The sequence below is a fragment of the Mixophyes fleayi genome, chromosome 5 (assembly GCF_038048845.1).
Source record: "Mixophyes fleayi isolate aMixFle1 chromosome 5, aMixFle1.hap1, whole genome shotgun sequence".
In the NCBI taxonomy this organism is placed as follows: domain Eukaryota; kingdom Metazoa; phylum Chordata; class Amphibia; order Anura; family Limnodynastidae; genus Mixophyes; species Mixophyes fleayi.
In genome coordinates this window covers 173,319,012-173,463,190 of record NC_134406.1, presented here as the reverse complement: position 1 = coordinate 173,463,190, position 144,179 = coordinate 173,319,012, and the positions used below count along the sequence as shown (strand labels likewise).

Sequence of the window (144,179 nt, the reverse complement as noted above, 5' to 3'; positions counted from 1 at the left end):
GGAGTGCATGCATTAGTGCTACCTTTTACCTTGCCCAGCATATGCATCCCAAAATGAGGACAAGTCCCTCCACTAAATTCTATATCTCCAATGTATGGGGAGCGAGGGACAGTTCTGCGAGGCCTTCTATGCCAGCTTGACAATCTGACAAATATAGAGAGGACAAGGTGTGCCAATGAAGGATGCATGCAACACCAGGCCCCAAAACCTATACCAGCGCCCATGGAAAAGAGTGTCAGCTCAATCAGTACCCAAAACAAACATCAAATTTCAGGCAATGTAAAACTAACTGCTGCAAGAGGCCAATTACAGGAAGAATGGACAATTGTTAATGGCCTGTACCATACCTAACTTATTACACCAAAACACAATCAGCTTCCTTTATAATCCGAGGGGTCCAAAGTTCCAATGCCACTACAATAGGAAAGAGTTTGAGCAGGACCAGGTTAGACATCCAAGCTACAACAACAGAAAAAAAACAAGACTGCGCTCGGTATATCCCACACTATATATGGTACCAGCTGCTTGGCAATAAGCCCGCACCCGGTATAAAAATAAAAATATGATAAAAATATGAACAAATACCTCATGTTTTCATTTTGCTAGACACACACAGATATGCAGTGTAAAGGAAAAGCGCTGACAACTGTCTTTTTGTTTTGTATACATATATGGGCATTTCTATTGCCAAGCAGCTGGTACCATATATAATTTGGAATATACCGAGCGCAGGCTTGTTTTTTTCTCAGGTTTTGTCTCAAAGTATTGCCTTATTGTCATAGCAGCTGTCCATTAAGCCTATTTAAAGCACATTTGGCTCACAAGCCAGCCCTTGCTAGATGTAAACTCTATACGTGGGAGGTGAGTGCATCTGATTTTAACTGCATTTTAATGGTGTTTAAAGCATATAGGTCAGTGTAGGACCTGCATATAATGAGGTGCCCTTGACGCTGGGATATAGGCTTAAATGTGTGGATCAAAATATGAACTAATACCTCATGTTTTCATTTTGCTAGACACACACAGATATGCAGTGTAAAAGATAAGCGCTGACAACTGTCTTTTTGTTTTGTATCCAAGCTACAACAACCCACTTCCCCAGCCAAAGTGCTGTGCACCAGTCACCGTCGAAATATGTGCCAAAACCCACCACACCAGTGAAAGCAGTAGCTTGAAATGATCACCAAAAAATACCACCAGGCAGGAAGGAACAGACAACAGCAGATAGCCAAGAAAAGGTGAGTGCTACTTATCCATCCAACTCAAACCAACGCAAAAGAGGGAGATCAGCATCCCAGCAAGGAAATTTATTTCATGGCATGCTAGGCAATTCTCACATTGTGACACCATAGTAGTAACCAAGCAATCCTGCCATGCCCCCCTTAACCCCATCAAGGATAGAAGCCTTTTCTAGTTTGAACACAACCTTTTAATTTACTTCAGGCTGATGACCAACCCTGAGTTGTAATAATTGCTTTAGGTGCTGATAGTATACAACAAGTTTTCAAAAAAGATCACTATAAATAGCATGATGACTCACATTTTTGTTCCTGACCCATTACCTAAGAACCCTTGGACTAATGGCAATAAATGCCTTTAGAATTTTTTTACTTCAGGTGTTCAGGTACATTAGATTTTGGACACCACCATATTTTTTGTAAATTAATCTGTATAAAAGATGCAGATATAAAAAGCAGAATAAACAGATTGTAATTATGTTCAGCCATGTTGAGGGTTGTAGTACACCAAAGTATGCAAAGACTGACATACACATGAGATGTTTGCATGCACGTGTACAGCAGCATAGTTTCCTGGACATCATTTTCAGATGCATTTTAAATAAACTCTACTAAATTTTAAAACATATGCTGACATCACTGAATGAGAGGAGCCAATGTACTAAATAACATTGAACACATTCTAGTATTTATTGCATTATGTGGATGTAAAATGTAAATTAAATATATACATATATTAATCAGTCATTTTGGCACCTTTTACAATCAGACCGTAGCTTGAGACATCAGTGTTGGTATTTATGGTAGTGTCATTCTGAGCACACTAGCTGATCAAATTACAAACTAAATTTCCTAGTTTGCATTCACAAAACGCCAATCCTACTGCTTCAAATTGGATTTACAGGCATACCAGGTAATGACCATTATTAGGCTTCATGCTCACATTTGAGCAAATTGCATGATATCGGGGGTGATATTACAGCACGTGTGGCTAACATTACTGTATGACTTACTGTAAGAACACCATTGGAAATTAGACTCGGTGTGATTTTTTTGTTTAAAATGTATCAAAAGTTAGTCTGAATATAAACCCTCCCTGACATATTTTCGTTTTCTAAAATTTTAAGTCAACATTATGGTAACATGCATGTCCTGACACATGACACTTTTGTTAGTGTAATATAAGGTATATCTTTCCGTTTATAAAGTAAATCTTATTACTGTGACTTCTGCATGTGTTTTCCCCAGAGGTGTTCTGCATTTTCAGTCTGTTTCTATCTGTTTGCAGATTGATGTTTTCAGATATACCATAGTAAAATCAATGGGGAAAAATGCAAGCCGCCACCATTACTCACTAATAGCACAATTATAATCATTAGTTTTATTGATGATCACAGCAGCTACTGTATTAATCTAGGACTATTCTGGAGCTGTGCTCGCCTGTGGTAATGTTTATTATTATTCCTCCGTGCTGGTGAAGGGATTAGAATGCTCAGATTTCGGCTCTGTCTTTATAATTTCTATCAAACATATTGATCTCCAAGCAGTGATGATCTGAGACTTATATTTCATTTCACTGAAAAACTCAAAAGAGATTGAAATATAGGGAACAGTTTAACCTGTTCATTACTTAGGTATTTTTGAACAAGAATTTTTGGTGTAGCAAATTTCATATTTTTCATGGACTGAAAATTGTTTATTTGTGAGGAATATTGGAATTTATATATTTATTTAAGAGCATTTTTGGGGGAAACTTTCAAAACCAAGAGAAACAATACATCTTTTTAATTGATTCTGACCATGGTTTCTTTTGCGCGATTCAAATATAAACAGCCATTTATTCAAAGTACCAGAATAGCAAATATGTATTCTTTACATATAATATGTAATATGACTCAGGTATAGGTTCAAAAGAATATGTTAAGAAGGAGCATCATTCAGTTAGAATGATGACATAATCCATTACTTCCAAAATGAGGAGTATGGTCCTATTCTGAGTTAGGAGTAAATCAAGCTAGAAGATGCAATTTCGCACCTTAGCAAAAACATGTTGTGCTGCAGAGGGAGCAAATTTAATATGTTCTGACATATTTCAAGTTGGGAGATGGGCACATCAAAGGTGAACTTCAAATTGCAGTGTTAAAATAAAGCTGTTCCACCATATTTGTGTGCTACATGCAAAAGCAAGCAGTGTTTTACCCGCATGTAAAGAAACAAATTGCACTTGCGTACCTTGCATTGCAATATGGTTGCCCAGGTGCAAATTTGCACAGTTTAGCTACATTTGCCCTTAACTCTAAATGAGGTCTCGTGTGCGTGTGTGGCAAGTGGTTAATATACCTTACACACAATCCAAAGGTTGTATAGTAACAGATTGTACTTATTAAATAAACACCTTTAAAGAGGAAGCATTTCAAAGTCACAGAATATCTGCTAAACCTAATTTAATTAAGCGTGTCAATATAGAAGAGGCTTCTTATACCATTTGTAAGTAGCAATAATATATTCTTCTAGTGAAGGCCACAGGCGTAATCAACTTGTTGTGGTGAGGACTTTTTGGCATCATCAATATTCCTTACTAGATGTTGCTTATATACATTGAAACTGGGAGGGGGAGCTGATTTCACAGTAATTTACATTTTACCATCATCTCCTGCCAGGTGATAAATATGCTATTTTCAAATTAGCTTTGAATTACTCCAGTCTAATATATTAGAGAGTAATTCTCTGACATGAAAGCAATTTTCACAAGTGACACTAAACTATAACTTGAAAATTAAAATTCACCTCAGTTAATAACACATTTTTTTTTTGAATAATGCAATTTACTGTAACAGTAATCACCATAATGGGGGTGCTAGAAAAGGGGGGACGGGTGCATCTCTTAAATATATACTTACATTTATATGTAGTTTACTTGTATAATTAAATCTTCCTTGTCACTCCTTAATTAACTGATTCCTATGGTGATTCCTATGGTTTTGTTGTCTTCCCACTAATTTCATTACCTCATGTTTCTGTATTGTATTGTAAATAATGTAATAGTTTTTACTTCATGCTTTTCTGAGTTTAGATAATTTTTCTACAGTATGTGCTAAATTATTCATACGTTTATGGCTAATGTTGCAACATCTGATTATGTCTAATACTGAGGGAAAAAAATTTCAGGCAAGGATTTTTGGAGAAGAGTTGTAAGCAGGTGGGAATATCCAGTTGCATATTTTTGCCTGGAATTAAATCTCATCTGTTCATATATGCGAAAGTGATAAATAGTCTTTCATAATCGCTACAGCAGATATGTACTGCTGGACAAGCAATTTCAAATCTTGACTTCCTTAATGATTTTAATATGAAGGACACAGAAAGGGTAACTTGTGTATTATACAAAATACAGATGTACAGTGCAGGTGCCTAAAGTTCCGCTCTGGGGAAGCTTTACTTTCTCCCTGGAGGGATCCAGCTAAGACTGAGGGCTAGATTTACTAAGTTGTGGGTTTGAAAAAGTGGGGATGTTGCTTAGAGCAACCAATCAGATTCTAGCTTTCATTTATTAAGTACCTTCTACAAAATGACAGCTAGAATCTGATTGGTTGCTATAGGCAACATCCCCACTTTTTCAAACCCGCAGCTTAGTAAATCTAGTCCTGAGAGGCTTCAGTTAGATACAATAAAAAAATACCACTAATACCATCCTTAGATGGCGTTTCACAGCTTGATGAATTGCCCAATGCTGGTCTCCCCATAGAGGTCAATGAAGACACCGGTAAGTGCCGGTAAATTAGGTTAGTTCTGGAGAAATATATTATTTCTCCAGTATTAACCCTTTGATAAGTACACTGGCATTTTAGCTCTTCACTTGTTAAATAACCCCTTAGTGTCAAGATGGCAGTGACTGAGAGGAAGAAATAAAATGCGATGGGAATAGCTGGAAATAAACACCTCTGAATAGGAAGCATTTCAAAATCAGTGACTGTCTGGTAAACCTAACCCACACATGTAATGATGTTAGGAATCACATTTTGCCTCTTTTTCAATTCCGAGGGCGTGCGACAGTACCGAGCGGCTCGGTACTCGGATCCCATAAGTTCGGGTGTGTTCGGTTCTCGGGGAACCGAGCCTGAGCATCTCTAATTTATATACATACAAAAACCCAGATTAAAATCTACAGATCTCCAAGTTTGCATTTTGATCAAAGTTATTTAACAAACGTGATTACAAGGAGTGATATTTTAAGAGAAAGGAAAGTCTGTAATTAATTAATGGGTGGTCTAAAAGTAAAAGTAGACAGTACATGGAAGTGACGCTTTTACTTTTTCCAACCCGAGCAGTCCAGCCAGTGGTTGCACAGAGAGTCTGTGCTCTGAAAAAAAAAAAGCAAAAGCAACACATTATAATTTAGAAGGGGACTCAATATTAAAACCTTGTATAGTTAATAGGGAAAAAGCACAGTCTGAGCACTGAATGTATCAGGATTTACATATGTGCTGAGGAGAAAATTGAATTCTGATGGCAACTGCAAAGCTGTAAAATTAACTCTGTGAAACTTATAGGACAAGTACAACACTGTGGTTAGGGAGGTGCTTTGTTATATACATATGGGCAGTGATATAAAAAGTATCAGTAGCTCCGCATTTACCAAAGAGGTCATTGATTCCTATTTTTATAGCAGCCCCAGCCACCCAAAGGTGGAATGCTCTTTAGGATGCAGGCAAAGCAGCCATGTGTACATACTCTTATATGTTTAAGCTAAGTATACATCTCACCTCAGCTTTTGTGAAGGACTTGGTGAAAAAAGAGGATTAAAGGACTAGTCAAATGGTTGGCTGACCTGCTTGGAATGCCTGCCATACTTCTACTATTTATGCCAAAATGGTGGTGGTGGTGGTATAAAAGGCAGAAGGCTGGGCATTCAAACCTGGTCACAGTGACCAGATGAAGAAAGGTCCCCTGTTGTTGCGCTATAAGGGGCATATTCAATTGTTGGTGTTACAGCCTAAAGTAACGCGCCCCACACACTATTACCGTCATTACGGTAATAGTGCGCGTAAATCCCGTGATTACGGTACTTTTCACGCTGGATTTCATCTCGCGGCTCAGGGAGCTGCGAGCTGAAATCCGGCTTAGTATTACCGTAATAACCCCTAAGAGTGTTATCCAAGTAAGCTAAGTAACGTTTCCCACTAAAGCTTCTTTTGCAATATATCCATTTTACTTTTAAAAAGCACACACACAAAATGGTGTATTGGATTGTCAGCATTAACCACTGAATTCCATGTCTTGCCTACAGGGTTTCCTATTTACAGTAGGTGCTTATATTTGCAGCCAAGGACCAAGAGGTCTAGAGCACCTTCTGGACTTCTGTTGTTGTACTGAAGTATACAAGAGAGAATTTAATCTCAGACACATAGAAAGAGTTGTACTCTTCTCCAGCGCAGTTAATTCCCGGTTCATTGAATGCAGAATGTCTCCAAAGGATGCTGTGTTGTGCTAAATGTTTATATAATGGAAGACTGCTTATTACAATTTAATGTCTTGTTATATTACTATAGAAGCATACCAGTAAATCTTTGCATACAAATTTAATTTTCAGTAACAGTTTCATGGGAACCAAATAGCCATAGAACACAGTATGACCATTTTTTATTTTGAATATTTTTGAATATTAACTAATATGATTTTACAATAAAATAAAAAGGGTAAGCATTCCCTGATTTGTGTACCAGTTTTAGTTCTTAGTACCAAACAAGTCATAAAACGTTTAAAATACTGTCTCTGTAAATGCAAAATTTATGAATTCACACATCTCTGGTTGATTTATGTGAAATAATAATGCACTATTTAATGCTTAAACATGGCTAGGAGCAATGCTAGGCTATCAAGATGTACGATGGAACAATAGATTTATAAGATGGATAACCTTCCTGTCTAGAAAAGCTTGTTTAAAGGTGTTGTACAGATATATTAAACTATATGTAATTTTATACAAACTTAATGCTTTAGGCCTTTTCTGCAAACATTGAAGCATTGCTGTAGTTGCTTTTGCAATACTGAACTTATCAAACAATTAATAAGAACAGCAAAACAACAAAAAGTAATTATTGCAATAAAAATAATGTTTTTTGCTGCTGACTTATTTGGGCTCCGAGTATGATTCATAGCATGAATATTCTATGGAAACAAAAACCTATTTTCAGGCCGAATGTATAGCCATTTGCACTGCCATGGTGTAGAATTTGAATCTATCTCTGGCTAGTAAATAAGTTGGCAAACTTTTTATCACACCGGTATATAAAGACCAATTATTACTCTACTACTGTCTAAAACTATCTTCCTGTTTTAGGGCAATCTCATAGATGATTAATGTAGTCACGTTCCAATCGACTTTAGTTTACTACAGCTGTTAAGAAGTTTGTTTTCTATATATATTTGTTCATACTGTAGTTGTTTTGTCCTATAGATTGTAAGCTTGCGAGCAGGGTTCTCTTACCTCTCTGTCTGTATGCATTACCCAGTATTGTCTTATTAATGTTTGTTCCCAATTGTAAAGCGCTACGGAATTTGCTGGCGCTATATAAATAAATGTTGATGATGATGAGTTGCACTTTATGCCTTTAATTTCTTCCTCCTTTGCTTAATAGATATATTGTAACGGTACCCACAAATTTGTTGCGAATAGGGGATACACAATAAAAAAGAGAAATGGGAATGTTTTCTTAACTTGTTTTTAGGGCAGTCATTCTTTGTGTGTCGTATTCTATAACGTTATATCACCATTTCTGCCTCTTTTGTTATTGAGTAAAAATTAGAGATGGTCACTGACCCCCGTGTTTTGGTTTTGGATTCGGTTTTGGATCTGGATTACCGTCGTGTTTTGGTTTTGGTTTTGGTTTTGCAAAACCGCCATTGCGTGTTTTGGTTTTGGTTTTGGTTTTGTTTGGTTTTGTTTTGCTATTTTTTGGGAAAATCCATGTTTTTGGGCCTAAATTAACCCAATTTAGTGCTCCAACTGTTTTAGAGACAAGTAATCTAATTGTTGAGGTAATAAATCATCCAAAAAAACAGTTTAATTCTTCGTTGGTAGGCCTATTCTACACACAAAACAGATTGTCTTCCTCTCCATCTATGCATATTGGCAATGCAGCCATCGTCTTTGAATGTATATTACACCCTACACTTATAGTTAAATATGTAAAGAAATGGAAAAAGCCAGTTTGCTTTCTGTCTCTCAAGGCCCCCCTCCACTTGTATAAAATAGCAAAAAATTCAGCCATTATAGACTGTACAATATTAATTGACATGGAGAAAGCCAGTTTGGTTTCTGTCTCTCTAGGCCCCCCTCCACTTGTATAAAATACTAAAAAATTCAGCCATTATAGACTGTACAATATTAATTGACATGGAGAAAGACAGTTTGGGGTCACTCTGTCTCTCTAGGCCCCCCTCCACTTGTATAAAATACCAAAAAATTCAGCCATTATAGACTGTACAATATTAATTGACATGGAGAAAGCCAGTTTGGTTTCTGTCTCTCTAGCCCCCCCTCCACTTGTATAAAATACTAAAAAATTCAGCCATTATAGACTGTACAATATTAATTGACATGGAGAAAGACAGTTTGGGGTCACTCTGTCTCTCTAGGCCCCCCTCCACTTGTATAAAATACCAAAAAATTCAGCCATTATAGACTGTACAATATTAATTGACATGGAGAAAGCCAGTTTGGTTTCTGTCTCTCTAGGCCCCCCTCCACTTGTATAAAATACTAAAAAATTCAGCCATTATAGACTGTACAATATTATGAAAAATGGACAAAGCCAGTTTAGGGTCACTCTGTCTATGACACCCTACCCTTAAGGATAAATTGCCCTAACAGCAGCCTTTCAAGATGGTATGTGATATGGAAATGCCACAAGTCCCTTTCCTCTTTGGGGGTAGATTGCACCCTACACTTACATAGAAAGTTTTAAAAAGATGTTATCGGCATCATCTTCAGCTTCATCCTCACCCTCATCAGTGTGTACGTCATCATCACAGACTATCAATTCATCGCCGCTTGAATCCGCCATTAGAGAACAGTCAGTGCTTGGATGTCTTGGATGGTGAAGGCCTTCCTCGTGGAAGATGTAGTTCATTTTTATAAACATCATTTTCTCCACATTTTTGGGAAGTAACCTTCTACGGCGATCACTGACTAAGTTCCCTGCTGTGCTGAACACTCGTTCAGAGTACACACTGGAGGGTGGGCAGCTTAGGTATTGCAAAGCAAGTTTGTACATGGGTTTCCAAATGGCTTGCTTTTCTTCCCAGTAAGGAAAGGGACTGTCTGACATTTCCATATCAACTACCTCTTGAAAGTAATCCTCCACCATCCTTTGCATGTTTATACTCATATTGGATGGACTTATGGGCAAAGTGACACTTTTTTTTGAAAAATCCTTCAAACCAGCCCAGATGTTAAATTGTTCTCGTCTGCCCCCTGTGTCTTCCCTGCTTCTTTTTTGGAAATTTAATTTTTTACGAGCAACAGCTTGAGAAAGTGAAGGAGGACACGTCGTCAAGCCGAGGCCCAGTTCAGCGGCCAACTTGCTGAGCAATAGCTCCTTGCAAAAGTTCACATCTCGCTCATTTACAAGTAAAGACTCAATGTAGGTTTTAAACCTTGGATCAAGCACAGTGGCCAAAACGTACTGATCCGAGTTCAAGATCTTAATAACTCGAGGATCATTGTGAAGCGAATTAAGTACTTGATCGACAAGGCCAACATACTTTGCTGAATTGCTTGCTTTCAGCTCCTCCTTCATTTTCTCAAGCTGCTTTTCCAATAGTCTAATTAAAGGAATGACTTGGCTCAAACTAGCAGAGTCTGCACTGACCTCACATGTCACAACTTCAAATGGTTTCAGCACCTTGCACAGCACTGAAAGGATTCCCCACTGTGCAAGAGTGAAATACATCCCCCCTCCTTTCCCAATGTCATGACTTGTGCAATATGCTTGGATGGCTTTGCGCTGTTCCTCCATCCTCTGAAGCATGTACAGGGTGGAATTCCACCGAGTTACCACCTCTTGCTTAAGTTGGTGGCAGGGCAAGTTAAACTGCTCTTGGAGCTGCTGTAATCTCCTACATGCTGTGGCTGAATGCCTGAAATGGCCTGAAATTTTACGGGCCACCGAAAGCATCTCCTGCACCTCACGGTTATTTCGTAGGAAGCTCTGCACCACCAAGTTGATGGTGTGAGCAAAACAGGGAATATGTTGGAAATCACCCAGCTGTAATGCTCGCACTATATTGTTGGCGTTATCTGAAATGACATACCCTGGGGAGAGTCCGAGTGGTATAAGCCATGCATCAATCACATCTCTCAGTTTGCGTAACAAATTGTCAGCCGTATGCCTGTTAGTGAAGCCGGTGATACAAAGAGTGGCCTGCCTGTGACAAATGTTACGTAGTGGTGTACATGCTGCTGCTGTTCCTGCTGGTGAAGGTGAATGACCAACCCAGTGGGCTGTCACAGTCATATAGTCTTTGGTTTGGCCACTTCCACTTGTCCACATATCTGTGGTTAAGTGAACAGTGGGCAGAATGGCATTTTTCAGCGCAATCTCTACATTTTTACACACTTTTTGGTATAGTTGTGGAATAGCTTTACGGGAGAAATGGTGTCGCGATGGAATTCTGTAACGCGGACACAAAACCTCAATTAACTGTGAAAAACCAGCTGCGTTTATTGTGGAGATTGGACGCAGATCTAACACTAACATTGCAGCCATGGCGTCTGTGATTCGCTTGGCGACTGGGTGACTGCTGTCATATTTGCTTCCCCTCGCAAATGATTGTTTCACAGTTAATTGCTGAAATGTAGGACTGCTCATTTTATTCACCTGCCTCTGGGATGACGATTCACCCCCAGCAGCAGCAACAGCAGCAGCAGGACTAACGCTTTCTTCAGAGGAATCAATAATAGTGCCGGAGTCATCCAGCCTTAAGTGGGATGCCGGGCTAACTCCGAGCGCTACTGAGGATATTGATGAGGATGGTGTGGTGGGTGTATTTTGTAGCCGTCGGTATGTCGGTGAGCGGAGGGTCTTAGCTGATGAGGGAGTGCTTGTATTCTTTTGGGAAGAACTTTCAGCTTTTCCCAACACTTTGCCATGAACTCTCGTTAAATGGCGTAACATAGACGAGGTTCCAAGATGGTTAAGGTCCCTCCCTCGACTGACTGTGGCTTCACATACACTACAAATGGCTATACAATTGTTGTCTGGATTTGGGTAGAAATAATTCCACACATAAGAAGTGGATTTTTTTGTTTTATGCCCAGGCATGACAATGGCCTTTTTCTTGTCACGTGCCAGAACTGCTGCCACTGGTGCAGGACTTACACAAACAACCTCATCCTCATCAACATCCTCATTAGCGCCCTCGTCGCCTACACAAATCTCCCCCTCATCCTCTTCTAATTCCAAAGTGGCATCCTCAATTTGGGTATCACCGGCTACACTCGGGCTATTAAGGCACACATCAGCAGAATGCTCACGATTAGACATCCCACTGTTGGATGGACTCTCCACAGGGATTGTTGTCATTTGTGAATCAGAGCAAATATTCTCCTGTAATGCCTCACTGGTATCTTGCAGCTCAGCTTTGACGCGTAACAGTAGTTGTGCACCAATTGTAGCCTGGGTAACTTTTTGGGATCTGCCACTAATAGCCAAAGGTGAAGGCCTCATTCTCTCTTTGCCACTGCGTGTGTAGAATGGCATGCTTGCAATTTTTTTTTTATCGTCACTTAACTTTTGCTCAGTTACACTTCTTTTTCGCTTCAATACAGTAAATTTTTTTTTGGTTTTTGTTTTTTGCACTAATTTGAAAACACTCTGTTGTTTGACATCGCCTTGGCCAGATGACGTACTGGGAACACTAACATCAGGACTGGTGACAGAACCTGGTTGCTCATTTAGATCATATGTGGACTGCTTTGAATCCATTCTGAGCGCAAACCACTGAGGAGTGCTAAAAATTATTGAGTAGATACTGCTGACAGATATGACTTTTGACAGCCAGAAATATTAATGCACAATTAGGGAGGACACCCCAAAAACACTGAGGAGTGCTACAAATTATTGAGTAGATACTGCTGACAGATATGACTTTTGACAGCCAGAAATATTAATGCACAATTAGGGAGGACACCCCAAAAACACTGAGGAGTGCTACAAATTATTGAGTAGATACTGCTGACAGATATGACTTTTGACAGCCAGAAATATTAATGCACAATTAGGGAGGACACCCCAAAAACACTGAGGAGTGCTACAAATTATTGAGTAGATACTGCTGACAGATATGACTTTTGACAGCCAGAAATATTAATGCACAATTAGGGAGGACACCCCAAAAACACTGAGGAGTGCTACAAATTATTGAGTAGATACTGCTGACAGATATGACTTTTGACAGCCAGAAATATTAATGCACAATTAGGGAGGACACCCCAAAAACACTGAGGAGTGCTACAAATTATTGAGTAGATACTGCTGACAGATATGACTTTTGACAGCCAGAAATATTAATGCACAATTAGGGAGGACACCCCAAAAACACTGAGGAGTGCTACAAATTATTGAGTAGATACTGCTGACAGATATGACTTTTGACAGCCAGAAATATTAATGCACAATTAGGGAGGACACCCCAAAAACACTGAGGAGTGCTACAAATTATTGAGTAGATACTGCTGACAGATATGACTTTTGACAGCCAGAAATATTAATGCACAATTAGGGAGGACACCCCAAAAACACTGAGGAGTGCTACAAATTATTGAGTAGATACTGCTGACAGATATGACTTTTGACAGCCAGAAATATTAATGCACAATTAGGGAGGACACCCCAAAAACACTGAGGAGTGCTACAAATTATTGAGTAGATACTGCTGACAGATATGACTTTTGACAGCCAGAAATATTAATGCACAATTAGGGAGGACACCCCAAAAACACTGAGGAGTGCTACAAATTATTGAGTAGATACTGCTGACAGATATGACTTTTGACAGCCAGAAATATTAATGCACAATTAGGGAGGACACCCCAAAAACACTGAGGAGTGCTACAAATTATTGAGTAGATACTGCTGACAGATATGACTTTTGACAGCCAGAAATATTAATGCACAATTAGGGAGGACACCCCAAAAACACTGAGGAGTGCTAAAAATTATTGAGTAGATACTGCTGACAGATATGACTTTTGACAGCCAGAAATATTAATGCACAATTAGGGAGGACACCCCAAAAACACTGAGGAGTGCTACAAATTATTGAGTAGATACTGCTGACAGATATGACTTTTGACAGCCAGAAATATTAATGCACAATTAGGGAGGACACCCCAAAAACACTGAGGAGTGCTAAAAATTATTGAGTAGATACTGCTGACAGATATGACTTTTGACAGCCAGAAATATTAATGCACAATTAGGGAGGACACCCCAAAAACACTGAGGTGTGCTACAAATTATTTAGTAGATAATGCTGACAGATATGACTTTTGACAGCCAGAAATATTAATGCACAATTATGGGGGACACCCCAAAAGCGCTGGGGAGTGCCAAATATGAAGAAAAAATAATAAACCTCTATCCTCCTCTCTGCACTAGCGATTTTGGTTAGAGCAATTGCAAGAACAATATGGTATTCTCTGTCCCTGCTCTAATTAGCCTATGACTACACCCTGCTCTCTCCCTCTGTCAAATGGCGATGGATTGCTGTGGAGGCGTGTATTTATAAAGTTGAAGTATCGCGAGAACCGAGTCCCGAGATCCGACGACGTCACAATGACGTTCGGCCTCGATTTGGATTCGGAATGGGCGGGAGAGTACCGAGCTGCTCAGCTCGGTACTCGGATACCCAAAGTTCGGGTGGGTTCGGTTCTCGGAGAACCGGACCCGCCCATCTCTAGTAAAAATGGACATGGTGCAGTTAAGCCTACAGTAAAATATAATTTATATAGAATCTCTGTTAAGATATTTGTCTGGTTGTTTGCTATAACAAAACTCTTTTTATTAGCCAATAACTAGAAATGCAAGTTGTTCCCCACACCTGCAGCAGCTATACTACACCAAGAGCCAGCAGAACACAGTAAGCACCGCCAGCCTGCCTATGCCAAAAACAGACATTGGTTTGGTGTCTGTGATGTGCCCCTTTGTTCCACTACCCTGCTCTAAGGAACAAGCGCAGGGGAATAGGGGATCGGCATATACGCCATTAAGGGCTTCACAGCGCATGTGCAGGGAGAGCCCAGCCCTAACTTCATTTAACTTAATCCCTCCATCCTAAAACATTTACACAAAATATCCTATTCAGGGAAACAAAAAATGCAAATTAAATCAAATGTTACCAAATATACTAAGATATTGAGCGACTCAGCCTTTCAACCAGGCCTAGACAATAAAAAATTAATTGAGTGGAAATGTCAGTGCATAGAGTAAATCAAGGATATATTTAACAATTGGAGCGAAAGCAACACTATGTAAATGGACATCTTTAAGACTCTCATTCTTTCATGAGATAAAAGCAGAGCTACTAGAAGATATCTCCTTTGATAGAAAAGCAACACTCAGATATTGAAAAAGGGTTATCTAAATGTCTGTCATACTGAATCCAGTCCATACATATAGGCTAAAAAACAAGATCCAAAATGGTATTATGATATTTCTTGAGTCCAGACTTGTTTTTATATAAACAAACTGGGGTGGATACTTAAGAGGGAGAAAGGATGATTGATCATTCAGGTACCAGCTCTGAGGACAGTTGCAGGTCGGGAGTTTGACTGGGGCGGTACACCTGTCAAACCATAACGCACGAGTCCTAAGGCAAGCACATGGAGCACAGAAACCTCCCGTGGAGCAGAAAGTTCACATGCCACCTTACATTACCATGTAAGGGGGCACTGGACATTTACATTCAGAACACATGACTTGTGCTAATTAAGTTCAGTTAAACGTTGTTCAAACTGGTTTACCTTATTATCGTGTTACATTGATTAAAAGTAAGTGGTTGAATATAATAAATTTTTAAATATTAGAAAGAATCAAATATTTAAACAAGTACATTAAAACTCATCGTCAGGGTAATTGTGATTTATACCCCATTCATACTGCATGAAAAATCTGGGTTTTTGCCGGGGCAAGCCCAGATGACCCAGGTTTAGACGCAGTATGAATGGTGTTAGTGAAAAATCCAGAGTCTGAAAACCCGGGATTTAGACCCGGGACTTTTGGTGGGGTAATTCATGTGTCGGCCTTGGTTAGCCTGCAGTATGAACGGTGAGACTCGGGTTGAAAAACCCGTGTCTCACATAAAGCAGCTGATTGGGTGTCTGGGATGCTTGAGGATGACATCATCATTATGCTGATGCAGAAGAGTCAAGAAGGAGAAGGAGAAGCATTGAGAAGCAGAGAGAAGCTGAGAGAAGAAGCAGAGACAATGTCACATTGGATGGAAGAAGAGGTCAGAGCGTTGCTAAATATCACCGGGGAGGAAGAGATAAAAAGACAAATAACAGGGACTGTAAAGGATGCAACTGTTTATTCAAACATTGCAAAAATCATAACACAACGTGGAATAAAGCGCAGCCAGCAACAGGTTGTGAACAAATTAAAATCCCTGCGTAAACAATATGCAAAAGTCCATGGTAACAACTGTCGGAAAGCAGTGCTGCGAGAATGGAATGGCCTTTTTACGAACAATGCAACATGGTGTTTGAAAATTCACCACTTTCAAACCCCATTCATCTAGTTCCCGGGATGCTCCTACTCCTCCACCAGACAGCAGTCAGTCTAGCCAGCCCGCAATGGTGACTAGCGACGAACCAGTAGTGGAATATGATTTGGAGTCGCCCTACAGTGCAGAAGACACAATTAATCTGTCCGCAGATGAATTTTAAAATTCGCAACCTTTGGCATCAGCACAGCCTGCAGCAGATATGCAGTCCTTGCAAGAGACACAACCGTTGTCAGCGAACCAACCTTTGCAATCACCGCAAAGCACAACTTTACATTCAAACAGTAAGCTTTTTTAATTTGTAAATGTAATTAAATAAGTTAAATTAATGAAAGTGTAACATTACTAAACTAACAAATAGGCACAACTACAACTATATTTACAAACCTACAACTACAGTACTACATATTTGAGCACACTATTCCCATAATAACAGCAATAGTGTGCAGGCCGCGTTACATTTTACAGTAACGTGGCCAATTGAATTCTCCTCATTGGGTTTGTAACTAGGGCAGTGTGACCTCCCAGGGTGCAATGTCGAGCTTTCGTCACGACTGGGAGAGACCACCTACACCTACCAAGATAAGTGCTCTTTCTCGTCCAGGGCACTAAAATTTCTAGTTACGGCTCTGATGATCAAGACAGTGATGAGGATGTTGATGAGGGTGATGACATTGTCATCAACATAGAGGAAGATGACTACTGTTAGCCATTAGTAATTTGTATAAAATAAATAAATAATTAAACGGCTATTCTGTCCATTTCATCGACCAACAACCAAAATTTTCTCTTTTGTGGGGGCCCAAACAAATCGCCACAAAAGTGATAGCCACTGTTGCTGAAATGCTTGTTTTGTTAAACTATGTGCATGTCCTTTTAATGGGTGGGTGCGTGGGCCCATGGACAATTCCATCTTGCACTATTTTACATTTTGGCCTTGGTCTTTCAGTTTGTGTAACAGTCGACAATTCAGGGCCCAACAGTATTATTCAGTCACCAATCACATAGTGGACAGTATGAGTAGGTAGACTATTCCAATGTTGACAGTACTATTCTAGTGATAGGTCTAGGGATATGGTTAAGGACAGGTCTAGGGACAAGTCTAGGGATAGGGACAGGGTTGGAGACATGTCTAGGGATAGGGTTAGACATTTACATTTGTCTACATTTGAATTGTCAACCTAAGAAATACTTTCTAAATTTCAGTTGTTGTCCTAATAATAATGTCAATGTCATTATATTGTGAACTTTATAAACCCACTATTCTGCTGCCCACCAATCATATTATGTCAATCCTGTAGCTGTCGAATACATGTATGTATCACAACAGGGTGGGTGGTCCCAAGTACAATGCCATCTTGCACCACTTTATATAGTGCCCTTAATGTCATATCATCTACTGATGGAGACGCTGTCTATCTAATGAGCTCTGATAATGCCAGTGCTGACCCTCTCAAATGTACTGCTGCTGACCCTCTCCAATGTATTGCTGCAGTGCTGACCCTCTCCAATGTATTGCTGCTGACCCTCTCCAATGTGTCTCACATCCTGCCTAATGGGTACCTACTTGGTGTATCTTCTATATTCAAAGAAAATATAATCGATGTAGACATCTTCAATGAGGGTGATGATTGGTTACCATTGAGGAAGATGACCACTGTTATCCAAATGCCCAGGATTCATTTGCTAACATCTCTATCTAATATACAGTTTAACAACCAACAACCAAAATGTTGAATTTTGTGGGGGCCCAAACAAGTTAAGCAATTAAGCCAAAAGGGGCAGCTGCTGTCGATAGTGTTTGTTAACCTTTGTGCATGTCGTTTTCAACATATAGGTGGGTGGCCCCAAGGACAATGCCATCTTACATGATTTTCGCTCCTCCACTTTTGGGGGTGATTTTTGCAACTCATTGCAATGCCTACCTGTTTTTAGCATGTTACTAGTGCTGCCAACTGACTGCTGTTTGGATGGCCAATATGCAAAATTCTGTCTCTTAATTTCTCAGAATCTCGACTTTTAAATTCAATTGCTTTGTCTTGTCGAGACTGATGTTTGGTAACCAAATCTGCATGTTTCTCCAACAAATTAATTATGTTGGTAAATTAAGGTTTTAATAATCTTACAAAGTTACAAACCAACATTTTCAAAACCTGATGACTTGAAATGCACTATTGTTCACAAAATTGTGCATAATTACAATGTAAATATAATTCTGAAAATAGCACTGCTATTTATTTTGGCATTTATGGCATAACTTCAAACTACCACTCAATGCTTTACACACTGTCAAATTAAGGTAGATTTGCAGAGTATTTTGGAACATTGCTGTGTTATTATTGTGGAACTGAACAGAATTAAACTGGCCATTATTTCTATGACGGTTCGAACATGTTGTCAGTAGTGGTCAGGGGCTGGTTTGGTTGGGGGCAGGGGGGGCATCTGCCTCCTGAGCAGGTCCCATAGTGTGCTATCTTGGGCTAGGTCACTGCACCCCCTCCATTTTTTGTTCCATTAAATAGGCTGCTGAGTTCAGTCTTGCCCCATGGGATAAAATTTGCCAGCCCTCCCCCTTCCAGATAGTGGTGCTCTGGTGTCAACCATAGCATAAAATTTCACTCCCCTTTCCAGTATCAGCCTAAGCTGTCAGCATTATTGCTAGTTTTGCTTTTTATTTTTATTTCATTTTTTTTTAAGCTGACCTTTGTAAAAAAATATATTTATTTCTTTGCCAATTGCCAATTACAAAATCCATGCTGATGATCAGCAGCACGCATCTTGCACCAGGGGGGAAGCAGCTCCAACAAATCTGCCTCATAGAGGCATATCTGTGGCTGCTAGCTACTATACATAGTATGTAGTACTTATGGAATGTTAACACATATGACTTTATATTTCTTTCTTTAAAATGGTGATCAAATTCTCCAATTGGGTATTTGTCTATACCGAGATCTTTATGTATACTGCAAGTTTTATATTTTATACTGCAACACTCACAAAGACAACAAACTGTGTCACATGTGCTGGCATTACCTCCAAAGGCATAAACTACAGTACTACTCTTCTTCATAGGCATGAGCCAACACCTCTACCTAATTTTCTTCTCCAGATAGGGCTGCATATCATTCAGAGAGCACTGGATTCCAAAGACTGCTCAGTACCTTTCTGTGCCTGGTATAGTTGTATTAACATATGCTTCCTAAGTGTTCTGTTCTGACCCCCTGCTAAAAACTTTGCTTGTTTTATAAACATTTCTTCTACTGGTGGCACTACCCTCAAATATTGACTTTGATCTTGGGCTGCCTTTTTTGCTTTCATCTATGCTTGTATCTTGCTCCCATAGCGACATGGTCTATTTCTTCTCTGTTGCATCCTAGTAGGGCAAGGATGAGGTTTCCACTCCATTATTTCTTATTATGGGTGCCTGGTGAAAACTGGACACTCAGGGCTAGATTTACTAAGCTGCGGGTTTGAAAAAGTGGGGATGTTGCCTATAGCAACCAATCAGATTCTAGTTGTCATTTTGTAGAAGGTACTAAATAAATGAAAGCTAGAATCTGATTGGTTGCTATAGGCAACATCCCCACTTTTTCAAACCCGCAGCTTAGTAAATCTAGCCCTCAGACTCAAAACTCCATGTAAGCCAGGTCTAACTGCTAGCAGCAAAGTAGGTCCAGTGCTAGTACTTGTTAGTTTGTTCAGGGATTGACCATTCTGAGCTTCTATTGCGTACCGCTATTCTAACTCTGTCTGAACGAATGGAGAAGTAGAAAGTTAAGTAAGACTACATTTTCTGCAGGTCTCCTTTCCTGCAAGTACTCACTTGAGGTGTCACTTTCTACAACTATAGCAGTTTCTATTCCTGCATCTTCTTCAGGGGCAAACGCAGGATTCGAGGAGGGGGGTTTCCACGCCACTATACAAGTGGGCGTTTCCAATATGTGTAGGGGCGTGGCTACAAACACACACCGGGTCAAACACACAGACATGTAAACTGTCATATACATAGACAAGCAGACTCACATATACACAGACACACACACACATATACAGTCACACACACACATTCTTACCACCTTCTTCTGCTGCCTCCTGCATTACACCCATGCTGGCCGTGTGGGAGGAAGGGGCGGAGCCAAGCTGCCGGCAGAGAGCTGTGCTCACACAGCAGGGGACTGACTGGGAGACGAGATGATCCCAAGCTACAATCAGTAGTGGCTGGTCCCGGGAGAGGGGCCCAGCCCCTGTAAGCATACGGCACCCAGGTAGGGCAGGGGTTTCTGGGGACTAAGAAAACCCCCCTGGGTGCGCCCCTGTTCTTTCCCTGTACCAATATAACCAGTCTGTACTTTGGATATTCCCTTGCTACCTCATCATCATCATCACCATTTATTTATATAGCACAACCAATTCTGCAGCACTGTACAGAGAACTCATTCACATCAGTCCCTGTCCCATTGGGGCTTACAGTCTAAATTCCCTAATACACACACACACACACACACACACACACAGAAACACAGATTAGGGTCAATTTGCTAGCAGCCAATTAACCGACCCGTGGGTCTTTGGCGTGTGGGAGGAAACCGGAGCATCCAGAGGAAACCCATGAAAACATGGGGAGTACATACAAACTCCTCACAGATAAGGCCATGGTTGGGAATTGAACCCATGACTCCAGTGTTGTAAGGCAGAAGTGCTAACCACTTAGCCACCTCTCTACAATGTAAAAGTGACATATAATATTTCTATAGTGTTTTTACACAAAGTTAGTGCTTTTGATTAAACATTTTGTAGAGTCTTCAATAAGCCCTGTTGCCTTTTGCCGCTGCAGATTTGTTATATATTCAACAGTGTATCATGATCATATGTCAAATTGGAAACAAAAAATTACCACCAACAATGGACCAGAGGTAAATTATAAATTACATGAGTCACAGCCAGGAAAAGGTGAAGTCCCCAACTTGCTTCTGTGGTAGGCTTGGTATGGATAGGATTGCAGTGCAGAAAATATATGTAGTGTGTCTTGTTGTAGCAAGGTAATTAGATTATAAATTAATATTACCATGTAAAAAATTCAAAAAATGTTTAGCTCAGTATCTTAGTGCTGGGGTCGGTGACCATCACAAATAGTGAACGAAAGAATAAAAAGCAAAATAGTGCACACAAGTACTAAAGTGCAACCTTATTCATCTATTACAAGTGATATTCAAGCCTTAATATTCTTGTAATACAAACATCAGAAAACATTCCTCACATTCACATTCAAAACTCACATTCCTGATCAATTCAAGTGGTAATCAAGAAAAACATAATAGTGTACACTGAGAAAATGTGGACTGGAATATATTTAAGGAATGTTGATATGTTTCACCATATGCTTATTTTGTTTTACTTAAGCCTTGATTTCTTGTTACTGGGAAAAAAGATTTTATTGAAAAATGTGATTTTTGATAAAGTAAAATTGTTTTTGTTTGTGACAGGAGACATTACTAAGCGAGAGGGGGTGGGGGGGGTGTTAGTATATAGGAACACTTTCACTCCGTACCCTGTCTCCATAGTTACCATTTCCTCAATGGTCTAGGAGAAAGTGGGGTAGGACTCCAATGTCCTGTTAACACTACTGTGCAAGACCCAATCGGAAGAATCGGAAGTTCAGCTTCATGCCGAGACTTCTACTCGGACACACACGGAGAGGACGTAGCAATAGCTGCTGTGCATAAAGTGTACTATACAATTCCAAAAAGCACTTAACAAGTAACCGAAGGCTCCCCATTATATCTATATAAGTAGGAGAGTCTGCAGACAGTATATATCCTGCATGGATGTGCAGTGTATCAAACAACCTGCCTATCTGCATAAGAGTATACCTACTACATATACAAATGTGTACTGTATACAAGACTGCATGAACCTGTTTACTGCTGTACTATAAAACAACTGTGAGTACCTGCATATATGTACTGTTAATCATGTTCAATAAACAGCAATCTGTTTAAGTTCAAAAGCATTGTGGCTTAACATCCACATTAACACCACTGACACCTTCAATAACATCAGAAGGTATACCCAACATACTTTTCTAGTCTCCCTTGTACCATCTTCAGAATACAACTAATCAGACTGAGGAGGACATTATCTGGGCAGTATACCGCAAGTATCTGGGATACAATACAGATTTTATTTCTGGACTTCTTATTCCGATTTTTATACTATCTGGTACCAGTGTGGACATTGTTTGCTACATCTGCTTTTGGGACTTCTAGCTAACCTGTTTACAGCTGTACTACAACCAAATTTTGTGTGCAAAGCATGAAACATGTGGAAATTAACTTAGTAGCAATGTACACAAAATGTTCGCTCTATTATCGGCACTGAGGAATCCTGGGGAGAGTCTTAGCTAGGTGAGCCACTCTGTTGGGGCATTCCTGAGACATTCCTCAGATTATAACCACAATTTGCTAGTAATGGACCTTCTACAGACCTTATACATACTAGAATGCCCATTGCAAAAGTGAGTGCCCTACATGGTCATTCATCGTCTATAACTTCCCAAGCACCACCTTCTCACTCTGAAGGTAGATCTGTCACTTCCAAAGAACACATAGACTGAAGAACAAATTGAGTGTTCACAGAATGCTGATTAGAGTCTATTTCAGGGGGTGGTGCGTGCTGCTCCCAGTCACAAGCACCCTGTTTTTTCTCCACTAAATCGTTCAAATGTCACTGATACTGTCCATCCGCACAATTGCAATCAGATTGAAACACTTTTTAAAGCCTTCCAAAATTTCACAACTATTTGGAAATGTGAGGATGACTACTAATGATGATGATTTAGACATAGAAATTAAGGGTGCTACTTTGGAACTTGCTAATGTGCAACAGGATGAGGGGATTAAAGTGGATCTGAAAATGTTGGAATGTGTTGTACTTCATAAGATAATGAGTATGATGAATGTGTCCAAGTAAGTCAGCCACCATTGGTACATCCTGATGCCTATGATAAGCGCATTCTCATGCCAGGGCAAAAGACCAAAACATCTACCTTTGCGTGAGGAAATCATTTTATTCCAACCCAGACAACATTAGTCAAGGCATCTGTAGCTTTTGTGAGGTAACAACAAGTAGAGATAGGGACGTTGATTATCTAGGCACCTCCTCCCTGTTATGTTATTTGTAGTGAGTTAATTCAAGTAGTTTATCAAAAGGTGGAAAATCATGTTTCATAACAAGCATACGCTAGCAGTAGAATGGATAGACACCTCATGCAATCTTCACCATCAACACCTTTATCATCCATTTCCTCATTATTAGTACGTAGTCCAGCATCCAATTTTCAAATGCAAACCAACTATCCACTTAACTACGCATATGTAGCAAAGTGGTACTGGTCAAACAAAAGACTACATGACCGTGACAGCCCACTGGGTAGGTGTATCGCTTTCAGCAGCAAAAGAGCCTGAAGCTGTAGCGCCTCCTGCGGGGAAACAGGACAGACGCAACACAAAAGAACTTACCTTATAAACGATGGTCACCTCCAGTCCGCCTCCGATATCCCAGCTGCGATCCGTTCCCAGCAGATCCGCAGCCGCAACCCTTGTCACCTCCAACCACGTCTCTCTAAGAAAGAGACAGAGATTACGGCCGTGCCTACCAGGTAAGGGCTGTCCGAGAATACGGCAAAGAACGAGGACACGGTCAGTCCAAGCTCACTTGCCGCCTCCTCACTTTGCTCTTGCCAAGGCACGGGGGACTACAGGCACTTGAGACCAGGACTGGTCTCGCCTCAAGTACCTGGCACACCTGCCGGTGAGGGCCGAACCGAAAGGGGAATCGAGCGTGATACCCACCGGGACACTCCCACTTACGATCCTGTTCTCCTGCACCTTCCCGACACCTGCGAATGACAAGAACACACAGCCTCCCTCTACGCTAACGATGAGACTAAAGGTGTGCACCCGCAAAACTAAACTGACTGCAACAGCGACCCGACCCTAACAACATTCTAATGGTCGGCAACGCAACTACGTCAAACAACTATGTCTACCTAGGTGTGGTGCACTAACGGAACTGCTCACTTACCACTACGGGGAACACCAGCCGGTGTTCACGGACTAAACCGGAGGGCGGTTCCTAACCCCCTCACCCAGGTCGTACCAAGAAGCTGCCTTCTTGCTATGGGATCACCCACGGATCCTAAGGACCGGCTGCACGAGGCCCGACTGAGGCTCACTGGAACAGCACGCTAACCTGCGTACAGACTGCCGCCTGGAACAGCCGATCTAAACTGAACCGCCCGACTGTCCGTACCCAGGTATCGAACACGTGTCCCACTCCGGAACCGCCAGGTAACCTGCACGGAACTGAGGACTAGAACTCTCAACCTGAACCACGGGACGCCCCCTGGAACTGCGTTGAGCTGTGCTGTACTGCCACTGACTCACTCAGTCACCCCCTCTGGAAACCAGTGCGACCCCAGGGACCTAAGGGACGGGAAAACTACGTGTGTTCTTCCCTGACTATGTGTACGCTGGTAACTACACTTGTCCCCCACAGCACTGGTTAGCACAGAAAAACACAGGAACAAGAGCCTACATTTAATGGGGGCCTGATGTCTTGCCCCTGGACAGTTATGTAGCACACCCCAAAAATACTGTAATACAAACAATACTCGCCGCACAGACCAAAGAAATGCAGTATACAGTACTTTACATGCTACTCACCCGAGCACACCACTGCTGTGAGTAACCTTCTTTCTTCACCCGCTTGCAGGGCTCAGCCACCAGGGGACTCTTCAGCCCCTCCAAGGGCGCAGCACAGTCGGACATCTTCGCCCTCTTCACGGGCACCAGGCACATCTTCAGCCCTTCCAGGGGCATAGCGATGGCGGGGGCACTCTCTACAAAGCATCATTATTTATCTTCCCCATTCCTTCAGCATAGAAGTGCTAGCACACAATGCCAGGTTGTTCACAGCACTCTGTCTTTTGGACACATATTAGTTCATTGAAAGAATGCTTCATTCCCCCTGAAAAATAATGAAATTAAAAACTATTGTCTCATGTACATCAGCATGCCTTTGGTATATCATAGAATAAGGCAAAGAAACAGTGAAAACAGATTATTGCTTATTTTTCAAAGATATTCTAAAATGGGCTAAACAGATTTGTTGGTACCTCTTAGAAAAGATTATAAATAATTTAATTATAGTAATATTTCAAATTTATTGCCTTCTTGAATTAACATCACACGTGTATTCAATTTTCTAATCAGTCATTCAGCCTTTTTAAATGACTAAAAGTAGTCCCTCTGCAATTTGGTATCATTGTGTGTACCGCACTGAACATGGACCAGAGAAAGGAAAGAGTTGCTTGAGGAGATCAGAAAGAAAATTATAGACAAGCATGTTAAGAGATAAAGGCCTGATTCATTAAAGAAAGTTAAGCAAAAGTAAGCAAGTAAGGCAAAACCATGTTGCATTTGAGGGAGAGGTAAATTTAAAATGTGATGGCAGATTTATAATTGGGGTATGGCATGTCCTAGATCAACTTTAAATTTCAGTGCACAAATGAGCTATCAAGTATTTGTGTGATACATGAAAAAACAGACAGTATTTTCCTTATGTATGAAATAATAAACTAACTTGCACCCCTTGCATTGTAACATGGTTTTGTCCAGAAAACTTGAGTAAGTAAACTTTCTTAATTTTTTGCTTAACTTTCTTAACGAATCAGGCCCTATAAGACCATCTCCAAGCAGCTTGATGTTGCAATACAAGGATCAAGGAAAGCAGCACAGACTCATAAAACGAATGAGTCAAAGGTCAGGGTCACAAGCAAATAAACAAACGTAGCCAAAACAAGTTGAATCAGTACAAAGTAGTTTATTCAGATAATTTAGAAGATCTGACAACTGTAAGTACAAAACCTGTTCTGTTGCTCAGAGATAAGTTATATACTACAGCAGTTTAGAGGCCAAATGGACGTCATAGACGTGTGCCGGAATCAACACCACAAGTTGTGTCTAATAAGGTATCAGGGAGCACAAGAATCAAAGCATATAATAACAGACTGCCTAAGACAGTTCAACCATAAAAATAGGTTTGTAACATTGAAGCCCTGGTCAAAAATAACTATTGTAATATAAGTGTAGTCTGACTGTATTGTCCCATTCAGAATTGTATAAATACTGTATATTCACCATCAAGAAGGATTTTGTCAGTAATTCTTTTTTTATATATAAAATACTAATATTCAGTGTTAATTAAAAAATGCCTTAAACAAAATGTAAAATTACACTGCATTCATGTAATTAATTCTTTTAAAACTACAAGATAACACATTCCCAAAGCTATGAGTCTTAGAGGTGCAAATGCTTGTTAATATACTTGCAGGTGTTATCGTGCTTAGGTATTGGAGGAAAGCAATACTTATTCTAAGCAGTATTTTTTGTAACTTAAAAAAGAATAAAATAGATTATACAAATCCAGCAAGGTTGGTGAATGCAATTACCTTAAAACTAGTCGATCTTTATTTGAGAGAGTCACTAATTGCAGACCATATTTGCTGAATATTATAAAGGTGGGTTGCAAAGCTAGCATTTCTAAGCCTAACGGCTGGAGTATATGGCCATAAAAGAAATATATTAAGCAGAATAATTAACTATTCTGGTTAAAGTGACTCTGTTACTAAAAATAGTGAAACAGGTTTCTTAATAGTAATGTATAAAGAAAAATATTTGTTTGCAGTATCACAACATAGCTTGAATATATGTGGGAATGTGTAGACCAGCCTTTAAGGGTCATAAAGTGCAGGAAATGCTCCCAGAGGTCTATCCAGGGCAACCAGGCAATAGCATAACAATCAAATATAAAATGGAAGAGGGATTGAGCTGTCCATTCAGAATCTTTTTATATTATCAAGGAGCAGCAGGGAAATAATGTGATGAACTGACCTTGTGCATTAATGGATGATGATGAACTGAAGAGCTTCTAAAGCTGTATAAACCACTGCACGGAACAGGCATTAAGTTTCTTATATTTCTGCAATGCACATTATATAAAAGCCTGAAAAAAAGTCTCTTATACGTATGCATTATAGTAATATTATTTATATATTGCCAACACATTCCACAGTAATGTACAGTGCAAGGGATATAAAACAAATCATTATACACTTAAAGAGGGCTGTGCTCAAGAGTACTTACAATCTGTCCGATGATGTCTAAGAAAACAATACAGCTTTCTACAGGTAGATAAATAGCAACAAGTCAACTTTTATTAGCTTGGGTAAAAAGACTAAAGTTAGTCTGAACAAGGAACTAACGGACCAGATTATTTGAGAACGAAAAGCCCCATTACTTGCAATAACAACCTGTACATCAAATGGTTAACATGAAAGGTGGCAATAGCTTCCCCATATCTTAATTCATTTCATAAGCATTGTGCATGGTTATCTCAGGATAGTGGCACAGTTGTCTTGGCGGTATTTTTCTGATAAATTGTGTCAATAAAGGATTATTTTACACAGATAAACAACACTAAAAAATCATCCTTATCACAGGAAAAAGGTGCCTGTTGAATAATAGGTCCCTAAATGATACCACAGAAATATTGTCTAAAATTAGTTTAAACCCTTCAAGGTTATCACAAATTCCTCGCTGGATTTGACTTGTGGAAAGTACATATAGGAATGCACAAAGGTGATCTTGAGAAAATTCTACTTAAAGAAGAATGCACATAGCTATACATGTTGTACACTGAACCTGTCAGTAGCAGCAGTCTTAGGCATCACTGGCCTGCCTCCAACACTGGTGCATGGACTGCTGGCCTTCCCTATTAGCATTCTTAACAGACCCCAGCTGGGCTCATCCTCAGGCTAGAAGTGATGTAACACCTCTCTCAGGTATTACCGATATCCTCCAGTACTGATGGCACATGCAGGGAGTCACCAATCAACCAACTACTGTACGAACCTATATACTACAGAAACTCAGCGCACAGTAAGGATCATTCTAAATGTTGAATGAACAGTAGATAATATCTTGATTGGAAAATAAACAATAAGGAATAAAATAATAGTTTCTTGTTATATAAACAAACCGTCTCTAATTAACACAACTCTTGAGTGTCTCATCTGTGGAATCGCATGAAAGATCATGTGCTGGGTAGTCTATGTAACTTTTTCTGAGATGTGCCAGACTTTGAAAAACTATTTATATATCATCTCTTGTATATCTTCGATCGTACATCAAAACATCCACATGTAATATAGAGAAATGTGTGTAACAAACTGAGCATATACATGTAATATGCGTAGTAGCTACTTACACTGGAGTTTATGAAGCCACTTTTAGCCTCTGTCTACCTTGCGGTCTGTGATTATAGCCTGGTGCATTCACTTTCTTCAGGACGTTGTAAGAACTGGCTCTAGGGCTGATCCTCTAGAGTTATGGAAGCACCCTGCACGTTCACCCTTTTTGTATAATGAGTTGTTCAAATAGTTGTTCTCAAATAGAAAAAGTAGCTATGTGTCACACGGCGCTCATTTGGCTTCCATAACCGAAGACTAAGACACTCACCTGTGTCTCATTAAACGGACCTCAAACCCTTAGTGTTGATCTGCACATGCCCAGACTGAGTACCTGTGTACCTGTGTGTTTCTGGCAAGATTCCTATTGGTTCCTGGTTCTGGCTCTAAACTTGAAAAGGCACTTCCTCCCTTTCCTCTGGGCCTGTTGATCAAGTTACCTGTCTGATTAGGTTCCTACCTATTCTGTGAGCCTGCACCTGGATCGTCAGTGCCTCTGCTGTGTGTTGCTGTTCCACGGGCTATACTGCTCAAGCTGCACCTGTCTCTGTTGTGTTGCTGTTCCATGGGTTATACTTCTCAAGCTGCACCTGTCTCCGCTGTGTTGCTGTTCCACGGGCTATACTGCTCAAGCTGCACCTGTCTCCGCTGTGTTGCTGTTCCACGGGCTACACTACTCGAGCTGCACCTGCCTCTGCTGTATTGCTGTTCCACGGGGTGGATCGCTTAAGCTACACTTGTCTTCATTGTGTTGCTACTACACGGGCCGTGCTGCTCAAGTTACATCTGACCCCATTGTGTTACCGCTCCACGCACTGCACCACTCAAGCTCCATCTATCTCCGCGGAACTACAGTTCCCAGGCGTCTCCGTTCAAACCGCACCAAATCCTATTTGTCGTGCTGCCTGGTTCATCTACTCCGCATTTGTCTCTGTGGCTCAGTGGCATTACAGGTCGTATCATCTAGCTGCTTGTTCATATCTACTCCTGCTGGCTCAACTGTTCCTATTTCGCCTATGCATATAATGGCATAACAGGGTATCCCACTCTGGCTGCATCTACTGTGATTAAATTGCTGGCTGGACTGTTACCTGTACCTTCTATATTGTTCTGCCTTATTGTGGTCTCATATATCTGCTGCATTACCATCTCTACTCTGTTGCTGGACTGTTCATGCTATTGCTATACTTGAATACACCGATTATACCACTATTGTATTCATTCATATTACATTGCCAGTGGTACTGCTCACCTTGTTCCTACATTCCTTGTGTCAATATCCTAAAGACTATTCTGTTGATCATCCAGTCATCATAAAATTGCTGATTGTACTTTTAATTCTGCATCTGTTTTCTATCCGCTGTCTGGGTGTAGAACTTACAACATCACCAATGTGCCTACATTACACCAGTCATTATCACTCCCCTGGGACCCTGCCCAACACCCCTGGTAGGGACCGCGACCTGCGGGTGAACGCCGCTAAATCCAAGTCACCTTGCGGTGACCGCTGGTGAAGACCATTCGCCCGTTAGACTACGCTCCCTGCTAGGGGTAACATCTGTTGGGCAGATTCAAGAGTCCAGAATACCAAATCGTGACACTATGCTTACTGTAAAAAACTCCTCAGTGCACTCCTCAAGTGGCTGAGTACCAATTGTGTCCAACATTAATACTCTTGCTTCAGGACTACACTAGTATACCAATACCAGCATTAAAATCTTCAATGTTTTTCTCATACCAGCTAGAGGAAGCACTAACTACACTGGGCTGCAACCTGGGTCCTAACTGAGCAAAGTCCATATCTTCTTGAGGGGATCCTATGGGGGTCTTAGACTCCATGCCGGTGTATTTGGTTGTGCCAAACCTGCCTGCTAGCTATTGTCATCTGTGTGTGTACACCACTACACTTGTTGTCTATTAATGTTCTATAGGGTCACTGCATATATACTCCATTTTATCCATTTGTTTATTGCATGCAATACACTGTTTAAACAGTGAGAAAACCTTTGTGTACCTTATTGTATGTTACGCGCTGTTCAAATAGTACCAACACATCCATGTACCCCAGTACACATTACATGCTGCCTACAAACCCCGTGTACTCTTTAACGCATTACCAAACCCCCAGCCTTCTTGTACTCAGCTGTACTCTCAGCATTTTGACTACAGTGTGAACACTTCAGTGTATTCCGGTGGGACAACCTCTCTTTTGTATCGCATCAATACATCTTGTAGTGTGTTTCCCCGCAGATTTAATATCCCAAGCTTTCACAGAATACTCAAGCCAAGACTATCGCCAGAACTCCATCCGTGATGGACCTCCTACAAGACCACAATGGAAGGGTGGACAAGGAGCAATTAACCAAGTGCAGATTATGCTATGTCTGCAGGACTTGTCGTAATGCCCGGATAAATTCCACATGCACCTTTCCATACTCTCTGAGACTCACACACTCCCACCTGCCAGCCTTACACATCCAGTGCCCAGGGCAGGGTCCCACCACCTACTGATCCCCAACCATATGGTATATGAGGGGATCCCAGTAGCTGTCAGGATTTCCCAATTGGGTCTATATTCACTTTGAACTATTCCCCGGTGAATTATTTTCAGGGAGGACTAGGGAAGGGTACATCATCTCACGGCTATCAGGCCAGGCCCTGGCGTGGGCTTCTCCTATCTGGGAGCAAGATGGCCCTCTCCTCCAGGACTCTACAGCATTCATAAATGCCTTCCAGAGGATCTTTAATGAATCAGGAAGAGTAGGCATCAACGACATCCTCCATCCTCCGGCTTCATCGAGGATCCTCCATAGTTGTAGAGTAGATTGTACATTCCAGACTCCAGAGTTGGACTGGCCCACCATTGTTCCAAGGAAAAACCAGATGGGCATCAATGCGTGAAAGCTCCACTCCCATCCCAACAAAGGCGGGCCACACATACCCTCCAAATGTAAGATCTCACCAGGCTACAGTGTCCCCAGTTCATGACTTCCTTGCATGTTGGATGTCCTGATCTCACTGCTCATTGGTGGTCAGTGGAGCTTTCTCCTTTAGGACTGTCTCCTGCCCATCACTGCCTGAACTGTCTTCAGCAAGGTTTGCAAAATACAGTCTTAAGTCTCAGTCAGTTACTGCCTCAGGTGAGTATCTTTTGCAGGCATGGCTGCAGACAGCTCAGGCAGATAGTTCTCACTAGTTACAGTTCAAATTGAGTTTAGTAATATGGAATGATAGCTTTGAACTAGTTAGAAAAATACATTGCACAAGGTTACAATGAACAGCAGATTTTCCTGATTTTTCATTTGTGTTCATGATGAGATATTGGGTGGATCAGTGTATTTCCATTGAAGCACAATTGACTTCTAGGCATTACAAATCATTACAGCCCTATACAAAGATTATTTGTAGTCCGTAATTATCAGACAACTCCAAAGATACTTGTATTCATCATCTCTATAAAGTTTAAAAGGCCTATTTATCATTGGAAAAATGTGATAACCAAAAACGAATTTTATCAATAGGGCGCTAATCTGATAAATATTTTACCTTTTTTTCAACTCTCTCCTAAATATTAATAACCTTAAATAACAAATACTATTGTTAATAATGATTTATTGCTGCTTCCTACTGTGTCTGTGTGCCACCCTCCAAGAAAACAAACTGCCAAATAAATTAAAAAGATCAATAACTCATTATAAACACCACTATATATATATTAAAAAATTAAAACACATTTATTCATATAGTTAAAATTTCTCACATTCCATATCAAACCAAAAATTTAGTACAAAATATAAACACAATACAATAAATCATAAAAATATAGACACTTTCTGATCTCAAATAAATTGGACTTATGCATAGGATGACCTGTTAGATCGTTCTCAAGCTCCTCCCCTTTTTTACAAGTACATGGGGAAGTCTCTCTAGTAGAAATAATTGACAGTCTGTCTTTTAATCCTGTGAATATACAAATACTAAGTGAAAACAATCATAAGGACTCCGGTGAGTCAGTTGGAAACAACCTTGACGCACGTTTCGCTGGGTTCTTTCTCAAGGCAAACTGAGAGTCCTTTCTGACAGTTTATTTATACCATAAGGGCACACCTCCAATGCGTGACATAACTTGAATACACTACCCTATAATAGGATTGCCATCCTCTCCCTTGCAATGCAACCTTTCGCAATGAACACCTTAACAGAGATATTTACATCGAGCTGAGTAGATGGACTAGTCATAGTGCATTTCTTTAAGTTTGCTCTTTCTACTGGGTACATGTGTCTGAATGCTATACTTTCAGCAGCGAAAGACTAGTGATTCTCAAAGAAAACCAAATAAAATAATAAGGCCTAATAAGGACTGAATCCATTCTGTTATCCTAACATGCACGTTATGGCAATCAGAGACTACAGCTGAGTATAATAGCCACCTATTACGGATCAAATTTATTTTATTTCCTCAATTTGTACTCTATGCTAATCATTATAGATGGTCATGCACAAATAAGACTTAAATATTCTAAATATAATATATATTAGTCAATTTTTGTCACGAGCCACGGCGGTACGCCACATCCTGGAGTGAACTAGCAGCCGGGCGTGTGCTTTACTTTATATGCTCTGTTATTATCCTTGTGGCATAGATGTAGGAGGGTGTAGGGACATCCTCCAACACCAGGGGGAGCTCTCATATGATTTAAACTGGTTCATTTATATTTTTATACATGCTTCCTGGTTTATGTTTTTACCTATGCTAGTTCTAGCTAGTGATTAATTAGCTGCCTCCTGAGGCTGATTGTCAGCCCTGTCCTCCTCTGTTCTGATTGGCTCTTAGTACAAGTTAAGGCAGTGAGGTCTGAGCCTCACTGCCGGTTATAGCATCCTGTCTCCAGTACTGCTGCCTGCTCCTGTTCTATTGTTTGGTGTGGAACCTGTGATTGATTACCCGTGTATGACCTTTGCCTGTCCCTGGATTCTGAACCTGTGCTAGTGACCCTGACCTATCGCCTGTCCCTGGATTCTTAACCTGTGCCTGTGACCCTGACCCTTTTGCCTGTACTTGACATCCTCTCTGGTGCTCTGTCCAGTCCGCTGACCTCTGGCTTGCCACTATACCATGCGCTACCTCCTGTACCTGTGCACTGCCATGTTAGCATATACTACTCTGAGAATAAGACCTGGGGGCATCCGAGTACCTGTGAGCATAACCAGTCTCTACGAGAAAGGCGGCTGCTAAAAGTGAAGACCTCTTCTACCTGTTCTATGAGTTTATGCTGCACTGGTGGCCATAATTTTTTTTGCTTAATATCTGAGAAGCTAAAGACTTCTATATCGGGACTATAACCTTATCCATATTGAGTTATCAAACTCCCAACCTGCCACTGTCCTCGGAGCGGGTCCCCATGAACTCGGGAAAAGGGCATGCCTAGTCATAACCAAGGAAGCTGGTATAAGCAATTGTTCAGTAAAAACCTTCCCTGAACACAAACTTTTTATGGTTCCCATGACCCTCAGTACCCCCAGGGGCAAGACCAGGGTACAGGCATTTATCAATTCTGGGGCAGCTTGCAACTTTAATTCCACTGATTTTGAAAGGACAGGGGCCTCAAACTCTTCAAATTATGCCACCACCTATTTTTGATCTACATGGATAGGGGTAAGATCCCACACATCTCCGTCACACAGTGTACCACTGCTATCCAAATGCAAACAGGAGTTCGTCACTCAGAACTCATCTCCTTTCTGGTCCTACCACAAGCCATCCATCCTATCATCTTAGGGCTACCATGGCTTTGTCTGCACACACCCACGCTGAATTGGACTTATTTTGGAGATCAAGGCATGGAGGATCAAATGTCCACTACTGATGCTATGCCACTCTGAGGTCACCATGATCCTACCATCCTACTATTTTGAATTCTCAGATGTCTTCAACAAATGGAGAGGGAAGCAGATACCCCCCCAACTGAGAGAGTGACTGGTCTCAAGGAAGTCCCCACCTCGGAGTCAGGTATACCCACTCTCATTGTCGGAGACCCAGGCAATTTCAGAGTACATCCAGGAGATGTTCTTCTTTGTAGCCAAAAAGGATTGGACACTCCTGCATCAACTACATAAGTCTTTACCAAGCTGGACCTTAGTAGGGACACACACACTTATATGGATTTTACAAGGAGCTGAGCGAAAGACTGCCTTTAACACAAGAGATGGCCACTCCGAATGCTTAGTGATACCCTTCGGACTCTGCAATGCCCTGACGGTCTTCCATGAAAAATAAATTTAGAGATGTCCTGTACTCATGTGTCAGAGTCTACCTGGACGATAGCTTAATCTTCTCTTCTTGCCTCACCACCCACCGGCAACAAAAGAAGGAGGTGCTCAAATGACTGAGTCAACCAACTATGCAGCAAATTGGATACATGTCAGTTTGAGCAGACTTCCCTACCTTTCCTTGGGTACATCATTTCAAGCACAGGGCTGGAAATAGATCCAGTAAAACTCCAGGCCATCAAAGTTTGGCCACAGCCCATTGGCCTCAGACCTACTCAACAATTCCTGGGGTTTTCAAACTACTTCCAGCAGTTCATAAGAAATTACTTTATGATGGTATCTCGGATAAGAGCCATCCCCAGGATGGGTAACAATCATAAACAATGATCACCGTAATCTGTACAGGACTTCAATACTCTGAAAGAGGCCTTCACATCAGCCACCATTCCCAAACAGTCTCACACCTCTGGCCATTTTATACCCTTTCAAATCACCTAAGTCATCAATCCTGTGGCATTTAGGCTAAACCTACCAGACTTGCTACGGATTCCCAATATGTTCCACATCTCACTGCTAAAACCGCTTATCATTAATAGCTACTCCTCCCAGGATACGCCACCACCACCAGTAGCAGTGTCATCACATGAGGAGTACGAAATCAAGACGGTTTTAGATGTCCACAGATTCAGAGTTACCTTTCAATATCTGGTAGATTGGAAGAGATTCCGTGCAGAGGAGCGAACCTGGGTAGGGGCATCAGATGTGCACACTTCATAGACAATCAAGAGTTTCCTGAGTAAAAGTTTTGTGGGTGTCTAGTGGCCACCCTTTTGAGGGTGGGTGTTGTCAGTACTTGCAGTCTTAGATATCTCTGGCCTGTCTCCAACACTCAGCAGGCCACTGATTGCTGGCCTTCCCAATTAGGATCCTTAACAGAACTCAGCTGGGCTCAGCCTCTGGTTCTCAGATGTTACCACAAACCTCCAGTACTGATGATACATGTGGGGAATCACCAACCAACCAGCCACTATAAGAACCTGCTCAGTATACTTATCTAGGGGTTGAGTATCAATTGTGTCCAAACATTGAAAAATGTATCTTATATTATGATCAACCTCAGTTCATATATTAACATATTGAGGTAAATGTTACATACTCTGTTTTAGTTGCTTTGAGGATTTAGAGACATATATATGTAACTCCAAACTGAAGTAGCATTACTCATCTTGTCAATGTCAACCATGAATCATTTTAACGAACAGGAGCATCCCAGTACCAGTACGTTTTCAACTTCTACTAGTAAAAAAGTAATGTGGAAACAAAGTGTAGAAAAGCATCCTCAAAATCCAAGCACTGTTTATCAATGTCAATTCCAAAGAAAACATCAGCTCTTTGTGGAAGTTGAATAATTGGAAGAAGTCATTTTAAACTGGAATCTGGTACAATCGGAGAGGCGATTACATAGAGCAATCGCTATTTTTGATTAGTATAAAACTCATACCCAAAAATACTTTGTAAAAAGGGTTAGCTCAAACCAGCTTGAGACGGTTCCCTCAAGCAAGACATGTGTTCAGCAGTTGTAATGACTTGCCCCCACCTTTGAAGAGGAATCCTTTGAACTACCCTATGATCTCCATTGAACTGGACTATCTTACACCCTGAACCAATGAAGAAAAACTTTAGTTTATCTTTGTGTACATTGTGACATCACCACTGTTTTTTTGTTAGCTCAAACTGAATAAAAAGCCACTGGACAGTATCGTTCAGTCTCTGTGCTAACACAGACTTCAGGACGGATGGCTGATTACTGGATCCAGTGCGCTGCGTAATGTATTCAGTTATACTTTCTTGTACATTGTTATAACACCTTATACCTCATCATAGTTTGCTGTAATTCTGCTTTATTTTGCTATTAAATCTTTTTGTGCGTTGGAACCACATTAATCGCATTGGACAATATTTATTGGGGGCTCTAATGGATGCCACACTACTCTAGGATTCGCAAAACGTACGGATTTCAGTTTACCAACAAGGGGTGGGAGACACGTCATATACAGGTAAGAACGCAAATAGGTCTATGTCTTTTTATCATCCAGAGTTGCTAAACCAAATATCCGCTTTTTGTGATCTAAGGGGCACTGGTGAGAACTTAGGGCAAGAAAGAAATATTGTTTCTTTTTCATGTCCTTTTGCGATTAATACGTGGTTTGTTTGCATAGAATACACATATATTTCCCTGTACATTTGCCACATGTTTAAACAGTTATATTGATAGATATTGCTGTTGTATTTTATAGTGAATTTAATTGTTAAAACCTCTGAGAAGTTATTACCAACATTTGGGAAAATATTTTTCTGTACAGAAAACAAAGGTGTATGTAAATTGTGAATGTTGTGACTGTGGAAGCAAAGTATAGTTGAGGAGAAAGGTTACTGTTGAGAAAACAGGGTCTAAAAGTCGTTGAGGTATACCAGGTATACGGTGATACCAAAACAGGGTTTTTTGTCATAATTCCAATTGTAATCGTAATGCGTACAGATAACTAGTAACTGTAAGCTGTGGGATTGGGCCACACATGTTGCATAAGCACCCTGATTGAGAAATTGTCGATGGTGGGAGGAAACTCGCTGGATAGGCTTGTATTATTCAATATTTAGTGCTCCCAGTTGTGAAGTACTCAACAGGAGCTCCACTGGAAAGGCGGAGTATTGTTTGGTGCTGAAAAGTGCTGAGGCGTCCGTTTCCACACAGGCACTAAACGTTGATATTTCCGTTTTCCCAGTTGAAAGTGACTGTGTTAGGGACCTCGCTGTGTACGCTCTCGTGAATTGTTCAGTGGTACACAGTGGATAAGAAGTAAGAGGACGCAGCTTACAGAATTCACCAACAGCCAACTAAAATCTCTAGCAGGAGTTTTGTGTTGCAAAATGTTGAAGATTCCATTTCCATATGGGCACTAAACCAATGTGAAAGATGGCTTATGTGACTGATTTACAGGTCAGAGAAGGCCCAATAAGGTCGACGAAGTATGTAGTGTGTAGGAAATAAGGTAAGTATGCAACAGTGTACTGTGGTAAGTGGGTCAAAATGACTGTTGATCGTGAGAAACTTTTTTCCTAAAAATTTTTAATTTTGATCCACAAGTATTGAGTCCAGTTAGAGATAAAAATATTTCTGTAAATTACTAAAACTGAGAATTAAACAAACTGTGGCAACAGGAAGTGAGTATGTGGCACTAGAGAGCATGCGCAGCAAAAGGTAATAATAAAAATAACAAGTGTAACTCATTACTCATCTTAAGTGGTATAAAATGTAATGTTTCAGAATAAGAGGATTAACCCACTTTTTGTTTCAACCATAGCGCTGCTGTTAATATACAGGAACTGCCACATAGGCAAGGAAAAGGGTGGGGCGTTCCCACCCACAGAGGTAGTGGCTGGAATCAGTGAGACAGGTTTAGAAATCAATAGGCTGGAGAGAGATTAGTATCCCATTCAATGGCAGGATAGGCCTTTAAAATCTGAACAAAAAAAAATGTCAACACACCCACCTTATGGGGATAATAATCAAAGTGCAGCCAGGGAAAATAGTGAGCCTTGTAAATGTATTGATATTACTGCGGCGGTTCCCAAAGTGTGCGCTGCGGCTCCCAGGGGTGCCGCGGCGCTGTCACTGGCATCTATATTCAGTGACAGCTGCGGGAGAGAGGAGGCTGCTGGGTCCCGGCGACGCGCTGATTGGTAAGTTTCTGTCTTCTCTTTTTTTTATGTCTGGCGTGGGGCAGAGTGAAAAGGATGGTGGCACCAGAGGGGGACAGTGTGGCACCAGAGGGGGACAGTGTGGCAGCAGAGGGGGACAGTGTGGAAGCGCAGGGGGACAGTGGACAGCGGAGGAGGACAGGGTGACAGCGGAGGGGGACAGGGTGACAGGTGGCAGCAGAGGGGGACAGTGTGGAAGCGGAGGGGGACAGTGTGACAGCGGAGGGGGACAGGGTGACAGCAGAGGGGGACAGGTAGCACCGGAGGGGGACAGTGTGGCAGCGGAGGGGGACAGTGTGGCAGCGGAGGGGGACAGTGTGTAAGTGGAGGGGGACAGGGTGACAGCGGAGGGGGACAGGGTGACAGCAGAGGGGGACAGGTGGCAGCGGAGGGGGACAGGTGGCAGCAGAGGGGGACAGGTGGCAGCAGAGGGGGACAGGTGGCAGCAGAGGGGGACAGTGTGACAGCGGGGGGGACAGCAGGCAGCAGAAGGGGACAGTGTGACAGCGGAGAAGGACAGCGGGCAGCGGAGGGGGACAGTGTGGCAGCAGAGGGCAACAGTGGGCAGCAGAGGGGGACAGTGTGGCAGCGGAGGGGAACAGTGTGACAGCGGAGGGGGACAGCGGGCAGCAGAGGGGGACAGCGTGACAGAGGGCTGCAGATGGGGCAGCGTGACAGAGGGCTGCAGAGGGGGCAGCGTGCCTGGGGGTAGAGGAGGGGGACAGCGTGGCAGAGGGCAGAGGAGGTGACAGAGGGCAGAGGAGGGGACAGCGTGACAGAGGGCAGAGGAGGGGGACAGTGTGGCAGAGGGGGCAGCGTGAGAGAGGGCAGAGGAGGGGGGACAGCGTGACAGAGGGCAGAGGAGGGGACAGCGTGACAGAGGGGGCAGAGTGCCTGGATGCAGAGGGGGCAGAGTGCCTGGATACAGAGGGGGCAGAGTGCCTGGATGCAGAGGGGGCAGTGTCCCTGGATGCAGAGGGGGCAGTGTCCCTGGATGCAGAGGGGGCAGTGTCTCTGGATGCAGAGGGGCATTTTTGCATACAACTAAATAAGTATTTTTTCGTGACCTAAATACTTATTACAATTTTTTGACCCAACTACTTCTAAAACAGGACTGCTCAGTAATTATTTTGGAGGGGTGCCTTGAAAAAATTTGGAGACTCTAAGGGTGCCGTGAACTGCAAAAGTTTGGGAACCACTGTATTAGTGAAAGGTCATTGTAATAAGTATGTTTTATTATCTGTAATGGCTTATTTTCAGAAATCAGAGAGGGAATACTGCCCCACTCATATTTACTAAGAAGAGAAAATAGAGATATCCATTGGGTTGAGACAATGGTTCCAGCTAATTGACCCTGTGTGCACTGTTACTATAGACTTAAATCCAGTAAGAACAATATATCATAGGACAGAGTAAGTGATAAAATACTAGAGATAACTTATTATCTAGACATAACATTTGCTACCATTGAATGGATACATAAGCAAACAGACTAAGGTGCGAAGTCTGTTTTACTAATGATAAGAAAAAAATAAAAAGTAAAGAAAAAAGTGTATTATCATCATCATCATCATCATCATTTATTTATATAGCGCCAACATATTCCATAGCGCTTTACAATTGGGGACAAACATAGTAAACTAATAAACAAATTGGGTAAAACAGACAAAGAGGTGAGAAGGCCCTGTTTGCATATCTGATATTAATTAGAATTTTTACTATTCCTTAGAAAACCTTGCCAGAGAGAGATAGAGTTGTAGGGCTTACAGGAGAAGTGCACAATTTTCCTTTTAAGTGAGAAGTTAATATTGGGTCTTTCTAACATTCTTTCTTCCAGTTGTGGTGGTTCATACTAACTTATTTGGCCACGATTAATAAGCATGTGTAATATACTGTGCTTCTGATGGTGCTTTTCTTAGATATTCCAGGATGACACATATGGGAGGTACAGAATATGTTTCACAAGGGTTAATTTTGAACTTCTCTGTTGTAGATACAAGTCCAATGCAGGTAGTAGAAATATTGTAATCAAAAATACCGGGTCCCTTATGGGCTAAAAGATGGACAGGGCTCTGGATGGATGGCTGATGTAACTCCCTGATATAATTATGAAGAATAGGGGAGGGACTACAGGTTAGTTCAAGATTTAAGGGGATTAATAAAATAGTTGAGAACCAATTCCCTGTAGTACCCAGTCCAGCTGTTATCTTGATGTAAATCTCCTTGTCTGCTTTCCTGCAAATCATTTCATTATTATTATCTCTTGCTGTTTTATCCTCCATTCTTACATTTTTTCTGTACAGTACCTCTTTTCTTTTTCTTATAAACGGGGTACAATATAGATAGACAGCCTCAGTATTTTGGCATAAGGCTGGTGTGACTGGATCACATATAAATAATTTATGGTATAAATTTATTTAAAGGAAATAGCGCAGGGCGCTTATTTATATAATTGTACATGCACTTGTTTTTGATATTGTGTATATTTTGGTAAGGGAAATCGTTATTTCTGAGACCAGGGTCGAAAACTTGTTTTTTCTGTTTTAATCTTTCTAAAGCAAATGCCTATTTCTGTTGCATGTATCTGATGCAATGAGCCTTTTGTGCATTGTGATGTGGGAAAATGGCTCGTTTTGGTTTGTGAAGTTCTGTGGGAATGTGTATTCTGAAGAAAGACCCCATACGTTAATTGGGTCTTATGATGTGTGAGGTTTCACTTGGAGACAGGAAGGTTTAATTTAAAACGTGCTGCTAGATTTCCTGCGTCTAAAACAAAGATGCAGGACATCACAGCATTTCTAGAATTTCACAGATAAGTGTAAATATTGTTGCTTTGCAATTCATGTAAATCTATGTTTTGGTACATCCTGATTTTAAAAATAGCCTGTGTCCAAATCTGTATATAAAGCACTGTCCTGTACACTGAAATGTATTATTCTGATGTTCCATCTGACCACTGATACCTTTAATCAGTGGAACTGTCCTTGTCAGGGCACCTGAGCGAAATAAAACATCACTCTTTGCTTCAAGACCCTGCTTGACAACTTCTTCAATATTGCTGTAATCCTGTGATCTGCAGATTAGACCCTAAATCTAATCCGTTCACCAGCTGTTTCTGAGGTTTGGACCCAGCTCTTCAGTACCACCGCTCTGCCGCTACCCTGCAGCTCTGGTCAGTGTGATAGGCCAGGGGGGATCCATCCACAGCAACCCTGATCCATAGTAAGAGGTACCGAGTTACCAGCCCAAGTGTACCAGAACAGGAGTACACTAGCAGTGGCAGTTTCCCAGAAGGAATGTGGTTCTGAGCGCCATAAACAAGCTCAGTGGTGGCAGCATTGTAAGTTTTACTGCAGCAAGAGGGTGCATTTGGGATAACGTAAGGGAGCAGTGGCAAAGTAAGCCCAGCCAGTTCCCAGCAACAACAGACAGGGTGGCATAGGTGGTCCATCCTATCACAGATTTCCGGTGGCAAGTGGTGGGATAACAGCAGGTGAGTTTTTGTGAACCAATCAGGAGAGCAGAGTTATTCAGGAGAGGAATAACTGCAGCCAGGAGAACGCACAGGATGTCTGATTACACCAACATGTCCAGGGCGGACCTCGAGACTCTGTGCAGTGCCAAGGGCATCGACATCAGCCATTCGCCAAACTGAGCAGAGAAGAGAGACACTGAGGGAATGGCACAGACAGAATGGTACCCCAGATGCCCAGAAAGCAGAGATCCCTGCTCAACAGACTGCAGCGACCTCTAACAAGCAGACTTCATCCGCACAACCATCCCCTCTATCCTTTGATGAGCGCAGGGCTGCTGGGCTAAAGATCCAGGTGGCGGCCTTAGGGCACAACGCATCTGCAGCTGAGCAGGCACAGGTCATCGAGGCATGGCACTAAGAGGGAAGGGCCCCAGCCATGCAGCCTACACGGGAGGCACCCCCTAGAGGATCAGGACTGTCATCTCTACCTTGCCCTAAATTTGAGGTCTGTGTTGGGAATATTGATGAGCACTTGCAGGTATTTGAAAGGACTTGCAGGCTACACGCTGTACCCAGAGAGGAATGAGTTAAGCATATTGTGTCCACACTGCAAGGGCGTGCAGTGGAGGCCTACCGTGGGGTGCCCACAGAGGACTATGCGGACTATGATATAGTGAAAAGGGTACTCCTTAAATGGTACACTATTCCCCCAGAGACCTATCCTCTGAAGTTCCGGGACTTTACAAAGGACTTCCATGCCACCCATGAGGAGTTTGCCAACCTGCTGCGGGAGTCTGCCAGGAAGTGGGTGCGCAGAGCAGGTGCCCAGACCATGGATGAGGTAATAGACTTAACGTGCCAAGAACAGTTTCTCCACCGGTGCGCACCGAAGGTGACAGAATGGGTGCTAGACTGGAAGCCAGGCACCCTGGAAGCAGTCGCCCAGCTGGCGGATCAGTATGTGGCAGTGAGGCCACACTGGCAGAAGCGTCAGGTTAACAGCCAACACCAAAGGACTGTACAAACAGGGGGACACCCCTCTTCTACTCACTCCCAAAAGCAATGACCTAACCCTTCGGGTACCATTAGTCAGCCACCGCCCCGCCCTGTCCCTGGGAGTTATCTGAGACCACTGGAGCCTAGGCTGGAGAAGAAGTGCTACAACTGTGGGAAAAACACCCCAGACTCATGCCCTAATCCGAGTACTGGGGCCCGGCAGATATGCTTAACTGGCAAAGGTGAGCTATTAGAGACTGTTTCCACCCCTGCTAGCCCAATGGAGTGTGGCGTGTCTGAAGGTGACTCAGCGGAAAGAGTCACCTGTGTGTCCAAAAGACCCCCAAAAACATGTGGAGAAACCTGCAGCCGGTCCAAGTGGGGCCCCTGCAGGGTGAAGGACTGAGAGACTCAGGGGCCTCAATTACTCAATTACTGTTGTGAGTCCCCGTCTTATTGATCCTGCTGCAGTATTGCAGGATCGCACTGCCAAAGTTACTGTGGCAGATGGACGGGAGAAGCAAGTGCCTGTCGCAAGAGTGTATCTGGACTGGGGAGATGGCCAGGAGTTGCGAGATGTTGCCGTTATAGATGGCCTCCCAACTGATGTGATTTTGGTCTTATATTAATCCATCTTTTACCAGCGGCAATCTGGTACCATCAGAGAAGCGATCTGTAAAAAGATTTCCTCTGTTGATGGGTTTTAATCTCCTTAATATTCTGGCAAATGTATGGAAGACCATTTAATACCATCATATATATATATGACTATTACCGTCAACCAATTTCTCGCAAAGGTACTTCTAAATTAACCTAAGAAATATAATTCTTATATTCCCTTAAATCCACAGGACCAGTATTTGTATAATAGCTTATGCTCATATCTTCAAGAATAACCACAGCAAGATATAACTTAATTTAAAGTGTGTTGTATTATATTATAAAACAGTAAACAGCGCAACAATATTTTACACAAATGATAGATTTTGGTGCCTTATATTACATTAATTGCCTGTAATATAAATATATAAGTAATTGTGTGTGTGTGTTTTGACTAACTATTATCTAAAGGTGTGTGTGTGTATGTTTTAAGCTATACCTATTTTGCCAGGTGTGTGAATGCATTGTGTATGTGCAGGGGGAGGGGTGAGAAGACCACACAGACTCACTCCATTCATCTCACATATCTCATTCAAAATCCAACAGCCATTATTTACTATCCACATTCCCTTCACTTGAGATTCTAGATGGCAGCCATATTACAGGCTTGCAAGATACTACATTAATTTTCTCTACTGTCTGAAACTCAGCCTGCTCTGAACACATGGCACTTTACTCCGCTTCACACTGTACTGCATGTGAGGCAGAGCAGAGTGCACCTACCAGTAGTGCACACAGTACTGTCTGTGTATTTGTCTAAAATGATAACCATGTTACATCATAGGGGCCCCATGTCTAAAGTGAGCCGGGCCCCCCAAAGTTTTAATCCAGCTCTGTTTGTACCGCTTTTCTGTCACTAATTTTAGCCAGCCAGCTCGCTGTAGCCTTTGGCCAAAATTAGAGATAATTTGGATAGTTGTGAAGATATCATTAGAAAATGGACTGTAAATGAATGTTAATGCTATAAATAGTCATGAGGGAGCAAAAGAAGCTCAAAATCACATAATTTTACCTATTTTTTACAATTTTTAATTAAATCCAGATCCAAAACCTTTCAGGATTTTGGGCAAAACCAGAACCAAAATCAAAACACAAAAGCAGTTTTAGAACCAAAATAAAGAGTTCGCACATATCTCTACTGTAAATATGTACATTTCTCAGTTTATTCAAATGATCATTACTATATTATACATTTAATAATTATGTTGGCATATTAAAAATACATCTTTGGTGTTTGATATTCATATATATCTTTACTAACTATCCAACTATTTCTCCACAGAATTCAAATATGAAATTTTCTTATCTTTTCTGGGGATTTTTCTAAAATTTGTCCTCTCCTGAATAAATATATTAGGCTGATGCACACTTAGAATAAACCTCACTAAGGAAACAGTTGCTGTGGAGAAGTACTTCACGATACTGTGGAATAAAAAAAGAAATTGTACTAGAGATATGCTGATCAGCTAACACACACTCAGGGCTAGATTTACTATCAGGCGTGTTTGTAAACCCGCCGAATTTCGGCGGGTTTGGCGGCGGTTTAGCCATCGCCGGATTTACTAAGGCTAAACCCGCCGTCCAAACGACCAGAAAAGATGTTTTCAAACCCGCCTCTGTATACATCGCCATGACGGTTTCAACAATGTTCAACATACAAACAGCCGGATTTACTATTAGGGGGTTTATAAAGCCGCCGGAAAACCGCCATTCAATAGACCAAAATGAAAGCGCTGCTTGTGAGCGGCGAGATTGCTCAAACAGTGTGCTGTTTCTGATATTTGGGCAATCAGAACAGAAGGAAAAGGGCCATTTCATGTACAAATTTTTTTTCTTTGGGATTGTATATGTTAAAAGGCCAGTGTCTTGTAATTGCAGTGTTGTTTTGGTTTCTTTTTCTCTTGTGTCTTCCCACCATGCAATTTATTTACTGATTTAGTAGAGGTGTGTTATAGCGTACCTTTGTACTTTGGTAAACTAGATTCAGGTTACTAGAATAATCGGGTTGTGTGGCTATGTATGCACCTGAAAAGGGGTCTGAAATTATCCTGGCTGGCTGTTTGATACATAATCTAGCAATACATCAACTTACCCCACCGATTATTGCAGTAGACAGTGAAGAAGAAGGGGTCCGTGTCACATCTGGTGATGTGCAGAGCACAGAGGGCGGAAGGGAGATTAGAGACCGTCTAATTGCAAACTACTTTACTTGTAAGTACATAGTATGAAAAACATTTTTTGCTCAAAAATGTGTTTTATGTGAGTGCAATTTTAGTATTTTATTGTAAATTTTTTGTACATTGGAACCTTTAAAAACAGGATAGTGTGTACTCCTCATGTGGTAAATATGAACATCCCTGGAATGTGACAGTCAGAGGTCAATGTTTACATGAAATTAGTGCATAGTTGTTAAAAAATCAGAATACTCTTGTTTAATGTGCAGAAAAGAAAGACTGACACAATAGAAATTTAACTGCATTTATTGCAGAACACAATAAATAAAAACGTATAATCGTTATAGAAACTTGACAAAACATTAATAAATAACAAACATTGTGCTAGCGATGTCTTTTTGCAGGCATATCGCTATGCTTGGTGCCACTCTCTCCCCTCCCTCGCCCACCCCTGGTGCGAGCACCTCTCCTTGGAGGAGTACTCTGTAGAGATGTGGTAGGCGTGCTAGCGGCACTGGTGGAGGCCGATGAAAAAGGGGCCGGCAAGCGGGCAATCAGTTCCTGCTGGAGTTGGCCTGCCAGCCGGATAACGTTGGCATTCCCCTCGCGAATGGAGGAATGCATGGCGTCCACAGACCCAGACATTTGGGCCAGCTGCACATTTGTCTGCTCCAAAGCGCTCGCCAGCCGGTTTATTGCAGCAGGGATTTGGCTCGTGGAGCGGTGTATTCGCCTCAACTGGGCCGCAATTTGTGACATGTGCCCAGTTTGCCTGTCCATGAATAATGTCTGTTGCTGCTGGAATGCGCCAATAGACAGCGCCATTTCTCTGGCTGGGTCCATAGGTGCAGGTGCAGGTTGCTGGTGTGATGGTTCAGCAGGGCCAGGTGAAACTTCCTGGAGGCCAGACACAGGGGCATCCACTGTTACCAGGGTGATGGTTGTTAGATCCTCTGGCTCAGGGGACATTTCCAGGGACTCCGCCTGAGGTGGCTGGTATGAAGAGGGCCCTGTGTATGAAAAATGACGGTAAGTATATAGTATATAATATGTTTGTATATTGCATTCTGAACACTGGATAGGAAAGAATAATCTTTAGCAACTACAGATTCTTTCACAATGTTTGCATTCCTGATTTCTAGTCCTATGCTACCTGCTTACGGATGCACTTATTATCCTTTTAATACCCATTATCATTAGGACTGTGTAGTACATGCTGGGTTATTTTGACTAAAGTGCATGCTATCAAAAGTGGAGATGTTGCCTATAGCAACCAATCAGATTTTAGCTGTCATTTTGTTGAATGCAATAAATAAAGTAAAGGTATATTCTGATGGGTTTCTATAGGCAACATATCAGTTGAGTAAAATGTAGCCCTAACTTCTCATTGCAAACAATAAAAAGAAAAAAAAAAAACAACATTGACAGCAACATTTGCACAGAAAATCAAGTAACTCCATTATTTCTCTCCTAAACAGAAATCACGCACCTGCTTGCTCGTCTGTGCCCGAATCTCTCGCTGAAGGTGGAGGTGTAGGTCTGGCACTGGGACTGAACTGCGGTCCTGGCGATTCTGGATATATTAGAAAAAGCATACAATGTATTTCCAGAAAAAAAAAATAATCAAAATATACTGTTTATTGCACAAATGTGTTTACAATTTTTTTTTTTTCTATGAGAAAAAAAAACCTTTACAAACTATTAGAGGCAAATATACACTTTGAAAAAGAAAACAAAAAATAAAAAAAAAAACGTTTGCAAAGAGAAAAGCAGTTTTAAAAAGAGAAAAGCAGTTTTAAAAAGAGAAAAGCAGTTTTAAAAAGAGAAAAGCAGTTAAAATACTGTTAGGGTAAAAAAAACAAATAACTCACCAACTACTTGGCCAAAAGAGGGCGAGTCGGTGTCCTGGACATTTATGCCCTCTACAATTTCTGCCGGCATTATCTGGCGCAGCTCCTCCTCGTACGTGGTGTACTCCATACGAAGTGGGGGGCCACCACCCGTGCGCCTTGTCGACCTCCTTTCCTGGGCCATCTTCTCTTTAAGCCTCCTCTTAATATCAGAGAAGCGCTTGCGGCAGTGTGCCACTGTCCGCTTCAGTGGGCCCACCGCGTTCACGGCATCACAGACTCTCCCCCACAGTTGGTGACGCCGCCTTAGAGGAGTCCGGGCTGCCAGGTTCCCTAGGATGACCTCGTAGCAGGGAATGATATTGTGCACCAACACACAATTCTCATCATGTGAGAAGCGCACATTCCTCCCTGTCTTGGTCTTCCTGCCCTGTCCTGTCTCCTCAACCTCTCCCTCTCCCTCCTCTGACCCCTCAACCTCCATCTCCCTCTCCTCAGCCTGTTCTCCCCTCCTATCTCTGGACATTTTTACCCAGAAGACAGAAAAACACAAAACACTGAAGGACTTACAAACACAAAGAACAAACTACACTACCTACAGACACACTCTCCACACAGTCACACACAAGTAACACAGACAAAGGACAAATACAAAAAATACAAGACAGAAAATAAATGAGAAAATAAATGTACAAAACAGGCAAAAACCACAGGACTACTCACACTTCAAACAGATATCGCTCCACCAATCCACCAAACTCCAACTCTCACCAACTCTCAGCAAACCACTATCCTCCAAACTCCTCTCAAAAAACTCCTCAAACCCCTATCAAAGAAAAAGTGTCAGGCCAGTGGTTTATATAGGGCTTGTGATGTCAAATCTCCTGATTTTTAAAATAGCCAATAGTAACAGGCCAGGAGACAGGTGTAATTTTCAAAAAAACCGCCTTTACACAAAAGCGCCGTCATTTAAAGCAAAAGCGCCATGTTCTATTCAAAGCCGCCGGCGGCTTTGAGCATTACATCCCGCCGTGACATCGCCGGCGGCTTCGAATTGAAGCTGACAAGCGCCCATTAGTAAATCCGGCTGTTTGCAATGCAAACACGCCGGAAAACCGCCGCGATGCATGGCGGTTTGAAGCCGCCATGCATCACGCCTGATAGTAAATCTAGCCCTCAGTGTCAATGCACCCCTGTCCAATCAGTGCTGGAGTCATTGTCCTGAGTTATTGGCAACCATTTGGTCAATGATTTCTATAGGTAACTGGAATCTGAATAGCGTAACCGCTCCAAAAGAAGCCTGTATTTGTAATATCTGGTGAAACAAATCTAGGGTGGCACATTAAAAGCATAGCAATACATAGATGCCCTTTTCAGGACAAAGGACAGTTTAAGGATGCAATGGATATCATTAAAGGTTATATTTGTCCCTAATGAGACTGAGCCTAGGTCCAAATATTCTTATTTATTAAAAAAGTCCAACAGTGTTGAAATTAGACTCGATTCAACCATACTTCCCAATTCTCCCATGGTGGGGGCGGACTAGCACTGAAGACATCCCATAACCACTCTCCGCTTTTAGAATAGACGTGGCCATGATTCGATTTAAGTAATGTAAATGTTGAGACATATGACTTAACTGTATTGATAGTAAAGAAATAAATGACTAGCTTGTACAGAGTTACAAAGCATATAAATTAATATTTTTTGTTTAATAAACTGTAAGACTCCAGTAAAATTACAATCTACTAAACTGGTCTAGTTAAAGCACCATGTGATATAAATGTATTTTTGCTATAAAACCTACAATTCTGCACATATAAACACACACAATTATATTTTAGTGAAGGAGGTATGTTTCTCTTATTTTTCTACAACTGAAAACAGACTACAAGTTCTAATCTTAGAGTGCCAGATTGCCACTTTCTAAAACTTGCACACAGTATGCAGTTGGTGTCAAGAAGTACCTTAAGTTAAACATTTCCTTGTGAACTGTTCTGTGAAGTTTCCAACAGGTAATACAGGATCAGAGAACAAGGAAGTGAGCTAATCAGCCACGGCAGCAGTTTTTTTTTTTTTCTTTAAGGTAATGTTTACGGCCAATAAAAAAGGGGTCATCTACTGGAAAGGAATATTATAAAAGTAGCCAGAACATGAATCAGCAACATATCAGCAAGCAAGAAAGGTACTAAATGTGTGATTTTTACTTAATACTGAATTTGCATTTAGCATATGGGATATCAGCTTTCAATAAGCTACTGCACACACCTACTGCACATGTGACAATATAGAAATTGATTAGGGAAGTGATAGCATTTAGATTATGTTTTTCTTTCTGCAAGAAGTTTGATAGTTATACTTTGTTAGCATGCAATACCGTTTCTGCATTGATTCTGTAATACCTGTCTGCCTGGTGTGTGGTATAGGTGTATTCTCCTATTGTCACATACATATGGAACACTTTTGAGTCCTTCACCTTAGCTCCTCTCAACTTGGTGATTCTCAACTGAATCAGCAAAAACATTGTCTCTGCATATACTTAATAAAAGCAAAGTACCTGTAGTGTGAATACAGCAGGTGTAGCTGTTTCCCACCAGAGCAGTGTTGAAATGCATAGGTGTCAGACCATCATTCTTTGTGAAAATAAATGAGGTAGGACTTTATTTACAACTTGAAACTTCACACACCGACATTGTTAATTTAATTGCTTTGGGTAGAAAAGTTGCTTGACCCAAAACCTGACTGGGACTCTCAATCTCTCTCTCTCTGCCTGTACATAGTTGTGGTAATTCCAGCTTACTCACTCATACTACTTGGCTCACGTTCAGGACATGTCAGCTGCCCCCCTCCCTGCCTTGGAGGTACTTTCTAGCTCTCATGACTCTCAGCTTCATCAGCTTCTATCAATCTCTGCATTCTGGACCTCAGATACACTAGAGCATCTACAGAAACTTGTTATAGCTTTTAGTTTTTACCAATCATTATGAAGTCAGAGACATAAGCCACAAGATCCAAGTGTTCTTTTCTTTATTTCATGCAAGCATGGGTGCAGCACTCTAACAAGAGTCTGAACAAGAAACAATGCATTTGATCAATCACATATACCTTTACTGATGCTGGGCAAAGTGTTAGTTACATAGGGTGTGTTTAGCACTACCCCTATACAGAATTTGTCTTTGGAGGGGCCCACTACACATCTAGTTTAATCTTGTCTTCTGGTACCTTGGTACAGACAAACACGAAGAATGTGCCTTATCTCCCTCTTTGTACGGCCTCAATCAATCAGACTATTCTTCCCTGCAGAATATTAACTTGTATTAACTATTTAAAGTATAAACACATATATATTTATTTCTAAAATTCATCCAAATTCCATTATATTTATAACAATCCTCCCTCTGAGAATTATATCCTCCTACAAATCAAGACCCTGTCATAGTAGATGTGACATTTGGGTTTAATTACATACTCTTACACACTAGGGGTCCTATTATTAAGGAGGTTAGGGAAAACAAATAACAAAAGGAGAAGGGTATATGTGTAAAAGGGATGGGGAAATAACCAGTACTCAATATACCGGACAAGGGCGTCCCTATAGGCACCCAAGTGTATAGGTACAGTCTCTGTTGAGACTACTATTTGTCCACGAATACCGTGACTGAGACAGATGTCTGATTACCTTTAACAATCTTGGAATAATTAGGTGGATCGCAGGTTAACCCTTGCTGTATTTTAACCTTTACATCCTTTGAAAAGCACAGGTAGAAACTTTACAGATACATAAATGATTAGCATAATACCCAGGCCCATCATTATATATTTCAAAATTTCTGAACATGAGCTGGACAATCTTTTACCAAGGAATCCAAAGGGATCCAATCCTTCACTATCTATCTACCGCATTACTTTCTGCAACTTGTCTGTCTCATCTATATGAGCATTTATATCACTTTCATGGTCCACTATATAGTTACAACACTCCTGTCCTATAAGAGCACATGTTCTCCCCTCTAAGGCCAGTACATGGTCCAAAGCCAATCTACTTTGTAAGGTTATTTTTCTGGTTTCGACATCTTTAAGGGCTACTTTAGTTTGGCAAATATATCATACATTTATTATGAGCAACACAACGCCAATTTTTATATTTCTCCCCAAGATAATGGCATTACAACCATGGGAATACTATCCCTAACATTTAAAAGACAGATGTGAACAGACCCAACACCTTAATTCATAGCATCTTTTGCATGTATCTGTAATTCAGAGTTCTCTCCAGAGAAGTCACCATAATATTTTATTTTAGTTTTTGCTTGTCTCAAGATCAGAAGACAAAAGACAATGAGTCTCCAGGAGTAACATATTGCAATCTTAACGTTGTGGGCGTTATTATGTCCCCAAAAGGGCCTAGGTGTTTTCTCTTAATCAAGTACAGCAGGACTGTGCAAATCTTGGCTGTCTGACATGATCTCGTCCACTTGAGCCGCTGGTTTAGGAGGCTTTACCTACTTACAGTAAGAGGTGTGTATCCAAGTCAACTTCTCCTTAACTATCACTAGCTGATGTGAGTAGTTCTTGGTACGGTCAAGCTGATAAATCCATAACATAGGAAACTTCCTAACATTACCTATCATTATTTTTCTTTCATGAACTGGCATATGGAAGGCAGCTTTGGTTGTGTGCCTATCACAGATGCTTTCAACTCCTTCAAATGAATAGTCATTTTATTTCACTGTCACAGCTTGGCTTAACACCAGATTAGGGAGCTTCCCAATTAAGAATTTGTATTGGCAGATATTCAAAGGCCCTCGTGGAGTTGTTCTGATAGCATGTAAAACAAGATGAAGGTCCTCAGGCAATTGTACATTTCAACTTTCCCACTAGCCTGTGGGTGATTGGTTGTTGTTTAAGCCTTAAAAGATCAGACATCATTTTAAAGCCAAGTCCAGTAAAAATGGGTTCCTGATCAGTGGAATCCCGTCCCTGTAAACATGTTCCTGCACTAATTTTTTTGCTGTTATACTAGCAGTCCGTGAGGCACTTGGAATAGACATTTACATAACATCAAAGAAATAACAAATCTATACCTACTAGTACATACTGTAATATTCTCACCTTAGGAAGTTGGATGAAGTCAATCTTTTTTACCTGAAAGCATCATTAGGTAGATGGGAGATGAGAAGGTTCTGTGTACACTGGCAAGCCTGGATTGCTCCTTAAACGAATAAGGCAGCCCTAACAATGGTAAGCAACAAAGGTGGAGAATCCAGGGGCATACCAGTTGGTCTTTATTAGACTTACCATGCTTGTCCCACATATATGGGTTAATCCATGTGACAGCTCAGCCAGTGCAGGTAGGTGGTGCTACTGGCATTCCTTCTTTACTGTGCCACAATCCTTGGGCATCAGTGATACATCCCCCATCCTTCCATTGAGAGACTTCCTGTTAAGAACAAACTGATTGCATATATATTAAAGTTTGTTCATCTGGAACAATAACAATATTTAGTATCACAGGGACACCAACACCTTTTTCAGCTGCTGCTTTTGCACTTGCTACTATGCAATTTCCTTTTGAAATGTGGTCTTGTCCTTATGAGTATGTTTGACATTTAATTACTGCTATTTGCTTAGGTAACTGCAAGACTTCTAAGAAGCTTGTGTCATTCTCAAAACTTTTGGCCATGACTATATACATATAAAATTTAAAAGTAAAATATATAATAGTATTCTTCACTTGCTAAGAAAAACTGTAAGAGCAAAGACACCCATTTAAAACAGGAGAAAAAATAAAAATGACCTGTTTTCCTACAACCTACAGCTGTACACCATGCTAAAAAAAAAAAAAATACTGATCTGATTCAATGTGCTACTGCTGCTACTCCGGAGACATTTTAAGTATTGAACTATACTCGAAAAAAACGTTTTCCTGTACATGCATTTTCAACACTTAGAATAAAGACAATTAATACCTAACAATGTCAGACAAACAAAACACAATTTTTTACAAGTCTTACACAGAGATATCTGCAGCATATATCCCCCACAATCCACCTTCCTTCTCTCTAACACACAGAAAACTTTCACTCCCGAACACAGAAAAGGGAGGGGTACTATCACTGTCTCTGGGCAGCAGATAGCATGACAGAAAACATTTTTTAAATCATACGTTCAATATCAAAGGTGCCCGTTATAAGCAAGGTTAATGTTAGAGTGTTTTGGGCTTAAGGTCACCTGCAGGTATTGGCGCTGCTAAACAAGGAGGTTCCGAGTATAACACGCCTCTTGTCTTCACCAGGGACCCCTGAAAGGCAGTTTGGGGTTCGCTGCAAGAGACGTGCAGGGTGCAGTCCTACAAGGTAGCTACCGGCGAGATGTGAGGTGAACAGTCGTAGTCGTACAGGCAGTAGTCAAACCGTGTGGGCAGGCGAGGTACAGAGAAGCAGGCAGAGGCAAGGTCAGGAAGCCAGGAGGCAGGACCGGAGAGCTGAGTAAATGCCAAAGGATAATCCAAAGCAGAGTCAGGAGAAACCGGGTCAAAACACAGGAAGTCAGGCAGAAGTCTGTAACTAATACAGGAGTGCTGGAGCACAGGGAGACCTAGATACTCTGGCACCCTAATGGTACCAGAGCCTCCCTAAAATAGAGTTCAATTGAATCCGATTGGAGGACAGTGGTTTCAGTGGTCAGAATAGCTGACCGTCAACAGGAAGCTGTGAAAAGCGTCTAGTTGCCCGGGCAACTCACATGCGCCCCTAGTGTCAGATTCGGCAGGTGAGAGTGGAAGCACCCCGTTGCACAGAAACAGCAGGAAGGTGTCCATCCCGGGCTGCAGAGGACAAGTGGGAACAGCACCTGACAGTATCCCCCCCTCTCTACCGGGGGAATTATCTGTCAACAAATGCTTCCTACAGAAACTAGCCAATAGACGGGGAGCATGCAGATCTTCCTCACACACCCAAGACTTTTCTTCGGGGCTGAAACCCCACCAGTGAACCAAATATTGGGAGCCTCCCTGTAGCTCGTACTCATTACCAGCCGTGGTTGGAATAGGTTGAGGAGAAGATGGAGCACGAGAATTTTTTTATTAAGCACCAACAGATTAAGCAACGAATTGTGAAAGGTGTTGTGAATTTTAAGAGAAGGAGGAAGACGGAGTCTGTAGGTTACAGGATTGATAATCTGGAAAAGGCCTGATATAATGTGGTGCCAATTTCATGGAATGCACCGAAAGCCTGAGATTGCATGTGGAGAGCCACACCTTATCCCCAATATGGACACTGGGGATCAGTTTTTGGTGACAATCCGCAAAGAGTTTGTACTGGTATGAGGACTTTAACAACCTTTCCTTGGTGGAGGACCAGATCTTTGCAAAATCACGTACCAGCCGAAACTGTAACTGCAAGGGAAGAGAAATCAGGGAGAATGGAGTGGGCACCACATACCGTAAAAAAAAGGAGAGGAACCAGAGGGCGAATGTGGTTGTTATGGGCGCATTCAGCCCAAGGCAGCAAGTTGCTCCAGTTGGTTAAATTATGAGAAGAAAACCAACAGAGGAATAATTCTAGGTCTTGGTTCAATCGTTCCGTCTGACCATTAGTCTGGGGGTGGTAGCCAGAAGAAAATTTTAGAGCGACCCCCAGGTCTTTACAAAATGCTCCCCAGAACCGGGATATAAATTGTACACCACAATCAGAAATTATCTCCTGTGGACAGCCGTGGAGGCAAAAGATCTCTTTGATGAAGACTTGTGCAAGTTTGGCAGCAGAAGGAAGACCTCTCAAGGAAACAAAGAGGCATTTTCAAGATTCTATCCACGGTTACCCAGATGGTGTTGAACCTGTTACTGGGAGGCAGGTCGGTAATAAAATTCATAGAAAGACTCACCCAAGGGTGATCAGGAATGGGCAGAGGTAAAAGTAACCCGGACGGGTGTTGTCTGGGAATTTTGTTCTGAACACATGTCACACAAGAAGTCATCTGTGCGAAGGGTAGCCCACCAATAGTGTTGGGACAACAACAAGACATTTTTTTCAAAACCGGTATGTCCAGCAAATTTGCTTGCATGAGCCCATTGAAGTGCCTTAGGACGAAGATGAGGTTCCAGATAAGAGCAGCCCACGGGAGGATTTTGTAAAAGCAACAATACAGGAAGGCTCGATTATGGGAGGCGGTTCAGAAATGGGTAATTGACCAGATATGTCAAAAGATCTGGAGATCATCAGCGTTATGGGCTCCGAAATGGTAGGTGAGTCTTAGGTTGAATCGGGCAAAGAATGAGGACACCTAGCCTGGCGATCATTCAGACAACGAGCATCCTGGAGGTAAGTAAGGTTTTTGGGATCAGTAAAGACCGTAACTGGGTAAAGAGCTCCCTCAAGAAGATGACACAATCTCTTCAAGTGTGGATTTAACCACTAGCAATTCCTTATCTCCAATGCCATAATTGCATTCGAAGGCATTAAAGTTCTTGGAAAAGAACCCACAGAGATGGAATTTTCCAGTGGATGATTCCTGTGAAAGCACTGCCCCAACTCCGATGGATGAAGCGTTTACCTCCAGGAAGAAGGGTCTTTGTTGGTTGGGGTGAGCAAGAACCGGAGCCGAAGAAAATGTTTTCTTCAGGGAAACAAATGCAACTATGGCCTCAGAAGTCCAGATCCTGGGATTGGCCGATTTCCGGGTAAGAACAGTAATGGGAGCAATTAAGGTAGATAATCGTAGGATAAATTGCCTATAGTAATTGCAAAACCAATGAATTGCTGTACCGTCTTCAATCCCATAGGTCTGAGCCAATTGATGATTGCTGATAGTTTTTCTGGATCCATCTCAAGCCCTGCACCAGAAATGATGTACTTTAAAAGTAAATGGAATCTGGGGAACCTCAAATACACATTTCTCGAATGTGTACAAAATACCAGTTAGACCAGAGACGAGTGAGAACTTCTTTCACATGAGAACAGTGAAACGAAAGGTCTGGAGAAAAGATCAGAATATCGTCCAGGTATACTATCACCGAAATGTAGAGAAGGACTTGGAATATTTCATTAATGAATGACTGGAACACTGCAGGGGCATTACAAAGCCCAAAGGACATAACAAGATATTCAAAATGTCCTTCGCGGGTACTAAAGGCAGTCTTCTATTTGTCACCCTCCCTAATACGGATTCGATTATACGCCCCCCCCCCCCCGTAAATCTAATTTGGTGAAGAGGAGCCGCTAATCCGATCAAACAGCTCAGTGATGAGCGGGAGTGGATATTTGTTTTTTAATGGTAATAGTGTTCAATTGCCTATAATCAATGCACATACGTAATGTCCCGTCTTTTTTTTTAAAAAAAAGAATCCTGCACCCGTAGGAGAAGAACACTCGATTTCCATCCACGGCTATAAGAAAAAGAGGCTGAGGCAATTTATGAGTGGGTATCTGCAGTTGCAAAGCCAAAGTGGCTGAGATAAAATTTTCGGTGGAGCCAGAGTTCACAAAGGCAGATGTCACAAAGGGACTGATAGAAGTGTTCAGCGAGATGGACATAAAAAAATCTGGACTGGGACTAGTGTAGGGAGTGGTAAACTTGACTCCTAGGTCGGCCTCCCTGTCACTGACTAGGAGGTGGCATTTCCCGGTCTCTTGGTACAGGCAGACAATAAGTGACCAGGTTCGCCACAGTAGAGATTTTGCTTGAAGCGTCTCTCTCTCTTTCTTCAGGGGAGAGACGTGAACGGCTTATCTGCATAGGTTCCTCAGAAGGAACCAGGCTCTGAAGGTTGGGAGCAAGTCGCTGAGAAAAGCATCTGGCAGAGGTCCATTCATGTCTATGTACAGAACTGTACTACATACTGACCTACAGTCTGTGAACCCTGATGCAGGTTCAAGAGACAGGAGGCTGCTGAGGAAACCTGACCGGGCTCATCAAAAATCTTGAGAAAGGCATCTATAAAGAGGCATTTTGCAGAAGAGGATCGTTTCTTTCCCACAGGGGAGAGGCCCATGCCAAGGCTTGCCCGGACAGCAGAGAGATGATAAAGGCAACTTTAAGTCTTTTGGATGGAAAAGATGCTGAGTTATATTTGAAATGGCACTTATTCAAAAATCCCCCATACTTCTTGGGATCCCCATCGAACTTCTCCAGAGGAAGAAGGCGTAAAGAAGACGTGGAGACTAATGCAGGAGAAGAAGTGGGTTGCTAATTGCCAGAGGAGGTTACAGATTCTGCCTGCGAAGCAGCCACGGAAGCTTGAAGAGATTCTAGTCTGACGGCGACTCCCTGGATACATTGGAGCAGCTGAGCCTGTTCAGATTTTTGCTTCTCTACCCTGTGGGCTAGGTGTAGTAACAAGTCACGAGCAGACAGTTCACCAAGTTCTTCAGAAGACATGACATATTGTGATGGAGAGTTTTGCGCTGAAGGTCACCTGCAGGTATTGGCGCTGCTAAACAAGGAGGTGCAGAGTCTAACACGCCTTTGGTCTTCACCAGGGACCCACACAACGGAGTTTGGGCTTCACTGCAAGAGAAGTGCAGGTGGCTATCCTCCAAGATAGATACTAGCGAGATGTGAGGTGAAAAGATGTATACAGGCAATATCTTTATACATCAGCAAGTAGTCACATGGAAGCTTCTGCACCCCTGCAAAACAAAAGCCAACTTACCTCTGCACTTAGCGGAAGGTTGATACTGTGTCCAGTAAGAAAGCTTTCTACTAACTATTACACAAGTACACATGTGCACGCTCTGCTATCTGGGGGTGATTCTGACAGTAGGTGACAAAATTCCCTAATCTGTCATCTGACCGTGTCAGCCGTAAGCAGTCAGATCACGGATATGCAGATGACCTTTGTCACACACCAGCGCCAGTAAAGGTCCCTCACTGGTCCGAGCCAAGCTGGCTCTGTACTTTCGCTCAACCTCGGAAGTGAAAACGAGGCAAAATGTCATTGTTGCATCATCGGATCTTGCGAGTTTTGGACTCTATAAGTACCTCCTTCAATGACGATTCAGCGCCATTTCACAGAGAGACACAGAAGGGGTAGCACAGTTCTTGCCAGTCTCTAGTGCAGTTGGGCAGTGTCATATCTAAAACAGAAAGAGAAGGGGTGGCAATTTTCTTAAAAGTCTCCAGTGACATTCTACTGAGTTATAGCTCACACAGAAACAGTCCATTGCTCCATTGCTAATTGTCATTGCTGAAATAGAAATAATAGGGCTGTCTTCAAAATCTGCAGTCACATTGTACTGTGATAGCTCTCACAGAAACAGGAGAGGTGCCAGTGTTGTTGTAAGTCTACAGTCTACGTGGCAAGCACGGCCTTGTCATTCTATCTCGAAAGTGGTGCCCAAATACTTTTACGTGTAAAAGCCGAGCTGGAAGAAAACAGTAAGATATTAGAAGAAAATGTATGTTCAGATTCATAAATTACACAAATCCATGAAGAGAGTCTATCCACAAGTGCTATGTGTAAGCCTGACTTTTGTTGATACTGTACCCATAAAGAATCCTCCTTTCAGTACTTCTGCAGATGTGTGGATGAGCCCAAGTATAGCCAGTGATACACAAATTAAGGATTCCACTGTGGAATTGCAACAGGATGAGAGGGATATTTGTGTAGCTGACGAGGGCGATAATGAGAATGTTGATGAGGATGATGTTGTTTGTGTAAGTCCTGCACCAGCAGAAGCAGTTCTTACACGTGATAAGAAGAAGGCCATAGTCATGCTTGGACATAAGACCAAAAAATCCACCTCTTATGTGTGAAGTTATTTTTGTCCAAATCCTGACAACAGTTGTCTAGCCATTTGTAGTGTTTGTAAAGCCACAGTCAGTAGAGGTAGGGACCTTAACCCTCTAGGAACCTCATCCATGTTACGCCACTTGAAGCAAGTTCATAGCAAGCTGTTGGGAAAATCTGCAACCTATGCTAAATAAATTACAACAAGCAGTCGAGTATCAGCTAGGTCCCTTCTCTCAGCTAGATCCCAGCACCCACAACACCTTCCTCATCAATATCCTCAGTAGCGATCGGAGCCCTGCTTCCAAGTTGCTAAGGCTAGATGAGTTCTCCACTATCCTGGATTCCTCATAGGAATTCTTGAGTGTTAGTTCCACTGATACTGCTGCAGCTGGAGGTGGATCTTCATCCCAGAAGCAGACCAAGAAGTAGTTTACAATTGACTATTAAATAATCCTTTGCAAGAGGAAGCAAGTATGAAAGCTGTCCCCCAGTCGCAAAGCAGTTCACAGACTCCATGGCGACTATGCTAGTATTAGATCTGCGTCCAATATCCACTATTAATGCAGATGGTTTTAGACAGTTAACTGAGGTCTTGTGTCCCCGGTACCAAATTCCATTACAACACCATTTTGCTAGAAAACCCCTCCTCACCTCTTCCAGAAGGTTTGTAAAAATGTAATTACTGGCCTACAAAATGCCATTCTACCCACTGTACACTTAGCCCAGTTTTGCTTGTCCACATATCTGTGGTTAACTTAAGATTATATGACTGACAGTCCACTGGGTTGGTGATTCGCCTTCACCAGCAGGAACAGAAGCAGCATGTACCCAAATACGTCACATTTTTCAGAGGCAGGCTACTCTGTGTATCTCTGGCTCCACTAAGAGGCATACAGATGACATTCTGTTACAAAAACTAAGGGATGTCATTGCAACATGTCTTATCCTGCTTGGACTTTCCTCAGGATATGTCATTTATGATAACACCACCAATGTAGTGACAGCATTACAGCTGGGTGAATTCCATCATATTCCCTGTTTTGCTCACACATTAAACTTGGTGCAGAGTTTTTTAAAAAATGACACTCCAGTTGTAATATCCATCCCTGTGTCTACATAAGTTTGGCAGTTCTTCAGGGATGAGAGAGACGTATCCAGAGAGGAGAAGGAGATTAAAGATGTAGCATGAGCAGGCATGGTTTAATAATGTTGAGTTCATTGACAGCATTGTTGGGCTTAAGGCAGCTAAGCTATTGTTAGCTTGTTTTGAGGGGGCCCAAGCAAACCAAGCACTACATCCACAAAAGTGGCACTCCTCGGTGGAGTGCTTGCTTTGTTAAAATGTACATGTCCTTTTCAATATCTTACATACATGGGAGGGGCCCAAGGACAATTCCATCTTGCACCACTTTTCTTTTCTACCACTGCTGTGTGGCAATGTTTCCTATATGTGCTATGAAATGCTGTGTGTTTGTGTTGTTGCTCTGTCGCTTAGCATACAGCCAGGTCGTTGCAGTCTTTGTCCGAAAGTGGATGAAAATAATATTGTGACCTGTGAGGTGGAATTTAGTGTTATTGAGGTTAATAATAATGTAGGAACAAAAAAGAGCAAAATTATGTGATTGTAGCATATTTTAGTTATTTTTCTAAAGAATACAGATCCAAAAACAAAACACGCACTTAATCCAGATCCAAAACCAAAACCAAAACACGGGGGTCAGTGAACATCTCTAGTTTTCACCAATCATTATGAAGTCAGAAACATAAGCCACAAGATCCAGTTGTTCTTTTCTGTATTTCATGCAAGCATGGGTGCAGCACTCTAACAAGAGTCTGAACAGGAAACAATGCATTTGAACAATCGTATATACCTTTACTGTTGCTGGGCAGAGTTTTAGTAACACATGGTGTGTTTAGCACTAACCCCCTATACAGAATTTGCCTTTGGAGGTGCCCACTACACATCTAGCTTAATCTGGTCATCTGATACCTTGGTACAGACAAACATGAAGAGTGTGTCTTATCTCCATCTTTGTACGGCCTCAATTGAACAGACTACTCTTCCCTGCAGGATATTAACTTGTTTTAACTATTTAAAGTATAAACACATATATATTTATTACTTGAAATCATCCAAATTATAACAATCTCAATAACCTGGTCTTGGGTTCACTAGGATTAGTTCAGCAGGCTGGGGCCAAACCATTACTCCAAACTTATGCTCTTCCCTCCGTGCCAGGTAAAACTAGGATCTGGAGATTTTTGGTTTTTCACTTTCCTAGCCAGGTTTGGATGAACTTGAGGGTTTTGGGAAGGGTTTCCCTGGGTATTCGAGTCCTCACTACATACCTCATGGAGGGGCACACAAGTCACGTAGGGATATATACATACATACTCACAGAGAATTTGACCTACCTATGTTAGCACTGTGGCTCTGCTGCTCAACCTGGAAGTGGAGGTAAGCCGATACAGCAGGCGTAACACTCCAGATACTTCCAATCCTGCAGTGAGTCTGGAGGAAACATATTTCTTGGGCAGACTTTGACAATATTAGCTTCAGGTTTGCCATTGCTAAGCAACATCTATGCTCATAAAGAAAGACCTGGTGTCTAGTAGGACTAGATCTAGAGTTGGACATAAGTCTATTTGTGGCATGTAAAACTATGAACTTCTGTACTGAGCATGTATAAGTAATTGCAACCATATTGAGTACAATATATCTTAGACTTGATCCTTTAGAGGCGTGCTAAGGGCATTCACATTTAAGATAAGCACAGTAAGAGTGCTGAGATGCAAGTCCAAGAAGCACCAACTTTTCATTTTTCATATCTTTAAGATTCCCAATTTAGGATGAATATCTTTGCACATCCAATAGCTATGGTGTAATTTTCCCTGTTGATGATTAGGACGGCCAATTGTTTAAAATAGACATTATCTATTTTAATATACATGGATTTCAACAAACACATGTACAACCACAATTTTGCAGCTGTATTTTTATGTGCACATTCAGCCCTCATTTTTGTGGCCAACTCTAAATGAAGCCAATACAGTCTAAGTAAGAAAGCACAAGGCTTGTACTCCTGGCTGGTTGTATATGCGCCCATGGTACTTTTCCAGGCACTGCATTCACTGAAAGGTGAACACAGTGTAAGTGCAAAATAATGCAAAATAGTTATCTATTAATCACTATAGGAAATGCTCACTACATAGTGGACAGACTCTGAACAAAGCTTCCTGTATTTTTAGACAGTGCAGTTAGTATTAACAAAGAGTTCCTCATAGTCAGGGGCGCACGCAGGGGGTGTTTCTGGGTCTCCAGAAATCCCTCCTCTCCGCTAAAGCAGTGCCCTACATAGCGGCACTGTACTGTACTGTATACAGCAGCCGCGGCGCTGTCAAAGAAGCGTCCGCGGCGGTGCTGTATTGTATACGGCACCGCCGCGGATGCTTCTTTGACAGTGCCGCGTGTGCTGTATAGTACAGTGCTGCTGAAATGGAGCTGCTGCGCATGCGCGGAAGCTCTCTCGCGGGTTTTTTTTTTTGGGTGGAGGGGAAACCCCCCCTTAAAAAGCCTCCGTGCGCCCCTGATAGTGATTTATAGATCGCTATTTTGAGGTCTGTTTACACTTCATTTACCTTTCATTGAACATAGTACATTGTAAACTACTATGTGAGCATATACAACCACTACTGAGTACATACTGTATGCTAATAAAGTTGGCACATAATGGAAAGTGAGAAGAAAGATGTTGACAGATGTTATTACTTTAATAAAAATAAGTAGGTTATTCTCACTAGGGGCCTGATTCATTAAGCATTACCCAATTACGCTTCAGTAAGATAAAAAAAAGTTTTCTCCTGGACAAAACCATGTTACAATGCAAGGGGTGCAAATTAGTTGTTTATTTTGCACGAGAGATAAATACTGTCTGTTTTTTCATGTAGCACACAAATACTTGATTTGTACTTTGTACACTGAAATTTAAACTTGATCTAGGACATGCCCTACCCCAACTATAAATCTGCCATCACATTTTAAATTTACATCCCCCCAATGCAACACGGTTTTGCAAAGTTACTAATCTTTTTGCTTTACTTTCCTAAATGAATCAGGCCCTTGATGTTTTTGCAGTATTCAGTAATATCATGTGTACGATAACTCACCATTCATTTGCAAGCTCAGACAATAGAATGACTATGTTCACCATAAAAATTTTATTATTATGTAAATTACCTGCCAGAATTTATACCTTTTGCTCTAAAAAAAAGTTTAGCAGTGCGAAAGATTAATTCACATATTCTTCAAAATACATAGGATTAGTATATTCAGACCTCAGCAAAGCCCTTGGTATTACCAGTTCCAAAATAGCAGCTGGTGCCTTCTTAAATTTGATTTAACAATACCGCAAAACTGTGGCATACTGGGAACATCATCTAAGATTTCTTAATGACACTATGGGCACACCAGTTCCCTGGTTGCCAAAATACGCCTACTGTCAGCTTTTACTGCAGGAAACCCTCTTTTGCACCAACAAAATTGCTCAGAAACTGGTGCATATGACCCTCAGGAATGTTGCCAATGTTAATGCCTCCTTAAAAAAACGAATCTATGAACACGGGAATATTCTGAAAAATAAGCATGATATGTGGTCCTTAGACGAAATCCTTGATAACAGCCTTCTTCAATGTCAAGTCATAAAATGAACTGTGAGGGTTGGGTAGTGGGATACAAAACAGGGGTCCTGCCCTTCTCTCCTGGAATCATTTATATGGAATGTTTGGGACTTGTGGTTTTCCGGTAAGGGATTCCTCAGTCATTATTTTTATTGATTTGTAAGTCAATGCTCCACAGTGCTAGGCAGTGGCAAAAACAGGGCATTTATAAAACAGGGGATATAAAAGGTAGACAAAGGTAGACAAAATAAATGTGGATATGAAAATAAAGGGTAGGGAGGTCCCTGCCTATGAGAGAGTTTACAATCTAGTGGGAACGGGCACAACCGAGACAAGAGGAATGAGCATAGCTCAGAGTGGATATTGGGACTGTTGTGAAGGTGTACCAGTGTAAGTAGCATTGGTAAGAGTTGATTAAGCTCTATTAAAGAGGTAGGTTTTCAGAGCTTAAAGATTTTACGGCTCTAGGAGAGTCTGATTGAGAATGGTAGGAAAGTCTATAGCGGCACTGGAAAAGTCTTGTAGGCAGGAATGAGAAGTGGGACAAAGGTCTGAGATAGCTCTAAATGGACACGAGGGACAGTATTTCAAGTTTAGATTTGAGTTGTATGAAGGGTTGGTGTTATCAAGGTCTTTGTAGAGGGTGAGTAATTTGAATTGGATTTTGGAGGATATGGGAAGCCAGTGTAGGGATTTGCAGTGGAATAGTGAATGTATAGCTCAAAGAGAGGTATATCAGTAATTTCTAGGTATTTAGGACAGTTTGAATAGTGATAGATGGGTGAGGGGTATACCAGATAGGATGAGATTTCAAATTTAAACTGTGGGCACAGATATATAGTTGGGATAAAGCATGCCCTAGATCAACTTTAAATTTTAGTGTAAAAATAAAGCTATCAAGTATTTGTGTGCTACATGACAAAACAGCCAATATTTCCTTATGTGCAAATAAACATTTGCACCCCATGCATTGTAACATGGTTTGTCCAAGAGCAAACTTACTATTTTTTTTTGCTTTGTTCTTCTTAATGACTCTTTAGGTTGTGTTCAGACGTCCATGATGAGGATAATAGAGAGACAGTTGGTCACACAAGATACTATCGAAGGGGGGCAGAGGTAGTTTTGTGTGTCATCAGTGTAGAGATGGTGCTTCAGGCTGAATTAGTGAACAGGAGTACAAAGAGAGAAGCAAAAGGCTGAGAACCAAACCATGTGGGGTCTCAACAGATAATTTGAGTGAAGCGGAGTATGTGTCATAGGTAGAGATGCTGAAGGAGTCGTTGGATAGGTAGGAAATGAACTAGGTGTGAAGAAGAAGAGGATTTATGAAAATAAATTAAAGCAACAGAGAGGTCCAAAATGATGAGTATGGAGTAGTGACCCTAAGACTTTGCTGTAAGTAAATTATTGATCACTTTTTTGAGGGCAGTATTAGTGGAATGTTGGGACAGAAGCCCAGTTGCAGAGAGTTGAGAAGGGGACAAGAGGAGAAAAAGTGACATAGGTGGTTCTACACAAATCACTCAAGTAGTTCGAGGAAAAAGGGAGGAGAGAGATAAGGGGCTAGTTAGAGAGAGAGAGGCTGGGTCAAGAAATGGTTATATTTTGCCTAAAACCTATAAAAACACATTTAAAAATTATCCCTATCGATCATTATACTCCCTATAAACATTCTCTTCAATTAATAAAAGCAATCAAATATAATAAGTTGCTTATTTTATTTTTTTTATAGTTTTTAAGCATGAGTTTACTTATTTATATACACTTACAAAGCAAAAAAATCCATATACAATAGCAAATGATTTAAAAGTTTTAAACTGGCACACTACAAAATTAATCTTTTTGTAAAAGCTGGGTATAGGAGGTAAAGTGGTCATTTAAAAGCTAAGGAATGTGTATGTTTAAATAACTGTAATTATATTATTACAATTAATAACTTAAAGCTTAAAAGTATTTATAAACTGTAGCTTATTTTTCTATAAACACAAGGTTTCTTTCCTTGCATAGTTGCCACATCTAACTCAGTGTTAGCTCACTCTAACTCAAATGACCTGGTTTTATTTGCAAATTATGCCGATATCTCTGCATATGTGACATGAAAATAACCACAATGCCAAAGAATAATCCAATAACGAAAAAGGTGTTCAGTTTGCCTATGTGTGAGGTCATCTGCCAACCACACTAAAAGTCCCACAAGTAATATGGCTGCTAGCCCTAAGTACCAAATTGTCAATTATGTGAAAGTTAGCCAGAACATGCAAACAAAATGGAAATATATACTTTGGATTGGTGCTTAAAGTGGCCAAACAACCTGCAATTTGTACAGTCAATTAGTGTCACGAGCTGCGGCGGTACTCACAGTCGCCGCGGCTCGCATCCTGTCTGCTCCAGCTTCCCGGCCGTCGCCATGACGACCGGGACGTCACTTCCTTTCAGCTCCCGACTGTTGCCAAGGCAACGGCCGGTATCTGGCAATTAGCCTACAACTGTGGCTCTGCTTGTGATTGGCTCTTGGCTGCATTTAAGGCAATGAGGGCTGCTGCCTCATTGCCGGTTATAGCGTTCTGTCCTCAGTCCTGCTGCCTGCTTGTGCTATCTGTTTTGGTTCCTGCTACCTTGGATTTGACTACCCGTGTTTTGACCCCTGCTTGTTATTGGACCTGTGACCCTTCTCTTCTGACCTTGACCTTTTGCCTGGATTTCGGATTTTGCTTCTCTGCCTGTGAGTTTGACCCTTCGCTTGCCCTTGGATATTGCATCTGTGCCTGTGACCTTTTGACCTAGCATTCTTCTTATACTACAGTCCACCAATCACTCCACTTCTGGGAACTCCTTTAAGTCAGTATACGTTACTCGACCCTCGGTCGGCCCGCAGCCCAGTCTGTCCCCACCACTAGGGGCTCCAGCGAACACCTGGCCTTCAGAGTAGTTCCCGAGTTTCACTGTACTGACTTGGGAGTTCCTAACAATTAGGCAGTTTTTTAGATGTAATTGGCTACAAATCACTATGCATATTGGAACAAAAAGACAGTCAGATGACGGCTGCATCTGACTATGTGGCCATCATCCAACCACACTCATATAGCTCCATCAGATCAGACAATCGAACCTAAGTGCTGAACATCCAAATCTTTCAGATGTTGCAATACATGTATATGCACAGGTATGACTACATCTGAAGAATCTGCTAGAGTATGGCCAGCTTTAAGTTGACTAATAGGGTCAACCAGTTTGTGGACAGCTTCAGGCTATATAGTCTATACACTACACTATGCACTAGCTAATTACAGTTATAACTATTGTTTGCAGCACCACAAGAGGTTACAAGCCATTCACCTGGGGGAGAACAGTTTCACAGCTTTATTGTTCCAACTACTGTAGGAACAATGATATGTAATAATTTTACATGTAAATGTATCATGATTGTTATAACTGAGGCTCACCGTTAGGTATAGTTTAGTAATATGGGTATTGTTGCATGGAACACATTTTAGTAAAATTTGCATCATATTTACACTCTACTGTTCTCAACACCTGTTTTTGTAACTTACTTCTAATGGTCAGGCTCCATATGCATTGTTAACTAGAGTGTCAAAGTTTATCACAGGGAAGGCTACATACTGTATAAATTCTAAACATGAATCTAATTAAAAAAATAATATACTTATCATGTAAGGTTCCCGTGGAAGCTGAAAGCCACAACTTTGCATGCTTAGGTCACATTTATTAACACTATTTCATCTAGTTTCACAACAATAACAGAAATACACATAACCTGTTTTTAATGTTTAGTTTGGTAAAGTCAAACATTGTGTTATTCTTTAGTTGTGTTAATCTTGATGTACCTCATTATAATTGCATTAAATTCTAATTCTCAAATAGCAGTAATCTACTTCCACTGGATATAAAATGAACAACCTTGATTATCTAGCTGTATGTAGCACTTATAGAATGTGCATCTACTTAATAGTGCTTTATATCCTAATTTGCTGTTTATTATTGGCATGTATCCAAAATGCATTCAACGTTATAGCCTGCAAAAACTGCATGATTGTGTATTTTTAAAACAAATGTATCAAAATGTTCGAGAATTCAGCTTATTCCAAATATATATGTGTTTTAAAGGGTCAGTACTTCTGAATATAAATCATGCATGTATTAATCATGTATTTTAATACTGAAAATGTTATTATTTTAACTGTAGTGCTAAATTTCTATTAACCTTTTTATTCAATTTGACTACAGGAATCTGCCATGGTCAGTAAAATGTAAAAAAATACTTAATGTAATATACTGTACCTAGACATTCCAATAGTGTTTAAATAACTAATTCTAATTCTCAAAAATGTTTAAATTATATACAATGACAGCACATGAAAATAAAATTGAAGAATCGCACTGCTTATCAGTAGTTCCAAAAAGACATTCCAAACTTTATTATTATTATTATTATCATATATTTGTAACGCGCCACAATGCTCTGCAGCTCCGTACAGTATACATAAAAGGACATACATAAAACAGGAACATACAAGGTAGACAAAATGAATGCAGACATAAAAATTAAGAATATGGAGGACCCTGTTTATTAGAGAGCTTACATTCTAAGTGGAAAAGGGAACAGTTGAAACAAGAGGAGCGAGTGTGGCTCAGAGTGGAGATTAGGACAGTTGTGAGGGTGCATTAGTGTGAATAGTATTATCAAGAAAAAGGTAAGTTCTAAACAAGAGATGAGTTTTTAGAGAGCGTTTAAAGATTTGAAGACTGTGGGAAAGTCTTATTGGGCGTGGCAGGAAATTCAATAAGTAGAGAGCAGCACGGGAGAAAGTCTTGTAGGTACGAGTGAGAGGTGGTTACCAGAGATGAGAAGACGCAAAGTTCAGAGGCAGAACTAAGAGGGCGGGAAGTATTTTGATATGAGATTTGAGATGTATGAAGAGGTGGTGTTGTTGAGGGCTTTGTAGGTAAGGGTGAGTAATTTGAATTGGATTCTGGAAGACACAGGGGATTGTGTAGTGTAGTTATTTGAAAAGTGATGCAGCAGATGTGGAGCGGTGATAGAGGAAGATCAGTCTTGCAGCAGCATTCAGGATGGATTGAAGTGTGGACACATTTGTTTCGGGAATGCCAGGTAGTAGACAGTTGAAGAAGTCAAGACAGGAGATGATTAGAGAATGGATATGGGTTTTGGTAGCATGTTGAGTAAGAAATTGGCTTATTCTGGCAATGTTTTTAAGGTAGAGTCGACAGGACTGGGAGAGAGTCTGTATGTGAGGAATAAAGTAGAGGGCACTGAAAAGTGTGACACCAAGGTGTTATTGACAGTGAGGGAGATTTCAGGGGCAGGAGGTAAGATGATAAGCTCTGTTTTGGATACGTTGAGCTTTAGGTAGCATTGGGACATCCATGTGGAGATAGCAAAAAGACAGTTGAAAAAAACCTTTTTACCAAAAAAATCACATAACAAAGAAAGCACCAAGCACTATAGAGTATCTTACACAGAAAATTTTAAATCTAAAGGAATTCAATTTTTAAAATATATTATAAAAAACAAATATAGATATATAAATATAACCTGCTCATCATAAATATGGCAGAATTGTTCGCTAAAGAAAATGGCTCAAGAAAATACATTTAAAATAATTTATTAAAAATATAATTAAAATTGCACAACGTATATAACCATTTTATTGCAATTGTGAATAATCTACATGTCCTGATATATAGATATTACATATGCAGGCAAATACAGTAGAATATAATATAATCATTTGTTAATTGAAATCTCAAAACTGATAATCTGTTGTTCAGCATTATCATTTAAAAAAAACAACTCTTGGCAACAAAAAACAGTATTAAATAGCCTTGCACTGGAATGGTATATATTCATGACTAGTAATCCTCATCCCCGAATATATATTTGTTAGTTTGTTGCTCCATTTACATTGGACACTTTAAGAAAACAAGCTTTACTTCTTCAATTCCGAGTTGAGTTTGTAGATACCAACTGACACATTTTGTCATAGAGGTGACTTTATCAAAGATGTAGAAAAGTGGCTCTCATTTTGGGTATATAAAGTTTATAAACCCTCCTTGTCCACATTAACCACCAATCAAAAATCTCTTCTAATAATGAACCTCAGCTATGCAAAATATCGATATATATATATTGATGTGCTCACATATGTATAACTAGAAAACATGCATTTAAAATCCATACACTATCTACTGTATAAGGAGCCAAATTCTTATACAATTTTCTGTCTCTCTTAAATCAATAATCAGTGCAATCTGAACATTATATAATTAAGTTAGGATATCAGGGATCTATGTAGTAAGTAGTAGTAGTTATTTCACTATGAAAGATATTAAAAAAGGAAATAAGAAGATTGCTATCCTATTGTGTGGGATGAAGTAGATAAGTTCTGTCTGTAAACTTTAGAATCTCTGTGGAATGATACTAATACTACAGCTATAGGTGAATGTGACCCTATTTTTGACATGAACAATTCATTAAAACAGGAGTGGATGCATTTGAAAGAACCAAAGGCTTATATATAAAACTGGCAAACAAAAGAGGGGGAGTCGTGGTATTAAACACTTAGCATTATATTGAAGAAGCTATAAGGTAGTTGCGTGATGAAATTTTTTTTATAAACCGCTTCCTAAGGATCCTAGAGCACACTGCCAAAAGGAATTGAAAATTCTCTTGGATAGAGTCCTAACCGAGGATTCCTGATGTTTTCGATTTGTTCAATACCTGTTTTTTCTGTTTTATATCACATTCCCAAAATTCCCAAATCCCTTTCGTCATGTCACGGGCACTAGGAGTCTTTGCCCAGGATATCACCAGATGATGTTCTTACCAGAGTAATATAGCTGGTACTATGGTCCTCTGGTAGCAGGGTGACAACGGAACAGGAGAATCAGCAGATGGTGAGAGAATGCTCAAGGAAAGTCTATGACTAGCAGCAACTGGTAATGACTTAGATGGATGTACACGAGGAACCAGATGGACAAGGAAACGTGAGGAGAGTCAGTGGTCTGCATACGGCAAGTTGTACCACTGCTATAGTGAGGAGGAATGTCCAGGAGTAGAGAGGAGATAGTGAGAGTCAGTGGTCTGCGTATAGCAAGTTGTACCACTGTCTATAGTAAAGGAATGGATTCCAGGTGCAAGTAGGTAACGGGGAAGTCAGTGGTCTGCGTACAGCAAGTTGTACCACTGCTTATGTGAGAGGATACTTGAAACTGGTGCCAATGGGAAACAGGAGTCAGTGGTCTGCGTCAGCAAGTTGTACCACTGCTATATATATGTGAGGAGGGGCACGAGGAGATGAATGTAATGCAGAGGATACACGGGGCACACGGAACTTGATCCCACGATGATATCCACAATACAATAATAACTGAGAAGCGCTGCTTGAAGTATACAAAGTCACTATAGCGATCCAGGTAATAGGAAACAAAGTCAATAGTAACAATAGCTTCAGTAGATAGAAGACTCCGGAGATGAACACAACACAGTCCAAAAGGATATGCAATACAATAGTAAAGTCAATGGAAAGTATGCATGCATACGCTGAACACAGGAGAGTAGAGACGGTCTGGAATCCGGCAGCAGTAGCAGATAGGAATCAGTGGAGAGCTGACACGATGAACACAGGAGAGTTGAAGTGGTCTGGAAACCACAATCGTAGTAGACAGGAATCAGCTGGAGCTGAATACACGAGGAAACACAGGAACACCTTCAGAGGCTCATGGGGAATGAGACTCCAAGATCAGGCAACCAGGTAATGATCACAGGTGGTTTAAATAGGGAGGGTTGCCTGATCATCCAATCAATTAAAAGCAACAGGTACTGAAGGTTTGATAAGGGCTGCACATGCACAGACCCTCAGGATGGCGGACGGCCACGGTTCCTGAATACCCGGGAAGTGGCACTCACAGTCCGGCGAGTGACAGTACCCCCCCTTTTAAAGGTGGGCACAGAACACCTGGAACCGGGTTTGTCCGGAAACTTCTTAAAAAGAGCTGGAGCGTTGAGATCTTCTGCTTTAATCCATTGACGCTCTTCAGGACCAAAGCCCTTCCAATGAACGAGGAAACGAAGCACTCCTCGCGAAATCTTTGCATCCAAAATGTGAGTAATCTCAAAGTCCTCCTCTTGATGAACTTGAACTGGCCGAGGTGCTGAAGGAGGGACCGAGAAACGGTTGATGATAAGAGGTTTGAGCAAAGACACATGGAAGGCATTGGAAACACGAAGGTTCTTAGGTAGTAGAAGTTTGAAACAAACTGTATTTATCACTTGAATGATCCTATATGGACCAATAAAACGAGGAGCGAACTTCAAACGAACATTTTTGGTTGATAACCATACACGATCTCCGATTTTAAGTGGTGGAATAGCCCGTCTCTTTTTATCTGCAAAAGACTTATATCTGGCAGATGTCTTCTTTAAACAGGTTTTGAACTGAGACCAAATATTTTTGAAAGTCTGACAAACAGTCTTTACAGCAGGAACTTGGGTGGGAGGGAGGGCAGGAAATTCCGGAAAAGACGGATGGTGACCGTAAACCACAAAGAATGGAGTTTTAGAAGATGATTCATGATACATGTTGTTATGAGCTAATTCAGCCCATGGAAGCAAATCTACCCAGTTGTTTAGGTTGGCTGAAGAGAACATCCTTATAAAAGTCTCAAGATCTTGATTGACCCTTTTGGTTTGTCCGTTTGATTGAGGATGGTAGGAGGATGAGAGTGATAATCGGATACCCAAGGTCTTACAGAGGGCCCGCTAGAATCTGGAAACTAATTGCACTCCTCTATCTGAAACAATCTCGGAAGGACATCCATGAATACTGAAGATTTCTTTGATGAAATAATCAGCCAGAGTAGATGAAGAAGGTAAACCGGTCAAAGGAACGAAATGTGCCATCTTCGAAAATCTATCCACCACTACCCAAATAGTATTGCACTTTTTACTAGGAGGAAGATCAGTAACAAAGTCCATACTAATATGGGACCACTGCTTGGAAGGAATGGGTAGTGGTTGAAGCAAACCCGCTGGAGTTCTGCGGGGAGTCTTGAACTGGGAACACAATTCACAAGCAGCCACAAAATCTTTGACATCTCTCCTCATAGAAGGCCACCAGTAACTTCGAGAAAGAATTTCAAACGTCTTGCGTTCACCAGAATGTCCAGAAAAACGAGAAGAGTGAAACCACGAAAGGATTTTCTTCCTAAGAGCAGGAGGCACGAGGGTTCTCCCAAATGGTAGCACCTTAGTGGAAGAAGCAGCCAGAGAAACACATTTGGGGTCTAATATAGAGTGGTTAGGACAATCTTCAACGTCTGAGGACGTCACAAAGGCTCGAGATAGGGCGTCTGCTTTTTTATTTTTCGCAGCTGGTTTGAAGGTTATGATTAGTTCAAAACGAGAAAAGAAAAGAGACCATCTTGCTTGACGAGGATTCAAACATTGAGCAGACTGTAAATATGACAAATTTTTATGATCAGTAAAAATTGTCACAGGATGACGAGCTCCCTCCAACAAATATTTCCATTCCTCTTATGCTACTTTTATAGCCAGCAACTCCTTGTCCCCGATGGTATAATTCTTCTCCGCAGGCAGAAGACCCCGAGAGTAAAAGGCACAAGGATGGAATTTTTGTTGCTCCGATCTTTGGGAGAGAATGGCTCCTAAGCCAACATTAGAGGCATCTACCTCTAGGAAGAAGGGAAGCGTCACATCAGGCTGTCGAAGAACAGGAGCGGAGGAGAAGGACTCTTTGAGAAACTGGAAGGCTTGAAGGGTCTCAGAGGACCATTGTTTAGTATTGGCCCCTTTACGAGTTAGGGCCACAATAGGAGATGCAATCGAGGAAAAATCTTGAATGAAGCGTCTATAGTAATTGGCAAAACCTAAAAAACGCTGAATTGCACGAAGAGTAGTTGGCTGAGGCCAATGTAATACAGCATTCACCTTTTCTGGATCCATCTGAAGACCAACTCCGGAGACAATATATCCCAGAAATGGAATCTGGGGCAACTCGAATGAACATTTTTCTAACTTGCAGAATAATGAATTTTTCCGGAGTCTGGAAAGGACCTCTGCCACATGTTGATGATGAGAAGGCAGGTTCTGAGAAAAGATTAATATGTCGTCCAGATAGACGACGACGCAAACATATAACAAGTCCCGGAAGATCTCATTAATGAAACCCTGGAAAACAGCGGGGGCGTTACATAACCCGAAGGGCATTACTAAATATTCATAATGCCCGTCTCTGGTGTTGAAAGCTGTCTTCCATTCGTCACCGGACCTGATTCGAATTAAATTATAGGCACCACGAAGATCCAACTTGGTAAAGATCCGGGCTCCCTTGATACGATCAAATAACTCAGTAATTGATGGAATGGGATACCGATTTTTGATAGTTATGGCGTTAAGTCCACGGAAATCTATGCAAGGACGTAATGACCCATCCTTCTTTTTTACGAAGAAAAACCCTGCTCCAGTGGGAGAGGTAGAAGGTCGAATAAATACTCGCTGGAGATTCTGTTTGATGTACTCAGATGTGGCTTGAGTTTCAGGTAACGAAAGTGGATACACACGACCCCTGGGAGGAGTCTTGCCAGGTTGAAGATCAATCGGACAGTCCCACGAACGATGAGGAGGAAGACGTTCAGACTGAATTTTATCAAATACATCGGCAAAAGAAGCATACTGAGAAGGAAGTCCCGGTGAACAAGGTGAAATGGAGGATTGCTGTATCTTGAGAGGAACGACTTGAGAGAGGCAACGATGATGACATTTAGGCCCCCAAGACGTAACTTGAGGAGTGTGCCAGTCAATCTGGGGAGAATGACGTTGAAGCCATGGAAGGCCTAATACAATCGGACTGGTAGTAACAGGAAGAATTAAAAATTAAATTTCTTCCTGGTGTAATACACCAATTTGAAGGGTTACTGGAGAAGTACTCTGGGTGATGAGACCATTAATAATGCATGATCCATCGATAGCAGTCACAGTAATAGGTATTTTCAAAGTAATCACTGGTAGGGACCATTGATTCACGAGGGATTTAGAAATAAAATTTCCTGCAGCTCCAGAGTCAATAAGTGCTTGGGACATGAAAGATTTGGTAGCAAAGGAAACCGTAACATCAAAAGCACACACTTTTAATTTCGTAGAACATGGAGAGGACTCCAGGGACCCTAACTTCACCTCTCCAGAACTGATTAGGGCCTGGCATTTCCCGATTTTTTAGGGCATGAATTGAGCATATGAGTAGAATCAGCACAATAGATACAAAGTCTATTTTTTACTCTTCGGTCCCTCTCCTCTGAAGTTAATTTGGAGCGACCTATCTCCATAGATATCACCGGAGATGAAACTTGGCGAACTTGAGGACTTGAGCGAAGAGGTGCTTTAAATGAAGTTGTTTTTTCAGACTCTCTTTCATGAAATCTCATGTCTACACGATGGCAAAGAGAAATCAAATCTTCTAGAGAAGTAGGTAATTCTTGAGTAGTCAGTGCATCTTTAATTTTCTCAGAAAGCCCCTGCCAGAAGGCGGCAATTAAGGCTTCAGTGTTCCACTGAAGTTCAGAGGCTAATATCCGAAATTGAATGACGTACTGGGCTACAGTACGAGAACCCTGACGTAGACGGAGGATGCTGGATGCAGCGGAAAGAACACGACCAGGTTCATCAAATACACTTCGAAACGTGGAAATAAATTTGGCACTATCTTGCAATAATGGATCATTTCTTTCCCACAGAGGGGAAGCCCATGCGAGAGCTTGTCCGGAAAACAAGGAAATGAGATAGGCCACTCTGGAACGATGAGTAGAGAAATTGTGAGGTTGAAGCTCAAAATGAACTGAGCATTGATTTAGAAAACCCCTGCATGTTTTGGGGTCTCCATCATATTTTGAAGGAGTAGGCAGGTGTAGTGTGGAAGCAGTAGACACCTGGGATGGCACTGGGGAAACAGAGGAAGGCACAGGAGCATCAACAGTAGCTGTGATATTTTGCGCAGACGTTCTTTGGGAGGCTAACGCCTGGCAACATTGCAGCAATTGTTGTTGGCGAACATCCTGTTGTTCAATACGGGTAACCAGATACTGCAGCATCTCTTTAGCTGTAGGTTCTGATCCTGGGTCTGTCATGGCCTGATCTTACTGTCACGGGCACTAGGAGTCTTTGCCCAGGATATCACCAGATGATGTTCTTACCAGAGTAATATAGCTGGTACTATGGTCCTCTGGTAGCAGGGTGACAACGGAACAGGAGAATCAGCAGATGGTGAGAGAATGCTCAAGGAAAGTCTATGACTAGCAGCAACTGGTAATGACTTAGATGGATGTACACGAGGAACCAGATGGACAAGGAAACGTGAGGAGAGTCAGTGGTCTGCGTACGGCAAGTTGTACCACTGCTATAGTGAGGAGGAATGTCCAGAAGTAGAGAGGAGGTAGTGAGAGTCAGTGGTCTGCGTATAGCAAGTTGTACCACTGTCTATAGTGAAGGAATGGATTCCAGGTGCAAGTAGGTAACGGGGAAGTCAGTGGTCTGCGTACAGCAAGTTGTACCACTGCTTATGTGAGAGGATACTTGAAACTGGTGCCAATGGGAAACAGGAGTCAGTGGTCTGCGTCAGCAAGTTGTACCACTGCTATATATATGTGAGGAGGGGCACGAGGAGATGAATGTAATGCAGAGGATACACGGGGCACACGGAACTTGATCCCACGATGATATCCACAATACAATAATAACTGACAAGCGCTGCTTGATGTATACGAAGTCACTATTGCGATCCAGGTAATAGGAAACAAAGTCAATAGTAACAATAGCTTCAGTAGATAGAAGACTCCGGAGATGAACACAACACAGTCCAGACGGATATGCAATACAATAGCAAAGTCAATGGAAAGTATGCATACCGCGGTTCAGGAGAGCAGGCTGTCAAGGAGACGTGCAGGGATACCTGAACGGCTGAACGCCGGCAGGAGGAGAGACCACTGGAGGATGGAAGCGGTAATCAGGTTGGTGCAGCGCACGGAAGGTAACCGGTAATCAACGGAGCAATACTCAGGAAGAAGTAGTAAGTAAAACTGGCAACATGATGAACACGGGAGAGTTGAGGCGGTCTGGAATCCGGCAGAGTAACGGAGGCAGCGGAGGGAAGGTACGCTGAACACAGGAGAGTAGAGGCGGTCTGGAATCCGGCAGTAGTAGTGAAGGCAGCGGAAGGGAGACACGCTGAACACAGGAGAGTAGAGACGGTCTGGAATCCGGCAGCAGTAGCAGATAGGAATCAGTGGAGAGCTGACACGATGAACACAGGAGAGTTGAGACGGTCTGGAACCCGGCAGTAGTAACGGAGGCAGCGGAGAGCAGACACGCTGAACACAGTAGAGTTGAGGCGGACTGGAATCCGGCAGCAGTAGCAGATAGGAATCAGCTGAGTGCAGACACGATGAACACAGGAGAGTTGAAGTGGTCTGGAAACCACAATCGTAGTAGACAGGAATCAGCTGGAGCTGAATACACGAGGAAACACAGGAACACCTTTAGAGGCTCATGGGGAATGAGACTCCAAGATCAGGCAACCAGGTAATGATCACAGGTGGTTTAAATAGGGAGGGTTGCCTGATCATCCAATCAATTAAAAGCAACAGGTACTGAAGGTTTCATAAGGGCTGCACATGCGCAGACCCTCAGGATGGCGGACGGCCACGGTTCCTGAACACAGGAGAAATGGCACTCACAGTCCGGTGAGTGACACTTCACCAATTGGGCGATCTACTGTTTGTGGTATCAGGCCCCTCACTACCAATCTTTCACTATATGTTAATTTTTATATATTAGGGTCACGTTGTCCCTAAAGGTCCCACATCATGGATACCACTCATATGTTAAAAGGATTAAAAGACATTGTGTGGAACACACAATATATTTTTCTGACAATGAATGTACAAGCTCTCTACACCAATAAACCCATACATATATATGCATAGATTGAAGCTGTCAGAGAATATCTTAACATTGATGGGGTATCTCGGAGAGACAACGCAACTTTATTTTAGATTCCATCACTTTTATTCTCACACGCACTTATATTTTATTCAATTTAGGTTTCTATCTCCAGAATCCCGGGACGGCCATGGGCATCAAGTTTGCCCCCAGTTTTTTTCATTTGTATATGGGCCATTTCAAACAGAGGTACATCTGGGATGGCACATATGGGGCGAACTTGTATTTAGACACAAATTTAACGCCTTCAACACAATTTTCCGAACAAATTTAAAAAATCATAAACAAAAATTATTATTAAGATCACATTTTTGTGCTCCTCAATTTCTGATAGACCTAATACATTCTTTCAAAAGAATAAAAACCTTAACATTTTATTGGCTTTTAGAGAATATCAGATGAATTCCAAAACATTAAGGAACAAAATCAAAGTTTTCTTGAAAAACTTCTTCACAAATTTAGGTGCAACAAAACAAGATGTACCAAAGTATACACACATGATGAATGAACTTAAGAATGTTTCCTCTTCGATTTCAAAAGAGTTTTTTCCACATTTTGTAATTGTGATACATAATATGCACTTCAATGTTTCTGCCAGCTCCAATACCTTCGTAGGACTACTAGAGCCTTTAGGGTTAAGTTTATGGAGCATAGGAGGAACAACAATCTTACAAAAATAAAAAAAATTAACACATAGTTTATCAAAACATGTTGTAGAAATGCATAATGTGGATCCAACCATCATCATCAACAACATTTATTTATATAGCGCCAGCAAATTATGTAGCACTTAACAATTGGAAACAAAAACAAAACAAAACAATACTGGGTAATACATACAGAGAGGTAAGAGGGCCCTGCTTGCAAGCTTACAATCTATGGGCTAACAGTTGCGGTCACAGAATTTATTAAACCAACCTTATGGGTGTTGATAGATTTCGGAAACTATGTAAGAGGGAATTTTTTTGGAATTTTAATGGACCCGAATGGTTAAATCAGGATTTCCCAAACCCAGTTCTCATAGCCCCCTAACAGTGCATGTTTTCCATATCTCCTTGCTGCAGCAAAGGTGTATTTATAACTGACTGACACATTGTAACAGATCCAGGTACAGGTTGTACTAATTATTTACCTTGTTACCTGGAAAAACTCTACTGGTAGGGGGGGCGTGAGGACTGAGTTTGAGAAACCCAGGTTTAAATGATACACTGGCATTCAGTTTTTAGATTTAAAATATGAATGAGTGTACGATGATTCAAAATGTGTATTATGATCAGCCTTTGATTTCTTTTCTAAAATCAATTGGTTTGGGATTACTTTGAGGTCTGAATTTTACTAAGTTTTGTTTTTTTATTCATGTAAGCTATATTAGACTACATAGCTGAGTGGATTAAAGTGAGGGTATGGTAACTGATTGATTATGAGCTCAAATCCCCTACAAGGACACATCTTGAAGTAGCATATTTTTCTTTATTGTTTGCTTGTATTGGCATCAGGCTCCACCGCCTTCTTTGCTCTCTACATAACTACCACTGTTATTCCCCCCAAATTATAAAAACCTGAATGGCAAATGAAAATGTTCATTGCAACCTGACTCCAGTACAACTAAGGTGGTTAGGAGATTATAGCTCCCATTTTGATTGGAACAATAAACAGGACATCATATTAAGCGTGTTCCTAAAAGCCTAGAGATAGATTGAGTCTACCCTTTAAAAGGCACAGATTGTAAAAAAAAAAGCTTGTATTTCCACTTGCAAAGTTGAAGGTGGATGTATGAATTGTGTTTCATATACGATATGAGGGCATAGAATGTAATTTTCTCAAATTTAATTGATATGTCAACCGAAATCTCCAGCATACAGGTTGATAGGTTAAAAGCATTTTAACAGTCTGCTATTTTCCATGAGAAGGCAGCAGGAAAATAAATAATAATGTCTTCCCTATCCTCTCCATATCAATTGAGGGAATTATTTTTTTATTCCAATTGTGAGAACTTGTTCCTTTATATAAGAGAAGCTTTGAAAACAGTGCTAATAAAGATGATCAACAAGTGAGCATTTTTCCAAATTATGTAGATGCTATGACACTGGCAAAAGTTCTGGCACTACGTTTAAATCGATGATAACACACAGGGACCAATCTGATTTAATACCAGTAAGATCTTTACACAAATTAAAGATGATAACGCTGGTTTCACACTGACATCTTCAAAATATGTTGGTTAGTGAACTAATTTAGGAAATGATTAATTAAGTTAAGTGATTAACTGGTACAAATCAGTGGATACCAAAATAAATATTAGTTTGTTGTTTCCCTGTTAGCTCTATTGGAAAGATAAATTTAGGTAATTAAGTTCATAAATATAGAAATAAATCCCTTTGACTATATAAAACTGAATATAAATGTATAAAAGTTAAAATATCTATATGGTCAAAATTTCTATTTTCCATTATTGCTAAAAAAAACTTAGTAAAGATGCTCTTATTACCAAAACTATATTTTTTCCACACTCCCTAAACTCTTACTCATAATTTAGAATAATAATTTAATTAGAATAATTTGTCAATTTATTATCCAAATGATCTGGGAGAAGAGCACAGTTTAGCTAAAATACTTTGCAAAACACAACTTCTATGGCAGAATTAGCACTTCCTAACTTTAATTTATATTTCCTTGCTGCCAAATTCAGCACAGATACCACTGGTTACAGTCCCAAGCTGGGACCTCAGCAGTAACACTAGAAGCCCTAGTAATGCGCTCCTTGCCAACACATAAATACATAACTCTAATTGGAACCTTTTGCAGAGCGCAGGTGGACATCCATAAGTTAGTATGTGGCCTACATTATGCCACTCTTCAACCATAAGTGCTACTAAGGGTGAAGATGTGAAGGGACTGTCATGTCTGCGCCTGTAGCCATCCTTGTCTTTCCTACACGCTCTCCCCAAAAGCCTGTCCAAGTTTGACTTACAGAATATTCCTTTGTTTTTAGCTTTTACCATGGTAATACATCAAGATTAAAACCTTACTACATTTTTCTTTCATGTTTTGTTTTTACTTAGAACTACTACTTAGATTTTAAAGTGAATTTCAGTTTATACCTCTCCATTTCACATTTTTGAACCTCCCCCCCCCCAAAATGTTTTGCGCCCTAGGCTGCAGCCTAGTTGATAATCAGCTACTGCCTATGTTTATCAGCCCATACCGCACCCATCCCACCCTTCAAGTAGTAGGTGTCATTTGCATTCAGGCATGAATTACATGCAATTGCGTTCATTTGTCTGTTTCTGAGCATGCACAAAGCTATTTCACGCAGGATATAGCACCCAAATGGACTTACATCTGAAGATGAATCAGGCCCTCTGTGTGTAATGTTAAACAGAAATTAATTTTAATCCTAGACTATGTATTCTTGTTTTGAGGATCCAGTGATATCAAGATCTTCCCGTGTACATGTGATGTTTGCTTTGTTGTATGCACAGTCACATTTAGCAAACACTGGAACCATCCACCTAAACCATTTTGTTACCAATGAAAGTCATTATTAAATAAGGACAATTTTCACAAGATTATCATCATAATCAGCACCATTTATTTAAGATTGCATATATATAAGTTTATAACATACTGTACAATAATGTAATTTGCTTCTCTTCTGCTTAATACTTACATGTAAATGAGAGACAAAATTATTGATATAATTAATTTTCCTTTTTATGTTTTATGTTCATGAAAATGATCATATTAACCATTGTTTTGCTATTGCAATTAAAGAAAACATTATGAGCACTTCCCTTCCAATTAATGTTTTACAGGATCAAAGTTGTGTAAGTACTGTCCTAGCTAGTTTATACATAAGGATAGCTACACAATTCAGTGAATCAACCAGTAGTTGTTTTGGGTTGTCAAGGTGGAATCAACAAACTGACATTTTATAAATGTCATCAAACAGGTTTCATAATAGTTCATGTGAAAATATATTCAACAATTTAGCCTGGAACAAACCTACTTTGCTTACTGAGTGCTGTAGATTAATAGTAGATTGATTTAACAATACAAGGCAATGATTATTCTTCAAAATCAGACTCTTTTGTGTGCAAGATAATATGGGAAAAGTGCAGAAACTTGTTTTCTGCCCTCTTTTATCTAATGCGTGTTAATTTATAAAACTGGGTGCACTATATGATTCTGGCCAAGCATGTGATGAATGTACATCTCAGTGCCCGGACACAGACTCATTCTGTAGTAGGAGAGGTGGAGCTTAATACACTTAGAGATTTGACGAGGCAAAAAGGAGCCACTGAAATGGATTACTTTGATGGATAGAGGCATCAGTATGCATACCATGAACCAACCTGAGCCAGCTGCCTTAAGCAGCTGTTTTAGGGAAGTAAAGAGTGGGGAATTGAAAAAATGCAATTTGTGCAGCAAGAGTAAATTAGAGGTTCCTCTGTTCCTGAAAGATCTAATAACAGTTTAAATGACAATAATTCTCTTTTACAGATAACCCTACTCGCCTACAGGTGTTTATAATACTTTTGTACTATGATGAAAAGTGATCAATTTCAGGTTTTATCTTGAACGATTTTACACAATTGGTGTTATTTAAAATGCTGTGAAAAGCAGGACATTGTATTTCATGAAAATGTTGATTTTCTTTTGTTAAATGCATAGTCAGTCTTTGTGAAACATTTTGATTAATGTTAAATGGACCGCTAATGCCGTTGCGTATTTCAGTATTAGGAACTTAGCACTTATCTACTCCGTCCGAAACAAGCAATGTGAGTTCCAAATTCAAATGAACGGAAACGCTCTGCGAAAGCTTCCAGACAGCTGCCAAACACTATTTTAAAAAAAGGATTATGCAATTCCATAATCAATGGATGTTGTTGATGATGTTTGGAGTCACAAATAAGACTTGAAAGACTGCATCTGGCCCACTGGCTATCAGACAGCCTTGATATGGGAGATAATGTATCATTTAACAGCAAATAGGGTTAGGGAAACAGCGCTGCTCTGAAATGTTCGGTGTATATAGCTCCTAGTGTAGGAATGTGGGGGACAAATTTCAGAAATTTCCCCAAACAAAACTGTGCACACTAGTTGCATACGACAAATAGAGACATATGCATCTAGCATGCACCATAGCAGAAGTTTTGATAATGTATCCCTTTCTGTAAATGATCCTTTTCTGTAAAGGAGTACTGTAAGTCAGACTATATGACCATATAAATGGAGAAAGAACACTGAAAACAAGAATATGGCTTTAAAAATAACCAAGCAAATATTCAAGAAAATGACTCTAAAATTAAAAAAAAAATTTAACTTAAAACATTCAGATATACACTATATGGACAAAATATTTGGACACTTGGCCATTACACCAGCAGGACTGTAATGGCATTGTATTTAAATATATATTGTTTAATATGGAGTTGGTCCCCCTTTTGCAGTGATAACAGTTTCCACTCTTCTTGGAAGACTTTCCACAAGATGTTGGGAGTGTTTCTGTGGGAATTTGTGCCCATTCATTCTGTAGAGCATATATGAAGTCAGGCACTGATGTTGGACCTGGCTCACAATCTCCGTTCCAGTTCATCCCAAAGGTGTTCGATGGGGATGAGGTCAGGGCTCTGTGCGGGCCAGTCAAGTTATTCCACACCAAACTCATATTTGTAGTCCTTGCTTTGTGCACTGGGCACAGTCATGTTTGAATAGAAAAGGGCCTTCCACAAACTGTTGCCACAAAGTTGGTAGCAAAGCATTGTCCAAAATGATTTGGTATGCTGCAGCACTAAGATTGTCTTTCACTGGAGGAAAGGGACCTAGGCCAAACCCTGAAAAACAGCCCATCCAAACTTCACAGTTGGCAAAATGCAGTCAGACAGGTAATGGTCTCTCGGCTTCTGCCAAATGCAGACTTGCCCATCTGACTGCCAGAGAAGCATGATTTGTCACTCTACAGAACACGTTTCCACTGCTCCACAGTTCAGTGTCAGTGGGCTTTACACTGCTCCGTCCGACGCTTGGCATTGGTCTTGGTGATGTGAGGCTTGCATGCAGCTGCTTGGACATGGAAACCCATTCCATTAGGCTCTCGCCGAAAAAAATTTTGTGCTTACATTAATGCCACTGAAAGTTCGAAACTCTTCAGCTATGGAATCAGCAGAGCGTTGGCGACTTTTCCGTACCATGCGCCTTAGTAGTCGTTGACCCCGCTCTGTGATTTTACGTGGTCTTCCGCTTCTTGGCTGAGTTGCTTTTGTTTCTAAACGCTTCCACTTACTAATAATATCACTTACAGTTGCAGGGATGAAATTTCACGAACCATCTTAATGCAAAGGTGGCATCCTATCATAGTACCACGCTGGAAGTCACTGAGCTCATCAGAACCCCCCATTTGTATCATAAATATTTGCAAATGAAAACTGCATGGTTAGGTGCTTGATTTTATACACCTCTGGCAACAAGTCTGATTGAAACACCTCAATTCAATAATTAACAGGTGTGGCCAAATACTTTTGTCCATATAGTGTATATGTAGAAGTTTCAGGAGCTTGTCAGAATGAAAGATATTTGAGAAAGTTCTAAGAGTGAGGGGAGATTTTATGTCATGTCCACTAATCCCATTGAATGACATTGCAGCCAGGATCTTTTAACAGTAAATGGCTGAAAACAGCTGATTAAAATATTGTAAATACAAAATAAATATAAGTTCTGCCAAGGTATAGGAACACAAAGGCATCATTACCAAAGTAGCAGGGGGTGCAGCTACTATGGGACCAGCCTCTTCTGTCAAAGCCCCAAGTGTGCATGTGTTTTCTTTTGTCATTCTTTACAAGGCAGCCCTAACACAAATTTAGACAGGGCCCACAAATATCTCATTACGGCCCTGCATACATATATTTAAAACTGTTATAAGTAGATCTTTTATAGAAGGCTATAGGTTCCGGGTGTCCTTTACTTAAAGTTCTTCTGTTGTTTGTGCAGTACAAATATACATCTGTCAGTGAAGGCAAAACATACACCTAGATATAAAGTGGATCTCGCTAACTGTGTAGTGAAGTGGATAACATGCCAAATTACTTTATAATGATTCTTCTAACATTGCAACTCATCAATTATAAAGTTATGTTGCACAGAAATATGTATTATCCTCAAATATGTAAAATAATAGTTGTAGATAATCATATAAGCTGCTTTTCCCTTATTGACAACTGTACCCAATGTCTAGTCAGTTTTACTCTTTGAAACATACATTTTCTTTTCTTCAGGTGGCAATTCTCAGTATTTATTCTTTTATGTTATGCTTAAAAAAGTTAAAATAAATAAAAAAATATTATTTAAAATGCATAACTTTATTTTGATCATGCCTAATGATCTTTTCATGTTGCGTATGTGTGATGTTTTTCGTCTACCTTGTTTTTCACCTATGATGTATACAGATTCACTTGTCTAACAGTAAAGTGTCAGGTAAAGTTGTTTTGAAAATGTTGACAAGTAGTAGCATGGAAATTAAGAACTTGTGGTGCTTTGCTCCCTATCGGGACCAGTTGGGAGGTATGGTATGGGTACGCTCTACAAAAACAGTGTGTCCTCCACATAGTGAAACTACAAATAGTAATACTTATTAATTTGTAGGCTTCTATAGTTGAGCCGAACTGATAATTAACCACTTGATGCCAAGAGGAACTTTGCAATTTTGTGACAAGACACATTTTTGTTATATGCTTGTTAAACAACAATAAGTTTTTATTAGTACATTAAGAGTGTATTTTATATTGCTTTTTCATGATAGAGGGCTTTCTTTTTGCAGTATTTTTAAAAAATATTTTACTTTTCAGTATTACAAACTCTAAATTAGACAAAAAAGGAAAAAATAAACGGGCAAGGTAATCATATGATCACTAGGGTTACAGGACAGAAGTACGTAAAATAATTGATTGCTGATCATTTCTCTAGAGTCACTGGCCCTGTTTCAGGTGTGTGACAGCAAATAGCACATGCAGTTACCATTATTATGTGCCATGTGTTTACGGTGCATGTCTGGCCAGCGTAAATTGAGCAGACATTAATAGGTTAAAGACAAATGTATTATACTTTTTTTACATTTCTCTTAGATATGCTTAAGACACGACAGGGGAGTTACTAAAAGCACTGTGATCTACCTTTTCAATGTATGACATACTTTATAATGGGCTAACCAGAAGTATATTGGTGACATGCATGCATGCTATGAAAAAATTGTATATCTGAATAAACTGGGGCCTGATTCATTAAGGATCTTAACTTAAGAAACTTCTTATTTAAGTATCCTGGACAAAACCATGTTACAATGCAAGGGATGCAAACTAGAGATGGTCACTGACCCCCGTGTTTTGGTTTTGGATTCGGTTTTGGATCTGGATTACCGTCGTGTTTTGGTTTTGCAAAACCGCCATTGCGTGTTTTGGTTTTGGTTTTGGTTTTGTTTGGTTTTGTTTTGCTATTTTTTGGGAAAATCCATGTTTTTGGGCCTAAATTAACCCAATTTAGTGCTCCAACTGTTTTAGAGACAAGTAATCTAATTGTTGAGGTAATAAATCATCCAAAAAAACAGTTTAATTCTTCGTTGGTAGGCCTATTCTACACACAAAACAGATTGTCTTCCTCTCCATCTATGCATATTGGCAATGCAGCCATCGTCTTTGAATGTATATTACACCCTACACTTATAGTTAAATATGTAAAGAAATGGAAAAAGCCAGTTTGGTTTCTGTCTCTCAAGGCCCCCCTCCACTTGTATAAAATACCAAAAAATTCAGCCATTATAGACTGTACAATATTAATTGACATGGAGAAAGCCAGTTTGGTTTCTGTCTCTCAAGGCCCCCCTCCACTTGTATAAAATACCAAAAAATTCATCCATTATAGACTGTACAATATTAATTGACATGGAGAAAGCCAGTTTGGTTTCTGTCTCTCTAGGCCCCCCTCCACTTGTATAAAATACTAAAAAATTCAGCCATTATAGACTGTACAATATTAATTGACATGGAGAAAGACAGTTTGGGGTCACTCTGTCTCTCTAGGCCCCCCTCCACTTGTATAAAATACCAAAAAATTCAGCCATTATAGACTGTACAATATTAATTGACATGGAAAAAGCCAGTTTGGTTTCTGTCTCTCTAGGCCCCCCTCCACTTGTATAAAATACCCAAAAATTCAGCCATTATAGACTGTACAATATTATGAAAAATGGACAAAGCCAGTTTAGGGTCACTCTGTCTATGACACCCTACCCTTAAGGATAAATTGCCCTAACAGCAGCCTTTCAAGATGGTATGTGATATGGAAATGCCACAAGTCCCTTTCCTCTTTGGGGGTAGATTGCACCCTACACTTACATAGAAAGTTTTAAAAAGATGTTATCGGCATCATCTTCAGCTTAATCCTCACCCTCATCAGTGTGTACGTCATCATCACAGACTATCAATTCATCGCCGCTTGAATCCGCCATTAGAGAACAGTCAGTGCTTGGATGTCTTGGATGGTGAAGGCCTTCCTCGTGGAAGATGTAGTTCATTTTTATAAACATCATTTTCTCCACATTTTTGGGAAGTAACCTTCTACAGCGATCACTGACTAAGTTCCCTGCTGTGCTGAACACTCGTTCAGAGTACACACTGGAGGGTGGGCAGCTTAGGTATTGCAAAGCAAGTTTGTACATGGGTTTCCAAATGGCCTGCTTTTCTTCCCAGTAAGGAAAGGGACTGTCTGACATTTCCATATCAACTACCTCTTGAAAGTAATCCTCCACCATCCTTTGCATGTTTATACTCATATTGGATGGAGTTATGGGCAAAGTGACACATTTTTTTGAAAAATCCTTCAAACCAGCCCAGATGTTAAATTGTTCTGGTCTGCCCCCTGTGTCTTCCCTGCTTCTTTTTTGGAAATTTAATTTTTTACGAGCAACAGCTTGAGAAAGTGAAGGAGGACACGTCGTCAAGCCGAGGCCCAGTTCAGCGGCCAACTTGCTGAGCAATAGCTCCTTGCAAAAGTTCACATCTCGCTCATTTACAAGTAAAGACTCAATGTAGGTTTTAAACCTTGGATCAAGCACAGTGGCCAAAACGTACTGATCCGAGTTCAAGATCTTAATAACTCGAGGATCATTGTGAAGCGAATTAAGTACTTGATCGACAAGGCCAACATACTTTGCTGAATTGCTTGCTTTCAGCTCCTCCTTCATTTTCTCAAGCTGCTTTTCCAATAGTCTAATTAAAGGAATGACTTGGCTCAAACTAGCAGAGTCAGCACTGACCTCACATGTCACAACTTCAAATGGTTTCAGCACCTTGCACAGCACTGAAAGGATTCCCCACTGTGCAAGAGTGAAATACATCCCCCCTCCTTTCCCAATGTCATGACTTGTGCAATATGCTTGGATGGCTTTGCGCTGTTCCTCCATCCTCTGAAGCATGTACAGGGTGGAATTCCACCGAGTTACCACCTCTTGCTTAAGTTGGTGGCAGGGCAAGTTAAACTGCTCTTGGAGCTGCTGTAATCTCCTACATGCTGTGGCTGAATGCCTGAAATGGTCTGAAATTTTACGGGCCACCGAAAGCATCTCCTGCACCTCACGGTTATTTCGTAGGAAGCTCTGCACAACCAAGTTGATGGTGTGAGCAAAACAGGGAATATGTTGGAAATCACCCAGCTGTAATGCTCGCACTATATTGTTGGCGTTATCTGAAATGACATACCCTGGGGAGAGTCCGAGTGGTATAAGCCATGCATCAATCACATCTCTCAGTTTGCGTAACAAATTGTCAGCCGTATGCCTGTTAGTGAAGCCGGTGATACAAAGAGTGGCCTGCCTGTGACAAATGTTACGTAGTGGTGTACATGCTGCTGCTGTTCCTGCTGGTGAAGGTGAATGACCAACCCAGTGGGCTGTCACAGTCATATAGTCTTTGGTTTGGCCACTTCCACTTGTCCACATATCTGTGGTTAAGTGAACAGTGGGCAGAATGGCATTTTTCAGCGCAATCTCTACATTTTTACACACTTTTTGGTATAGTTGTGGAATAGCTTTACGGGAGAAATGGTGTCGCGATGGAATTCTGTAACGCGGACACAAAACCTCAATTAACTGTGAAAAACCAGCTGCGTTTATTGTGGAGATTGGACGCAGATCTAACACTAACCTTGCAGCCATGGCGTCTGTGATTCGCTTGGCGACTGGGTGACTGCTGTCATATTTGCTTCCCCTTGCAAATGATTGTTTCACAGTTAATTGCTGAAATGTAGGACTGCTCATTTTATTCACCTGCCTCTGGGATGACGATTCACCCCCAGCAGCAGCAACAGCAGCAGCAGGACTAACGCTTTCTTCAGAGGAATCAATAATAGTGCCGGAGTCATCCAGCCTTAAGTGGGATGCCGGGCTAACTCCGAGCGCTACTGAGGATATTGATGAGGATGGTGTGGTGGGTGTATTTTGTAGCCGTCGGTATGTCGGTGAGCGGAGGGTCTTAGCTGATGAGGGAGTGCTTGTATTCTTTTGGGAAGAACTTTCAGCTTTTCCCAACACTTTGCCATGAACTCTCGTTAAATGGCGTAACATAGACGAGGTTCCAAGATGGTTAAGGTCCCTCCCTCGACTGACTGTGGCTTCACATACACTACAAATGGCTATACAATTGTTGTCTGGATTTGGGTAGAAATAATTCCACACATAAGAAGTGGATTTTTTTGTTTTATGCCCAGGCATGACAATGGCCTTTTTCTTGTCACGTGCCAGAACTGCTGCCACTGGTGCAGGACTTACACAAACAACCTCATCCTCATCAACATCCTCATTAGCGCCCTCGTCGCCTACACAAATCTCCCCCTCATCCTCTTCTAATTCCAAAGTGGCATCCTCAATTTGGGTATCACCGGCTACACTCGGGCTATTAAGGCACACATCAGCAGAATGCTCACGATTAGACATCCCACTGTTGGATGGACTCTCCACAGGGATTGTTGTCATTTGTGAATCAGAGCAAATATTCTCCTGTAATGTCTCACTGTTATCTTGCAGCTCGGCTTTGACGCGTAACAGTAGTTGCGCACCAATTGTAGGCTGGGTAACTTTTTGGGATCTGCCACTAATAGCCAAAGGTGAAGGCCTCATTCTCTCTTTGCCACTGCGTGTGTAGAATGGCATGCTTGCAATTTTTTTTTTATCGTCACTTAACTTTTGCTCAGTTACACTTCTTTTTCGCTTCAATACAGTAAATTTTTTTTTGGTTTTTGTTTTTTGCACTAATTTGAAAACACTCTGTTGTTTGACATCGCCTTGGCCAGATGACGTACTGGGAACACTAACATCAGGACTGGTGACAGAACCTGGTTGCTCATTTAGATCATATGTGGACTGCTTTGAATCCATTCTGAGCGCAAACCACTGGGGAGTGCTAAAAATTATTTAGTAGATTCTGCTGACAGTTATGACTTTTGACAGCCAGAAATATTAATGCACAATTAGGGAGGACACCCCAAAAGCACTGAGGAGTGCTAAAAATTATTTAGTAGATTCTGCTGACAGTTATGACTTTTGACAGCCAGAAATATTAATGCACAATTAGGGAGGACACCCCAAAAGCACTGAGGAGTGCTAAAAATTATTTAGTAGATTCTGCTGACAGTTATGACTTTTGACAGCCAGAAATATTAATGCACAATTAGGGAGGACACCCCAAAAGCACTGAGGAGTGCTAAAAATTATTTAGTAGATTCTGCTGACAGTTATGACTTTTGACAGCCAGAAATATTAATGCACAATTAGGGAGGACACCCCAAAAGCACTGAGGAGTGCTAAAAATTATTTAGTAGATACTGCTGGCAGTTATGACTTTTGACAGCCAGAAATATTAATGCACAATTAGGGAGGACACCCCAAAAGCACTGAGGAGTGCTAAAAATTATTTAGTAGATACTGCTGACAGATATGACTTTTGACAGCCAGAAATATTAATGCACAATTAGGGAGGACACCCCAAAAACACTGAGGAGTGCTAAAAATTATTTAGTAGATACTGCTGACAGATATGACTTTTGACAGCCAGAAATATTAATGCACAATTAGGGAGGACACCCCAAAAACACTGAGGAGTGCTAAAAATTATTTAGTAGATACTGCTGACAGATATGACTTTTGACAGCCAGAAATATTAATGCACAATTATGGGGGACACCCCAAAAGCGCTGGGGAGTGCCAAATATGAAGAAAAAATAATAAACCTCTATCCTCCTCTCTGCACTAGCGATTTTGGTTAGAGCAATTGCAAGAACAATATTGTATTCTCTGTCCCTGCTCTAATTAGCCTATGACTACACCCTGCTCTCTCCCTCTGTCAAATGGCGATGGATTGCTGTGGAGGCGTGTATTTATAAAGTTGAAGTATCGCGAGAACCGAGTCCCGAAATCCGACAACGTCACAATGACGTTCGGCCTCGATTTGGATTCGGAATGGGCGGGAGAGTACCGAGCTGCTCAGCTCGGTACTCGGATACCCAAAGTTCGGGTGGGTTCGGTTCTCGGAGAACCGGACCCGCCCATCTCTATTAATTACTGACTGTTTTTTCATGTAGCACACAAATATCAACTTTAAATTTCAGTGTACAAATAAGCTATCAAGTATTTGTGTGCTACATGAAAAAACAGTCAGTATTTAACTTATGTGCAAAACAGAAAACTAGTTTGCACCCCTTGCATTGTAACATGGTTTTGTCCAAGAGACTGAAATAAGATACTTCTTCATTTAAGATCCTTAATGAATCAGGCACCTGGTTTGTAATTGTGCCGTTTTATGCTATTCTGTGTGTGAGGCTGTGAGCACAGGTATAGGATGCAATTAACTCTGCCCAGCTACAGACAGTAAAGTTGCAGAACTGCACCCTACAGCGGCTGTGTTGAGCTGCCTGAATCCGAAGTACAACACATGCAGTCTTGGATACTAGTATTTATTTCCTTGTACACAGATGCTGCTGATTATAGTAAACTTGGCATGTTTGGGTCGCAGTAACTGCAGACACAACGTCCCACTCCGCGTCTGTGTGTAGCTATGGCTCTCAGGCTCTCTCCTTCCCACCCATCCCCTTCAGCCCCAGTGATGCCACGCGTCACCACGGCGTGACGTCACAATGCGGAAACGGCCGCTGTCACAATACAACTAGACCCTCATCACCTGTATCATCATTATAACCAGCGAAGGCTGGGCTGTCAGCGGTGGCCGGTGTGTGTGCGAGCAGCCGGCGGGGATAACGCAATATGCGGCTGCCTGGTGCGCACAGCTGATTTGCGGTTGTTGCTGCTAGGTGATTGCAGGAGGCCGAGGAAAGATGTACCTAGGGGCGATCCGGCCAGCTCATCGGCTGCTGTGAACCCGTGCACGGCTGACCCTCCTATAGGACACTATACGCTTCCTCATTTCGGCATGTATTTTATGCATATACACGTTAGATCACGGTCTTGGCCTAATCCTTTGCAATGTTAGTGCATTGCTATTGGCAGGTAGAGTCAGTATTGTGTTTTGCTAACACTAAGGTGCATTACAGCCCATACCTATCTGCCCCTCTGGGAAATGTAACCGGTGGCACAGTGCACAAATCTTCTTTCCACTCATTAGAATATGTAAGTACATTCATAATGTGCTTTTTATTGTAATTATTTTGTAATGTAGCTACAATTCAGAGTATACAGAAGTCATTCAATATCTGTGTGCTAGATATAAGGCCTATTTCACACTGGCCTCAAGAATCCAGCTTTTATTAGTGTTTTTACCATTGGCAGGTAGAGTCAAAGTGAAACGCTTGTATCACCACCATACCTATTTACATGCTAGGTATAGGTAAAAGCATGTAAACGGGTATAGTGATGGAACAATTGTGTTCTAATAACCACATATCCACTTACACCTGTGAAGCAACTGCCATTTACACCTGTGAAGCAACGACAGTGTCTTTTAGACATTGCCTGCTCTAGTTACTTGTGTTCACTGCAAGGGGGTCAATGGTGTCATTCATTAACACACAAACACTCCTCTACAATTGCTTTTCCAGGATTTTCTTGTTTAAAGGCTCTTTTGGGTGGAATTCACAAAATATTACTAGATCCTGCAGTGATCAAGAAAGGCAGTTGTCGCCCCTGTCAACAGCATGTTGTCAACAGACATGTTGCCTCTATGAAAAAAGACTGTCTGGAAGGGGTGAGGACAGTCTCCCCAGATTGTAGCTGACTAAGAGGGACCTGCGTGATCAAGTGGATCACTGCAACTTGGGAAAGTAACATTTTGCATTTAAGGGTTACTTCTAGAACTATGCACAGAAACCTATACAATATGGGGCTGTCAAATTTCATAGGTAAGCTAGATGGTACAAATAATTGATCATGGTATTTTGCAATAGACAGTTCTGCTCTGGAGTACTTAAAACTGCAAAGTATAGATGGACTTGCTGTGTACAGTGCACCATGGTGAATGATACAGTGGAAATAAACTATATGCTTCATATATAAATGACAATTATCAGGTGTATGCTAATTATTTGATTCTTTTTTTTTTTTTCCAGTGACTCAGAGGGTCAGTTGACGGAACAGTCAGACGATCCTGACAACAACCAACCTAACACCATGGATCTAAAATTTAACAACTCAAGGAAGTATATATCCATCAGTATTCCTTCAAAGACAGACACAATGTCTCCCCACATAAAGTCTGTCGATGACATTCGGGTGCTTGGTATCAATCTTAGTCAGTTCCAGAAATCGGTGCAATTTTTCATTTGTGTTACTGGAGTTTTTGTTTTTTATTTAATATATGGATATTTACAGGTAATCATTTGAAGAAATTACTATGGTTTAACTCTTCTAAATTTGTATGTTCAGGGCTTAAATTGTATTTTCATGCAAATGTACTAATTCTGATCACGTTGCCAGAATAACAATCTTTATATCCACTGTCTTTGAGTACAGCCTTTGAGATTGGTGGTATTTTGTACCTGAGTTACTACACTAGGATTTACTTTTTACTGCCCAGAAGCAAATTTTAGATATATTTTTCAGCTTGCTTGTCACTAGGAATTTACTTAGTAACTAACGTCACAATGCAACATGAGAGGATTCTGCAGCCTAATGCGGTTTGAACACCGATTATTTTTTTTTCAACTCGCCGCTAATCGGCGAGTTTTCAGTGAAAAATTAAAATGGCAATGCCTTTAAAGGGGCATTGTTTTGCCTTTAAAGCCATTGCCGCTTTAAATTTTCACTGAAAACTCGCAGATTAGCGGCGAGTTGAAAAAAATCAGCAGTTGATACATTTACCCCCTTGTGTATTGATTGTGAGACTAGGATATGAACAAAATAGTTCTTGGCCCCCAGACATTACCTATGGACTCTCATTGATAGGGAAGGAGGCACATTCAGGAAAACATAGTTGCCACCTTTAATGATTATTATGCGAAATGTCATCTCTCTGGTGGCCTATTGTTACCCCAATGGTTACAAGGGGTCATATTAATACTGTAGAAGACACTCACGGACTGTTTGTCTAAATCACTCCTTTTCATCCCATGCTTCCTGCTTAAGTTTTAAATCGGCAATCCCATGAAAAATTGATTTGTGTTTATTTGTTTTTCAATATAAATCACCGTATTTACCATTTTCCTTGGTTTTGTTTCATTATGCTGTTATTAATGATTTATAATTTAACACAGTGTCATGGATTACCATGGTAACCACAGTCACATGCTACAGAGAGCAGAGATGGAATGCTCCTCTGAGCTCTGTCTGTTCTGTGCTGTAAAAAAAAAAAAAAGACAAAAACAAAAAAAAAACCTCCCTCCTATGCAGTCTGCATGCAAATTACATGAGCCTGTATGTGACTGACAGCCATACTTTGAGCCCTCCAGAGAGGTTTTTAAAAGGAGATACTTTTGTATGAGGACAACTAAGAAAAATAGCGAAAATGTTTTCTTTTTCTTTTTTTGTTTGCTTAAAAGGTACTTAACTTGCCATTTTAAGAACAAAAATAATAACCTTTCTATGTGGTATCGCTGCTTTAACTTAATACTCAAACTGAAGAGATGTCCACTTTTAGAAAAGGACTTTTCCATTACTTGTCCCTCCCAGGAACCCCTACTAGTCTTGGTATAAAGCACATCACTAACCTATCCTTCAGACTCCTCTCTTCTGCAACCTTTTTCTCATGTTCATGGCTGAGCAATGCCTAAGCTAGCATCTAGCTGGACTAGTGGTTTTGTCTACTTGTCACAGGGAGAATGCCACTATATAGGAACACCCACAGTGGTTATCACTTTTAAATGTCTGCTGAATAATATATGCTAATTGTCAGAATTAAGCCAACATAATCAAATACATTTATCAACAAGAACTTAAATTTTATCGCTATATTGTTATAAATATTATCCACTTGAAATGAGTTACTGCAGTTGCACTTCACATTTCTCAGTAATTTGACAGGCATAGATAATCCTCTTACCAGCTACAGCAAAATTAAATATTTTGTATCTTTTACTAATAACCAAGGTTATGTTTGTTTCTGTAGATATCTCACAAAAAAACTTGCTCATGTTTTTCTTTTACAGGAATTGATATTCTCAATAGAAGGTTTTAAACCATTTGGCTGGTACTTGACATTAGTGCAATTTGGATTTTACTCCATGTTTGGACTAATAGAATTACAGTTGACACAAGACAAACGCAGAAGGTATGTTAAGAACAAATGTATTTTGTTAATTTGCAGGTGTTTAGGATGGAACTATCATCACTATTTATTTATATAGCGCCACTAATTCCGCAGCGCTGTACAGATAACTCACTCGCATCAGTCCCTTCCTCATTGGGGCTTACAGTCTAAATTCCCTAACACACAAAGACTAGGGTCAATTTGTTAGCAGCCAATTAACCTACCAGTATGTTTTTGTAGTGTGGGAGGAAACCAGAGCACCCGGAGGAAGCCCACGCAAACACGGGGAGAACATACAAACTCCTCACAGATAAGGACATGGTTGGGAATTGAACTCATGACCCCAGTAATTATGAGTGCTTTATTGTATTTACTGTTAAACTTTAACTTGACTTCTCTTTTGTAGTACTTCCTTGGTACAAGTCTACTTAGACTTTATTTTAAAGCACCACTGAAACTTAAGCACTTTTTGGATCATTTAAAATAGCAAATGCTCGTAATAATATATATCTGTATATATAAATGTAAAGATTTACGGAGCTTAGCAGGACCAGAGATATTTGATAGGAAGCTGTGATCGCGTTGGGAGATATTTTCACGCATACAATAAACTTCCCTGTTGCTCATCTCATTGAAGGACAAAGTAGTTTAACATTTACCCACTTTTTGCAGAAAAATAGCTGAGCAATTAAATACACTGAGCTGCACAGCAAATGTGAATAGAATATCAAACATTAGCTCCGTACTCCACTACCGAAAGATGAAATTCCTCCCATGGTTAGGACTATGCCATGATAGGTTCTCATTTCATACGGGTCAAAAAGCTGATAATGCTGTCACTTCAGCTAATATGACGTCACTGTCCTTGCCCCTGTGTATAAACCCACCAATCCACACACAGTGCATTTATTCCACACACACCGCTCCTAACATTCAGAATCCCAAAAGCGGGACAAAATAAGCTCCACCCAGTGTGGTATGGACTACTATTCATGAGATTGCAGCCTATTACTTTGAGTAATCACTGTGTCTCTATTTCCTACTGAAATAATAGGTTGCATTCTATTGGCCAACATGCCTACCTGTATGTAGTTGACAAAACCACTGTAATCGGCTCTTCCTGGTCACCTTTCTTGCACCTTATCCTTAAAATCCTCTACTAAGATGTCATTAAGCCTGCAGAGGCAAGCAGTCGTTTACAAAGTCTCTCTGCATCAATGGCATAGTTGGAAAGCATCTGTAAATTTATGACTTGTCCATAAACAAACAAACATTTTTGCTTGTCATGAAGAATAAAAAAATAAATAAAATTCAACATCCTTTTGACACTAATAAATTGCATTTAACGTTCACCACAGTAATAGTTTTGCATCTGAGTTGGATTATGAGCCTCTTCTTTTTAATCTCTGACCCCATTGGGTTTCTAGCTGTTACCGCTAGTTATTTGTTTTAGAATAGCATAAATAATATGTTGTCTTTATTGCATCTGAATTAGTCATATATAGAATATTCAGAGTGTAAATTTATTATGTGGTATAAAATCACAAAAATATAGCACGGATAGTATAGTAGTTAAGGCAGTAGGAATCCGTAATTATGAACCAATACAGCGCGCTCAGAATGAATAATAATGCTAATAATAATTTTCTGGATGTGTATCCTGGACAGTGGCCCGTAGCCTTCTTGATATTCAGTGCTGAAAAGAGGGCAAACCGCCCAGGTAGAGAGAAATAGTGTAGTAGCAAAAAAGTAAGATTATGAGAACTGGACTTTTAATAAAATCCAGCTTACCTCTTTGACTCTTAGAAAAGGTTCCTATAAGCTGGTATAGTGGATTTCACAATGCATTCTCTAGTAATCAACAAGGCCCAAATGCCATTCATGTATAGTATAAAATGGTATTTTTATTTCATACATATTAAAACCTCTTGCATAGGTATAAAATAACTATGGCTTGTCTGGAGAAAAAATGATGTGGACAAAGGAGATACACACATATATACATATATATATATATATCTCATATATACTCATTATTTAGAAACATGGTATAGACCAATAAACAATATAATGTAGCCCTATTTGGGCTAGAACATGGTGGAGCTTTTTATTTTATTGGGGCTGTTTATTATATGCATAAGAAACATTATTTTTTTTGTTTTTTATGTTTTTCAGAATACCTGCAAAAACCTATATTATAATAGCTTTCCTCACTGTGGGGACAATGGGTCTTTCAAACACTTCCCTTGGTTATCTGAATTATCCTACTCAGGTTATTTTCAAATGCTGTAAACTGATCCCTGTCATGATTGGAGGAGTTTTTATTCAAGGTATGCAACCTTCTAGCCAGCTAAGGTGCGAGGGACTTACAGATGGAGCATGTTTTAGATCGGATGCCCTCCGAACTAGGCGCCACATGTTGTGCTTGGTTAATTGCACCTCCTTTTTTTTTTTTTTTTTTTTTTGTAACAAGGGCACCATCATGTGGTTAATATCGGTTTTCGCAATTGAACCTCTGAGTGACAAGCTCTTGGGCATTTATTTAACAAACATGATCCAACTGTATGATAGTCCATGGGGAGGTACTGAAATAACTATTTTTTTTTACTTATATGTAGTATTCGCTAATATTGAAATTCTATTATATTGTAATATTTCTATAGAACTATGCTATGTTTTATACTTTACTGTAATCAAGCTGTGACAGAAAAATTATTTCCAGTACTACAAATGACTGTCAGGAGATATTGAAAAATGCACTTAAAAGGAACTTTTACTGTGTATATATAGCTTGTTCTTTCTAGTTTGTGCTTTTCAACCATATCATTCTGTCTAATGTAGAGAGTACAGATGTGTTGTATCTCAGGGCAAATAACATAGGCACAAAAGTGAGAAAGAGATACCTGCCCATCACATCAAGTTGTCCAGCCACTACTGCCTGTAGATTGCAGTCCTCGGTGGACTTGTTTTCTCTCTGAAGGTGTGCAAAAGGAGGGTCCGCTAAGGTTTTGCTAACAAGGGGGGTGGGATTATATAAAAACTACTGCCACAAGGTGGTAAGCTCCATTAAGTGTTTTAATATCTCCTATTCATTTGGGAGCTGGCTGAAGCTTTTAATTCTTATGTCTGCAACTGCACTTCTTTGTCAGTGCAATATATTTTCTTTATTATACTATGACATTAAAGAGTATATTTACTAAACTGCGTGTTTGAAAAGTGGAGATGTTGCCTATAGTAACCAATCTGATTCTAGCTTACATTTATTTAGTACATTTTACAAAATAACAGCTAAAATCTGGTTGGTTGCTATAGGCAACATCTCCACTTTTTCAAAACCACAGTTTAGTAAATATACCCCAAAATTGTAATTGCCTTTTTTGCCACATTTATAGTTGGCTTCTCTACTGAATTTTGAGCTCTGCCAGTGGACCCACTAGTACTATAATAGACTCTTTGAAAAAGTACCATAATAGGATTTTTTTTCTAGAATTGCATCCATTTATATTTAAATTAAGTATATATAAAGGGACAATAAAATATTGAGGTAAAGTCCCCTTTAAATTAACGTGTCCACATTTGATCTACTTATTTCTAATATTACAAATGTTTAAGCTAGGTTTTACCCTACATTAACGTGTTTTCTAATGCATTATTGTCAGATACATAATTGTACGGGAAACATACTCGTCATGTGTTTTTCAAACTGTTTATGAAGTAACTAAAATAATTACTTATTAGTACAAATTTATATGTAATCCATTTTACTTTGCGTCTACAGGAAAGCGATACAATGCTGTGGATGTGACTGCGGCTGTATGCATGAGCATTGGTCTCATTTGGTTTACACTGGCTGATAGTACAGTTGCACCAAACTTCAATCTAACAGGTAAAGTCATGGATTGCAACAAGGGTAGCCAATCTACAGCTCTGTTGAATTCTTAACCTGTAGATGCGCTAGGCATTCTAGTAAGTGTAGTTCAGGGCACAAAGAAATTGTTTTTACATTTTGGTCTAGGAAACATTTTTTTTGGTCTTCTAAAATGTAAACTGTCTATTTTTTAGTGTTTAACTTATTAAAAAAAATATTTGTGTGTGTATATATTAAGGAACATTGTGACTGTCAGTTTTAGCAGATATTGTTGATGTATGTATTTTTTTTTTTTTTTGTCCATACATTCATGGGAGGCAGTAAAAGGGTTTCCCTGCAAGTCAGAGTAAAACACGTGCCTCTGGGGGGTAGGAGGCTGTTATTTTGCACCCCCTGACTTTACACCGGGCTTTCAAGGGCTTATGTTGAGGTTCATACATATCTGAAGCTGTTTCATCATTGCCTATTTAAAAATGGTCTGTCATTCTCTCATAAAATCAAATTTGGCCTTGCTGACAGTATGTTTATAACATGAATGATCTCTTGTAACTATCTTAGTTTCAGTTGTTTTTTTTTTCCTTCTTGTTTCAAAGCTACAATGCCAGGGTCGATTTCTTTTCATTCATAGTTTTAATTGGTCTGCTCTAGGCAGAATATAAGTAGTTTGTATTCTGATAACGGAAGTATTCTGATATTTTGACAGCATGTATGTTACACCACATAAATGAAGAATCCAATATTTATATGGAAAGGGAGATAGTACAAAATAATTATACTAATGCCAACCATAAAATATTTCTACAATTCTGTCTTTTGTGTGTGTTCCCTTTCTGTGCTCTAAGTATATTGGTTTATTTTTTTATACTGGACTATGTGCCAAATCTTTACATTTTCTCTAATTTACATAGAATATCTCTTACATTTTAGATTAGGCAGCTAGCAATAGAGAGGAAGGCGATTGATTGAAAAATTCAAATACTATCGTGTATAAACCTTTGGGAAACCAGTTGATGGCAGTATGCATATATTGTTTTATTGTACTATTAAAGTATTTTAATAATGACAGCTCAGTTTTGATAGTATGTCACTATGCCAATTGTTTAATAATGCACACACTCACTTTCTATAATTAGCTGTGTAAAATGCACAGCTTACTGTAAATCTATTCACTACAAAAATGAAATGCTCAGTAACACGCACAAGTTCCTTTCAGCCTGTAAATAACTGAAATTGGATTTTGTCCATATGCTGTTTTAACAATAGAAACTGTAGTCAGAATAGTGTATTTCTTTTATGCAAAAGTGGAGCAGAACAGACAATGAGTAGGGGGGGAAGCAGGCGAGGTACTGTAGTTTATTACAACATATTATTCTTTTACAAAGGCGGTGTATTAGGTAACATATGTTAAATGTGTATTGACACTAGCATATGCATGGATAAATGCATAAACCAGCAAAAGTCTTGGAGGCATTGAGGCTTTCAGAAAACATACTACTTTCTCTATTTTATATTAACTTTCAAATGAAAAATTCTTAAGGATTCAGTTGCCTAAGGGTAGCAGTTTGGATGCTAGTTACTAAATGCCAAATTGACTTCACTTGACTTTTACTCATAAATTTCTCAGAAACATTGATACATAAACTAGTCTGATTCCAGCTGAAGCTCTACTTACATAATTTAATCAGATTCCTTTGAACATTGTGAGGGACAAATCTATTCAGATGACATTTTTGCCTAAAGGAAGCAAAACTGTTCAGCTAGTATAAACAAAGCATACTCTTACGCTGTCTCGTACAAATATTCTTATCATAAAACCCCAGTTGGATGAGGGTTTGTTCTGAGCTCGAGTGTAGACAGTGTTAGAACTTTAGGTCTGCAAATTAAATTGTATAAATGCCACATTTAAACCAATTAGTATTTTTACAAATTTCTGAAGCAATTTTTTCGTTAAAGGTAAACCAGGTCTAGTTATACATGACATTATAATTCTAATGTTAACAATATTGGAGGAGAGGAGTGTGATTTCTTGGGTAGACTTAGAGTAAAATAAAATTATCCTTTATCACTTACACCTACATAAGCATATATGCTGCAATATCGCTGACAATAGGGAAACTTAGCCTCTGTATGAAAAAGGTCCAATAATGATATTGTCATAATCTTTTAGATATTTAACAGGCATGTGTGTAAATCCTGATTGTTATTAGCCTGTGTGTGAGGTCATCCTCCAACCGCATTTGAAAGGTCCCAGAATGCTCATCATAAATATCCAGATCAATGTTGGGAAAACAATAAACATTCTGACAACAACTACACATCTCATTGTGCCAAAACAAGTAATCAAGAAACAAAAATGTATTTATTGGCCAAATTTGGTATTAAAGATAACCGTACAATAAATTGTACCACATGACCAGCAGAAAACAGATGTGTTTTCAATATTTAAAAAGGAAGCAAAATTGAACCTAGAAACTTATAGACCTGAAGGTTCATTTCCGATCATTGGGTTTAGGTGCACAATGTGCACTAATATTAGTAACCAGTTTGTTTCTTTCATTGTCCAACTTGCAATAGACGCTTACTGCTAAAGCTGATTGGTTGCTGTAGTTCAGTGCAAATGTTGCACTTCAATGCAGTGTTTATAAAGGAGCACTTGTGAGTCTGACATCAGTTGCAGGTAAAATATCTGAGGGGAATCTGAAACATGACCTTGATAAATATTTTGCAAGCAACATGGGTAGATAACTGTATGATGGATAGAACACAGAAGGAATATATTCAGACTGAACTAAAGTTGTTAATGGTACCACAGTCCTCATTATTGCTTCCTGTTCGTTTCAGTATTTTTATTATTGATCTAGATGTACTAGGAAGTAAGGTTCCCATATTTAGAGATGACCTTAAATTTGGATCCTTGTGGGCCTCTTCATGAGTAAAGGGAATGAAGTCTAGTATCATGGGTAACTAAATACGTATCACCAGATCCCATCACAACACCTTTCCTATAGAAGTGCACAAAATCATCCCTTTTGCTGAATGCTGCAATGGCCCTAATCCCATAAGCTGGTGGAGATCCACAGAGGTCTCCAAAATGAAAGTCTAATTACAGCAATAACTAAATATTTAGTTTTTTTTGGAATTGGAGAGAATATGTTAAACCAAAAAACTTCCCAATGATCCTGTGGGATCCACAGTGCCGCTAATGGTCCAGAATTTAAGATGATCTTTTCTGGTTGGGCAGTGTTTAGTCAAACTGATAGCACAGTTGTCAGGCTAAGATGGTGGTTCCACATATCCAGCTGACCACTACTTAAATTCTGCACCAGGGCCCATGGGTCTTTAGGAATGCTATTGCCAAAAGCCTGTTATGAATTAAAAAACCTTCACAGTCAGGAAATATGTTCTGTTCAGGGCTTCAGGGGCCTTGGGGAATCCAGCAAACCAAACATTCGCAGTGTACATGTAAATAAACTTCTAAGGACTGGATAAATAGAATCCGAGACGTCATGGAGTTGGATGAGATGGTGCTTGCAGTTAGGGGACTTTTCAATGTACATGGCCACCCTAGAAAATAAAAAGGCAGTAGCAGGACAAACACTAGGAAATAATCCTTCTTCCTCATCAGTTACCTTCTGTGGGCCACCATGACCTCTTGTGGTAACAGCAAGACAGCCTCTATCCACTTCTGTTCACTGTTGAAACACACACACACACTTCTTCCCTTTTGTATTTTTATTTCCTCTCCTCCTCTTCTGTCATTCGCTTATGTCTTTCTCTTATCCTCCCATTCTTTCTTTCAGAAGCGCCCTCTGTTTCAACGTGCTGGATTTAAATCCCTCAATAACTACATTTTATGACTGTAGTGAAAATCAACCACCACCCATCAACACACGCACTCACACGCACGCACTCACACGCACGCACTCACACACACGCACTCACACACACGCACTCACACACTCGCGCACACACACACACACCTCTTATCCATCTCTCCAACCTCCTATTTTACATTATGAAAACTGTTCATATAATATGCAAAAAAGAAAGCATAATTTGTGAAATGAAAATAATACAGCAGTGAGATTGTAAAGGGAGATGTGAAAAGGCACCTAATTAATATCATCCTTTTTTTTTTTTATATGTTTAAATCTATCCAAAGTCAATACGAAGATTTGGCCAACAAACCTTTCATATCAAGGGCTGTACAACTGCTAATGGGTCATCCACGGAGACGGGAAAGAAAGCTTTAACCTAAACGAAGGGGTGGTTAGATAATGTGGATTCACTTTTAAAAGAAGTTGTGATGTCGCTAAATGCATTAAAAATGGATTCTAGCATAACTATGGAATTAATCCTATTATCTTGCATGGAATCAGGTAGGATGCTTTTTTCCATGCAAGGCTAAACTGCAGTTGCCTCTTATCTGCCTTCTCTAGTTTTTGTAAAGTTAAACTTGATGGCACCATATCCCACAAACTAATACATTAGACATATATTTGCTTTATCCCAAAGACCTAGCAGGATAGTTATATATAACTTTTTTTTGTTTTGTTCCTAAGGTGTGCTGCTTATCTCCCTTGCACTTTGTGCTGATGCTGTTATAGGAAATGTACAAGAAAAGGCTATGAAGCTACACAATGGATCTAATTCAGAAATGGTAAGTAACTCCTTATCCCCATGTTTTGTGTGTACCATAGAAACAAGTATAAATGTTGCACCCATATAGTTATAGCTATCTTTATTACTGCTTTTATAGCGCCACCATATTATGCAGCACTTGGCAGAGAATATTTGAATTCTTCACATAAACCCATGTCCCATTGGAGTTTACAATCTAGAGGCCATGAAAAAACTGTCGGTATTTAACTTATGTGCAAAACAGAATACTAATTTGCACCCCTTGCATTGTAACATGGTTTTGTCCAAGAGACTGAAATAAGAAGTTACTCAAGTTAAGATCCTTAATGAATCAGGCCCTAGATCAGTGATGGCTAACCTGTGACACTCCAGGTGTTGTGAAGCTACAAGCCCCATCATGCTTTGCCAGCTATCAGCTAGTTATCTACTGGCAAAGCATGCTGGGACTTGTAGTTTCACAACACCTGGAGTGTCACAGGTTAGCCATCACTGCCCTAGATTATCTACCACACAAGCAAACACACACCATGGTCCATTTTGTCGCCACTCATTTAACCTACAAGTATGTTTTTGGCATTTGGTAAAAAACCAGAGCTCCTGGAGGAAACCCACACAAACAGAGGGAGAACATGCAAACTCCACACAGATAGTCCCCTGGTTGGAATCGAACCCAAACCCCCAGTGCTGTGATGTAGCAATACTAACCATTGTGTCGTATATGGAACTATAATAAACATCCAGTTTCGAGCAGCAGTGTTCTCCCCAGGACCTTTTTCCCAGGCGCTCTACGCAGCTAATTTTACTAGAAGTGTGACAGCGGACATCTGAGTCGCTCTGCGCCTGCTTTACTGCGACACACTGGGGATCCCTCCCACTTTGTCAGTGTGACGTTATGATACAGGACGCAGAGAGTTCAGATGTGCAGTGTGCTGATGGCGTGTAGTGTTTTCAGAGCTTCTTTCTGAGTTGTCCAGAACAGCTCCAGACATCCAGCACCATTGTTTGTCCCATTATAATAGACACTATGTCAGCACTTCAGCCAGCAGAGTGTTAGACCACTGGCCACAAGCCATGGCAGGCAGAGGCTCAGCAGCAAGGCATAAAAAGAAACTATTCTAAAAAAAAAATTTAAGTGTGTCCAGTCCAGCCAGCAAGGGGGCATTAACCTCCAGTGTCTTTATAAATTATGTAAGTGTGGGCAACAACAGCCAGAGTCTTGAGAAATAATATAAATTTGTCCTGTCCAGCCAGCAAGTGGGCAATACCAGTAAGAGGTTTTATAAATAATATAAGTGTTGGCAGTAACCTCCAACATTTTTCATTATTATTATTATTATTGCAGAGTATTGCACTGCCCCCATCTGGTTACTACTTAATGCCACCCACCTGGCAAACTTTTTCTGGGGTGAACAATGGAGCTGTGTGTATAAACAACTTTATCGTTTTTTGCATTAAATATATATTTATTATGATGTAGATATCTATTACATACATTGTGGAACTATTATATTTGCATTATAATTACCATAGAAACCCAGTGATATCACTGGGGTACTTCTCAAGAGAAAGGTAGACAGGGGACCAAATCTGGGACCCACTACACCTAGACAATAATAGGGGACTCACAGTAGTGATCTAAAGGCATAAGGTGTAAGTGTATTCTGAATATAGCAACTTCTTACCCCTAATGAATTATAAATGAAAATAATTAATTAAATATTTTTAAATGACAGAACGGACCATAAGACCAGGGGGTAAATTTACTAAACTGTGGGTTTGAAAAAGTGGAGATGTTGCCTATAGCAACCAATCAGATTCTAGCTGTATTTTGTAGAATGTTATTGGTTGCTACAAGCAACATCTCCACTTTTCAAACCCGTAGTTTAGTAAATATACCCCCGTGTCTCCACTGGACATGGCACTTAACACACTCCCACACAAAGCTATGAATGTCATACAAAGTACTTTGCCGCAACTCCTAAATGTAGCGTCAACCCCCCCCCCCCCCCCCTTCCCAAATTGTATCCACCGACTACTTGGCCTTGTTTCTCTTATTCCCACCACGCTGGCTATTACACACAAGTGCTTTGTGCTTATGTTTAACCTGCGGATTGCAGTTAGAAATGACCATCCTCCCACACAATCATCTTCTTGCAAATCTAAAATAGTTAAAAATTTGTGGAGGCAGTGAGAAGTACCCACGAGAGTCCACACATGGTTGTTTCGAAGAACTACTAGAATACCTTCTCCATTCACTGCTGGACCCAGTTAGTTCAACTGTCATTGCTTCTGCCATCTCTGTTCCTCCTCTGGTGATCCCTGTAGCTTTCCAGATGGCTGCAGCTGCTGCCACAACTTCTGTGAGCACAGAGTAAAAGTGTCCTGGCTCTGTGTTTTAATAGCGAGCATGATTCCAAGGAAAAATACCTAGCGCATAGGTATCTGCTAGCTCAGAGAAGCTACAATGGCAGCTTTAATATTGATGGCTGGCCATGCTTCTGCCTTACAGTAACCATACACTCTTCTACTCCAGCCAATGGATATTCCTCTATCTTATGTATCGGTTGTTTCCCACACCTCTTAGGTTGTAAGCTCATTTAGGCAGTGCCGGTTTTACCTTGTCTCATGTTATGTTGTTGTATGTTATTTATTGTATTATCCCCTCACAGTACAGTACAATTTAATATGTTGTCTTTTTATAAAGAAAAAAAAAAGGGTAATAATATGAAGTGTTACAGCATGTCTTATGTTTAAAACAAACAAACCAAAACTGAAATCTAAACTGAAACGATGTGTGATTGATCCTGGCCCTATAACTATGTAAGCACTCGAGTACTATATGCAAAAAGTCGGAGGACAACAGTTCACTCTTAACTCCACCTGCAGTTCATGCATCAAGGAGGACAATAACTGTTTTTTGGCTGGCCTTCTTGGATTAAAAATTACACCACCACTAAATCTGTTTTCAGCTTCAGATTATATTAAGAACTTTAACATTACTGAAATAAGAATTCCAAAAAACATACTGGTAGGTTAATTGGCTGCTATCAAAAAATTGACCCTAGTCTGTCTCTGTGTGTGTGTACGTTAGGGAATTTAGACTGTGAGCTCCAATGGGGCAGGGGCTGTTGTGAATGAGTTCTCTGTACAGCGCTGCGTAATTAGTGGCGCTATATAAATAACTGATGATTATGAAAGAAGCCCCATTATATTTACTATAGGGACCAGTGTGGTTGAAGTGTGATAACCAGTTACATCAAAGCCATACAGTGGATCCAGAGGCCCTAGCAGGTACAGGCTGCCTATACTAAGCTGTACATGGTATATTTTATGACTGTGAATATTTGGAGGGTTGACGCCTCTTTTATCTTAAGCAGCTCCTGATCCCCATTTGATCTAGATTGTGAAGAGTAAGCGCAGGCTTCTTTCTGTCATCAAAACAAAAATCACCAGGGTAGACTATGTAATACATATTTTCTGTTCTACAGAAATAACACTTAACAACATCATGATCTAAATTTCTAACAAAAGCTGGGAAATACCATTTGTTGTTTCCCACTTAACATAAAACAAATAATATATGTACATCTGTGACTTGCACACTGTGATATAGATAGGGATAGATAGATAGAGAGAGAGATATATATATATATTCAAATGTGTACTCTGTTATTGGGTGCACTGCTCAATGAAACACCCTTTCTAACTGAACGAAATAATACATGATTTCTCTGTGTTATCACTATTGTCTTTTATAAATGATTTATTTCATTTTTCAGGTTCTGTATTCATATTCCATTGGATTTGTTTACATTTTACTGGGCTTGACCATTACCAGTGGATTGACTCCCGCTCTAGCGTTCTGTTCCAAGGTGAGTGCTGAAATAGAGCAGCTTGATTAAAAAGAGGAATGTCTGGTACACAGCTGAGAACTGTATTAATGTAAGGCAATAGTGCATGACAGCATAAAATATACATGTCATGCACAGGCTGCTGAATAGGCACTACCTTCCAGCCAGAAGTCATCTACTCGTTTCACAAAAACACTGTAATACCATGTTTTATTTATGCCACATTAATACATCAGATGATTATATATTTACGGAGCACATTCATTAGATATAGATTAATATTATAATGAACAGTAAATAATACAGGTGTCCAACGCACATTAAAAAATATATATTTTGTAGTGTACGTTGGAATATTTTGTAGTGTGCGTTGGACATCTGTTCTATTTACTGTTTGTCTTAATCCCACCTAGATGATTGTGACATTGAGAAACAGATTGTATTGTAATGTTTGGGTGCAGGAGGGTTCACTTTTAGCAGTAGACATGATTGGTTATTTTGCAGGTCAGTCTGTGCAGTTTCCTAGGTACTGATGCAGCATTATCTTTATATCATTTACTTATTACTGATTGTACCCTATGCACAGGCCTCAACAAAACACAGGGTAATACTTGCACTCTGCTTGTAACAACGGCTTCTTGTATTTTAGAATCCACTCCAGACTTACGGATATGCATTCCTTTTCTCCCTCACCGGCTATTTTGGCATTTCTTTTGTACTTGCGTTGATTAAGCTGTTTGGTGCTCTTCTTGCTGTAACAGGTAAATAACACATTGTAATCTGAAATTAGTAGACTAAAAAGAAATGTCTTTGGAATGAGTTAGATGAGGGTTTTTTTTTGTTTTTTTTAATGGATGCAGTTTGAGATGTTTTTCATACCTCCCCACACTTAAAACTGCACAATTGAGACTAAATGAGTCCTACCATGATTGAAACCACCAAACCACATCCATTTCCTGATAAGTCCAACCCCTTTCACGGCTCACTACTTGGGACAGTCCCAACAAAACTGGGACTAGTGCAAAAGTAAGATTATTGCTAATGTGCTCAGTAGATGGAGATTTGTATCTAGATCCCTTAATTTTTCTAGTAGTACAGTATGGGACTGGGGCATGTGTGAACAGGAGCCAAATTCATATATAAATCGGGGAATGTTGAGAAGACAGAACTCAAAAGTTCTTAAAATATATCTATCTATTAATATAATCAAATTTTTATATAGAATTTTTTTCTTTTTTCATCCTTACTGTTATCTTTTGTAACGAACCAGCGTATTATGCATTCATGTAGAGAGGTTCTTTTGGCTCTTTGGCCCCTACCCTGGTAGAGCTTACTGTATGATTTCCCTACCATAGACACCACACCACACGGCAGGGACAACTTAGAAGTTGAGGAGTCTGTGTCATTGGGCTGTAGAAAAAAACCATAGCACTTGGCAGAGTCCCCCAAGAACACGTGGAGAACATACAAACTCCACCCAAATAGCTTCCCTGGTCAAAATTTAAATCAACAATACGAACAACTGTGTACATGAGCATTTCTTAGTAAATGTAGTACAAGTCTACATCTAAATGGAAAAACATTTGAATAATCGCCATCAATTAGACTAACACAGCTGTTACAGCAAGAGTTATATTAGAAAATAAGCAATGGAATCGCAACATTTCTGGAGTTCTTATGACTATAAATTTATCATGTCATTGTTACTGATAATGTCAAGTGGGTGAAAACTGATTACATTAAAGTGGGAGTACACATTTTAACACATATGTCCATGCCTGAGAATCTCAATTCTAATACCAGATCTCTCTTATTTCTACAGTAACAACTGGCAGAAAGGCAATGACCATTGTGCTATCCTTCCTGTTTTTTGCAAAACCCTTCACTTTCCAGTAAGTAGCGTGGCTGGTTTGCGGCTTCTGATTGGTCTTCTGCTCAGAGTGTCCATTTGACCATTGTATATTGGAAGTGCTGTCAATTTGCATGATTGCAGTACGCAATAGGATTGCGCATAGAATTGTCACTTCAAAGTCTTGGTTACTGTCCCTTTTGAACCGCCCCCATAAATTAATTTCAACGTTTCCATCTGTTTCCCTAAAATACTGTTGTTGCACCCTTACTTATACATACAATATTTGAATGGTTTTTATTACATTGATGCTTGTGAGTAAATAGTTTTACTTACATGGTGCAAAAGGTAAAAAGCAATGCCTGATCTCCAGGACCTCAGAGGATGTGTAAAATGAAATCTCTTTGGGCAGAATTCAATTGACCGTGAGGTGCCGACATGGTACAGAAATCTCTGTTCATTTCCCTTCGCATCTCTATGGGACGCAAGGTAAAATTAGCAGAGACTTTAGTTAAAACTCTGGTGCAATGTGTCACTGCGGACTGTTCCGGAGACATATTGCATCACCTGGCAGCCAATTGAATTCCCCTCTTTGCAGACCTAAAAATCCTAAGCACTTAGTGTATCTCTCTTCCCTCAAAGCTTATTTAAAAGTCAAACTGCAACTTCAAGTTTCAATTTATCTTGCATTACTGAGCATAGCCCACTTTCAGCGCAAAATGTCCTGACCGGCCAAACTCCCATCAGAAAATGCAAGTGTTTGCAACCCTGCTGTGGCCTCTGTATTGCCAAGCTTATCCATATTTTTGCCTATATAAACTGGCGCTATCAGATAGGTATTGGCACATGGCTATTATTGAACCGATTCATTATTCATGGCACATTAGGTAGAATATACACATTTATCAGTGCTTTAATTGAACCTGTTTTTTCTTTTTACTTTGCAGGTATATATGGGCTGGATTGTTAGTTGTTCTTGGAATATTTTTAAATGTTTATAGCAAGAATATGGACAAAATGAAACTCTCCCAGCTGTACAATATTCTGAAGAAAAGGGGCACAGAAGGAAAATCAAGGACGTTCTCTCAGACTGTATAATTTATTTTTTAATTTTCTTTTTTTTTTTAACTACTAAAATCATTAAATGATTATATTTTTCCAAAGGGAATCGGATACACTAAGAGAAGGTGAAGGCATATTGCCTGCTTTGTTCCTGCTGAGGTATAAGCCAAGGAAGCGGTTTCCATCACTCCTCCCACTGATGGTCATGTGACAGGATGTGACACAGTGTGGTGGTCTCCAATGAGTATGGTTCCTGGAGACTTGTGTGACCGCTCTTTCTAGAGACATACACACTAGTGGACCATGACTTTTTATGGCATTTTTATTTCTACTGTTCTAATGTCAACATAGCATCAGGGAATCATCAGTGTTCAAACGCCAAATTTTCAGTATCTTTTTAGAATGCAAACACCATGTTTCAGAACACAGAAGTAAATCATGCGGGCTACGGACTATATTTGTTTTGCACATGAGGCCCTTTTACCAATAAAGCATACTTTCGTCTGTAGACCTAAACCTTTGACTGCAATGTGCAAGTTGTACATGTTTTACACCATTTCGTGAGGATTGAGTGTTGGTTACACATTGCGGCCAGATGTGGTGCAGAAAGTTCGAGCCTTATTGACACTTGATTGTAAGATTGCAGTTGTGTACAGATGTAGAAGGAATGCTATTTGCACCCTGGTTTTTCACTTTTATAACTTGTCATTTTCTTGTCCATCTTATTTTGTTTGTAATAATATGGTTCCCCCCGTATGTTTCTTTGTATGCGCAGTTCAAGTGCAAAATTATTTGTAATGTGATACAATATGAAATGTGATCTAAACTCATCCTATTTGTTTTACTGCTAAACATGAACGGAAAACATTCCTCCCTTTTTGTATAGTTTCTCTAGAAAACATATGGAAAGTGTGGCGATTGTGAGGTCCTAATGGCTATGTTCTGCTATGTGTTAACTGGTTTAGCAAACCATTGGGTTGTTTAAATTATTAATTTACCAAACTGAGGAACTACATTAGATAATTTACTCACCAAACAAAGAGACTGTATTAAAGATTTTATAACGGGGCATCTAAAACCAATCCATTGTCTCATGGTGACCACTTTTATTATGTCATATATTCTACATTAATTTATGCTATTTTTGACATTAAAAATTGTATAGTTTTTCTTTTATTTATTGTCTCTTGTCTTAAATATGTATTGGAATACCTCCGTAACCATTAGATATTTTCAAATATATCATAAAAGTAATTTTTGCGCAAATTTTTCCTTAAGTGGCCGTTTTCTCTTAACTTTTACTCCCTCAATAGGGGCTGCCTGTCCACGTACATCATTTCATCTCCCGTTTCTAAGATTTTGTGTCTCGAATAAATTTAGTACAAACACATTTAACCTCTCAATGACAATGGGTATTGTATACCTTTTAATAACCAGACAAAATTTCACATATAAGGCTATATGTTGGTTTCATCAAAAATAATCTGAGGATGTACCCATAGGTCCTCATCCAGGTCTGCCTGCCCCTGATCATTGTAAGGCCTTTGTAAAAGTGATGTACTGCTAGCTGCCATTCTAACTAGCATTTCATCACTGCTAGAGTGCAGAGGAAGACTGAGTTTGTCACCCCTCTCAAAGCAGTTCCGACTGATGACGTTTTCTGGGTTTACCTACTGATCCCAACGCAGAACTTCCACCGCTACATTGGGAACACAACACATATGGTGATTTGAGTAATTCATTTTCGGTGAAAACTATTGGACAACAAGATTTCAATAATTTGGGCAAAGGGAAATATGGCCTGGTGTATAACGTTAAAATTAGATTTACATCCTTTTTTAGGGGAAAAGGTAAATAAGGGACAAATATTTGTTTTGAAAAATATCTTCTATATATTATGGAGACATGACCATTTCATTTTAAAAAAAAGCATATACACGTGCAGTTTTCTGTGTGCATCTGATATCCTGCTGTGGTTAAACTTGAGACAAATTCATACACTAAGCATAGGATATTCTAGCACACATAGGGGCCGATTCAATTCTACTGCGAATAACGCGGCCTTAGCAGTATTGCCGTTAATACGGTAATTTTAACCTGGATTTCATCTCGCAGCTCAGGGAGCCGCGAGTAAAAATCCAGCGTTGAAATTACCGTATTAAGGGTAATTATGCGCAGTTTTACCGTAATAACGATAATACTGGAAACGCTGCGTTATTCGTGGCAGAATTGAAGCGGCCCCATAGATGAGATAAAGATAGAATTTAATAACTAATTTTGATACATTTAAATAAAAATACATAACAATGATGCTTGGTGAAGATGAGGGGAGTGACATTTCATTTCTTTCGAGTCAAACAAATTTGTCTAAAATGTACCTCCTATAGGTGCAGAGAACATGGATCATTCTTCTAGTTGTAAATTTACTAATGTGCTAGCAATTCATACATGGATAAAATGGCAGGATAGAGCACAAAATGCAATGTATATTACATGTTTAGTTTCCCGGTTTCATCAGAATAATCTAATTTACTGGAGCTGGTGGTGACCTCTGTAACATGTGCAATAAATTATGCCGAGTGTCTAAAGCCCATCTTCAGAGCAAATAGAATTCTATGGAAAGTATCAACCTCTAAAAATTACTACAACAGGAAAGTGCTGGCAGCCCATCCATTACCTTTGTCCTTTCTCCCCTTTCTGTTATCAACAGTACGTGTTTGAACTTGCTATGTGTTCATGAAATTGATTGTTAATATAGAATAGCGAGAGAGGATTATGTACAAGTGGACTTTTATGTTATGAGACCTGAATATATTACACTATGAACTTCTACCAGAATGTTATAGAGCCAAGCAGTGCTTTCTTTTTTTTTTTGTGTGTGTGTGTGTTAGCTAATAGTATTACCAGATTAAATATTCGCCTGTTCCATGCGCTGAAGATGAACCTATTTTTTGTTTGCTTTTTTAAAATATTTTTGCAGTTGGCATAATCTGGCATTTCATACGGTTTATGATGCCTATCTCATTTTATCTTGCATTTGCCTTAAAATCTATGTGAGGGCGATGCTAAAATATCCAGAGCATTTGCTTTGCACAGACTGTTTATAGTTCACATCTTGTGCAAAAAGTGAGAAACTGTTATGGTAGTTTTGATAGTCATGCCTTTAATCAATAGTATATGGCCTCTGTTAATGCTCGTTCAAAGATATTATACAACTAGTGTACATGTATGTTTACTCAACATGCGTTTGTTTTTTTTTTTAAAAAAAATTCCCCCCTATGAAATACTTTTATTAGGATGTTCTTAATGTTCGAACATAAAATACATTTTTACAGTTGCTCCTGATTGCAAACACATGTTTTACCATGTATACAAGACAGTCATCATTACTGATCAGGCTTAAACTTGTAGCTGGAGCAAGAGATATGGTAGAAAAACAAGTAGCTTTGCGATACGCAGCCATGTTCGAATCAAGTTCTGTGTAAGTTTCAGTTTGCTATACCCTTACTGCAAATTGAGTACAGCCGAATGCCCCTTCCCTGCCCTGTTCCCTCTTCAAAATCCTAAGCAGTAGTTAGTGTCCTTTGCATACAAACATGGAGCGCACATGGCTGCGTTTACTGGCGTACGGTCCAGTTCTGGACATGCACAGTGATTTTGTGTATGATGAGCTCAAAATCAGCAGATATGTGTCTTGATGAACCAGGACCGTTCTGTATAATTATATTTAATTAGTGTTTATGGAAGTCCTATGACTTATTACTTAAAAACATGAGGCCATCTTATTTACTACATAACAAACAAAATCATGTAATCCAAATGCCTTATTGTCCATATCATATCACCTATTCATGTGTCAGATGCATCTTTATTCATACTATGATTTACCAATAGATGAAAAGCAAATGACATAATTAACCTGTTTTAAGCATCTACAGTGTTGTACGATCAGGGAACTACATGTGATCATACATGGCCTCGTTTAGACTTGAGAGCAAAGCAAAAGGCATATATTTGCACCTTATAAAACCATGTTGCACTGCAGGAAGCACCAAAAATCATCCTCGAATGTCCTCTTTCCCTGCTCTTTTTTTATTTTATCACTGCAGATGACATTCACGCTATCCCAAGCCTCGTGCAATTCCCAGTATCTGCTTATGTTTCTCATTCCAAAACCTATCCACCTTGTAATTTCATTTCCACCAACCTTATCCACATTTCTCCTTCATACTCCATGACAGCCATAATTATGGATAGCTTGCCTTTCCAGGTTAGGTAGAGATCAGTAACAAAAATCACATCCTGGATGATATTTAAGGCAGCCCATCCTCTTCCCCTATGTCTTTTCCTGTCTCTAGCACAGGTAGAGCAGGTATTATTAGTTTTCTGTAGGTAGGGCTTGTCTTTTTTCCAAGTATCCCAGTGATGCACCAGGCTATTCTACAAGCCAGAAATACGGGAAAGAAACAAACCAATGGGCGCTTCACCAATCGTAGGTACAATAAGCAAATACTAAAATGCTAACAAATCAAACGGGAAAAAAAAAAAAAGGCAGAAGAGCACTGGTTGAAGTGGAATAAGATAAATTATAAAATTAACAGATTATATATATACATTTATTCATTACAAACAATTTAAACCATTAAAAATATACATAATGAATTAATAAGAATATTGGCAAGTGAAAATAACAAAAGCGATTATAAAAAGCACAATTGCTCTGGGTCCAAGATGATGATTAGCTTCCGTTATTAAATCTTTCGTGCAAGTGCAACTATTTAAGCCCACAGGTTTCTATAGTCCTTCCAGTGTTTATACGGTAACTTGATATTATATATTCAAACTCAAGATATAGTTGATTTATTCAAACATATAGCGTTATCCAAGTTCAATGCTGGGATTAAGTCCAACTAATATTTGGGTTAATTGCACAATTCCCTTAATTAAGTGCTTAAATTTCAATCCTCAATAATACCTTTGGTACAGATGCAATAGCGCTATATAGAGCACCTTTCATTATGATTATAAGGTGCAAAAGAAGAGAGTCCAACCATCCATATTAGGGAATATACCCATTTATATTTAAAGATAACAAAAACAGTCCATTAGGCAACAATCAAGAAGTCAAAAGAATCCGCTGTCCACAAGATATAGTTTTTGTACCTTGTAACCAGTTCATAATTCGGCTTCAGTGAAGCCGAATGGAGTCCAGGTATGAAAAAAACCACAGTACACGCTGGTAATAGTAAGCTGAGTAGATTGATACACTTGCCAACTAGAGGAAACTGACGCATTTCTCTGCCTCTTTGGGGGTGGTTTCATCAGAGGTAAGTGTGTATGTCATAAAGGCCCCCTTAAATACTATTAGATGTATGTTGGGAGCCAATCGCTATCGCTCCCTAATTGAATAGCCAAATGCCATAAACAAACATTCTAGAAGTTGATCTTAGAAACTCTTTTTAAACAAAATATAGAGCACACATTTACAAACATTATAATCATAAACATAAAACAGTCCTATTCTGCAGGCCATGAATAGGACTGGCTACCTGGGTGCTTCAGACTGTTGCCTTTTTGAGCAATTCTACTGCAGTACATTTGAATTTGGCACCGCTTTCTTAATGCATATGGTCTATACATACATGCGCAGGCGTCAGAATTCATAGGGCTCAAACATGGTCAAACTGTATGTCTTTTTGGAGCTTCTTTTGAGCTTCCTTGCAGGAAGAAAATTTTCTACAAATTTATATCTGCTAGATATTTAAATATGGAGCCTGAGTTGGATCCCAAGCAGCCAAAGAGCACCAGCAATAGGTAAGCCCGTAAACATAGGGGTAGATTGTATGTACTTAGGGACTGTTTTTAAGTTAGGAGCAAAGCAAAGAAAATGCGCAAATTTGCACCTTGGTAAAACCACATTGCATTAAAGGGGGAGGTAAATTTAAAATGTAGGGACAGATTTATAATTGGGATATGTTATAGATCAACTTTACTTTGTGTGAAAATAAAGCGATCAAGTATTTGTGTGATACATGAAAAAAAACAGCCAGTATTTTCCTTGCATGCAAAAAAATAAGTCAATTTGTACCCCTTGTATTGTAACATGGTTTGTCCAGGTGCAAATTTGCCACTTTTCTTTGCTCCTAACTCAAAATCAGGCCCATAGTTGGTAATTTAGCTTCTATTCAGTACTGTTGTAAAGCCTGAGGAGAAGAAGGACAGCAAGATGCAGAGTACGTGGAGCATGTGACAAACCTCAAATGAGCTGGAAGAATGGTTTGTGTGGTATATAGTTCAAAAGCAAAGGGCAAATAGCAGAACAGTACAGGGAACTAAGTTTAGATGAAGGAAGCATTTGCTACTAAGGAAGATCTATGTTCCGTGCAAGGGTTAATAAGGCAAGCATAAATTTGGAAGACATACTGTATGTATAAAACTGATTGTGATTCCCTAGCAGATATGGAGAACTCATCTAGTAATGAGTCTGGAGAAATTAGAATGTTTATTGACGCATATTTATGGATCAAGTGCAACCTTCAACGAAATCCAACAATCCCGCTTTGAGGAGCATAATAGGAAATGTGGAGTACAAGAGGTGCTAAAGGAATTATTTTTAAGGAATGGTCACTTGCACATAAATGTCATCCTCACTTAAGAAGGCTGGACTGAAAGAACTCCTTGCATTTTGAGTAGGTCAAGAAATTAAGTATAGCTCCTAAAGTAGGTGCCTCAGTAGCTAGTATGTCATCCAGAACTGTTCTTAGAGATCCCATGGATTGGAAGATATAGAGTTGTTTTAAGAAGTCCCATTTTTCTTCTGGAATTCTGAAGTCTGTTTTGGCTATGGCCTCAATGGTGACAGCACTTAGATTATAGGGTGAGACACTTTATACAGATGGCCAAGGAACAGCTAGTAGCTCATGTTGAAAGGCATTGAGATTATGCAGAAAGGCATAGCATTTTTGTGTGAAGCATCTCTGGATACCATTGCTTTCTCAGCAAGAACAATGTCCTCAATAGCTGTAACTAGGAGAGTCCTATGGCTGCACCTTTGGGCAGCGAATGCTCCATCAAACTATTGCCTGACCATGCTTCCATTTGCAGGATAAGTTTGACACTGTTATACAAAGGTCCTCTGGGGCTAGGTTTAACCACTTGCCACAAGATCACAAGGTCATCAGCACTTCAGTGATGTGAGGGGTTATAAGCCTGGCAGATCAAATCGGAGAAATCAGTAATGACTATTATCAGAATCGACCTCCAGTGATAGCAGTGGAGGGTAGAATAGCACATTAAAAAGACATGTGGACCCACTCCATCACAGATCAGTGGGTCTTCAATATTATAAACTATGGGTATGAGTGTTATGGTTCTGGGTAAAACCCATTTCTTGATTACAGCCATGGAGCCAGACACATGATATAAATGTTTAAACTGTTTATTGCAGTAAAGGTATAGTCCAGGGAATAAACAGTAAATAGTTCAAGTTGAATGAAACAATGGATTTCCAGATCTTGGCAGACAACAGTAAATGATAAAGAAATGCAGCCAATAACTTAACTGAAACCAGGAACAGAGATACATGCAGGTAATTCAGGAACAGAGCCACATGAGCAGGCCAGGAACTTCAATGACCAGCAAAGGATACAGGAAAATGCAGGCATATATAGGCCACAGACAGGTGTGGATGATTAATAAGCAGTGCTGGTTAACCCCTGATAGGAAGGCCAAACAACAGCACCTCTGGAGGATCACAGGTACTGCAGGGTAATATGCACACAGGAAAACAAGGCAAATAATAACACAGGGTAAAATGCACACAAAACTATAAGGCAGATCATAACATTATCCCCCCCCTTACAGGAGCGGATTCCAGACGCTCCATAAAAAGTCTTTCAGGCTTTTCTCTTCTTCTGCTTTCTCTTCTTCTGGGATTTTCTAGGAGACATAATGGAGTCCTTCCCCAATGGAGTGCAGACAAAGCCCAATTCTTCAAAAGCACAAAAAGAACTGTCAAGTTCATCCACCAAGTCTCTAGAAGTATCAATCTCAGACTCAGAGTCTGAGTCCCTTTCTAGAGTCGGAACAGGACTGTTAATTTTATGAGAAGATGGTGAAATGCTCATGAAACCGGTAACCAAAGTTTGTTGCTTGTGATTCTTCTTTTTATTTTTTGAAGATATAGGTTGACCAATGGAAGCAACGGACATTGATGATTTGTGAATAAGCTAAGGTGCAGAAACACAGGCTGAAATGGAAACAGAAGAACTATGACCAAAAAACTCAACTGTTGATGGAGAGTACTTCTTGCACACAGCGTTAACAAAGTCCATGGTATTATGGATAATGGGGTTATTGGAATTTAAAAGGGAGAAGGCCCAGGTCTGTGGCTCCCCTCTAAAACTCATGATCATAGAACCCACTTGGTTAAATTGGTTGGCAAAGTAATCTGGAGAGTCTTGAAACAGTTTCATGGAAAGCTGAATAACCGAAATAAACTGTTTGATGTCTCCATCAAAGAAGACTGGAGGAGGATCTGATGACTTGGAAGAGGCATCTGGGCATTCTGGCTCACTAGGAAACTCTGGGGAGTCCTCAACTTGAGCAGCAGTCTCTGGAGAATCCCTCACTGGGATGGCAGAGCATAAGTCCCCGACTGGGACGGCAGAGCAGGAGTCCCCCACTGGGACGGCAGAGCAGGAGTCCCCCACTGGGACGGCAAGCTGGGCACATTGGATGGATTGCCCAAACTGAGAACACCACTCGGACTGGACAGCACTATGGGGAGCCGCAGAGCAGACAGCACTGTGAAGAGCCGCAGAGCAGACAGCACTGTGAGGAGCCGCAGAGCAGACACCACTGTGAGGAGCCGCAGAGCAGACAGCACTGTGAGGAGCCACAGAGCAGACAGCACTGTCAACTTGGGCTGAACCGCATGGGACCGGGCCCTCTCTGGAGCAGACTGGAGGGACAGGGCCCCCTCTGGAGCAGACTGGAGGGACAGGGCCCCCTCTGGAGCAGACTGGAGGGACAGGGCCCCCTCTGGAGCAGACTGGAGGGACAGGGCCCCCTCTGGAGCAGACTGGAGGGACAGGGCCCCCTCTGGAGCAGACTGGAAGGGCAGCGCCCCCTCTGGAGCAGACTGGAAGGGCAGCGCCCCCTCTGGAGCAGACTGGAAGGGCAGGGCCCCCTCTGGAGCAGACTGGAAGGGCAGCGCTCCCTCTGGTGCAGACTGGAAGGGCAGCGCCCCCTATGGTGCAGACTGGAGCTCAGGAACAACGACAGCAGCTTGTGACTCGGAACTGGAGGCAGCGGCTGGAGACTTGGAACCGGGTAGCACAGTGGCAGGAGACTCGGTTGCAACGGCTGCAGCAGGAGACTCGGGACCGGACACAGTGGCAGCAGGCTCAGGACCGGACACAGTGGCAGCAGGCTCAGGACCGGACACAGTGGCAGCAGGCTCAGGACCGGACACAGTGGCAGCAGGCTCAGGACCGGACACAGTGGCAGCAGGCTCAGGACCGGACACAGTGGCAGCAGGCTCCAAGCTGGAGGCAGATGATGTGACCTCAGAGCTGGAGGCAGATGATGTGACCTCAGAGCTGGAGGCAGATGATGTGACCTCAGAGCTGGAGGCAGATGATGTGACCTCAGAGCTGGAGGCAGATGATGTGGCCTCAGAGCTGGAGGCAGATGATGTGACCTCAGAGCTGGAGGCAGATGATGTGACCGCAGAGCTGGAGACAGAGGCTGGCACCTCAGGACAGGAGACAGAGGCTGGCACCTCGGGACAGGAGACAGAGGCTGGCACCCCGGAACAGGCGGCTGGAGCTGGCGCCTCCGGACAGGTGGCTGGAGCTGGCGCCTCAGGACACGCAGCTGGAGCTGGCGCCGCAGGACACGCGGCTGGAGCTGGCGCCGCAGGACACGCGGCTGGAGCCTTAGGACTGGTAACTGGGGTTCACAGATTGGAGCTCATCCCAGGGAGCAGAACAGATGAAATGTAAACAAATTCAGAGTGCGGAGAAGTAACAACAGAAGATGGTTTGGTAGGCTGTCGTGGTCTGCGGAGAGGACAGGCTTGTAAGAAGTGTATATTACTTGCACAGTAGAGACACAGTTTGTTGCTGATTCTGCGCCGTCGCTCCGCTTCGGTCAGGTGGGGGCGTGGACCACCTGTGAACCAGGCATTTGTTACACTGTAGTTGTTAGTTAAATGCAAATTTGTCATAGTACTATTAAGAGGTGCTGGCAGCACAGTTTCAGCAGCAGACAGAGTTGGCTGAAGCAGATCAACAGTATTGGATTTCAGAGAAACAGATTCTGATAGTCTCCTGAGTGGGTCCAAAAGTATAGCAGAAAATTGAGCCAGCTGAGAGCGTAACAGAATTATGTCCATTTTTAGACACTGAAGCAGAGGCTGTTCAGCCATTTGTAGAGCAGACATATTGCAGGGAGAAAACAAATGAAATCAATTGCAATGAGAGTTCCAGGAGAAATCTGAAGCAATGTTTTTCCACATGACTCCAAGGCTTTCTTTTTGGCTGGTCATTCTGTTATGGTTCTGTTTAAAACCCATTCCTTGATTACAGCCATGGAGCCAGACACATGATATAAATGTTTAAACTGTTTATTGCAGTAAAGGTATAGTCCAGGGAAGGCAAATAAACAGTAAATAGTTCAAGTTGAATGAAACAATGGATTTCCAGATCTTGGCAGACAACAGTAAATGATAAAGAAATGCAGCCAATAACTTAACTGAAACCAGGAACAGAGATACATGCAGGTAATTCAGGAACAGAGCCACATGAGCAGGCCAGGAACTTCAATGACCAGCAAAGGATACAGGAAAATGCAGGCATATATAGGCCACAGACAGGTGTGGATGATTAATAAGCAGTGCTGGTTAACCCCTGATAGGAAGGCCAAACAACAGCACCTCTGGAGGATCACAGGTACTGCAGGGTAATATGCACACAGGAAAACAAGGCAAATAATAACACAGGGTAAAATGCACACAAAACTATAAGGCAGATCATAACAATGAGATAGAGTTTCATCAGTATCGCAAAGTAAACCTTGTTGTCCAGTCAAGAGTTCCATTTGCCAAGAGTTAGTAGCACTACGAAATATTGTGCAAATTTTGATAAAGTCTCATGCAATCTCTCTTGTTCCTGCCGGTCATGAAGTCATAGGTTTTTACTCCAGACTCTTTCTGATCAGAAGTTTGTCCATACCAGATATTTTCTCATGGAGTCTGTGAATTCCATTCCCATGTCCATATGCAAAGGAGACTTTCTCATATCCATAGATCTTCAGGATACCTATTTTCATATTGCTATGACTGTTTATCACAGGAAGTATCTCAAATTTTGTGTAGTGGGCCAACACGTTCTGTTCACTTGCCTGCCCTTCAAGCTTGCGACTTCCCAAGCATGTTTACCAAAGTGTTAGTCACACTTATAGTGGAATTGAGGAAGCAAGGGGTCAATATATGGCCTTATGTGAAAACAATCTTGTGGTTGGGAAATCAGAACATGGTATCAGTTGCAAGACCGCTCAGGTAAAACATTGTCTGGATCAGCAGGGCTGGGTTGTAAAGAGTCACCTTATGCCATCACAAGAAGTAAATGAAGAAAATGAAAAATGAAAAAAAAGAAAATGATAGGCAATGGTTGCCTACGCCACTAAAATTGATTCAAATGTGAACTGTGGATTTATTAAAAGATTGTTTTATTTAATCCATATATTAGAAGAAAGCAACAAGACAACCTCACAATTGCTGTAAATCCACCATCATATCTTTATAGCATGCATATAATACTTTACACCCAGAATATATATAAAATCACAATTATCAAAAAATAGATATTCAATCAGCAGTTCTTAAATCCAGATGATGGTAGTAGTAATAATGCTGTTTTAGTTCATGAGGATATATATATATATTTATATATATATATATATATATATATATGAAGCATCAGGACAAATAAAAGTGCTGGATCCTTGAAGTAGAATAGGATAATAGTGTCCCAAACAGTATGGATAAATTCCGCAGACAAACTGATGTGTAAACAATGGGAAAATAATCCGTCATAGGTAAAATGAACATCTCTTACCAGATTCCTGGAGATAATACCATATTGAGTGACAGTGTTCCAATAGTGTTATACCGCCACATTGGCTCTCCGGAGCCGTCCAATGTGTGCAAGACTGGAAGAATTCTCCTTGATACAACAGTACCGATTATAGGTTATAGTCCTGCTCAGTCTTGTTCAGACTCGATATGCACAACTCCGCTTCTCGTCGTCAGCCGGCTGCATAAACACAATTAGATACACAGCACACAGCACTGTCCACGCTTCTTCCTCAGCAAAGGTGGTAATTACAGCAATAAAATATTTAAGATGAGAGTGAGCTGACGCGTTTCATCGCCATCAGGCAATTTCCTCATAGAAGACATCTCTGAGGATGTCTTCGCTAATACAATGCACAATATAAACTCAAACAGCCCTGACTTGAAAGTAACAGGTACATAGGTTAACATACAAAAACAAATGCCTCATACGTTTCATTGATGCTGGCACTCAACATCTTGAACAGCAAAAATGTTCTGCAGTCACTCATGAAAAGAATTTTTTAATAATAAATATCTAATAATTAATGGGCTGGTAGCTGCAGTTTTCCTCAGGGCATAATATCTAATTTCCTAGCAATGTTTCCTATCCTTACTTTTCACGCTGCAACAGTCTATCATTAAAAACAAATGTAGGTTTCTATCACTTTTATTTATTTTTCATATCAACTTATAAATCAGTGCCAGGCCTTATTACAGATGAGTTCCAATAAATTATTGTCTGTGGACAAATTCTGAATCTTAAACATTTTTACTTTCCCCTTCGTGCTGTCCTCTGGTCACCGTGGCAACTCTTTACATGGGTTAAAGAAGAGTTTCTCGTCAAAGGTACAGTCTCATTTAACAACACTCCCTGTCATAAATATGTAAAAGCCACTAACAATGGAATGCATATTAATGTTTGTGGCAAAGACTAATGTCTCATTCAGCAGCACAATTTCTGAAATACACAGTGAAAGGAAACATTTCAGTTGAATATTTTGTATTTTCAACAATAATTCTATCTGCTTTAAATTTCTATTTGAATGTCCTTTCCTATAAAGAAATTATAAAATAAATAAACCCCTACTATTGTTTTTCTTCATGGCCACAATCTCTGGCAAACTGCTTAGAAGAAATATATGATCATGAGACAGGTCATTATATTTGTGTAAATAATTACAAATTATTCAACTACACTTGCAAAGGTCCACATAAAAATTTGTACTGAAGTTGTATCAAGCAGGCAATCCCAGATAATTAAGTACTTGGGGATTTATTTAACTAAAAATTTGCTGCTAACCCCCCTCCCCTTTTGATACCCTTAAAAAAGACCTAACCAAGTGGAATTCACATTTACTCTCCTGATTAGATAGAGTGACAGCCGTGAAAATGAGCCTTCTCCATAGGTTGCTTTACTTGTCTCAGGCACTCCCAGTCCAAGTCCATTCATCCTTCCTCAAAGATGTTCCAACATGAATTTCCTATTGTCTATGGTCTGCTAGTTATCGGAGAGTCTGCCAGAAGGCCCTCTTTCAGCACTCTAAGTGCAGAGGCCTTGTTCTCCGTTTCCTTCACAAATTCTATTTGGCCGTCCACCTAACACAAGCTGTTCTCTCCCATTCCAACCCTTGCACTAGGATGTGGGTTGATGTGGACGCAGACCTTATGCATATGTCGTTTCTGTTCTGGCTGATCTGCACAGACCTACCCCCTATTTACCAAATGTACCTTACAATTTGGTTCTCGTTATATATCTGGAGATATTGTGTGCAATGTTTCTGATTAATTGCCAACCCTGAGAGAATGGTACCTTTGTAGCACAACTGTTCCTTCCCCAGAGCTTTGCAGACTGGATCAAACACAATTTCACATTTCTCTATGATGTAGTTCCCTGAGAATTTTTCCCAGAGTTCCCCGAGATCTGCGATCGACTACAACTTTGCAGTGGCTCCTTTTATCAATACCTCTAGCTTCATCATCTCTATAACAGATGAATCCTCGCACTCCTTATCAACAATCACTTCTGGAAGCATTTTACTTGCACAGAGCCCCATCCACAGCCCTTATCTTCCCTTTCTAGTCCCTGTTCCGCCAGCATGGCTTGCTGTCCAAATGAGCTGCGCTGAGAGGAGGACCTTGGTGAGTTGCTTAACCCCACAGAATGGTCTCAAACGCATTTACCAAATCTTTGATATGTACCCGGATCAAAAAAAACTCTTTCAAGTGTTTAAACAGATATTATCTGGTCCCCTTCAGACTAAAAGCAATCTATGCATCTTCCTCCATACTCTGTTTCACGTTTGGTGGCGTTGTCCAAAACCTTTTCTACTGTCTCCTTCCACAGTTTACTCTGATGTAACTAGGCACATTTGTAAACTTACAGGACATATCCTCATAGTGGCCAGATGCCTGATCACCCAGAGCTGAAAGAACATTGACCGCCCCCCCCCCCCCCCCACAATCCCAGCCCTCATCAATTCGTTTGGCAGGTATTTCAACACATCACCAGTCTGACTCGTGATCAGACCAGTCAGTTTCTATCTGTTTGGAATGTTTGGCCCGAAGTCTTTGACACTTAAGGATCTAGTTTTACCTATAGCTCCTTCTCCGTCCCTATACTGAGAACTTTGCTTCTTACTTACTCTTATTCTTACCACCCCTCTCTCCTTTTCCCTGCACCCCCCACACATCCTTCTTCTAACAATCCCTCCTTCCATCCCTGAATGATCTTCTTATTGGTTCTCTGAATAATGCAAACCTAAGTATCTATCCAATATTATCTAGACAATTACTTTTGCGCTTTGATTATTGCGTACCTACATGACTTTGTTTATGTATATCTGATACTTGATTCGCTTGTTCTTTCTTTTTTTTGCTCCCATCCCCCTTTTTAATTGTAAAAACTCTCAATAAAAACATATTTAGAAAAAAGAATACCAGGTTTTGCGTTAAAAACATTTTTAATTGCTTGTTTTAGTGTCTGGTGGGAGAGCTCTCATAAATTTTCTCCAGCATTGGTATAGGGCTATTAGAATTTCCTTGTTATGTGTTGTCTCGAATCAATCCATTCTGAACAAATAGTAGAGCCTGGATTGGACTAGTTTTAATTCTAGTGTTTTGCTGTACTGCGGCTTTACATCCCACCATTGCTAACACTAGGAAGAGCTTTTTGTAATATATTGACCACTTAGGAATACATTTGAAGCATACACATAATGAGTTATTACCATATCGGGCCACCTCTTCCCAAAAAGCTTGGCTATATGCGCCATAAGCAAAGAAAGAGATCCACATCAACCATTACGAATTGTGGTCAGGTACTATCGGAGTGACCAATCAAACGTTGAACTTTTGGTAAGAGATATGCTTAATTATATATGCTATAACTTGGCAGCTGTTCACTGGGAGCAATTTTAGTTTGAGATGGAAGATTTCCAGAATGTGTAACCGCTGCATTTTAGGGAAGTGATGTTTTCACTTTTTAATTCCTGAATCCACCACTTCAAATTTGATTTCTGATTGCCTTGCATATATGGCTGAAATAGGGTATGGACCAGTCTGTATGAGTGAGTGTAGAAGGTAAACTTTATGTTTTCCACGGCATGGTGGACAGTTTATAAGTTAAGTATTGCCTGCTTAAAAGGGGAATTTATGATAGGATAAAAAGTAATATTTCACCAGGGCCTCATTGTATGCAAGGGGTATATGGAAAGCATGAAAAGATTCTATTCATTTGGTGATCACTAATGGTGTCTCTTGAGTAAAGGACTGTTTTCGTTTTCCCATCTTGAAAGTCTAAATTCCCTGGATAGGGAAGGAATAAGTTCAATGCTTGGCTTTCCTCTCTATTTCAGATTATTAGAGGCGTATGTAGAATGTAGTTTAGGGATAGAGGGATACATAGTTGGGATCTAAAATAGTTTATATGTGTTTTTATTTCTGATCCATGCAACAGCAAATCAAAGCTGGCAGGCTATTGTTGTGGGCCATTGTGCAGTTTGAAAGTATAAATCCCACCCTTTTCCTGTTCCATACAAACTTGTTAAGTATTTTTGATTCAGCATTTATCTGTAAGAGAGGGGAGAGGGGTAATTTGCATGACATACAGCATGTTAGGAAAACTAGACATTTTCACTAGCATCTGGCCAAGAAATTTATGTTTAAGTCCTGCCAAGAGTTTAGCTCGTTTGAGACATGCTGAACGACTGGTTTGACATTATAAGTGTAAACTTTATTGTGATGTAATGGAAGTGCCACTCTCTGGTAGGTTATATATTTGTGGGCCCGATAAAAGGGAACTGTATCTTATCAGCCTGATCTTGCAGGCCAAACATAGGGAGAGATTTGGATTTATCAAAGTTTATGGTAAACTCTGAAAATAATGTGAATCTATTTTTTGCATCAGTTATTTACAGTATAGACTGTTTAAGTTGCACCAGATTTCCTGAGCATCTACTGCCAGGAAACATTATTTAATGAGCAAATGTATAAGTGTCTTGTGTCAAAGACAATAAACCAACTATTGTGCTTGCTAGATTAGCATGTTAGTTTATACATTGTCATGCAACAAGTCCCAACTATGTACATGACATCACTCACTGTTTGATGTAGAATGTACATTTCCATATAACTGGTTACAACTCTATATAAGTGGTTACAAGTTCTCCTATAGCAGCTGCTTTTGTCTTTTGAGATATTAATGATACATTGCCTTAGAAATATGCTCCATTTCTGAAATGTAATACTGTATATCCAAACACAATATAAATGCAGCCAAGTAAAAAAAAATACTTAAGTGGTATATACTTTTTGGAAATATAAATGCAAGTACTGAGCAGGAAGTAGAATTAATTAATTGTACGTATGTTATTGTATAGCAAAGGACAAGGTAGGCTGTGTAGTATTAGATTAGTGTGAAGCATGGATGCCCTGCTTATGCGCTGCTTATTCCGTGTCTCAGTGTTGTCACGTTGACTAATGTGCTCTATTACCGTATCAACACTTAATACATCCATCCTTCATTCTCCTAGACTTAATTGTCCATAGGATCATCTACTGTATAGTTTATTCTGTAAAAAACACCCCCAGAGTTATTTCTTTACAGAGGCAGTTGTATCAGGCATGAAGTTTTGGAGGTTCAGCAAAATATAGGGAATCCATTTAAAAATAGTAATTTTATTGCTGGTAGAGTCTTCATTGGTGCTTTCTACTTTGTTGATATATCTTAATAATTACTAATGTCAATGCTTGTCTTCTATACTGCACAGTGCTGGTATACAATTATATATAGTTGTTTATATAAGTGATTAGAAGGTAGCAGAGCAACTAGACACATATTTCCATTCTCCTATTCGAAAACGTTTTCCTTCTTCCAACAAATGTCTTTCTTACCCACACATTCATCAAACCCATTGGCTAAACTCAAAAAGTTCCTCTTCTCAATCTGCAAAAAATATTCAGGAGAGGAAGGCTGTCCAAAGAGGTTTACAGTAAAGTAGTTTTTAAAAGTGTTGATGGGTTTACTTCGATAATTTTGTGGGGAGATTGAGGGCAGTATGGCTGGTCAACAACTGGAGTTATTCAAACTAGGCAGGGGATTTAAACTACTGGCTCTGTTAGCATGTACTGTTTGAATAGGTGGGGTCAATTCGGTCTGCAGCAATTGATAGTGCAGATCTTCTTTTGTTGTCAAATGCTGTGGACCAGAGGGGAATGGTAGGGGGTATGATCTATATTTTTAAACATAAGAAATGCTTATACATGTCCATTTGCCATTATTATTATTATTATTATTAGGATAGAAGTGAAAATGTTCACTTAGAACATTCTAATGTTTTAATAAATGAGTGGAAAATATTTCTGTTTCGCACTTTGTTTTTTTCACTTGTGTTCTGCCATTAGTGTTGCACATGACTGGATGGCAATAAAACTGCTTAAATAATATTTTCCTTAGCAGATTTTCAATGTTTCCACGTGCCCGCCTATCTACAGACAATGCACTACTTTTTTCTTTGCATGCAAGAAAAATAAGCATCATTCCTTTACAGCTCGTCAAACATGACTCTTAAAGTACCAGTTATCATATACTGGCATCTAAAAATAAAGCAGAAAGCAATTTAACGCACCAGTAGCAGTTGCCTATTAATCGGACCCAGAATAAGGTAGCCTGGGAGTTTGTGTGCAAAGGAGGGGAAAGTAGTGCAGTAATGTATGACTAGCAAACAAAACACACAACATCAGTGTAGTCATTTTCTAATTACAAGGCTGTTTCATAAACTGTAAATGCTAACATGGGAGAATTAAATCACAGCAATTTAATTAATAAAACGCTTTAGACACTTAAACCCAAATGTTCATGTCCTCAGGGTTCCATATCAATATCAGCAGCTCTTGGGTACGGTTTAGGATTACCAAACAATCATTTGTAAATCTTGTAGTAATAAAATTGGTAGCGAAAATCTACCAGACAAAAATAATGAAAATATTTCTTTTGATGTTTATATAATACTGCAACCTTTAAATGTTACAAACATAATGCTTTCATATGTATAAACTTGCTTTCAAAAAGACAAGTTCAAAATGTGAACATTGCACTAGCAGGAGTGCTTAAATCAGTGCTCACACATGTGCTGTTCCATTCTCTGGTCAGTGACTAGAACAGACATAGCCAAAATATCTATTGGTAGATGGCGGAACATCCACGGTAGGTTGTGGACTTCCTCTCACCCTTGATACCTTTACATGTTTCTTCTTGCTTTTTTGTTGCAGCCATAGTGGACTTCCAGAGCTGCTTGTGCAAGTCAATCAGTGTGTCGATCCTTTGCGTGTTTTGTAGAGTGGAGAAGGGTCTCCGATATACTGGAAGCTGTTGTCTGCATATAAACAGGTAAGTTCATTCATTTAATTTCATATCTCTTTGGTATATTTTGCCTGTATATACCTGTTTAATATAAAATAATATATATTAACTGAATATACTACATTTTTAATCTATGCTTTAGCTGTGTATTTAAATATGTATGTTAGCTACGTCCTTAATTAAATATGGATATGATTGTGTTAGCCACAAATTTTATTATATATGGGTGTTTTCCTTTGTGGTTTTTTTCAGAGGTCCCTTAAATATTGAATAAAAAGCATTTCATATTAGCAGCTGCATTTCTGTTTTTTTTCCAATTTCATACACCTCCTTCAAATAAAGTTGTTTTGTCAATGTGTTTGTCTGTTTATATCTATTTAATTTCATATAGTTCTGCTTGAAACGGTGCATGTAATAATCAATATTCTATATTTCTTTCCAATGAGTAGTGATACAGGACATCCATTTTATCTGGACATACTCCATCATTTCCTTTGAAAGTGATACATATTGATTCAGTATACAGTAAATACTGCCCCAAGTGCCAAGAAACAGAAAATATACCACTTTCATACTGAATAATAAATATTTTTTCACTATGTCCATTTCAAAATCTATGTTCCTGATATGCTATTAAAGTGTAGCTATTGTAAATAAGCACAGTCTCAAGAGTCATTTTAAAAGTCTACACAGAAAAAACAATGTGATTTGATGCTGTGAAGTCATAGCTGAAGAATTGTTGAAGTCATACTTGCCTACTTTTTGGACCTCTCCACCAGGAGAACCAAAAGTAGAGGTCCAAGAGCAAGTGCAGGGGGTACGTGATGACACGATTTATGTCATCGCTCAGTGGAGACATAATGACGCCCAAGAAGGAGAGGCAAGGTCTGAGGTCCTGGCCTTATTTCCAAAAGAAACCCCGGAATTCTAGAGTCTCACAGACATTCCAAGAGAATAGACAAGTATGGTTGGAGTAACTGAAAGAGATCAAAGAGAGTGTGTTTTCTTTTCACCTCAGTTTTATTAGTTAGCAGACCTGACCGACAAATCAGAACTTTGCATTTTTCTACAATAATATTTGAATATATCTCTGCTAAAGAGGAAATGGTAAAATCCTGAACTAGTGGGATGGACATTTTCAGGCATTCAAGGACTGCAAATGACACAGATTTGCTAATTTACTGGTCAGACCAATGGGTTCATTGCTCTTGGCTGTGAGCCTGTGATGATACGTTTTATGAGCTTCTGAATTATTAGTGTAATTGATGAGGTTTAATGTAGTTAAATGCTGAAAATGAACAATGTCATAGATATTGCACTTAAAATTGCCAATTTGGTTAGTGACAGAAGTGTACATAGGCCACAACTGGAAAGAAATGAAGCAGAACGTATTGATCTTTTGCTCCACACCAACGTCACGTTGCTAAGCAAGACACATTTCGTCAATGATTTTGAGCTTTTGTTGAATTAGCGGAATGTACAGTTGCAGTCATCGTGCCTGAATGTACAGTTGCAATGTAAAAACAATTAGTTCTATAAATGCTTATAAACAGAAACTGAGATTGCTATGTTTGCGTCTGCGGCAGTAAAAACCTTGTGACGTAGAAAGTCTAATGTCCAAGCTAGATTGTCAGAAAGAAAGAATATGCACAAGTTAACATAGGTAGATACTTATACAGAAGAAAAACATCATATCAGACATGGACTGGGGGTTCCAGGACTTTACGGTACTTGAACTTGTAATAGCAGTTTCAGCTTCGGTGTGGACATTGGCTTTAATGACATTTCATTACAAAATTGTATAATTATGTTGAAAAATCGCTTCTTTTGTTGCAAATGAAATGGTAATGGTTTAAAATGAAATCTTCATTAAAGCCAGGGCATCTGGGGGAAACATATGACACTTACTAGTTGAGAGCAAATATCCTAACATTAGGAAGGGTGCAGCAATTTTTGGAGCCACATTCCTTTGTAAATCGACACTGTGACATAGCAAAATAATGAAATCAACATAGCAGTCATATCTAACTGATGAGCACCTGGATGTCTACTTATGGTTGGGAATCACCACCTACTTGCCTGATTATGCAAAACATGTCGACACCTTGCAGTCTTCCCATCAATAAACTTGTCATTGTCTCTGAACCATATCTTCTGCACTCAACTCAGCAGATAAGAACAGGTGACAATGGTGCAGAAGATTGGGTGCTTCTGAATTGCAAACAAAGGTACAAAAATTAGTGTTAGAAAAGTGATTTTTAGGTTAGAAACTTTTGTATATGCACACCCCAATATTTATTTCATCATGGCCTAGAACTTTACAACTGAGTGATGACACTGACGCAAGACTGATGAAGGAATATGGTTCTCCTTTCAATGGTAGTGAAGTGAACACACACTTCACCAGTCAGTTCATGTATCGGCTGTTTTATATTAGTAAAAAGGAAAAAATAACTGTAGATAAGATAAAGAACAGAAAATGTAAAGGTAGTATAATAATGATCTAATTATTCTCAATGAAAACTAGACTAAATATGCACGTTGATAAAATATAAAAATACATTGCAATATAAGAAGGCTGGAGACTGAGTCACCACTTCATGATGGAGGTCACTGTTAGAGACAGCTGAGCAGAAAGACTGCAGAGAACAAAAACATGAATAGATTTGGATGATGCATCTGTAGTGTCTAAACATTAATATTGTATTTGAAAAATGATTTGTTTGTAGTGGTAAAAAAAAAAAGCATTTACCTTTAAGATGGCCGCAAAGGAGAAATGGACATTGGTTCAGGTCTTTGTTTTGTGACTGATGTCACTTCTCTGTAGTGGTTAAGGCAGGTAAATATTTTGAACTGTGTCTTGGTTTTCTAATAAATTGGGTTTTCTTTTTTAGGATTGTAGGTGCCCTCTCGTTGTCTTTATTGGAAGCCTCAGTAAGACATTATTGAGAGTGGGCATCCTCTTTACTATTCTTTCATCATCATCATCATTTATTTATAAATAGATGATGATGATCACTAATTTTGCAGTGCTATACAGAGAATATTTGTTACTCACATCAGTCCCTGCCCCATTGCAGCTTACAGTTTAAATTCCCTAACACACTCAGTCAGATACACAGACTAGGGCAGTGGTTGCCAAACTTTCGCAGTTCGCGGTAGCCTTAAAGTCTCTACAAATTTTTCAAGGCACCCCTCCAAAATAACTACAGAGCAGTCCCGTTTTGTAAGTAGTTGGGGAATAAAAAACGTAATAAGTATTTAGGTCAGGACAGAAATACTCATTTAGTTGTATGCAAAAATAATACAAATAAATCCAAGGGAAAATAATATTTTTATATATTTTTTTCAATTATATTTCTGTCAAAGAATAATATACAGCTAACTCACAATGTGCCCTCCTTCATCTCCACATAGTCTGTACCCCCTTCATCCACACACTCTGTGCCCCCTGCATCCACACACTCTGTGTCCTCTTCATAAACACACTCTGTGGCCCCTGCATCCACACACTCTGTGTCCCCTGCATACACTCACTCTGCCCCCTTTACATCCTCGCTCTGCCCCTTCTGCATCCTTGCTCTGCACCCTCCTTCATTCTTTTACCCCTCCATTGCTGTTTCCTATCACCATTCCCCTCTGTTTCTTTACTTACCATATTTGACCTTCTTTCTTCTATTTCTTCTGTCTTACCAATTCGGCGGTGCCTGGGCGTGATGACATCATGCCAGACATTCATTGAGAAGAGAGGAGGGAGGAGGATGCTGTGTCCCAGGCACCACCGGATTGGTAAGTTGTTTTTTTTTCTCCTCCTGGCCACAGCACTCCTGTGACAGCACCGCGGCACCCCTGGGAGCCGCGGCATATACTTTGGGAACCTAGGGACTAGGGTCAATGTGATAGCAGCCAATTAACCTACCAGTATGTTTTTTGGGAGTGTGGGAGGATACCAGAGCACCTGAAGAAACCCCACACAAACATGGGGAGAGCAAAGAAACTCCACACAGATAAGGCCATGGTCGGAATTAGAAATCATGACCTCAGTTCTGTGAGTTAGAAGTGCTAACCACTAAGTCATTATTTCCCCTCAAAGACCACCAAAACTGTAAAATATTAACCTTTATGACCAGGAGCCATATTGAGACGACAGTGAAGTGGCCATTTAGATCTGAATTAAATCACCCTAATCTATCCCAGGAATAACAATTTTACCTTGGTAAACTAAAACAATTAGCAAAAAAAAAGTTCTATCAGACAAAATGCCAGAACATTTTCCTGGATCACTTTCAAAATTAAGTTTAATACTAGCTGAACTAACATGCATAAATAAGACCACATAGGCGAACAAATCACAACTATCATTTGAAAATGAATTAATCAAAAACAATGTTTTTTTTTTTACATTTGACAAAAGTAAACCATTCTACATTCCAGTTTCAAAACGCTAAATAAGACCATCAGGTTTTTTTTTTGCAAAGTGTGTTATACTATAAAGCATAATTGAAGGAAGCTAAAAATATTTCTTTATACTTTCTCCTCCTTTCACAAAACTGGCCATCAATCGTATATACTGAAGTATTCTGCTGGGATCAAATAATGTATTTCACCATGCCTTTGTGCTGATGGGATTAAAAAAGTAATATCTGTTAATTAGCTATTAGCAAATGTTTCCTGTGAATAAATTAACATGATATATGGAGATAAGGAGAGGGAAAAACGACTGTGTTAAATATTTGCCCTCCTCACTCCGGGTTTATAACCACTTTCTCAAAGCACGATCCTGCAGCCCATTAACTTGCTATTTTATCAATTGTAGTTGTTTAACTAGGCAAGAATACATAAGGGAGATTTGGACATAGAGATCATTAAAGACCAATTTTGTTATTAGCATACATCCTTTCCTCCGTATGATTTTTGAGTCTCATTATTTATTCGGCTATTCCCATGTCACAGAAATAAGTCAATTTTAAATTGGATAGCTCAAAGTTCATGAATGGGGGATGGGAGATACAAGCCTTTTAGAAAACCAAGTTACATTGTTATACTTATTTTCACATTTACTTTGAACATTAACATTGAAACTGCTACAATAACAATTCTTGCTCTGTTTTTATTACAAGTGACCTAAACCAAACGCAAAATATATATACTGCCCATAAATGGTAAAACATATAATATAAATTACTATGGTCAGATAATCTCATTTATGAAACTGATTTGAATGTGCCATATTAAATGATGTCACAATGCTTACATGGTGGAAACAAAGCAATAGCTTTGGAGCAAATCATTTCAGATTGCTCTACACAAGAAAAACATTATTTTTTATGTAAACTTTGAATGTCCCTTTAAACATTCACACACACAATATGGTGTGTTAAACATGCAATATGATTTAATATATATGTTATATATTTATGTAAAGCACTGTGTACAGCCCACACACACACACCTATTCATGAATTCAAATTACTCTGCTGTTTAACTTCATAAAGGACCCTCAGTCTCTGCATTGGTTATTTTTGGTTTCTAATAATATTTAATGTATTTGAATTATATTTTTGAAAAATATGTATAGGTTTTATTTGTAGGAGAAGTTTACGTATAAAACATTATATCATGGTGTATAAAGATATCACTTTGAGAAAGTGTTATACAATCTACATGAAAGAGCTGTCAGTATGATTCAATTACACCACGGTGGTTATGTGAGTAAAGGATGGATGACTTGCTTGTTGTTATGTGTTAATATGCAGTTAATGCAGTTCTGGTAAATGGACAAAAAGTGTAACAATAAAGGTTTGTGTTTGGAATATTGATTGATCTCTCTTGAGTTGGGAGTTAACCTTTTTGCTGTAGTTGAATGGACTTTGCTGCTACTATCCCTAATTTAATAGGCACCAGAGGATATGATCTATTACACATACTTTAATAATACAGCTTACATCTTATTCAAAACAGTTTATAAGTTCCCTTGAGTGCAGGACTCTACCAATTCTATTTATTGCATTGAAGAATCACATCTGCTGTGCTGATAAGATTTCCTGGGGGAACCTGGAAAATGTATTTTGATATCTGTTTATGGTAAAATAAGGACCACATTAGACAAAATAACAAGTCTGATCATTATACCCCACAGTTCAAATATACAGCAATTAATTGAATACATTGTTCATTGTAAACCTAACATTGCTCTAAAGTTTAACTCCCCATTCGGGACAGCTGGAGGTCCTCTTATGTCTTTATCACAGTCTCCCAATGGGATCTGAAGCAGGTCAAAAGTTGAGTTTGTAGGCATTTCAGTTGCTCTGACATTACTAGACTTGCCATTGTATATGAGTCCATCAAGCCTCACTGTGCATTTTTGCAGAGCAAAGCTGGGAAATTGTCAGTCAATCTCTGCTTACTTAGAGACCCACCTATCTCCTAACTTGCAACCTGCAGAGGGGTGAAAGACATAGTTGCTTACTCTCCCAGAATAGGTGCTTCAAACAGCTATGAGCCAACCAGCTATACGGCAAATTAGATAAATGTCACTTCGAGCAGACCTCACTACCTTTCATTGGGCATATCATTTCAGGCACATGTCTGGAAATGGATACGGTAAAATTCCAGTCCATAAAATATTGGCTACTGCCCATTAGCCTCCGAGCCACTCAATGATTCCTGGGGTTTTTGAGCTACTATCGGTAGAACATAAGAAATTACTACAGAATGGTAGCCCTGATAACGACAATTGCTAGCAACCATAAAAAATGACTGCCAGAAGCTGTGCGGGTCTTCAATATCCTGAAAGAGGCCTTCACGTCAGCCACCATCCTCAAATACTCTGAAACCTTTCGACCCTTCATACTGGAGGTGGATGCCTCTGCCATCGGCATAGGGGCAGTAATATCCTAGCAGGATACCCCATGGGGAAGCTTCACCCTTGTGGATATCCTTCCCACAAGATACTTCTCGCAGAGAGGAAGTACGGCACCAGGCACAAGAACTCCTGGCCATCAAGCTGGCACTTGAGGAGTGGGGACATCTGGTGGAGGGGGCTCTACACCCATTGACAGTATTCACTGATTGCAAGAACCTGGCATATATGCAGTCGACCAGCAGACTAAAGCCAAGAGAAGCACGTTGGTCACTGTTCCTTTGCCAGGTTCATAAACTCACTATCACCTTTATGCCGGGCTCTACAATGTAGAAGGCTTAGTAAAAAGCCTTGTACAGCCTGTGCCTGCTTGCATATCCCCTTTAACAGAATAATTAGTAGTGCGGCTGTTAAAAGTGACATCCATGCGGCTGCCAGGATGTTAAAACACCGTAATAGTTCCATGTCGGAAAATGACATCTTTGAAAGTAAGAGTAAGCAGGGAATATGACTTTCGCTATTCTACTGCCGTTGTTAGTACTGTCGGGGTTTAGGTAATTGTGATTACGATTACCACCGACCCATATTATTCCGCTGGGCACACACATCAAAATTTTCAGGACCCCCCTGAACCAGGAAAATGACCCACTTCCGCTCAATATCTTTCTGGTGGCAGACTCTCATGAAAGATGTGCAGGAATGCATGTCCATATGTGATAGTTGTGCCCAACACAAGATTCAGAGGATGAAACCCCAAGGGCCCCTGCATTCACTCCCCGTCTCAAGTCAACCATGGTCCAGTATATCCATGGATTTTATCACTGAACTGCCAACATCTAAAGGATGTAACACCATCTGGGTTGTAGTGGATTGGTTCACTAAGGCGGACCACTTTATACCCCTCAAGGGCACATACCCTCATACCATCAGCTACAGAATTATTAGGAATCTTCATTCATGACATATTCCAACTCCACAGTTTCCTAGAGGTATTACTTCACATCCCGATTCTGGAGGGCCTTCTGCTGACAGGCGGACATAGAACTGAACTCTTTCTCTGCATATCACCCTCAGTCTAATAGTCAGATGTAATTGGCTTAAACACAACCTCAAAACCTTCCTGCTCATGTACATCTCAGGCAACCAGGAGTACTAGGTGGACTTCCTCCCATGGGCAGATTTTGCCCACAACCTGTACTACCACTCATACAGGCTCCACACTATTCTTTGTACTCCATGAGTACCACTCCCAACTTCCTGAACCTCCGGTCATCGTAACATTGAAGTACCAGCAGTGAACAATGTACACAAACAATTCCAGGACATTTTGGTGAATGTCAAGACACTGCTGGTCAAATCCTCTGCCACATACAATACAGCAGCCAATAAAAGAAAAAAGGAAGGGCCCACGTTTGGGTTGACAAGGTCTAGTTGTCAACCAGGAACATTAACCTCTGGGTACCCTACTTGAAATTGACCCTGAGATACAGTGGACCGTTCCAAATCACCCAAGTTAGAAATCCTGTGGCATTTAGGCCAAAACTACTAGACTCCCTGTGGATTTCCAATATGTTCCACATCTCACTTTTCAAACCGCTCATCATCAATAGGTTTTCCTCTCAGGAGACTCCACAACCACCAGTTGCAGTGTCATCACAGGAGGAGTACAAAATCAAGCAGATTTCAAATGTCCACAGATACAGAGGTACCTTTCAAGATCTGCTAGAATGAAAGGGATTGAGCTCGGGGAACAAACCATGGTGGGGGCAGGATCCACAGGCAATCAAAAGTTTCCTGAGGAAATTCTCCCATATAAAAATGTGTGGGTGTCTGTTGGCCACTTTTTTGATGGGGGGTACTGTCAGTACCAGCAGTCTTAGATATCAGTGGCCTGTCTCCAATACTCAGCAGTCCACTGATTGCTGGCCTTCCCAATTACAATCCTTAACACAGCTGGGCCCAGCCTCAGGCTTGATATGACATAACACCTCTCTCAGGTGTTAGCACTAACCTTGAGAACTGATGAAACATGCAGGGAATCTCCAATTAATCAGCCTCTTTAACAACCTGCTCAGTGCACTCCTCTTGGCTTGAGTATCAATTGTGTCCAACATCGATAGTCCCATACTCCCACTCCAGAACTATACTAGGAACTATAGGAAATCTTTGTGTTTCTTCAACTCCTGTTTCCACTTTCCCTGGCAGCAGTATACTTATACCCGCATTTCCATCTGCAGTCCTCATACAAGCTAAGTACTCTGCTGCTTTCACGGAGGGAGAAGAGGAAAGAAAATGTGTATATGTAGGGAACTCCATGACTGGGCCTTTCATGTCCCCTCACGGAGGGAACCAATTACACTGGGCCTAGACCTGGATACTCACTGAGTGATGTTCCTCCTGCGGGAATGCCTGGTGAAGTCCAGTGGGGGTATTAGCCTCCATGCCAGTTTTTGGTTGTGCTAATCCTGCCTGCTAGTTATTGTTATCTGTGTGTGTACACTCCGCTACACTTTGTGTCTATCTATCTGTGTTCTCAAGGGTCACTGTGATATACGGTGTTATATCCATTTGTTTACTACCTTAATAGTGCCAACACCTTATTGCACGCTACGCACTGTTCAAGCAGTGCTGACACATCCGTGTACCACATTACATGCTCTGCGCTGTTCAACCAGTGCCAAAACATCTGTATATCTTATGACATGCTACACACTGTTCAACAAGTGCCAACACCTCAGGGTAACTTATTGTCTGCCACGGGCTGTCCAACCAATGCCAGCACCTCTATGTACCACATTACACACTACACGCTGCTCAAGCAGTGCCTGTAAACTCTATGTACTCCGTTTCACGTTATCAAACCCTCACACTTTGTGTACTTAGCTGTACCCTCAGCATTGTGCCTACAGTGTCAAACACCTCAGTGTATTCCAGTGTGACAACCTTTCTTTGTATCACATCCATACATCTTCCGGTGTGTTCCCCCATAAATACAAAATCCCAAGTTCTCACACTATCTCCCTTGACAAAGTTCATAGTCCGGCTTGATTTGAGTGGATATATGTGGGTAAAACCAATTTTAATCTATTAGCTATTATTTTTGCATAGAGTTTCACATCCATATTGAGAAGTGAAATTGATCAATAGCTACTACGTTGCACTGGGTCCTTATCTGGCTTAGCTATAACTGTAATGCCGTAAGTATAATATATGTTTCTAATGTATGGTCAGGGAAATGTTTATCTTTATCAATATAATTAAGGGAGATTATTTTGGAATGTTTTATAATATTCTTTGGAAATCCAACAGACCTAGGCTCCTGCTGGGCATCCAGTGCTTCTGCAGCCTCAGGTAACATGTGTGGAAGTGGGTAGTTTGGGAATTCAAGGATCCCTGGGAGGAGGCTATATTAAATATCTGATTCGAATACGCAAAATTTTTTAAAAAATATCATGGCTATTCAATTTCCTTACTCTATCTTTATTAAAAATACGGCTGTTATATAGGTCCGACACTCTCATAAAGGTGTTGCTACCGTATTTCCCCATGCATAAGATGCACCTTTTTTCAAAAAATTTAGGGTCTAAAAACAGGCTGCGTCTTATACAGGGGAAGCGGGGGATCCAAAGGGGGGGGGGGTGTAATTGGCAGGTCCATTCCGCTAAAGTGTGCTGAGGGCCTTGCTGCAGATACAGCAGGGAGAGTGTACTGGCCGGCTGCTCTGATCACAATCAGAGAAGCCGGCCAGCACACTCTCCCTCCCTGTATCTGCGGAACTGACCTGCAGGGACAGTGTGCAGCCGCCAGCAATACACCAGGGGAGGGAGAGATGGCTCCAGCGGTGCAGAGGGTTGGCTGTCTTACCGGACTATAAAGGTATCGACTCTCCATAGCGCAGAGCAGCACAACCTCTGTCTCTTTCCTACGGCGACCTGCGCCAACTGATTGCAATCAGAGCAGCCAGTCAGCACACTCTCCCTGCCGAACGGACCTGCAGGGAGAGTGTGCTGGCTGGCTGCTGCACAATCTCATCACACTTCAGTTGAATGGAACAAAACTTTTTAACAGCAAATATATATATTTTTTAAATTTCAGAGAAAAAATGAAGGTGCGTCTTATACAATGCAGCGTCCTATACATGGGGAAATACAGTAATTTTCTTCCACATTTTTATACCATATTTAAAATACCTTTGATAAATAATCTGGCTGTCTGATGCGAGAGCAGTTCTTTAAGTTCAGATCTACAGTAGTTAAATTTTGTCAAAGTGTTAGATCCCAGTATATCTTGCAATATCCACAAACTCTCTGTCGTGGATGTAATAACCACAAACACTCTAGCATGGATGGGAAAACCAGGAACTCACTGGAAGATAGTATGCAGGAAGACACTGGAATTGAGTATCGAAGAATGCACAGGGGAGTCAGAAGCCAAAGAGTCTGAGACATTGACTAAATCTACGGGCACCATTTTTGCCTTATATACTAAAGCAATAGGGGCGGAGAGGCAGGGTCTAATATAGAACTGGCAAGCACACTACTGTGCATGCCCAAGCAATCCAAGATGGAGTCCCCATTTTAATATCTCATCAGCGGTATCATAGGGGAAGGAGGTCCCCGGTGTCACCTGAAGAATGAAACAGCACGCATCGGACTCCAGTATGTGTATCATAGTGTCCAATACATGACAGGTTGTTAACTGCAAAATTAACTATTGCCTAGTTCAAATGCAATTTAAAATCTAGGTCTGAAAGAAAGCTCTTATTCAGTTTCCATGCACAGGGTCTCTTAAAGGCAGAACCGAGTGATATGGACATGTGACTTGTGTATTGTATGATGTGACAGGAAGCAATAATAGATTCTACTATAGGAATAGTGTGAGCTAATGTAAAAAGCGAAGTCTGATTTCTCAGGATATAATGCATGTCAGACAGCCACTAGTTGAAAAGTGTTTCATTTGAGCAAATAAGTCAGACGAGAAAGTTATGGAACCTACATAACAGTCTCTGGTTGGTTCCAAAGCTTCGTTATTATCTCCTCCACCTATGAATAAAACTTGGCCAATCTGCATAGTGTAAATAATAATAAGGTGTATTTGACCTTGGTTGGGCACATATATATTTGCAAGCCTCATCTTACCCACATAAGACAACTTTTAAACAGAGGTACCTCCTCTACTCATATCTCACTTCTGCATTATGTTCAAAACCCACAGAGTTATGCAGAGCAATAAACACTCCAGCAGTTTTCTTAACAGGATTTCAGCAATAGTACCAGTTTCTAAAATATATATTATTAATTATAGGATTGTTTTCCTGAAAAATAAACCCTGCATTTTCTCATATTTTAATTACCTAAAAATCATTGACCTTTTTTTGGGTATATTACATCTATTTACATTATAGGAGGCAAACTTAATATGATGGTAGGGGGGAAGTGAATAAAAATCTTACTGGGTTTAGGGAGCTCATTTAGTGGAAAAAGCAAGAGGGTGTGAATGGAGGGGAGGTGGTATAGTAGGCTATAAAAGGTTCACACTCCTTGGACTTTTTCACATTTTGCTGTGTTACAACATGGAACCATCATGGATTTATTTGAAATCTATACCCACTAATCAACACAAAATACTTGATCATGTGGCAAAAAAAATGTAATAAAAACCATTTGTTCAAATTCATTATGAACAAAAAGCTGAAAAAAGTGATTTGATCAGTATATACACTCTTGCTATATCAATACTAGATTTCCTCTGTAGTAACCAGCTTTCTTCACAATAGTTTATTGGAGTCCAACTGTGTGTAGTTAAGGTGTGTCAAATGATTACAGCATAAATACACCTGTTTCTGTGAACTCCTCCAGGTAGTTAGTGCATTTCCAAGAGAAGACTACAAAATGAAGACAAAAGAACATTTTCAAGCAGATCTGGGACAAGGTCATTGAGAAGTACCAATCAGGAAAAGGGTACAAGAATATATCCAAGCCAGTAATATATCTCCTGAAATACTGTTGAGTCCAAAATACAAAATGGAGATGATATGGAACAACTGTGAATCTGCAAAGTACAGGCTGTCCTCTAAAACTGTGATGTAAGTTTCGTTGGTGGTCTTGTATGTTAGCAAAAGTATTATATATGGGATCAGTAAAAACAGACAACCAATGTAGGGACTTACAAAGTGGATTGTCAGGAAAATCAATCTAGCTTCTACGTGCAAAATAGATTGTAGGGATGGAAGTCTGATTCAGCAAGACCAGTAAGGAAGGTATTGCAATAGTCAATGCAGTGTCTTGTGTGAGATATGTGCATATTCTGTAAATGTTTCTTAGGTGTATGTAACAGGATTTGGATATAGATTGGATGTGGTCTGAGTCAAGGAGCACAACTAGACAGCGAGCTTAAAGGGTAGGGTTTATTATCATGGTGTCAACAGAAATATAATAGAATAACTTTTCTTGGCTGATGGAAATTTTTTTATCTCTGTTTTTCAAAGATTAAGTTTGAGGGGGTGAGAGGACATGCAAGATGAAATGTCAGAAAGACAGTCAGTAACATGGACCAATGCAGATGGTGAGAGATCCAGAGGGGACAGATTTTGGGTATCATCTGCATAGAGATGATACTGAAATCCAAAGGAGCTTATTAGATTTCCAAGATAAGTGGTATAGATAGAGAAGTGCAGATGACCTAGGATTGAGTCATGTGGTACTCCAACTGATAAAGAAAGCGGAGAGGAGTTGGATTCAAAGAAGCTAACAATGAAAGAGCGAATAGAAAGGTACTAATTTACTCATTTGGCCTCCAGTACCAACTCTACGCTGATGACACACAAATCTATATCTCTTCTCTTGACTTCTCCCCTTCTGTACTATCTCGTGTAACCAACTGTCTTACTGCTATCTCCACATGGATGTCCCAACACTACCTAAAATGAAACATGTCCAGAACAGAGCATATCATCTTCCCTCCTGCCAGAGTCACCACCTGCCCTCAAATCTCCCTCACTTTCAATAACCCCACAATTTCTTCAGTCTCCCAAGCCTGCTTCCTTGGTGTCACACATCAGCTTTATTCCTCACATCCAGATTCCTGTTAACTCCACCTTAAAAATATTGCCAGAATACACCCTTTTCTTACTCAACATGCTACCAAAACTCTTATCCAGTCTCTTCTCATCTCCCGTCTTGATTACTGCAACTTCCTGCCATCTGGCATTCCCAACACCCATCAATCCACACTTCAGTCCATCCTAAATGTTGCTGCAAGAGTGATCATCCTCTCACACTGCTCCACATCTGCTGCACCACTTTGCAAATTTCTACACTGGCTTCCTGTGTCTTCCAAAATCCAATTCAAATTATTC

General features: G+C 40.3%; 2 protein-coding genes across 4 annotated transcripts; one reads left to right on the top strand and one right to left on the bottom strand.

Annotated features, from left to right (window-relative positions):
• Nucleotides 1-44,906: 44,906 nt before the first annotated feature.
• Nucleotides 44,907-48,535, bottom strand: LOC142159498 (myb-related transcription factor, partner of profilin-like). Its single transcript, XM_075214396.1, has 3 exons — nt 47,538-48,535; nt 47,156-47,239; nt 44,907-44,914 (listed from the first exon to the last, which is right to left on the bottom strand). Exons 1-3 carry the CDS (start codon nt 48,040-48,042, stop codon nt 44,907-44,909), a joined length of 597 nt encoding a protein of 198 aa, XP_075070497.1. The 5' UTR covers nt 48,043-48,535.
• A 1,031-nt stretch (nt 48,536-49,566) lies between these two features.
• SLC35B3 (solute carrier family 35 member B3) lies at nt 49,567-112,156 on the top strand. Of its 3 annotated transcripts, none has more exons than XM_075213045.1 (10): nt 49,567-49,701; nt 93,575-93,836; nt 95,609-95,730; nt 97,885-98,039; nt 99,488-99,595; nt 104,140-104,237; nt 107,998-108,090; nt 108,719-108,830; nt 109,892-109,961; nt 110,866-112,156. In XM_075213045.1, the coding sequence occupies exons 1-10, from the start codon at nt 49,670-49,672 to the stop codon at nt 111,014-111,016; spliced, it is 1,203 nt and encodes a 400-aa protein (XP_075069146.1). In that variant the 5' UTR covers nt 49,567-49,669; the 3' UTR covers nt 111,017-112,156. The 3 variants fall into 3 exon arrangements, with proteins under 3 accessions (XP_075069146.1, XP_075069148.1, XP_075069147.1); XM_075213047.1 differs by lacking the exon at nt 49,567-49,701 and adding an exon at nt 92,139-92,440; XM_075213046.1 differs by lacking the exon at nt 49,567-49,701 and adding an exon at nt 92,139-92,639.
• The last annotated feature ends 32,023 nt before the right edge of the window (nt 112,157-144,179 follow it).

Coding starts and splice junctions, on each gene's coding strand:
- LOC142159498 (XM_075214396.1), bottom strand. CDS start 48,042: ATGTCCAGAGATAGGAGGGGAGAACAGGCTGAGGAGAGGGAGATGGAG. Junction 47,240..47,537: donor CTCTTTTGGCCAAGTAGTTG/GTGAGTTATTTG, acceptor TAATATATCCAG/AATCGCCAGGACCGCAGTTC.
- SLC35B3 (XM_075213045.1), top strand. CDS start 49,670: ATGAATCAGCAACATATCAGCAAGCAAGAAAG. Junction 104,238..107,997: donor ATGGATCTAATTCAGAAATG/GTAAGTAACTCC, acceptor TTCATTTTTCAG/GTTCTGTATTCATATTCCAT. Junction 109,962..110,865: donor GCAAAACCCTTCACTTTCCA/GTAAGTAGCGTG, acceptor TTTACTTTGCAG/GTATATATGGGCTGGATTGT.